Genomic DNA, 144,179 nt, shown 5'->3' on the forward strand with positions numbered 1-144,179 from the left:
CCTAGTGGAAACTGTTTAAATTTTTATCTTTGTTGTGTACCTGATTTAACTTGTTGTTATTTGTTGTACGCTCAAAATTCTATGTCACCATTGTTAAGTTTTGAAAATATAACCTTGTTGAAATTTTAATTCATCTTTCGAACTTGTAGTTAGACCCATTCCAGCTCGCACCTTCTTTCACCTCTGACTTCCACGGATAACTCCGTAACAGAAATAAAAGCTAATACTGTTCGGCGAAATACGTGTGTAGAAGGAATACGTCTGTTTGAAGCTTCGGCTGCATTCCGACCAGGTTGTCCAGGTTAACATAATGTCTGTGTATTCGTCGCTGCTGAACACACTAGCCTTTGCCGATATGCAGACAGCAAATATAGTGCGGCTGTACTATACACCAGCCTAGAACTGTGCGGTGGAAAACGAGGTTTCCTTATGCAAGGTGTGCATCAGACTAGTAGCGCTGAGTAACATGCTGCGAGCGACAGTGCGGTCCTTATATCTTCATATTCTGACGTAACCTGCCCGCTGGCAGTAGTGCCCCTGTGAAAATCAGTTGGTAGATATCCCATTCATCATTTGTGCATTCGGGACATCTATAAGTAGAAAGTACGGCGTTCGGGAGCCATCTGATATATATATATATCCATATATATGGATATAATGCTATGTAACATGGTCCATTACAATGGTAATATGCATTTATTATTGAATATTAATCTTAAAGCTAATTACAATTTGTACGTCCAGGGAAGCGCATGGGTATAACTAGTTGGATATAAATGAATATTGTTTAGTGTTAAAACATCTCATGCAGTCTTAGTCTTCGCAGGCCTTAGTAATCTTCGCACGCAGCTCACAAGAGAGCAAAGTGCGACTACTGCCGCTACAACAGTGATTATGAGCGAAACCAAAATGTCCAAACAGAAGTACTGGTACCATCGCAAGTCAGTAGCAGCACTGCGAAAGAACGGCGCCCCTTTGTAGCGTATAACTCGCTCGATGCTGTACAATGCTCGATTCAGGGGTGTCTCAGGCTGGTCTCGGAACAGCGTCGACATATATTTCACATTTCTTCTGTATCTTAAAAAGAACAATAAACAAACATGTCATTAAGGTGCAGAATCACACTGTAAACAGATAGTCATAAAATAATACAATTTATATTAACAGTAGTCGAAGAAATTTGACTGTTTTCAAACTCCACTTGTATCTATTTTTCTAGAAACGTATCTCTGTATCGCAAACTGTTCTTAAGGCTAAAACTTATTATACCAATATTAAACTGAACCCTGGTAGTCAAGATGCATACGACTGTATTTGTTCGAACATATTGTTGTAGTGTCCTCCGCTTTGCAGCTATGCAACCCGCTCTTGATTCAAAGTTCCGAGAATGTGCGTTGTGTATCCAGCTAGTGCGCTGACTCATGGCGTGTGACGTCAGCCAGCCCGGATAAATAGGGGGCGAACTCAGCAGCAGTCACTATATTCGACATTGACATTCGATTCACATTCATTCGACATTCGCAAGCGCTCACATCGAGCACACCAAGAGAGACCCAAGCTATAGCCGAGCCAGCACCCTGCACGAGCCTGCTCGCTATCCGCCAAGCCACCACCAAGCTCCCGCACCTGACTGCCAGCCAATCACAGGGCAGAACAGAAGCGCCGAGCACGCAGCGAGCCAGCACCCCTCCGGAAGCCAGCTAGCTGCCGCCAGGAGACTCTCCAAGCTCCCCCTAACAGCCGCCATCTTGGAATTTCCAGCACGGTCCGACTTGTTTGATACAGTCAGTCGAGACGTGCTGCGGTCGCCACCAGTCACCCGGAGACCTTCCACCAGGAGCGGACGTCCAGCCTACCTTGTGCGGGCAAACGAGCTATTTGTCTAGTGCTCAGTGCGGTCATTAGTTCGTACCTTGTCTTGGCGCGATCCAATCAAAAACTACACCTGGTGCGACTAGTGCCCACTGAGTACGCCAAGTAAAGACGCCGGTCCTCAAACTTGAGTTTGACCGTTTCCAGTGCTTCACCGCACCCCTGACCTATCAAGCCACAGTACCTAACCCTGCGCCGGGATAATTCTGGTGGATTGAGTAGCCAGAACCCCGGCCCTCCCCATTCCAACCATGAGTACCAGTACCTTTGCTTCCTTCGACTTCAGCAACTGGTCCTGGCACCTCCCCACCCCCACCATCGAAGAAGCAGAAGACTATGAAACCCCCTTCCATTATGTCCGTTTCGACTCACCTTTCCCTACCTCTGAGAAATGTGACGTCCTAATCCTACCACTCCAGACATCCGGCCCGGTCCCGCTCACAAGAAAAACAACAATCCTTGCAATCAAACCTATCCTCGAAGACCTAATAGCCATAGCAGAAGAAACCCATAATAACTTACTCCTAATCACTCCCATCAAGAACAAATTCACTCCGATCATCACTGAAGCAATCCAGCAAGCAGGACTCCCCCCACCCATCATAATCAACCCCCTCCACCGCACCGCAGACCCCACGCACTTGCCCGCACCGTACCCAGAAACCCAGGACACCGGCACTCTCACTGATCCCACACCACCAACCCGCTCACGAACCTCACAAACAAACCCACTGAAAACCAAACACAAAACCAAAATAACCCAAACCTACCCACGAACCACAGCACAAACCGTCCAAACCGATCCGGAACCGTTACCACCAGTCCCACCACCCACCCAATCCACAGATACCCAAGAAGAACCGTCACCACCAGTCCCACCACCCAACCAATCCACAGACACTCAAGAACCATCACCACCAGTCCCACCACCCACCCAATCCACAGACGCACAAGAACCATCACCACCAGTCCCACCATCCACCCAAATCACAGATACTCAAACCAACTCGCAATCAGCACATACTGACACACAGACGCAAACAAAGAGCAGGCGTAAAAAACCTGCTCGCATCACACCGCCTCAGAACCGAACCCAGACTCCTTCTCACTCATCCCTCATCACACAGTGCTTTAATTGCCTGGAGCTAAACCACGTAGCCAGCTCCTGCTCTAAAGCCACTCGATGCAATCGGTGTGGTGGTCCTCACCGCCACACAGATTGTAAGGTGCCAAAGACCCAGCCCAGGTGTGCCAACTGCCAAGGCAGTCATGCCGCCTCATTTCCTGGCTGTCCGTACATCAAGAGCGCAATTAAGGCACATTACAGACAGTCCAGACACCTTCACACACACACACAACCACCCTCTATCTACAGCCTACCAACCCTACCACCCATACAACCGAACCCAGGACCTTCGACTCCCTACCACACCCCACCTATTCCAGACGTAACCACTCTCATCCAGCTCCTAATCCTTAACCTAATGTCAACCCAAAACAGGCCACTACCCACAACCACCCTGCAACACCAAGACACCACCAAGTAACCGTCCCCACCAAGCTAACCGCCCCCACCAAGTCCAGAGCAAGAACAACGAAAAGTCCTCACTTCCTCACAAAACAGCCACAGCACATCCTCAACCAATCACCTGCCAACATCCCAACACAGTCTATAACAGCAGAATGAAGTACAAACCAAACGAAGCACTGGAAACACCGGTAACCGAGGCGGAGATGCACTAAAAGCCGCAATATCAAATGCTGTCTTTTTCTAAACTCAAAGTATTAATAACACCTTATACTCAGGAATATAAATATATTCCAGTCAAATATTCAATGACAGGGCCCGATGTAACAAAGCAACATCGGGCGTGGTCAGAGTCTGGATGGGTGACCGCCCAGGCTCGGCCCCTGCCACTGACCCTCAAAATTTTTTAGAAATTTCCTATAACAGCCATGGTCAACACAGTCGATAATGGTTAGGTCAAGCCATTCATCACTTAACAGTATGCACTTAACAGTAAAAATTTTCACTATTCTATTATTATTATTATTATTATTATTATCACCATCTATACTTTATTCTTCTTAAACTTATTTTCCTAAACAGACCAGGTGAGGAGCGCAATAGCGCACCGGTACTGGTACCACACTAGGCGCCCCTTGGGGGTGTCCAAACAGTAATATATGGCAGCAGTCACTATCCTTCGTCGTGCAGCCACGATAGAGAGCATATCGGAGAGACTAACCCAGACTTCCAGCTTACCGACCGCTAAGAGGATAGCATCGCCGCTAGCTGCGCCCAGCCAAGAAGACTGCTGCAGCCACTAGCCAACCTGGTAGCCATACAGCAATTTGTCTTAACAGCTTGGTGTTCTGTGATCGTGCCTTGCCCGTGGCATAATCCATGTACATAAACTAGCCTGACACGACACAAGTTGAAATCACCCAGCCCGGTCCGCAAGTGAGTTTGACCGTTCCAGTATTTCACTCCCTTTCTTTCCAACACTACCAAACTAAATCTCGCCAAGATCATGCCCAATCAGCTCAGGAAGAAGAACAAGCTCTCCATTCCTAGACACCCCATCCTTACCCCTCGATGAAATTTCCACGAGAGTCACCCAGTATCTAAGCTCGCTAAGCCCATCTCCGTCTCACTCCATTCAATCCCGTCGCCCGCACTCTCGCATAAATCAATCTCCACTACTTACGCCAACCAAGACCTGGAAGACACAAACTACGAAAAACCCTTCTGATACTTTAAAAACAACTCCATATTCCCAGTCCCAACCAAACGGAGTGTAGCCCTGATCCCTCTTGGTATCCGAGGACCTGTGTCCCTCAATCGGTGCATAATAATTGGTGCCATCTCAGACCTCATATCAACCCATATTGCAGTAATAGACGAAACCCACAATAACATCCTAATGGTTACCCCTATTGAAGAGTATCTTCTGATAGATATTCTACAGAGACTCATCTCTCTCCCAGATATCCCCCACCCCTTAGTTATAAGCCCCTCCGACTCCCTCCATGTCCCTAAACCAGAAGAACACGAAGAAAATGAAGAAGACGAGGACATTGAAGCAGCAGAAGAAGAGCACAAAGAATATTCAGGGAATGTGGCGTCTAAACCGACCCACCTCTCTCCCTCGTGGACACTAGCTCTCAAACTGACCCTGAAATCACTCACCCTACAACCATAATACTTACCCAAACTGATCCTCCTAATCCTGAACATGCTACAGAAACACCCATATCGCAGCCTGAAATATCCGCTCCCACTAACAGTAAATATGCCGTCCCCAAACAAACCCGCACCACCACTAATAATATAAGTATTTGAGAAATAATTGTATGCCTTCCCCTAAACTACCATTTCACTCAGCGTGAACAAAATGATTTATAGCGTAGATTGTAGCGGCTCACCCCCCGACTTTACATACCGATTTTTATTAAATTCTCTTCAGCCGTTTTCTCGTGGTTCGTGTACATACATACATACATACATACATACATACATACATACATCCATACATATAGACAGACAGACAGATAGACAGACAGACAGAAATTACGGAAAAGTAAAAACACCATTTTCTTGTTACTGTGGACATGATCGATACAGAAATACCATTATTTTCAAATTCTGAGAAATGTAGAGACAAAACTCTTATTTTATATTATATATATAGATTATGGTGGAACAAAAATACTTTATATGAGTATATAAATGATACCGGGAGCGGTGGCTACATGGTTTGAGTCAAATAATTGTGAGCTTGCATTCGGGAGACAGTGGGGTTCGAACGGTACTGCCAGAAACACAGGAGATGGGTATCCGTCATTTCCCGTTTTCGCACCAGGCACCACGCTGTACCTTAAGTCCGCGAATGCTTCCTTCCCAGTCCCAAACCTGTGTTATCTTATTGTTGTCATAAGACCAGTCTGAATTGATGAAACGTGCAGTAAATTCCATGGCGAAATATTATACAGGATGCCTACACGTATGTGTTTTGGGTATACATTATGAAAATGCGGGATTTATAGTTATGTTACTCTCACCCCCTTTAGCATCCTTACAGCTAACGTATAATGAAACACCTCAATGAAGGTCTAGTTCCATGGACTGGATTTTGGAGAAGAGTAACTGCATATTTCTTCATCATTATTTATTCCTTCCGTTACTTCACTCAGCACAGTGTGAAACATCATGAACCATTCGTTTATTGACATTATATTGCCCAGGAGTGGCTGAAACGTAAATACTGCACTCTATTCTTAGAACATACATGCACGATATCAGAGGTGTTGTAGAGATGATTATTGTTTGGGAGGAATTACAACCATGCCCTCTTAACATTATTTGGAGAGAAAAGGACCTGGTCTGACACTTCAAAAGGATCGGTAAAAGAATGGGAGTGTCACTAAGTGTAAAACTGCATGACACCTTAGGCTACACAAACACAATATCGTCAGGCTGGGAACAGAGCAGGAGTTGATTAAGGAAGGTCAGAAAGGAGGGAATGAGGAGACTAGAACAAGTAAATGGAATCAACATCAGACTCAGTTGTGGCCTGGTGGTCACCTTTGCTTCCTAGTAGAGAGACGTTGGGGTCCTCTTTTAGTTGCCATTTGTGACAAACCCAGAATAACGTGGATCATTTCTACCACCTCCACCCAAAGAGGAAGGATGTATTAGAAATAGTTCCCATATACGAGATCGCATGATCAGAACATATCTGATACTCGAAAAACACGAGATCGTGATGGTCAGAACATATCTGATATTCGAGCAGCACGAGATCGTGATGGTCAGAACATATCTAATACTCGAACAACACGAGATCGTGATGGTCAGAACATATCTGATATTCGAGCAACACGAGATCGTGATGGTCAGAACATATCTGATATTCGAGCAACACGAGATCGTGATGGTCAGAACATATGTGATACTCGAACAACACGAGATCGTGATGGTCAGAACATATCTAATACTCGAACAACACGAGATCGTGATGGTCAGAACATATCTGATATTCGAACAACACGAGATCGTGATGGTCAGGACATATCTAATACTCGAACAACACGAGATCGTGATGGTCAGAACATATCCAATATTCGAACAACACGAGATCGTGATGGTCAGAATATATCCAATATTCGAACAACACGACATCGTGATGGTCAGAACATATGTAATATTCGAACAACACGAGATCGGGGTGGTCAGGACATATCTAATACTCGAACAACACGAGATCGTGATGGTCAGAACATATCCAATATTCGAACAACACGAGATCGTGATGGCCAGAATATATCCAATATTCGAACAACACGACATCGTGATGGTCGGAACATATCTAATACTCGAACAACACGAGATCGTGATGGCCAGAACATATCCAATATTCGAACAACACGAGATCGTGATGGCCAGAACATATCCAATATTCGAACAGCACGAGATCGTGATGGTCAGAACATATCTGATATTCCAACAACACGAGATCGTGATGGTCAGAACATATCTGATATTCCAACAACACGAGATCGTGATGGTCAGAACATATCTGATATTCCAACAACACGAGATCGTGATGGTCAGAACATATCTGATATTCCAACAACACGAGATCGTGATGGTCAGAACATATCCAATATTCGAACAACACGAGATCGTGATGGGCAGAATATATCCAATATTCGAACAACACGAGATCGTGATGGTCAGAACATATCTGATATTCGAACAACACGAGATCGGGGTGGTAGAACATATCTGATATTCGAGCAGCACGAGATCGTGATGGTCAGAACATATCTGATATTCCAACAACACGAGATCGTGATGGTCAGAACATATCTGATATTCCAACAACACGAGATCGTGATGGTCAGAACATATCTGATATTCCAACAACACGAGATCGTGATGGTCAGAACATATCTGATATTCCAACAACACGAGATCGTGATGGTCAGAACATATCCAATATTCGAACAACACGAGATCGTGATGGGCAGAATATATCCAATATTCGAACAACACGAGATCGGGGTGGTAGAACATATCCAATATTCGAACAACACGAGATCGGGATGGTAGAACATATCCAATATTCGAACAACACGAGATCGGGATGGTAGAACATATCTGATATTCGAGCAGCACGAGATCGTGATGGTCAGAACATATCTGATATTCGAGCAACACGAGATCGTGATGGTCAGAACATATCTGATATTCGAGCAGCACGAGATCGTGATGGTCAGAACATATCTGATATTCCAACAACACGAGATCGTGATGGTCAGAACATATCTGATATTCGAGCAGCACGAGATCGTGATGGTCAGAACATATCTGATATTCCAACAACACGAGATCGTGATGGTCAGAACATATCTGATATTCGAGCAGCACGAGATCGTGATGGTCAGAACATATCTGATATTCCAACAACACGAGATCGTGATGGTCAGAACATATCTGATATTCGAGCAGCACGAGATCGTGATGGTCAGAACATATCTGATATTCGAGCAACACGAGATCGTGATGGTCAGAACATATCTGATATTCGAGCAACACGAGATCGTGATGGTCAGAACATATCTGATATTCGAGCAACACGAGATCGTGATGGTCAGAACATATCTGATATTCGAGCAACACGAGATCGTGATGGTCAGAACATATGTGATACTCCAACAACACGAGATCGTGATGGACAGAACATATCCAATATTCGAACAACACGAGATCGTGATGGTCAGAACATATCTGATATTCCAACAACACGAGATCGTGATGGTCAGAACATATCTGATATTCCAACAACACGAGATCGTGATGGCCAGAATATATCCAATATTCGAACAACACGAGATCGGGGTGGTAGAACATATCCAATATTCGAACAACACGAGATCGGGATGGTAGAACATATCCAATATTCGAACAACACGAGATCGTGATGTGCCAGAATATATCCAATATTCGAACAACACGAGATCGGGGTGGTAGAACATATCCAATATTCGAACAACACGAGATCGTGATGTGCCAGAATATATCCAATATTCGAACAACACGAGATCGGGGTGGTAGAACATATCCAATATTCTAACAACACGAGATCGGGATGGTAGAACATATCCAATATTCGAACAACACGAGATCGTGATGTGCCAGAATATATCCAATATTCGAACAACACGAGATCGGGGTGGTAGAACATATCCAATATTCGAACAACACGAGATCGTGATGGTCAGAACATATCTGATATTCGTACAACACGAGATCGTGATGGTCAGAACATATCTGATATTCGAACAACACGAGATCGTGATGGTCAGAACGTATCTAATATTCGAACAACACGAGATCGTGATGGTCAGAACATATCCAATATTCGAACAACACGAGATCGTGATGGTCAGAACATATGTAATATTCGAACAACACGAGATCGGGGTGGTAGAACATATCCAATATTCGAACAACACGAGATCGGGGTGGTAGAACATATCGAATATTCGAACAACACGAGATCGGGATGGTAGAACATATGCGATATTCGAGCAACACGAGATCGTGATGGTCAGAACATATCCAATATTCGAACAACACGAGATCGTGATGGTCAGAACATATCCAATATTCGAACAACACGAGATCGTGATGGTCTGTACGTATCTGATATTCGAACAACACGAGATCGTGATAGTCAGAACATATGTGATACTCGAACAACACGAGATCATGATGGTCAGAACATATCCAATATTCGAACAACACGAGATCGGGGTGGTAGAACATATCCAATATTCGAACAACACGAGATCGTGATGGTCAGAACATATCTAATATTCGAACAACACGAGATCGGGGTGGTAGAACATATCCAATATTCGAACAACACGAGATCGGGGTGGTAGAACATATCCAATATTCGAACAACACGAGATCGGGATGGTAGAACATATCCAATATTCGAACAACACGAGATCGTGATGGTCGGAACATATCTAATACTCGAACAACACGAGATCGGGGTGGTAGAACATATCTAATACTCGAACAACACTAGATCGCAATGATCAGAACATATCTGATACTCGAACAACACGAGATCGTGAACATATCTCCAATTTTGTCTGCAATTAGTTTTAAGAGAGAATACTTCCCTTGAGATAGAGTTTGAGTCAGGAAGGGCACCCAGCCGTAAAACAGGGTTAAACCCACTTGTGTGACACAGTTAGCACCAGTGATCCCCTCTACCTCGCTCCCCGCAAGGTTCAGGACATCACGTGGAAGTATTAGGCGACAATGGTCGCTCAGGTGTACTTCCTCTTAAAATAATAATCACCACCACCACATGCTACACGGTTTCAGGACCTACGGAGACTTCCATTTTCACGCCCTTTGACCGATTCCTTCTTCACAGAAGGGTCCGACTTGTTCCACGTTTTCCTCTTTTTAGAATTCAGGAAGTTTCTAACTTGTACTTCCCCTTAAAACAAAAGTCACTGCCATCATCTAATATTCTGTTAAACCTGTCTCTCTTTCTCACTCTTTGAATACTGGTATATAAAAAATTTGTTGAAATGGAAGTTTATACACCCATAATGAGTCATCCATTAATATGAAAGCTGCATTACCAATTATGAAATGTAAACGATTAAATAGTAAACTGTACCACGTAAACTCATAGTTCTTCTTCTTGGAAAATCTGGAAGTTATCGATGTTTCTGAAGACTTAGGCACTTAGGCATGCGCTTGTGCTATTCTTCAAGATATAATTGGCTTTGTTCAAGTGCTTGACGCCATTTGTGTTTCTGTTGTTTCTCCTTCTTGCTTGTCCGTTCCTCTTTCCCAAACTTCCTGGTGGGATAACAGATGTCAAGCTGCATTGTAAGAGAGGTGTGAAGCGTGGGAGGCTGGTCCACACATGAATATACTGTAGGCTATAATTGACTAGTTTTTATGAGAGTTCTCTTCGAATGTGTAGTCTCTGGGGTATGAGTGGACGGACGTGCATTGAATTGGCGCGTGTGGCAGTACATCTCGAGATAAATAGGGCAAGTGTTACTGTCAGGCATGGGAGAGGAAATACAAGTGACGTACAGACCATCCTATTTGATTTGGTTACATTAAATGTTCGGTGACAGATATCATATACAGTATAAATGAACAGCTTGTTTTGGTCAGGGTAATGCCATCCATCACGCTGTGTCTTAAATTTTAATAAAATGTAATGCTTGAGTGCTCATATTATTTTATTGTTTAGCCGTATAGAAATTCTTTTTTGTCGGGCCTATGTGTTCTGGGGCTGGAAGGTCCAAACAGATTAGTTATGTTTCCTTTGTCCAGCATAGATGGTAATTTGTTTATATACTTGTGACATTATATATAGACATGGACGTACGTACTCGTACAGCCACTAGAAAACAACCAAAGTATTTATTTGTAGAACTCTCAGTACAGACAAACACTAATACTTCGGATATGCATAAAAATGACTAATCACTTGCACGTATGGATACAGTAATGGTACAATTTTAACTTTGTGTACAAAAAGAAAGATCACCTCACAATGCGAATTTTAAGCCGGGCACATGCATTCGCACGCACACGTAACATTAATCTTCTCGAACGAAATCAACGGTGCTTCAGTTCTTGGTGTGCCTATTCCATCTGTGAATCATTTCCTTCAGTCACTTGCTCTTACTTTGTACCAGATTTCCAGTTGCCTCTGTTCGATTATTACGACATTCATCAGAAGCATTTCTTTTAGCCATACACCTCCATACCATAACACCACCTCTACTATACTTCACAGTACCTTCAAGATTCTGGATTTCAAGGACTTGACGAAAACACGGCCACCGTTCCTTTCGTCCGGGAAAAACAACGTGCTATTATTTCCTATTCACTCGAGAGGTGCCCAGTAGGATTGACATCGGGCTTTTTAGGGTGTGGAGCGTATACTAAAGAACCACTGCCTTCGTGATGTCCAGGCCGTACTGTAACGAGCGCGGGAAAGCGATCAGCTGATCGTTAGGGGGGAAGTTTAGCATATGAGTTAGTAGAGTTAAACATAGATTTTCACAGTTTTATTGAAATTTTTAACGATGGCCACATGTTCACTCAGATATATGTGAGAATGAGTCGTCATCGACTGCATTATTAAGTGAAAAGTCGTTAATTATTTGTGTAAAGTTATATTTACAGTGTAAAATTAATTGAGTTAGTGCATTCTGTGTTTTATTATTAACCACGAATTGTATATACTTGAATTAAGATGATCAGTGAGGGAAATCACCATGCCTAAGAGTTGCTGTGTGCCTGGTGCAAAGCCAATTATAAACAAGGAGAGTACATTCCGGTATTTGTGTTTCCTTCTGATGAAGAGTTAAGTTACGTAAGAAGGCTATTCCCAGGGAGAATTTAATAATCACAACACAGTTGTGTGTATCAAGCACTTTCCTGAAAATCACATCCTGAGAGAAATAAGTGTGTCTCGTCCAGATGGTGAGTTAATTTTTTTTATTATGTCATAAACATGGGAACATTAGGTAGGCCCTATATTTGTATGTAATCAGACCTACGGCTTATCTGAATTCGGTGTATTTGAAAATGCAAGTCTTATTTATGAGTATCACCGAGCTTGATAGCTGCAGTCGCTAAAGTGCGGCCATATCCAGTATTGGGAGACAGTGGGTTCGAACCCCACTGTTGGCAGCCCTGAAGATGGTTTTCCGTGGTTTCTCATTTTCACGTCAGGAAAGTGCTGGGGCTGTACCTTAATTAAGGCCACGGCTGCTTCCTTCCCATTCCTAGACCTTTCCTGTCCCATCGTCGCCGTAAGACCTATCTGTGCCGGTGCGACGAAAAGCAAATAGCAAAATAATAAAAAATAAAAAATGTATGAGTATCAAACAGCAATGTGATTTATGTAAATCTTATCTTCTGACAGATTCAGATATTATTTATGAATTACCTCCAGAAGTAAGATATCTGAATTTCCTAAATCGAGGGGCTTAAAGTATCCATCAGACATGTCAATAGAACTTGGAATTGAGTTGTACAAGGTATTTTGTGTGTTAGTGTAAGATACATATAAGATGGCACTTCTAAATTCAGACAATCCTAAGTGTGTCACAAAATCCTTGGCTTTGGAGTCAATGCAGTTGGCAGATTCCCTAGTCATTTGTAACTGCGGGAAGAAATTGGAAGACCTGGCCGGACAGTCCATATATATTTGGGTGAATACATTTTTAAATAACTTTTCCAAAATTCACTCCGACTTGTGTATTCAACAAAGTGCTTCGAAGAGAGCAGACCTACTCCATACTGGTGTAGCTTCCTGTAAGCGGTCTAGGAAAGCTGCGGTGTTCATGGAGTGGAAACAGTGAGGTACAGAAATAATTTATACTTGTAATAAATAGTAATGGTAATTGGCTGCATGTTTTCTGTCAGTGCGTATGATGTGAATGTTCCAGTTGACCGGAAAATGGATAAAATCGCAAGAATATGTCTCAAAGTTTTAGGCTGTACTCACGCAAACGAACGTATATACGCGAGAAATAGAACGTTACGGAGAAGGATATGCATTGTATGTCTGAATTAACAAATATTTGAGGATAGGTTTTGGTTTTATAAGGTGTTAACAGTTCTTTAAGTAATTTAAACGAGTGTATTATTCAAGCGGAACGTATGCGTATCGCCTTCAAGTCCCCCCAAAGCGTGACGTCATCAGAGGTACAGTACGGCCTGGACATTACGAAGGCAGTGAAAGAACTCATAGTCGAACAACCTCGGCTATGTGCTTGGGATTGCAGTCATGCTGGAATTAGTAATCGTTTCCCAAACACAGTTTCTTTACGCTCTTCTTCAAATGTTCTTTCAAAATACGTAAATATGCAAATCTGTCGACAGTTATCTCAGTTAAAACTAGCTCCCCGATACAGACGCGGCCATACACCTCCATATCATAACACCACCTCTATCATACTTCACAGTAGCTTGAAGATTCTGGATGTCAAGGACTTGACGAAAACACGGCCATCGTTCCTTTCGTCCAAGAAAAAGCACGCTGTTCCAGAAATCGAGGTCGTTTACTGCATAATCTTTTGCGAACTCTAATCGGTTCGTTCATTTTTTCTTGATTACGAAGGGCCTTTCTGGTTACCCTAGCTCTGTATCCTACACGACTGATGAGACGCGTTATTCCTTATTCCGGAATGTTCTACAACATACGCGGATATCACACTATGTATTTGTGAACAAAAATAGTGGAAGTTTAGGTATTTCTACACGAGTATAAGCTATATTTTCGACCGCGTTTATTAATTCAACTGCGTTAGATATTTCTGTACCGGGCGGTACACCTCCACGCCGCTAATTCAAACATTGCGCCAGTTGGAACTCCTCTACTGGAGGAAGCCTGAACTTTAACAACCATGTTAACTCTAAAGTTTCTCTGAAGATGTCGCTATTGTAAATTTTGAAGAGTTCTGAACTGTGTCTTTTTCGATTTATATTTGTTTTCTCTGTAGTGAGAAGTGTGAACATTCTCTTCTAGATGGCACTACTGAAGAACTACAATTGTGCACTCTGGTGCGAAGTGAAGGAACTGTTTTTTGAGAAATTTTGTGTTCATAAGTTTGTTCTTTGTTAAATTTCTTTCAGTCATTTTTTGGGTTGGCAGTATAACCCTTCTCTTTCCGCTTGTTTTGAATTTAGCCAATCCCGAATTTCTTTAATTAATTTTTAACCAATAATGTGTGTCTTCTCCGATATGGATATGTTGCTTGACCCTATCCAATAAAGTTGAGGGGGATGTTGGTTCTCATTCTTGAAACGTCTCGAATTTTCCGCGAGGATATATAAACTGCTGATTTTCTTGTCTCCTGGCCACTTCAGTAACATCTTTCCTAGTGTGATGATGTAGCAGGGGGCGGAAAGCGCCTCTTTCTTCGGGCAGCAGTTCATCCATCAGGTAATGGCCTTTTAATAACTTCTTTGCTTGCTAGCTCAGCAGTTTAACCCTCGGGGCAGGTTAGAAACTTTTATCATGTAACTTCTAAAATGTAAAAGACTCTTGGTATAAAATTCTGTCTCTTTGACTACAAATCGGGATAGAGAGTGCCTAACCCTCTCGAGCTCCCTCTCATATTGTTTTTGAGGTGACTACGTTTTCTCAACCGTTTTTCTTTGTGTCATAATGTAATAAAGTTTTCCTATCGTGTCACCTCCGTAGTATGGGATTAGCCCTTGCATAAGCGGCCTAGAGCCAAATAGGTTTTTAAAATGGTGTATTAGGAGTGCAAGTTACGCCTCCACTCAAGTTGGTATTTTGGGGCCATGTAATTGTCCTGTTTCTTTATGGAATAGGCCTCAGTAGGTTGGGTATCATTACTCCTGTTCTTGAGTGCCCGTAGGGCAGCTTGAAAGTGGAGTTTGGAGTGGCCTTTGAATTGGCTTGAACTTTGAGAGCGGGTTGCTCTTTCTTAAATTTGGTTTCTGTGTGCCTCGAGCAGGCTTTACTGGGTAATTGGGAGCTAGAGCTCCTTGGTATGATTGGGGTTTTCTGCCCCTTTGTTGAACCTTGTGTATAAGTAAAATTGGGCTCATTGCTCAGGGATTGTGATTCTGGGGCTCGAATCCCAAAAGCCATTAATAAACTGTTATTGTACATTCTTAACTTGTTGATATATATAACTGAATTCCTGTTGTACTTGTCATTTCTTGATCTCGAAAAGAAAATATAACCTTTGTTAAATTTTAAATTAACTTTAATTTCGTAAGTTGAGACCTGTTCATCCCAGCACCTTCTTTCACCTCTAACTACCACGGATAACTCCGTAACAATTTCTAAACCTTAAAAGTTGCTTGCTGATGACGCTGGCAGCGTCATTTTTTGGACCAAAAATCGTTCTTTGACACAGCCATGGATGATCGGTGAAATCCTTGTGCCCACGTATGTTAAACATTTCAGAACTCTGGGTGCCGTAGATTTGCCTGGGCATCGCACATAAACATACAGCCAAATAATTCCGGATATCACGGACAACAAAATAGCTTCCTATGCCATAGACATCTTGACTGATGTATGTATTACTAATCCTTTCGTTTTACAAAATTGGCTTTACATAGCACCGACGCAGATAGGTCTTATGAGGACGATGCTATAGGAAAGGGCTAGAAGTTCGAAGGAAGCGGCCGTGGTCTTAATGAAGGTACAATCCCAAGCATTTGAGTGGTGTGAAAATGGTAAACCACGCAAAACCATCTTAGGGCTGCCGACAGTGGAGTTCGAACCAACTATCTTCCGAGTGCAAGCTCAAAAATGCGCGCTCCTAACAGCACGGCCAGCTCGCTCGGTTAACTATTGCTTGTTTACCAAACTCATGTATTATATGTTCCCTTGAAAGAAAATACGGCTCACGTGTTATTGCTGCTATAGTGAAATCATCGTATTCCCCAACATTTTAGTGAATGAGAGTAAGTAAGAAGTAAGTACATACGTTTTGGAAACGATTAAAAGTAATATAATATTCTTCTCCTTCTTCTCCTTCCGCTTTTCCCACGCCATTGTGAACGGTTTTTGCACAATTGGATTTGACCGTGTTTTACGGCAGGATGCCCTTCCTGACGCCAGTTCTATATGAAGGGGTTTAATCACTATTGCGTGTTTCTGTTGTGGCTGGTAGTGAGGTGTGTTGTCTGATATGAAGAGGAGAGTGTTGAGCCAGACACAAATATCCAGTGTCCGAGCCAGAAGGATTAATCAGAAACGATTAAAATCCCTGACCCAGCCGGAAATCGAGCCCGGGACCCTATGAACAGAAGGACAGTACGCTGACCATTCAGCTAACGAGTAGGGCATTTAAAAGTAACATAATTGATGAAAACAGGTATTTACTTGTAGAAATATTCCGCGAACAATACGCCCATATTAAAACTGTTAGATATCTGCGTAATGTTGGCCGGGCATAGCAGGCATAGCACATATGCACAGACAAACACTTCCGTATATTACGGACCGAATGTGGCTTTTCTTGTCTGGGACCCAAAATGGCTTGCTACATCATGGACTTAAAATGTCTCCTTGACTTGTGTTCTCTGTCTTATGTTGCCTAGCGACAGTGAATCTATATATTTCATCTTGGTGACAGTACGTTTGATCCTCTTATCCCAACACACGTTTTCCGACGGATTTTCATTCATAACTCACCAATGAAAGGGAAAATGAAACATCCGGCCTCGAACTGCATTCGGAGTCCCTTCCATCAACATATGTTCAAAATTTGAGATCTCTGCGTGCCGTAGATTTGGCTGAGTATCGCGCACACATACACAGACAGACAGACAGACAGACAGACAGACCCTTCCTTTTATTATTATACAGATATGTATTTGAAAACCTACAACCTGTTTTCCAGTCAGTGACCGGGTCAGGGATGGAATGAATGAAGCCCCTATCTTGCGGCGAGGATAGCAATTGTGCCAGCTGCCGAAGCCTGTCGCACTGCTCCGGGGGAATGATTAATGACTGAAAGATGAAATGAAAGTGTAAAGGAGAATGTTGTTGGAATGAATGATAACAGGAAAAACCGGAGTACCCTGTCCCGCCTCCGCTTGGTCTAGCACGGAACCACGGAACCCAGCGGTGAGAGGCTGTCGCCTTGAGCTGTGGCAGAGGATGGTTCGCGCGACTCTGCCTCATTGCGTGTGACGTGTGGTGTTCTATTATTCTCTAGTGTAATAACGTAAAGTGAATATGGCAACAAACGACATCAGGAAAAATACAATTAAATGTGCTTTCCCCGATAAGGCCAATAAACCTGGACCTGCGGAAATACACGAGTGGATCCAGCAAAGTTTAAAATTAAATGACGACCAACTGGAGGCCATACAACTTGACAATTTGGAAACGGCAGTCTACATCAAGTTAACCAGTAAACTGTTAATGGAGAAGATCTTACTCACGACCAATGCACACTCACAGGTACGAAAATTTAATGGCCCTCTATCTGATGTGGTGATAACATGTGCAGACGTGGATAGCAAATTAGTGAGAATCATGAACCTCCCCAAAGAAACGCCAAATGAAAGAATACTGTCTTTCTTTAGCAAGTATGGAAAGGTAAGGGAAATCTGGAATGAGAGGTGGTCCTCAACCTATATTTATAATATATACAGTGGAATTAGGGCCATGCGTATAGATCTAAAAATTGCCATACCTCCCATTGTCTCTGTAGAGGGCTACAGGGCGCAGGTAGTATACGACGGGCAACCGAAATCCTGTTTTTTTCTGCAATGTTACAGATCATTTTAGACAAGACTGTCCTGTAAGGCGAGGTGAGAATGGCAATAAATCCGGGCCTAGACTCCTCAGTGAGATAGTTGCCAATATAGACTGTAACAGTGACTCACCGGATGCACTCGAGTCAGGGAGGATGTCTACAAGCATAGTATACGTAGAAAACCCTGTCCCAGTCCAACCACAAGCGGCAGAACAACAACACACGGATGATTCACTTAGCCACTCCACTGTCGTTTCGCCGACACCAGTCAGCCTGGTTGCCACACCAACTGCAATATGTACACAACAACAAACCTCGAACAATATGATAATTGAAGGCATACAGTTCCAAACGTCACCGGCTGCTCAATCATACTACGGACTTTTATTACAGATTTTTACATCAGCTCTATACTGAAGATCCTGCCAACCCGAAAACGTACCAGCGAATCAAGCAGATACGAGCTCAGCTTTTAACACTGCACAAAAGATACCAAGAAGGTTTGAAAATTCGCGCTCGAGATAAACATTATAACAGTGACGCGGCTCCTTCCATATGTCACTTACTTCGAGAATGTCGCAGGGGTCGACAAAAATATATCCATCAGCTTACTACCCAGGACGGACAAATTGTTCAAGACCACCCACGGATCAAGAAATACTTGAAAACTTCTTTCCAGACTTGTATGGAGGAGGCGAATAACACATATTGATCACCGACACACGTTTTTCGATGGAATACTTGGAAGGATTCAGCACCGTGACCAAGGCAGTCTGACGGCTGAGTTAACGGAAGACGAAATATATCGAGCAATCAAGCAGAGCGCGTCACATAAATCACCAGGAATACATGGACTGGGGAAGGAATTCTATGTACAGCTCTGGCCAATCATAAAAGACGAAATTGTGCTGATACTCAACACCGCCCTGCAACCTGGATGGAACATCGAAATGAAGGAAGGTCAAATAGTTCTAATCCCAAAGAAAGGAAACCAACGACAACAGCCGACTTTAGAACTATCACACTCCTCAACTTTGATTACAAATTACTCACTCGATGCTTGAAACAACGGCTCAATAATTTCTTAGAAGATGTAACATCCAGCCAACAATCAGGAGCTGTTCAGGGTAGAAGCATTTTGAACACTGTCTGTGCCATTCGCGATATGATTAGTAGGTCATTCGTAGAGAATAAACGGAGACAGCTGATCTCCTTGGACTTTGATCACGCATTTGATAGAGTCAACAATGGTTATCTGATCGAAGTGTTCAAAGCATTAGGATTCACTATGCCTTTTACAACTCTGATAGGTAAGATACTGACTGACAGCTCTTCTAAAATTACTGTGAACGGTTATCTTTCAAACCCTATCACAATTAAACGAGGGGTACGGCAAGGTTGTCCCTTATCAATGATGCTTTTTGTGCTCTCCTTGGAACCCTTTATTACCAATGCATCACGCACCTTACCCCCGGTATGATCGACATCTTTGCGTACGCTGACGATGTCACATTACTTATGGATCGCAATGCTGACTACCAGCGTCTTTTCACCGAGCTAGACACTTATGGACAATATTCCGGCGCACATCTCAACTTCCAGAAAACTAAAACTATGCGGATAGGGCATCGAAGCAGGGCCCCCGGAAATGTTCCCTCGTGGATCAAGATCACTGATGAGATTAAGATACTTGGTATCCTGTTCTCTAATAGCATCCATCAGATGATACAGAAAAATTGGTCCCTTGCACTTGCATCTGTGAAAAGTATCCTGCAACAGGTTAAATATAAATTCATGGTGTTACAACAACGGGTGCAATATGGCAATATGTATGGTCTAAGTAAAATCTGGTATTTAAGCCAAATTTTACCAATGCCAAGAGTAGTTGGTATCCGTATAGCTTCAGCAGTAGGCTGGTATCTCTGGCAAGGATCACATTTCCTCATCGTAAGATCTACACTCATGTTAGCTACATCGGAAGGAGGTCTTGGTCTTATTGATGTACAGCTTAAAAGTAAAGTGCTCTTCTTGTTACGGAATCTCAGAATGATGCAAGCAGCAGGAAATCGTCGCTCCAACGACTTATTTCTGGAAATGTGTAACCCTGAAGAGATTAAGAACCCGCCAGCATTTTATGATATCCACCACCACGCACCACATGCACGGTATATGCGCTGTGAGATGAGCTACGTTCCACATGATCTCCTCTTATTTCCAGAAATAACAACGAAGAAACTTTATAAGTATATACTTACACAGCAGTATCAAGCCCCGAAAATAGTTTCGGACAGCGATGTGAATAAACTGGTCTCGAGTCTGGAGGAACATCTAAAAATCGCATTCTCCCTCCAACAATATGTGATACTTGGTATAAGGTAATTCATGATATCATTCTTACAAATAGCAACCTCCAACGGATCCATATGCAGGAAAACGACGCCTGTGGGTTTTGCCGAGCTCCTAGGGATACAATTCAGCATAGACTGACGCAATGTGACGTTACATAACAGGTGTGGATTGACTTCAAAGTGAAACTTAAATGTGTCATAAATCAGCCCCAGATCTACATTGCCTCTGAGTGGATTATTAGACCTACCTTTAGTTTGAGATCAGCTCAGCTAAATAATACCATAGTGCTCCTATTAGGCAGTTATGTACATTGTGTGTTATAAGCCAAGAGACCATACACCCAACAAGAGTTATTTGCAGACATCAGTATCGTGTACACAACGCCCTCGCATCCCCCCAGAAGAAGCGATATATTGGGGAGTATATTAATAAACTTGTAGTAGTCATCTAAAAACGCACTTGTGTTAATAGTTCCTACTATAAAATTTCTCATCTCTGTCACAAGAAGTGTCATTTAATAAGCGACCTTAAACAGTTGTAAACAAGTCCCTATGTTATTTAGATTGTGTTAGTCATTAATTCTTTTAGCTCCTATTGCTGTGACGCCTGGTTGTTTGGTATCTTGGGATTAGTATACAAGGCTGTGTGTATTTGATGGATATTTTTGCTTATTTATCCCTGTACCGGGCGGTACACCTCTACGCGACGCAAGTTCAAATCTTGCGCCAATTGAAACGTCTCTACTGGAGAAACCCGGAACTTTAACCACTGAACTAACTCTACTAGTTATCAGAAGAGGTCACTGAGTGTTTTTGATTTGCTTTTGTTCTTCATTGATCAAGAAGTGTGAACATTCTCTAACAGATGTCTCTACCAAAAAAACTATGGTAATACACTCTGACGCAATGGAATGAACTCTCTTGAAGACATTTTGTATTCTTAAGTTTTGTCTTTACTAAATTTTGTTCTTTTATTTTTGGGGTTGGCAATATTAATCTTTCTGTCCGCCAGTTTTGAACTCAGCAACTCCCAAATTTCTTTAATTAATTTCTGACCAATAGTGTCTTTCTTCTTCGATGTTGATGTATAACTTTTAGCGACCCAATAAAATTGAGGAGGTGTGTCTACTCATTCCTGAAAGGTCTCGAATTTTCCACGAGGATATAAAAACTGCTGATTTTCTTGTCTCGGTGCCACTCGTATAACATCTTACTCTGTGTGTGGATATGTAGCAGGGGGCGGGAAGCGCCTCTTTCTTCAAGCAGCAGCTCTTCTACAAGGTAATGGCCTTTTAACATCTTTATTTCTTGCTGGTTCAGCAGTGTAACTCTCGGGGATGGTTCGAAACCTTTAATATGTAAACAACTAAACATGTAAACCCTTTTTCTTGCTAAACTTCTGTTTTCTTGAACTTTAAGTCGGGGATAGAGAGTGCTTTACTCTCTCGAGTTCCCTTTCATTTTGAAATGCAGGTGACTACGTTTTCATAACCGTTCTTCTCTTCTTTAATGTATCAAAGTTTTCTCATACGGGTCACCTCCCTAGCTTGGGATTAGCCCCTGTGTATCGGCCTAGAGCCACTTAGGTTTTAAAGGTGTATTTTGGAGTGCAAGTTCACGCTTCCAGTTCCTTCTGTATTTTGGGCCAGTAACTCATCCTGATGTTTTGTTTCTTCATGCAAAGGCCCTGTAGGTTGGGTATTAGATACCCCTGTTTCACTGTATGTATGCCTTGAGGGCAGTTAGGAGTAAGGGTTGTTGTGGCCTTTGATAAGGCTTGTAAAAAATCGAGAGCAGGTCAGCTCTTTCTGGTATTTTGGAAGGTGCCTCTAGGAGGCCTGACATTATTAAGCGGGAGCAAGAGCTCCATGTAATGAAGGGGTTTTTCTGCCCTTTGTTAAATTGTGGGTGTGAGCTGGGAGCTCAGACTTTGGGGCTTGTAGCCCAGAATTCGTATAGTTACTGTGTACCTGATTTAACTGTTGTTATTTGTTGTACGCTCAGAATTCTATGCTACCATTGTTAAGTTTTGAAAATATAACCTTGTTGAAATTTTAATTCATCTTTCGAACTTGTAGTTAGACCCATTCCAGCCCTCACCTTCTTTCACCTCTGCTGATCCACCAAAAATCGTAACAATCCCAATTATTGTACAGTATATTGTGTCAGATATCATTTTACCCCACCTAGTCTTTGAATCACAGACTGCATGTGTTTGTTGTTTCCGAATCTCAGTTTTGAAGTATAATGGTATTTGCATTATATGTATTGTAATATAGTATGTTGTCAATAAAAAAGAGGCTACATAGATATGTACTTCCTTATAGTTATTTTCCTAAATTTTCATGCTACTATTCTTTTAAGGCATATATTTAATTTTCTTGAATTTTGTATTTTTATTCTCACTCTTTTTGTGTAATGCTGACTCCTAGTTCCTTTCAGCTCTACTGTTTACCAGTGAACCCTCACCCGGTTTCTCCAAATTAAAGGACTCGCCTTCCTGGCAGAAACCACTAGTTCCAGTTACTAGAACTGGCTCCTGGTTTGAGCCCGAACGCCACTCTATGTGGCTTGTCTTTAAGTTTTCCGCTGAAGCTTCGTCTCCTTGGACTGGACATGAATTCGTCATAAGAATTATGCTTAAGTTAATTGCGTAGGCCTGCCACGAAGTGCACGATTTTACTTTTCAACATTCAGAAGTATCTTTTGTGGAGCAAGTTTTACAGAATATTCTTCGGGAACTTCAGAAAATTTAAAAGGTCACGTATTTGAAAATTGTACTGCCTGCGAATATTAAGTATTCAATATTTTTGGAACTGTGCATTTAACAGAGTTTTAATGAAATTTTTTTTCCTAGGGGCTTTACGTCGCACCGACACAGATAGGTCTTATGGCGACGATGGGATAGGAAATGCCTAGGAGTTGGAAGGAAGCGGCCGTGGCCTTAATTAAGGTACAGCCCCAGCATTTGCCTGGTGTGAAAATGGGAAACCACGGAAAACCATTTTCAGGGCTGCTGATAGTGGGATTCGAACCTACTATCTCCCGGATGCAAGCTCACAGCCGCACGCCTCTACGCGCACGGCCAACTCGCCCGGTTTTAATGAAATTATCATAAACCTTCCTATGACGCCTTTATCTACAGAAGCTTTATCCTTCAGTACTCCCACTCTACATTCTTGCTCACAAGTTTGACACCTAGCCATTTTACAGTATCGTAGGACAAAATCTCTTTTTATCTCTTGCTTGTATTGAAATCTATCAACGACTATATAACTAATGTATCAAGGCTGTGCCTTCTTGTCATGTTTTCCATTAACTAAACCTATGGGTTGGTTTCACGTAGCATAGCCTATCTTGATACAGCTTTAACCTGCTTTATAGATGTCCTAGACTTTGGTCTAGCTCTTTCTGCGCCAATCGATGGCCCTTTAAGTTCTATGTCTAGCACTTTTGTCACTCTCTTTGTATTTTTGTAAGTTTAACCATTTTAAATATTGATGTTAATTCTTCTAATTTATCAAAAATAAATTATGCATTAATTATTACCACTATTTTGAGATTATGTCTCTCTTTTCAAACTTGTTAAATTCACTTTTTGGCATTTTCTGATTAATTATTGAATAACAATGTAATTGTTTTGTGAGATTTGTGGTTTCCCGTCTCTAATTTACTTTATTCCTTTAATCTTCCGTTCTTAGCCCCAAATATTGATTACCCTACCCCAATATTTTCCACACAAGATGTAGATGTTCTGTCCTTATAGACTACTTGCATCAAGTGCCTTGTTTCCCTTGTTGACATTTTTTGTGGGCGACCAACTCTTTCTTTGTGTATTAACAACTCCCTTTCGTTGAATCGCTTATTTACACTCTGCACAGTCGAAAGACTCCTCCCAACGATGTTTGCAAATTTTGGAGTACGACTTCCCTTCACGAGTTAATGAGACAATCCGCCGCCTCATTTCCTTTCCTTTGGGACCCATCTGAACCACTTGTATCCCGCCAGTCACTCAATACAGCTCGTTAATTTACAGTCAACGCCTGAAGGAGACTGAGTGTGACGGACAGTTGTTTCCTTGAATACTTCTGTCCGGGAAGAACTGGACATTACAACGTAAACATTGCTCGTTTCCACACACAAATACGGTCTTGGCTGATCTGTAGTATTGCGAGAAATCTCATGCCCAAGGAGAAGAGAGTGCGCACAGGAGATATTAATCGACTTATAAGTCGCTTACTGTAAAATATTTTACTGTATGAGTACTTATGCACATATCTGTAGTATATAGATGAGCGACATTTGAACACCATTCACACCAGAGACTGGCTTCGTAATGAATGAAATTACCAGCATCGCTCATACCTCAATAACTTTCATATCGTCAAAGTCAAGGATATGACTGCGACAGATCAACGAAAGTAAGACATTTACTCTAGCGAGTGGTCGCTAGCCGAAATGTAACGTGAGTGGTCGCGCGTGAGACTTTCTCTCACATTAAAGTAGTATGACATTTTTCACAGTTTTGTGGAGCGTAAGGCTGTAATTTACTGTTGAAATGAAACTCAAGTACTACCTTATTGAAATAAAAAAAATGAAATGGCATATGGCTTTTAGTGCCGGGAGTGTCCGAGGACAAGTTCGGCTCGCCCGATGCAGGTCTTTTGATTTGACTCCCGTAGGCGACCTGCGCACCGTGATGAGGATGGAATGATGATGAAGACGACACATACACCATGCCCCCGTGCCAGTGAAATTAACCATTTGTAGTTAACATTCCTAACCCTTCCGGGAATCGAACCCGGGACCCCTGTGACCAAAGGCCAGCACGCTAACCATTTAGTCATGGATCCGGACATAAAAATGAAATGATTAGCTGTTTATTAAAGACACAAATTACTACTTAAAATAACATATGCAATGTACATAAAAATAACTTCCGTTCTGAAGTAAACAAAACTTCACACATGCATTATATCTAGTAGTATTTACGTACAAAGCAAGGTTTCTGAACACAATAACATTTTCAAAAACAAGAAGTCCTCATAATACAAATAGTAACGCGTACAACAGGAGTAGTTTCCCGCTCCACTTCAACGTAACACCAATGCCGTTAGTCGCGCGATGAGAGAAACTCTCACGGAGCGCGCACGGACACATAGTAACCTTTGTTCTGACTACGGGAGGGGGTGCTTACCCTTCAAATGTGAATCGCTCTACTCAAGACAGTTATAAACTCAGCTAGAAGAGGGAAGAGTCACCTCCCTTTCATCACTGTGAAGTAATATCACAATAAAAAATAATGTGAGAGAAAATCTCATATAGCGACCACTCGCGGTTTAAATACAGGTCTGGCCAGCAAAAACATGACACTATTGCACTTACCTGATGTTGTCTTAATAGGCCTACAATTGTAAAGTAAAACAAAGTATTCATAAATTAATCATAAATATAAGATCAGTGCAGTCTAGCTTAAGCCAGTGAGGAGGACGGACGTGTCGTGTGGCGTGCGCCTGCTGAGTGGAGTGGATTAAGAGTGAGGAAGCGGTAAGGTCAAGCGGTCGGCAAGGAGATAGATACGATGAATTGGGTAGACGTAGAGGTTATGAGGAAAGTAGTAAGAGAAGTAATACAGGAGGTATGTCCGTTTGAACAATTAAAGAAAATGCTTCAAGAACAAGGCCAGGAGCAAGAAAAGACGAGACAGTGGATCCAGGATTATATGAAGAATACGAAGGCGATGATAGAAGGCAGCGAGAAAGAACTGGTGTCACTAAGAGAGAAAATAAAAAATATGGATGAAGAGATGGTAAACCTGAAGAAAGAAATCGAATTCTGCAGACAGGAGCGCAAGAAGAAATCCATATTTATTTATGGGGTGGAGGAAGACAAGGCAGAATCTAAAGTGGACATTATTTACAAAGTGGTAGATGTTATACAAAAAAAAAATGAAAATAAATTTCAGTGAGGTAGATATAGACAATGTGGAGAGAGTTGGCAAGGTGGAAGGGCACAGGCCCATAAAAGTGTCGCTGCTATCTTCATTGATGGCAGACATAGTGATAAGGAACGCTGGTAATCTACAGTGTGAGAACATTAGAATTAAGAGAGATTTCGGAAGAGAAGAGAGTAGAAATTTTAAAATTCTTAAGAAACATCTTGTGAAAGCAAAAATTCAGGGATTGAAAGCGTATATTAGTGGTCAGATACTTGTGGTGAGCGACAGGTATTGGACCCGTAAGTGGACAATATCGAAACTGAAATTAATGGATGAGAGTTTGAGGCAAGAAGAAACTAGCAGGGCTGACAGTTCGAGGCAAGAAGAAACTACCAGGGCTGATGTACATACTGTAAATGAAGGAACACTGAGTAGATGGGGTTCCTGGGAAGAGATCATGAAAAGAGCTGAAGAAAAAGTAAATGCAAGAAGGATGGAAGTAGTCAGGAATTTAATGGACGAATTAGTGTCGGAAGTCTGCGCGAGGGAAGAAAAAGAACCACAGGGGAAGACAAGCGGACAGAATCGGAGCGAGAATAATGGTTTGAGGGAGGAAGCAGAAGTAAGAAGTGCCGTGATCAAAGGGAGAAGCTTGAGTTTGAAGGACCTATGGGACAAAAAAGGAAAAATGGAAGGAATAATTACGAGAAGTAAAAAGTCAAGTAACAGTAGTAAGTAACATAGTTTGCCTATGATGGAGGACAGAAGCGTAGTTATGGTGGTGTTTGTATGTGTGTATTTACTCAAGTAATGGGGCCTGTATCTGTAGTATAATTGTAATTGAAGTGATGGTGTCTTTAGGTAGAAGATGGATAGACCAAGTGTATGGTATTTATTCAAGTGATGGCATGACGGAGATCGTATTGGTGAGTGATTTATTAGTTAATGATAAGAGGTATATATGTAAGGATGTGTGGTATGGAATTGAAGAGAATGATTGTGGAGTGCGATGGATGGATGATAAGAGAGGTAGTGAAGCTTAGAGGGTATTTATTCAAGTGAAGAATGATAAGAGGTAGATATGTATTGATGTTTAGAAGTTGGATCAGAGTTTAGATGGATGGATGATAAGAGAGGTAGCGAAGTTTAGATGGTACTTACTCAAGTAATGATGTCTATATGTGTAGTGTAATTGTTACGAGTTTGGAGATATAAAGGAGGTTGGATGGTATCTACTGGAATTGAAGTGTTAAATATGAAAGGTGATGATAATAGATATATGATGGATGAATGATAAGAGAGGTAGCGAGGTGATAAGGTGTTTTTAAGTGTACTGTAATTGTATGGCACTTATTCATATAATGGTGTCTTGAGATATAAGATGGATGGATTGTTGAGTTCGAAGGGCATTGTAATGGTTAAAGTACGTATTAGCAGAATGTGAGTGTAACGGAAGTATGGAATCAGCAAGCACGAGGGAGTCAAGTAGAGGAAATGTAGTAGGAATGGAATGTGCTAAGGTTAGCGTGTATGGGGTCTGTGACATTCATAATACCGCTGAAGCACGGAATCAGCAACCCTGAGAGAGACAAGTAGAGGAAATGTAGGAGGAATGGAATGTGCAAAGGTTTGTGTGTATGTTCAGCAGGGGCATGGTGGCGAATGGATGATAAGAAAGATAGCGAAGTTTAGTGGGTATTTATTCTAGTAAAGGTGTCTTTATGATAAGAGGTAGATATGTAATGATATGTGGCATGGAAATGAAGTGAATGATTGTTGAGTTCGATGGATGGATATTAAAAGAGATAGCGAAGTTTAGAGGGTATTTTTTCAAGTGAAGGTGTATTTATGGATATTAGGAAAGATAGCGAAGTTTAGAGGGTATTTATGCAAGTGAAGGTGTATTTATGTGTATTGAGACAGTATTGGTTTTGATTTATTAGTTAATGATAAGAGGTACTAGGATAGAATTAGTATAGATTTAATGTTGTAATTAGTTATAGGCTTAATTCAGATGTAGGGGGTGCCCTAGCATGTGAGCTGGTCATCCGTCCATGTTAGAGGCAGCTTAAGATAGATTAGTATAGATTTAATGTTGTAATTAGTTATAGGCTTAATTTAGAGATAGGGGGTGCCCTAGCATGTGAGCCGGTCATCCGTCCATGTTAGAGGCAGCTTAACAGATTTAGCTAGGGGTGGAACCTTGCATGGTTGCCCGGTATTCCGCCTGTGTAGGGTCCACCAAGTTAGTAGTATGTACTTTGGCTTAGGCTGGACATTGTTATTTTTCTTTATAACGGATCAAATGGGTATTATTACTGTAGATCTAAAGAAAAATAATAAATAAATCTAAAATCTAAATCTATAAGATCAGTGGATTTTATAAGACAATGTGAACAATGGTAGTATTCCAACCCGTCGCAACATGCAAGTTAGAAATATAAGTGCAATATGTTGTACTGGCCAGCACATCTTTTCAGTGTATGTATGTGTGGCAACGCGGAATGCAACATCGCAGTTATAAAATAACTAGGTTCAGTAGAAATGGGGAAGAAATGGTAAGCCTAGTTGTGCTTCCCCTTAATCACCACCACCCACCACCAATTTCAGGTTACGCGGACTCTATTTTTTCTTTGGTAAGACTCATTTCAGGTAAACTAATATTTTACATAAGGGAAAGCACGAGACTGATTTGCAAACTTACTTAGGATCGTTGATGAGTTCCGTCACCGCAGAATGAATTTCTTCCTCAGACGATTCTTCCAGGTCAACCTTGAGAGCAATGCCAGCATCCACGGCCCTAAGAGTATTGGGTTCCTGATCTGCTACGAGTGGTACACCGAGAATGGGAACACCATGGAATATAGCTTCTTGCATGCTCAGAGCCCCTCCTTGGGTTATGAACAGTCTGATACTACTGTGTCCTGGAAGAAGAAGAAGAAATGAGGCTACATTGATATACCAGTAAATACTCTTCAAATATGGGACTGCTTCAGTGCGCTATCTTGACGACAGCACGTGTACAGGGAACGACTTGTCTTCTGCTTTTTTTCTTCTTGATAGACCCCGTTCGATGCCTGAGTATCTCATATGTAAATATATTGTGTGTAGATAATTTGTGACCAAGAATGTGCAACATTGTTAGTGAATGTTGATAATCCATTATAAGTTTTTGCGGTATTTATTTCTTCATGCAACCCGATAGTGATCACTTGTATGTAGGTAACATATGGGATCTGAGATCGACACCAGATGGTATTAAGTGATATTGTAAATTGTAACAAGTCCTCACATGATAAATTCATTGGTGAAAATTTAATGAGTGTCGAATTTCCACGGTAGGGATGTCGAGGTATGTCCGACGTAGCGTAAGTCCTCCGTGGCGTGTTCAGATCATTAAAAAGTATTAATTATATTCGATTGTGGGAGTATTCAGAGAAATTGTCTAAATTCGTGATCTGCAAGCACAAATTTGGATCGTTTCCATATGTGTTTATGTTGTGCTAAATCGACCTTTTCCTTGAGATCATATTGCAGACATAATGCCATTTCGAAAGGAGTAATTTCGGGTAGGTGATATCGTAAACATACAAACAGATACTCTGTATCATATACAGCGTGTGGATCGTCGCGCCATTGTGTTAAAAATATTTGAGTCATGAAATAAAGGCCAGTGATTTTACAAATTATATGTGTTAACGACAAGCTTTGGTAGTTACGTATGAATTATCAGGTCACTAGTGTCCCAGTCTATTAAAGTGCCCCATCGTCGCGTTAGGACCTAGACTTGAATAGGCTACGGATTTTTAGAGGAGTGTGAGGTCTCCCTTCATAGAGTTTCTCCGTCGGGGTATTACCCCACGTGTCAGTTATTGTGTATTGCTACCAATGAGTGACCTATATCGTAAACTATAAACATGTGTTATTTATTATCATACACGTCCATAGTTATTATCTGTGTACACTCGAATGTCATTATAAAAAAAATCCTACTGCTGTGGAGTGAACTTGTTCTGAAATATACCGATATGTGACATCATGATATTTGCATATAGCCGCGTGTGATATTTCCACAGGAGAGGTTAAATAGTGTAATTTTGGATTTTGATACTTTAATTGTGACCACAACGTTGATAGAATTTGCGAATCTTAGCTATTTCAGTTTTAGAATAATTGATTTCTAAAATGACATCACAGTGTTTATTCTCAGCATGAAATGTGCATATTTTATCACATGTTCCAGCAACCAGTCTTCGTCAAGTATGCAAGTTTATTTTTACATGTGTTTCTAATTTAGGTGTAAAATAAGTGGTTCGAATCCAACAGGGTTATATTGGAGATATAATAATTTATACATAAAATTGCTGTGTGTTATAAGTTAATTATCATCCCATTCAATTAGAAAGGAATCTAGTTGAGCGTGAACAAGCACCGTGACGTTACACGGAAAGGGGATGGAATATGCATTCATCCGACGTAACTTAGAAAAGCGACTCGCCAGTTATCTGAATAATGTAGCACTTGCATTCGTTCTCTTATCGTTTAGTGTATCTGTTGTAACAGTACATGTCTGTGCATTAAACCTCTTTGCCCGAGTTTATTCGTAGCTATTATTTTTCACCTGACCGCATTTCCGTTTCATTAGTCATATGTTCTCCATTTTTTCTGTCTATATTTATGGTATGAACTGAGCATATCTGAGTTCTGAGTTAGGCCGGAGCATTAGCATTGGACATACGGAACAGTATCCAGTATTGAGTGTTTGTGTGGTGATTTGTAGTGTAGCGAGTAGTGAGTATATGAAGAACTATGTAGGCCTACTGAAAAAAAAAACACCCATTCCCTGTACAAGCGTTAGAGGATTGTTTCCCAGTTGCACCTCATTTTAAAACAATAAGCACCACCACCCCATCACCACCACCACGGGAACAAGAGGCATTAAACAGAGGTGGCAAAAATCCCTGACGTGGCTGGGAATCGAATTTGGGGCCATTTGAACTGAAGGTCTAAACGCTACCCATCCCACCAAGGAAGCGGACACTGTTAAAGGAATGCTTTTCCTCAATTGCACATGAAATGACATATGACTCACCCAGAATATCTTGCTGTGGCAGCCATTTGGATATCTTAATGTTAGGTGGAAGGTCAGCGATGTCCGAGTCCCATTTCCAGAGCACACGCTGAGGTAGCATTCCGAATACGTGCACCAGCTTCTTCCTCTTATCCTCTGAGATAGCATTGGTGGACACAGTACTCCCGAACGACACGTAAATGAAGCCATCCTCCGTGGAGACGAACTGGTCCAGATCCTGCACTGAAGAAGTTTCACTAAAGATAACTCAATGAATAAAAATAATTGCAAGTTAGTTATTAGATGCTAGCGTCACATCAGTCTTAAAATAGACTATACAGAGGGAAGGGGTTAAATGTAAGGCAACTTATTCCACATAGTAGTATCGCGGCCTAGACGTCATTCCCTGGGCACATGGACGAGTTGTCATTCCATTCAAACCTATTGCTACATAATAATCGGGACTGTACTTATAACTGAATCATAACGATCACGTGAATTAAGGTCTGTAGTAAGAGTATATAATATTATCTTAAACTCAGTCAACCTGTGTTTGCCATAACAAATTGACTTACGGAATTCATATGACGATTCAGTATTGCAGGATGCCTTGTCATTAGAATGGACCTCTAAGCGAAGTAGGAAAACTACAATTCAACATCCTTCAGATTTTAAAACTTTCATTTCACAAAACATTTTTTTTAAGTTTCCTGATTAAATTGATAAAATATCAAAAAGCTCATTCTAGGAACAAGGTTTTGACAATTAGAAACTTATACTTCGTTAATATTATTAATCCGTGTTATTTACTGGCCTCCGGATTTCTTAAAACAACTGATATAGGGGGCAGCGATTTCAACGAGCATGTTGGGAAAGCTATGAGTCTATTGTTTCCGTAGTAGCATTGTCATAACAAGTTTGTCTGTCTAGAGGGTGGCATTTATTTACATAATGGTGGGCTTAGTTGGGTGATTATTCAAACCATTTGAGCACCGTGGCGAGAGAACGCGGCGACCGCATATAGACGGGCTATCAAATATAAGTGAAGTTAAAGCGAATACAAATAATTAACTTAGTGAATAAGTGACTGTGAACGCTGGCTATTAAATCAAACGATTTTCCCTGAAGGTACAGTATTTGTAAAGATGAAACTATCCGAATAGATTTGAGAAGAACCCGACTACCATTTTTTGTTCAACAAGTGTTCTGTAAAATACCAGAAGCCAATTCCAAGGACAGTGCTTTATTCCATTGACAAACATAATTTAAAGATTTCAATTAATGACTTTATCAACTGTATCGTATAAACTGAGTATTGTTGTAAGTTGGGGCAATACGTATATTCATTCTTCAATAAGAATTCGTAATTTAAACTTCGTCACTTCCAACAGTTGCCATCTCTATAATTACCAACTCCATCTACCGTGTACTTCTATCCAGAAGTACAAATTAAATTATTATGCTCAGTTAAACTTAATGGTTCTCCCTTTCATAACCTTTTAAGTATAAATAGCTTCATGGTGAAAATTATTTGTACTGCTTAATATTCAACGAAATGTATAAGATTTTCATGTTAGATATGACCACGATACCAAATGATTTAAAATGGAAATATTATTATTAAAGTTCATATAGGTATAATGTCCCTTCTAAAAACACATAGCTCGAAGTAAATACATCATTAGTAAAAAAAAATGTTGATGATTTTCAGTACATGTTAAAGAATTTCTTACATTCCAGTTGAGCCTCCATGCACTAGATCTTGATCTCTAGACCTTTTTCGTCTGCCGGCTTTAACATCTCGTAAGTTCACCTATCAGTGTCTTCTTCCCTCTTCTAGCAGACCCCTGCCCCCGTCTGTGCGTTGAGCTCTGGTCCCATTTCAAACCCCAGATAGATTTTGAGCACACACCTAAATTCATTCCTGTCACTCCTTTTCTTTTATTGATTTTATTAAAGTAAGTAAAATTAGTTTGGGATTTCACTGATCAAGTACACAGTTCATGGTAAATTCACATATCCGTACCAGAATCTCACCTTTGGTAGTGGCTTAGAAGCTTTACAGTGGATGCCCGCAGTGTCAACGAAGGCTGGTACGTTGGGTCGAACTCCGTTGAGAGTAAAGTGAGTATTGGCAATCAACAGGCTGGCATTCCTTTCCAAATCAAGAAACTGCGGTAGCTTGTCTCCTTGTGGATAGTACTGTCTGGCGAGGGACTCCAGCCGAGGAATCATCACCATATCACGATACATGTGTAAACCAGTAGAGATGACCTAGAAAGATGAGGGTGCTAAAACTGATCTTCGATAAGAGCTATGACTATCATAATAATCAAAAATGACAACGCTGAAGCAAGAATGCTATTTAAATATTTTCAGGCAATAGAAAATGAAAGGAATGCAAAGAGAGATACATTACCTGTATTAAATACACTGACTGACAGAGCAAATGCAACACCAAGAAGGAGTGGTTCGAAAGGGATGAAAGTTGGGGAAAAAACAGAGACGGCACGGACGAATAATTGATGTTTATTTCAAACCGATATGCAGGTTACACAATGCGCACGGCATCGACTCAGTAGGATGTAGTACCACCGCGAGCGGCGATGCACGCAGAAACACGTCGAGGTACAGAGTCAATAAGAGTGCGGATGGTGTCGTGAGGGATGGTTCTCCATTCTCTGTCAACCATTTGCCACAATTGGTCGTCCGTACGAGGCTGGGGCAGAGTTTGCAAACGGTGTCCAATGAGATCCCACACGTGTTCGATTGGTGAGAGATCCGGAGAGTACGCTGGCCATGGAAGCATCTGTACACCTCGTAAAGCCTGTTGGGTGATGCGAGCAGTGTGTGGGCGGGCATTATCCGGCTGAAACAGAGCATTGGGCAGCCCCTGAAGGTACGGGAGTGCCACCGGCCGCAGCACATGCTGCACGTAGCGGTGGGCATTTAACATGCCTTGAATACGCACTAGAGGTGACGTGGAATCATACGCAATAGCGCCCCAAACCATGATGCCGCGTTGTCTAGCGGTAGGGCGCTCCACAGTTACTGCCGGATTTGACCTTTCTCCACGCCGACGCCACACTCGTCTGCGGTGACTATCACTGACAGAACAGAAGCGTGACTCATCGGAGAACACGACGTTCCGCCATTCCCTCATCCAAGTCGCTCTAGCCCGGCACCATGCCAGGCGTGCACGTCTATGCTGTGGAGTCAATGGTAGTCTTCTGAGCGGACGCCGGGAGTGCAGGCCTCCTTCAACCAATCGACGGGAAATTGTTCTGGTCGATATTGGAACAGCCAGGGTGTCTTGCACATGCTGAAGAATGGCGGTTGACGTGGCGTGCGGGGCTGCCACCGCTTGGCGGCGGATGCGCCGATCCTCGCGTGCTGACGTCACTTGGGCTGCGCCTGGACCCCTCGCACGTGCCACATGTCCCTGCGCCAACCATCTTCGCCACAGGCGCTGCACCGTGGACACATCCCTATGGGTATCGGCTGCGATTTGACGAAGCGACCAACCTGCCCTTCTCAGCCCGATCACCATACCCCTCGTAAAGTCGTCTGTCTGCTGGAAATGCCTCCGTTGACGGCGGCCTGGCATTCTTAGCTATACACGTGTCCTGTGGCACACGACAACACGTTCTACAATGACTGTCGGCTGAGAAATCACGGTACGAAGTGGGCCATTCGCCAACGCCGTGTCCCATTTATCGTTCGCTACGTGCGCAGCACAGCGGCGCATTTGACATCATGAGCATACCTCAGTAACGTCAGTCTACCCTGCAATTGGCATAAAGTTCTGACCACTCCTTCTTGGTGTTGCATTTGCTCTGTCAGTCAGTGTATTGGGGATGTACAAATGGAGGTATCCTAGATGGTTGAAATCTAGGAACTACAGTACTTCAAAAGGGCTGTGTATAATTAGTTATTAAAAGGCACTTCCAGGAAGGATCCATGGAATATACAGTACAATGTCGACTAACACATTTAAGCACCTGGAAGGAGAAGTGGAAATTAACTGAAACTGAACCTGTTGAAGGCTCGTGTGACTGTAATAAAATTAAACGGAAGAAGAGTTGCTGGTACCATGTCAATACAATGTAGAGTTCCCTCGGGTCTGGATAAATGTGTTCGGAAGATTCATGGTATCCTCTCCAAGGAAATATATATTGTAACTGGCCGTCGATATCCTGCAGATCGACATGGGATCAGTCTTGACATCCGAGCTGATCCTGTATATGTTTTATCAGGGACAGACAGCTGTCACAGGAGTACCTCAACCGTACCGAAAACGTCCACAGACATACGTGACATGTGTGGATGAGCATTGTCTTGTTGAGAGGTCGTACCAAGGTGCTGTCCTCATGTGCCGTTCAGCTGAGAGGGCCCCCCGAATGCCGTCTAAGTTAGTTTGAAATCATCCTCTGTGGTTATTCACACCTTGATGCGACGTCACCGCTTACTTATCCATTACTCCTTACTACAGCACCACTCTGAACGCAGCCATCTCTGCTCTGGTGTTAATGGCAGGTTACTCAGTGGACGATGATCCAACAGTCCACCTGATGGTAGTCATCAGGGCAAAGCGCGAATGACACGAGATATTGTAAAGAATCAGATGGCAGGTACTTCCAAGTAGTTACGTAGTGCGTGGCACACAATATGATGACCCTCCCGTGGTTTGGTTTATCTCAGTCGACCGAAAAATTCGCCACATACAGTATACGGATGCCCTCACGTACTAACTTCTCTGGGATTCACCAGCGAATGTAAAATAGCACGGGAGTGAGCTTGAGACAGCACAGCGAGTATCGATTACAATCGCCTACTCGACAGTTAGACTTCGGGTACAAGCAATCAATCAAACAATCAATCACTACTGATCTGCGTTTAGGGCAGTCGCCCAGGTGGCAGATTTCCTATCTGTACTTTTCCTAGCCTTTTCTTAAATTATTGCAAAGAAATTGGAAATTGATTGAACATCTCCTTTGGTAAGTTATTCCAATCCCTAACTCCCCTTCCTATAAACGAATATTTGCCCCAATTTGTCCTCTTGAATTGCAACTTTATATTCATACTTTGATCTTTCCTATTTTCAAAACCTCAAACGTATTCGTCTACAAATGCCATTCCACGCTCGTAACATACCACTTAGTCGAGCAGCTCGTCTCCTTTCTCCCAAGTCTTCACATCCCAAACTTTGCAACATTTATGTAACGCTACCCTTTTGTCGGAAATAACCTAATTAAGTTGTGCATTCAAGAACTCGATGTATTCTGGAGACTTGAATGAATCAGCAGTTGCAAAACACCGTGTTGTTACTTCTAGTTTTCTAGTGCTTTGTTTTTTACCCGGCAGTCATATGCAATAACGTATCAAACTGGGCTCCGTCTAATTTCAAAGTATTCCAGTAGAATATACGATTTTCATCGTTCAACTTTTCAGTAAAGTGTTTCTCATCTTCTTAGCCAGTCTTTTACACACACTGTTGTAAATTGTCTCCTTTTCCTTTTATTCATCTCGATCTGAGTGCAGGGGCATCAGGAACTATTCTCGCACTTAATAGGTAGCGGTTTCAGAAGCTAGGTGTATTTCACAGGGCGAGTTTACTAGCCAGGTAGTGAAATCGTCAGGGCGTAGCACTAACAGAGCAGAGCTAGTGGCGAGTATAATGGACAGCGTTATTACATAGAGTGAATTTAGAAACAGCGACTAGCTAGCAACCTCGCCTAGTGCAATTGAGGCGTAAGTTACAATATCGAGTAACTGCGACATGCATGGTACGTAAGAATTCAAGGGCAATATGGTCCCTGTCAAACTTTGCTCAGTAGTGATAATGCTATCTAGTGCGTCTGCCTGCCTTCACAGTATGATGTATGATAAGGTTAACGCTAATGAGCAACTAACACACTCTGTCAGTGTTGCCAGTTTAGTCGTTTTATAGCTAGTTCTAGCTATCTTTAAATGTAATATGCAGAAAAATTTGGAGTTCAGTTCTTAGCTATAACTTACTCTAACGTAAACAGTTTTAGTTTTCTCTAATTTTAAAGTTATTCTCTACGATTTATAGTCTTTTTAAATATTGTAAGTGTCATATAAAATCAAACTTGTTTGATTTAAGATCGCATGCTCAACGCGATAAGCATAAAAGCGCGACCGATCCCTTCCTCTGTCTGCTTGAACGAACAATAAGTGGACTTTCACACTGCAGGCTCATTAGGCCTACGTGAGGCAGAAGATACAATATCAATGTTCGTGTAAGAATATTGAGCTCTACTCGCAAGTAACCACTAGTCAGAGTTCTACAAATGTGCTTTTTTCGGACAATACATTTTCTGACATTCGTCTACACCGCACTAAGTGAGCAGAAATGATTAAGAATGTGTTATTACCTAATTCTAGTCAGGAACTGATTGCAGATATAGGAAATCAGAAATATGGTTTGATAATAGATTAGTCAACAGGCATAATTGTTACAGAACTTTTGGCCGTCTAGGCGTATTATTTCAGTCGCAGTCTCAGTAAAATGGTATCCATATTCCTTGGCATCGTGGAACTGGAACGCGTGGTGTTGATAGTATAGCGAAAAGAATACTACACCTGCTCTCTGAAAGAAAATTGAACTCTAATAGATTAATTTGGTCTAGGGATGGACACTCTTGATTTTATACGGGAGTAAATAACGGAGTGTTAGCTCAACTCAAAGAAAAGTTACAAAATCCTTTCATAGTTTTGTTTCGATATGTGTGCCATTTCCTCCAGTTTGCAGCAAGCCACACTTGTGAGGCGAAATTACCAAGTAATTCAGACTATTTAATCATAGAAACATAACTGGTTTTTATATTCTACTAGAAGGCAGATTGCTATAGAGAATATATATAAAATAATTAATTGTCGGCATAAACTTTTGAAAATTCCCCAAATGAGCAATACTCGCTAAATTTTTACAGAGGCCGCTGTAAGACGCATTTTAAATGAGTACAACAAAATTAAATTACATTTTGACTTGTCGAAACAAAGAGGAAAGTGCTAAACTGATCAAATACTTTCTGACGCGTACAGTGACCCACAAAATGCCTTGTGCCTTTCTTACTTGAAACCAATTTTGGTGGAAGACCAGAAAACCAGTAAAGCCTTTGAGGAAAAGAATATTGACCGAAATAAGTTAATAAATGACCTAAGTCAATAACTAGAGTCATTGTGTAGGTGTGTCTTGATCCCTACAACAAGAATTTACCTATTAGGCACGTCAGTTGAAGGTTAATTGGATCCAATACGATACCTTGTTTCTGAGTTTGAGTCAACTCTAAATGAACATAGGCAGTGAATCATAACTGATATTGAGTTTAACATTCGCCAATGATGAACAAACTTTACTACGGTCATATCCTGCGTACGATGAAAATGACTATGAAAATGACAAGCATGTTTCCATGGTGGGGAAATCCTGAAAGTACTGAAACCTTCAATTGTTGATATCGCAGGTGACCTTGGTGTTGTTTCTGATAACACAGACTTATTGGTAACCCAGTGGAAAAATATTACTTATACAAAATAGGAAAAAAGTCTTTAATACAATACAGTTGTGGGGTTGTGGTAGATGGTAGTGAAGAAAATTTCTATTAATAACTTGAATCCTAGCTATTTTCTATATTAAGACTTCCATACTCGCATGCTGATGTAGAAGGGTCTTTGGTAAAGTTAATATTTTAAATTCAAAATCAAGAAATAGAATGATGTCACAAACATTAGATGCCTTTCTGCTTGTAAGTTTTGGCCCCAGAAAAACCAAACGCTGCTGCCATGCTACAAACTTCCTCAGCAGCATACTCTGTCGTGTGTGATAACGTATCTCTAGTACAGCGAGATGAGGAAACCATACTTTCCAATAATTAGATCAGTCGTCTAGCTGTTTCAGTCTGTAATCCTAGCCATTTTAGCTATATTTTTATTACAGTTCACCTTTTTTGTGTTCGTGAGTTGGCAAAACTACATCTGCTGACCGTCTTAGACATTACAGGTCATTGCGACCCTCATAATTTCCACACCCATCAATGGAATGCACGTGCGCGGTATTTCGTCTAGATTAGACCAATTCTTCTGGCTACTTCCCGGTGGCAATACAGGAGTTCTTTTGTGTTTTAATGACAGTTGTGAAAGTATTTCTGGACGATGTTAAGAGGAAAGGTGACAGCGACATGTTAACTGTCATATTTTTAGGAGTAAATACTTTGAAACTCAAATCTCTAGAAGAGTTAATGCACCAGATGTCATAGTATTTATTACAAAATGACCTTCGATTGACTGGTTCTATTTTAAGGGTATATACACGTGAAAAGTAATCAAACATTCACATCTTGGTTTTTTTCACTTTTCTGAACAGAGTAAGCTTTCCTGGGGACTTACATAAATGAAAAACATATACATGATTCACTTTTTGAGACTGTACTGAGTCCCAAGGGACTATCTCAAATGAGAGCCAGTTTTCAAATAAATAAATAAATAAATAAATAAATAAATAAATAAATAAATAAATAAATAAATAAATAAATAAATAAATAAATAAGAAATTAAATATTATCTCTTTCTACAATAAAAGTGTACTTTAATGGCTAAATACATAAGCCACTCCCCTCAGATGTATGCTAACATTAAATTTCCGAAAGCGACATTTGTTTAATCTTTAAGAACACTTTCCTCTGAACAGCTTGGAGGCCCGAGTTCGATTGCCGGTACTACCAGAGATATAATAATGTCAGGAAGGCTGGTATGTGTTTAAAATGGTACCATGTCTTGGACACGAACCCATGTTTAAGGTAAAAACCAAACTAAACCCCGTGGCATTACAGCCCTTGAAGGGCATTGGCCTACCAAGCGACCACTGCTCACCCCGAAGGCCTGCAGATTACGAGGTGTCGTGTGGTCAGCACGACGAATCCTCTCGGCCGTTAGTTTTGGCTTTCTAGACTGGGGCTGCTATCTCACCGTCAGATAGCTCCTCAGTTCTAATCACGTAGGTTGAGTGGACCTCGAACTAGCCCTCAGGTCCAGGTAAAAGTCCCTGACCTGGCCGGGAATCGAACTCGGGTCCTCCGGGTAGGAGGCAGGCACGCTCCCGCTACACCACGTGGCGGACATTTAAGGTAGCATTACATAGTATGAAGTAATTATTCTGAAACTTAAACCATAGGCCTGTGTTAAAGTACAAACCCTTGGCTCGGCGAAGGAATGTTACGCAAGCTGTTGAGATAAAAAGTAAACAGAGCTTTATGGATCGCAAGGATCCCGCGGAGATAACGGAGAAGGGTAATCTAAATGCTCATATGTTGATTCCAATATTGGAAATAAATAATATAGTGATAGTGTAAAGGGCTCCCATAAAAAAAGAATAAATGGGCAGACAACTAAAATATGTTTTGAGGAAGGAGAGAAGGTATGTTTCACCTGCCACGTGTGGGAGACAGTAAACAATAGCAAGCAATCTACACCTCGTTGCTAGGAGGTGGGGTATTACTCGTATCATCTACTAGTTCCCCTTTGCAGACCTTGTATTCAGTTCACGTCAACTGGAAGACCTATGGGTCTCCAGAAGCGGCTTCGCGACTTACGAGTAAGTCATAGCAGATCGAGTTGGAAGGTGTTGCTAGTATTCGGTACCCATCATTCATACTTCGACTCTTGACTTCAGCCCTCGTTCTTCTAGGTCTTGTCGTAGTTGGCATCTTAAAGCTTAGGAGTTTTTTTTTTTTTTTTTTTTTTTTTTTGCTAGTTGCTTTACGTCGCACCGACACAGATAGGTCTTATGGCGACGATGGGAGAGGGAAGGGTTAGGAGTGGGAAGGAAGCGGCCGTGGCCTTAATTAAGGTACAGCCCCAGCATTTGCCTGGTGTGAAAATGGGAAACCACGGAAAACCATTTTCAGGGCTGCCGACAGTGGGGTTCGAACCTACTATCTCCCGAATACTGGACACTGGCCGCACTTAAGCGACTGCAGCTATCGAGCTCGGTCTTAGGAGTTGTGTGGAGACTCCACGATACTCTCAGCCGTCATTGGTCTCTATTCTTAGAGTCCAATCTGCACTTGTTGGAGTAGCCATTCTGAGAAAAGCTCCCGCACGTACCACTAAGTGACCGACTTCATCCTTACTTGTACACTGACTGACAGAGCAAATGCAACACCAAGAAGGAGTGGTCAGAACTTTATGCCAATTACAGGGTAGACTGACGTCACTGAGGTATGCTCATGATGTGAAATGCGCCGCTGTGCTGCGCACGTAGCGAACGATAAATGGGACACGGCGTTGGCGAATGGCCCACTTCGTACCGTGATTTCTCAGCCGACAGTCATTGTAGAACGTGTTGTCGTGTGCCACAGGACACGTGTATAGCTAAGAATGCCAGGCCGCCGTCAACGGAGGCATTTCCAGCAGACAGACGACTTTACGAGGGGTATGGTGATCGGGCTGAGAAGGGCAGGTTGGTCACTTCGTCAAATCGCAGCCGATACCCATAGGGATGTGTCCACGGTGCAGCGCCTGTGGCGAAGATGGTTGGCGCAGGGACATGTGGCACGTGCGAGGGGTCGAGGCGCAGCCCGAGTGACGTCAGCACGCGAGGATCGGCGCATCCACCGCCAAGCGGTGGCAGCCCCGCACGTCACGTCAACCGCCATTCTTCAGCATGTGCAAGACACCCTGGCTGTTCCAATATCGACCAGAACAATTTCCCGTCGATTGGTTGAAGGAGGCCTTCACTCCCGGCGTCCGCTCAGAAGACTACCATTGACTCCACAGCATAGACGTGCACGCCTGGCATGGTGCCGGGCTAGAGCGACTTGGATGAGGGAATGGCGGAACGTCGTGTTCTCCGATGAGTCACGCTTCTGTTCTGTCAGTGATAGTCACCGCAGACGAGTGTGGCGTCGGCGTGGAGAAAGGTCAAATCCGGCAGTAACTGTGGAGCGCCCTACCGCTAGACAACGCGGCATCATGGTTTGGGGCGCTATTGCGTATGATTCCACGTCACCTCTAGTACGTATTCAAGGCACGTTAAATGCCCATCGCTACGTGCAGCATGTGCTGCGGCCGGTGGCACTCCCGTACCTTCAGGGGCTGCCCAATGCTCTGTTTCAGCAGGATAATGCCCGCCCACACACTGCTTGCATCTCCCAACAGGCTCTACGAGGTGTACAGATGCTTCCGTGGCCAGCGTACTCTCCGGAACTCTCACCAATCGAACACGTGTGGGATTTCATTGGACGCCGTTTGCAAACTCTGCCCCAGCCTCGTACGGACGACCAACTGTGGCAAATGGTTGACAGAGAATGGAGAACCATCCCTCAGGACACCATCCGCACTCTTATTGACTCTGTACCTCGACGTGTTTCTGCGTGCATCGCCGCTCGCGGTGGTCCTACATCCTACTGAGTCGATGCCGTGCGCATTGTGTAACCTCCATATCGGTTTGAAATAAACATCAATTATTCATCCGTGCCGTCTCTGTTTTTTCCCCAACTTTCATCCCTTTCGAACCACTCCTCCTTGGTGTTGCATTGTCACTGTCAGTCAGTGTATATTGTTTGCACATCATCAGGTTAACATACACATATATAGGAGATCATAGGAGTTTCAGCTCTTAACAACCACCTTACATACGTCCATAATCTACATCTTCAAAACCCTCTCGTTTTTAGTTCTGTAGTTAGCATCACCGCTCGAGGATACGACAATCCTACACGCAGCTCCAATCCAATAGAGGTGTGCCTAAAAAGAACTGCACTACCTCGAGACGGGAACAATATTTTGCCTTTTTCTTAGTCCCATGGATTAGGTGTAGCATGTTTGCCTCTTACTTGGGGCCCCAGGTTCGACTCCCGGCCATTTCAACGAATTTAAATTTGGATTGATGTTTGAAACGGATAAAGTCGGCATCGCGAGACCAAGGTAGTGGACTCGGTAAAGAAAGCCAAGCAGTACGGTTGAGAATGTTATCTTACACTAACATTTGCCATGTTACATGCACTAAATTCATGAGAAACAGGCCACAAACCTTGTGTATATACTTCATCGGTGGTGGCTACTTTCCGTATATATTTCTTTTTGCATAAGTGTATACATATTTATTCGGAATGACGTTTTTTTTTGCTAGGGGCTTTACGTCGCACCGACACAGATAGGTCTTATGGCGACGATGGGATAGGAAAGGCCTAGGAGTTGGAAGGAAGCGGCCGTGGCCTTAATTAAGGTACAGCCCCAGCATTTGCCTGGTGTGAAAATGGGAAACCACGGAAAACCATTTTCAGGGCTGCCGATAGTGGGATTCGAACCTACTATCTCCCGGATGCAAGCTCACAGCCGCGCGCCTCTACGCGCACGGGCAACTCGCCCGGTCGGAATGACGATGATCAAACAGCATTTATAAGTAACTGAATTGCGTAGAGTACCCAGTACTGGAATAATTTATACAACATTATTTCAGTATTTAAGCGATTGTTGTAACAAGGTGTGAAACTAAGGTAATTTTTCGTTTCGTCTCTCAGTCATGTGTATTTTGTATAAACAGATGAGTGAGCAGCCTGAGGGTTGTTAACAAGTGCTCGAGAAGTGGTGCGTTTTCACTGCAGGCTTTCTGGAGACGCTGTGACTGGTTGTTGGAAGTGATTTGAGGATTGTTCGGCCGTGCAAATTTCATAAAGGATTTGTGTATTGCGCACTAGCTGTAGTACCCGTCGTTGATTGGTTAAATTTTATACTATTGTGGAAATATAAATTCATCAGAAATGCTGCCAGCTGAAATAAGTAGCAAAAGAGCATAGTTTACGATAGTTAGTCAATCACGAGTTCACACGAATAATGAGGAACATGGAGTCACGTCATTACGTAGTTGGCATATGAGCATTTGCAGAGAGATCGCAGTGTTGCCAAAAGAAAGCGTCGACTTGGGAAGGAACTAGTCACACACGCAGAATACAGAGAACATTAATTTACTCCACTACTTTTTTGTACAAAGAAAAAGTATACTGGACAAAAATTGTTCGAAATATGCAACAAAAAGTCTACAGATTTCACAGAAAATGTATGTCCACCTTCGTAGCATAACGGTTAGTGCTGCTAGCTGCCGTCCATGCGGACCCAGGTTCGATTCCCGGTACTACCAGATATTTGGTATGCAGTCAAAATGGTACACGCAGCTCACCTCCATTGGGGGTGTGCCTGAAAAACGTTGCACCACTTCAGGAGGATTTTACTTACAGAAAACTAATAGCACGTGGCAAAATAACGGGCGCCAGGAAATGCTCTCCGCAGTGCCTACCTGCTGCTGCGGGAGGGAGCATGAGCAGTGTAGTTGGCAGCACGGTGCCATATGTGTCACCCGCACTCGCCGAGAGACCAAGGTCAACAGGATAGCAGTACAGGGAGGCCACACGTGTGAGCTGTGGGCTGTAGACATGGTCAGTGTATTGCATTAAGCGAGAATTCAGGTAGATTATTGAATTGTGAAACAGGATACAGGCGGTAATGTTTACTACTGAAGAGACAACTTTTTTAGTGGAATGCGCTTTTCGCGAAGGCTATCGGTTTACAGAAAATGTGAAACTAAAATTTCAGGTCCGGTTTCCTAATTCAAAGTGTCCAAATCGCGGTACCGTTCAGGATTTGATAAGTTAATTTCGTGTGACCGGCTCAGTTGATGATGTACCGGGAATAGGCAGGCCTACGGTTTTAACAGACGAAAAAGGATTGATGAACTTTAAAGTGAATATAATTAATTATGTGCAGTCCATTACGCTAGACACTTCAGTGAAAGTCTTCGACAATATATCTAGACGTGTTGAAGTCTGTCTTCGAACACAAGGACAACACTTCCAGCATCTGTTATGAATTGATGTGGTGAGTACAAAGTTTACTGTTTGTTGTTTGTTTTATTTGATACAAGCGGCAGCAGCTGTGCTGACAACTTAACTGCTGATGCCACCTCACGCAGCAGCACGTAGGCGCTGCGGAGAACATTTCCTGGCACACTGTATTTAATAGCTGTTTTGGTCTCCTCGTAAACCTCCAGCTCGTTGGGTAACTTTTAAATCACTTGTATCTTAAACCTCTTTCTGTACGGGGAGCTCCAAATATGAACCTATTCCGTCGCGATGGTGTAACACAGAAGACAACGAATAAACGAACGGACCGATGTTAGTATTCGCAACATACTTGTGCTTTGCAATGGTTTGAAACTGAAAGTTCATGTAAAATTGTAAGTTCGTACGTGAAACGGTTTCGGAAGAATGAACACTGTGATTTTCAGAATCAACCCTCACCCAACCACCCCGGGGAGAAATATTACATAACATATAATATAAAATGACAACTTCTCGTAAAATTACAACTTCTAATGTCAAACGGTTCCGGTGGGTTGAATATTTTCGTTACCGAAGCTAACTCCATTTAACCCCTTAGGGGAGGAATGTTTTAAAATATTTCCTTTTTCACACCTAGGATATAAAATAAATACCCCCCTTTGGAATTTAGTCTACGTACGTAAAGTGGTTTTGAAGGAATGAATATTCTTGTTATTTGATGTTAACCCCCATGTAACTCCCAGAGTGGTTACATATTTCTGTTATTTAACAAATAGGATATCATGCGAAATTTCAACCTAGTATGTCCCAACGATTTCAGAGAAATAAATATTTCTGTCGTCAGGCGTCATCCCCAGTCAAACCCACTTAGCGGTGTATTGTTTTAAGACCGCTTTTTATTTAAATTCGTAGACATAGAGGAGCAATCATCGTGTAAAATTTTAACTTCGTAAGTCAAACAGTTTCAGAGAAATGAATATTTTTTTCATCAGGCCACCCCCCTCACCCCCTCCCCAAGTTAAAACCACTTAGGAATGTATTGTTTTAACATCACTGCTTATTTAAAATTTAAGACACAGAAACATATGAAATTTAAGCTCGTATGTCAAACTGTTTGAGAGAAATGAGCATTTATGTCGTCAGGACTCATCCCATTAAGTCCCCTTACAGGCATAATTTTCAAGACCACTTCTTATTTAAGGTGAGGAACCAACATGTGAAATTTCAAATATGGATTTTCTTCTTTCGAGTATTAAGTCCCATTTAAGTCCGTCCCTGTGGTGTAGTGGTTAGTGTGATTAGCTGCCATCCTCGGAGGCCCGGGTTCGATTCCTGGCTCTGACACGAAATTTGAAAAGTGGTACGAGGGCTGGAACGGGGTCCACTCAGCCTCGGGAGGTCAACTGAGTACAGGTCGGTTCGATTCCCACCTCAGCCATCCTGGAAGTGGTTTTCCGTGGTTTCCCACTTCTCATCCAGGCAAATGCCGGGATGGTACCTAACTTAAGGCCACGGCCGCTTCCTTCCCTCTTCTTTGTCTATCCTTTTCAATCTTCCCGCCCCCACGCAAGGCCCCTGTTCAGCATAGCAGGTGAGACCGCCCGGGAGAGGTACTGGTCCTCCTCCCAAGTTTTATCCCCGACCCAAAGTCTGAAGCTCCCGGACACTGCCTTTGAGGCGGTAGAGATGGGATTCCTCCCTGAGTCCAAGGGAGAACCAACTCTGGAGGGTAAGCAGATTAAGAAAGAAGAAAGAAAGGAAGTCCCATTTAAGCCGGGATGACATGTATATACGTAAAATAGAGTTTTGTCTGTACATTGCTCAGAATTTGCAAAGGATGATATTTCTGTATCGGTCATGTACACAGTAACAAGAAAATGCACGTTTTTCTTTTCCGTAATTTCTGTCAGTCTGTATGTATGTATGCATGTATGTATGTTTGTATGTACACGCATCACGAGAAAACGGCTAAAGAGAATTTAATGAAAATCGGTATGTAAAGTCAGGGAAAGAGTTACTACAATATAGGCTATAAATAATTTTATTCACGCCGATTGAAATGGTAGTTTAGGGGAAGGCCTAAAAATTAATTCTCAAATATTTACATTATTAGTGGTCGTATCGATAAATACTACATGACTAAAGTTATATAGAATTAAATTTCCGATCATTTATGTCATACATTTTTACCGTACCGGCTACGATAACATAGACATTCATGAATTTGTATTTTTGTAGCTGAGTCCATATCAACGCCCAGCCACGAGAAAATGGGTGAATAGAATTTAATGAAAATCGGTATATAGAGATGGATAATAAGAATCTACAGTTTAAGCTATAAAGAATGTTATTCATCCCGGATAAAATGGTAGCTTAGGGGAAGGAGCGTAACATTTAATTTTTAATTACCTATATTATTGGTCCTATCGAAAAGTACTACATAACAAAACTTATAAAGAATACAATTTCCGAACATTTATGTTACATTCAATTGTACCGTACCAATTATGATAAGAATGGCATTTCAGAGTCGGAAGAAAATTAAATGTGAAGGCCTACAATATCGAAAGCGCAGAACATTGATCAACAAGTTGACTATTTTTTTGAAGTTGACTATTGTTTGTTGTGATGTTCTTTGTCTCTTATGCTGACACTCAACTCCGATACATGGGATTACTGCAGCTGGGGAGTTATATAACTGTCTTCTTTAGCATGTCATTCCTGTGGTTCATACATTTTCTGATCCTGCTGGTATGTAACACACTGGTTCATCGTAGTATTCCAGCTATTCGATCCCTACTCTGACGCGCTCTTTTGAATGAGCAGTGTGCACATAAGGCAGAGGCTCTCTTACTAACAGTATGAACTTGTCTAGAATTACAATTTAAGCCTGTTCCAAATTATAGCACCACTATTCACTAAATAACTCAAAATTCAACCCTGAAAAGAGCCGTTTCTTAAGAACAGCGACTTCCTCTTCACCTTTATTAAACCTGCAATCATTTCATTCCAAATTAGCAGCGAAGATGGGGTTTATCCTCTGGCTTGGAAGAAAAAATTGCCTCCAAGTGAGATAGTTGTTCCTCCGTCAGTGTAGTGAATTGAGATTTTCCGACTCATCGGGTACTCCTAGGAAACAGAGAAGTAAACAGGCATACCTTTTACTCTGGCACTCTCCACTATTCAAAACCCCCCGCCAATAAGAAACGAAGAGTGTTCACTGATCACGGCTGTCTGCGACCTGACCATTCCAGCTCTGGAACTTTGGACTGTTCATTAAAAGTAAGAAAATGTGTGATTTTTAATTTGATCGAATATTTCATATGAAATCATTACTTTTAATTGCGCCACTCCTACTGACGTCATTCTAATGTTGGGTAAATTACTAATACAGTCTTTCTGAGGATGTAAAAAGACAGGTAGAGAATGAGTGTCTGCCATTATAGTGAAAACTCCCCAACCTGATTGTGACTGTTGGTAGGCAAGCCGGCGTAACATTACAATGAAAATTTCCTAACCCAATCTTCATATGAGAAAATACGTTTCGGACTTCCCCGTCGGGTTTCTAGGATAACGTTAAGAGCTACGCAATTTAATACAGTCTTGCTCACAACGTGTACTCTACCAAACCTACAATTATGTATGCAATGTATAATTCAGTAGCGAAGCACGGGTACATCAGCTAGTTGTTCTCTAAACTTGTCTTCATTTAACATCGACAGGAGAAATCATTGAGTGAAATTTCAACTTTGTCCGTTATAACATAATTTCTAGCCGAGTGCAGCCCTTGTAAGGCAGACCCTCCGATGAGGGTGGACGGCATCTGCCATGTATAGGTAACTGCGTGGTATTGTGGTGGAGGATAGTGTTATGTGTGGTGTGTGAGTTGCAGGGATGTTGGGGACAGCACAAACACCCAGCCCCCTGGCCATTGGAATTAACCAATGAAGGTTAAAATCCCCGACCCGGCCGGAAATAGAACCCGGGACCCTCAGAACCGAAGGCCAGTACGCTGACCATTCAGCCAACAACTCGGACACATTGTCCGTTGAACGGTATCGTAGGAATGAGTATTTTGGTTTTCAGGTTTTTACCCCTGTTTCACTGCCTTATTGGTGACATTTTTCGAAACCCTTTCTCAGTATGCACAGTAATAAAACTGTATCCTAGCAAGATGATGAGTAATTTTATATAATTAATTTAATTACAAAGCTGCACCAAGATCGGATCGACCTTGATGGACAGAGTGTCGCTAGAAGACAGCAGCGACTCACTGTGTATCATGATAGAACGGCAAGGAATGCTAAATACAGGAGGATGGCAACATGTGTTATGAAGTACGTTTCCTTACTCATTCGAGATGGGGGTTTTCTTTCCAAGTATAGTCAATATTCCGAGCTTACGAGCTTTCTAGTTGTACATTTTTGAGCTTCCAAGATCTTTAAGTGAAGCGGTCCTTTGTTAATCTGTTGTCGTTGTTATTGACAAATCCAAACACAAGGAAAGAAAGGAAAGAACATTTTTCATATATTTTCATAGATTTTGAAAATTAGTATGCCTGTTTTAATATTGTAAATTAACTATTAAATCTGCAATAATTAGAGAGAACAAAGCTATAATATATTCGCCCTCATCACCCTCTCTCTTCAATTTTTTCATTCTGTTAATAAATCCAGTGCCTTAGCCGGGGAAAAATACTTATTTCAGAACGTCTAATTTTAACGAATTAAGCAGTGCATACACTTTAAAGGTTTTCTACATCATTCCTTTTGAGTTTCTCCCCCCCCCCCCACCTAAAAAAATTCTGCCTTAACAAACTTTCTCTCAAAGTGTACAATGAATGTCGTATGCTAGAAATGCTTTTCTATCATGTAGAAGTCCTAACTGTTAGGAAGATAATTAGTTTGCTCATTTTAATATTGTAAATTAACTATTAAATCTCGTATGTGTGCTCTTTTTTCGATACGACCACCAGTTTTCCCATTATTTTCCTTTAAGGATATGGTCTGAAATACAGACAAGCATTCTTTCCTAAAAAGTTGACGGGCTCTATTTTTAATAGGAGAGTCATTTCACGCAGGTTATTCACTTTTAAGGGTTCCGCAAGCGTATTCTCTGTGACCTGCTCCACTTTTTTTAAACTACATGTTCTCCATATACCTCTAAGATAGATTAATTTATACCACCCATAATAATCTCTTTCCATGGTGAAAGAATTACTGTAATCGGTTGAGTGATTTTCAAGGGTACCCTCTATAGACAAAAACTCTTAAATCTCTTTATAATATTAGAATAGGTATTGAAAAAGAATAATAATAATAATAATAATAATAATAATAATAATAATAATAATAATAATAATAAAAATTATTTTTATCGCTGTTAACAACTAAAATCAATGTCAGTATTCTATACAATGAGTGCTGGAGATAAAGTTATGTATTTACCGTTGCCATGGCACGGTCGAAGAACCCAAGGGGTCTTCCCACTGTTGGTGACTGTGACAAGAAAAATTGCCAATCCACATTGTAGTTGTTGGGATTTCCAATGGCAGCGTTGTTCCACGGCAGCGGAATGGATGGAGCGAACTGAAACAAGATAGTTGTCTATTAATACTCTCGAGTAGCGACTTACTTTGTTGAGGATGTACAGGCAGGAGATTAGTTGAAGAATAAAAAGGAGGCTTCAGGGAAAATGCTTCGTCAACAATTTTCATCACTTTTAGATTATTTTTAAAAGGAGATTTTGTATGTACATCCATCTAAAACCAGCTAACTAAAGGGTCGGAAACCACGTGAACCTTGAATTTGAGCGTTAGATGGTTGGTCATACTGATAAATAATTTCAAAGATCTATATCTCGCATGCGCTTTGCGATGAGTTGTTACTGAATCTGCGCCTGGCTTAAGACCATCATTGGAAGGAAAATATCGCCAGGGAAGGTAGTGAACGGTACGATGTGTTTGTGTTTGGGACTGATTTATTGGCATCGGTAGCTGTTGCATGTAGCGTGCCTACAGTGGACTTGGACTCGCATTACAATGAAAACCTCCTACAATCGGTGCTCAGAAGCCAGTCTTATTTTTTTTGCTAGTTGCTTTACGTCGCACCGACACAGATACGTCTTATTGTGACGATGGGACAGTAAAGGGTTAGGAGGTGGGGGGAAGCGTGGCCTTAATTAAGGTGCAGCCCCAGCATTTGCCTGGTGTGAAAATGGGAAACCACGGAAAACAATTTTCAGGGCTGCCGACAGTGGGGTTCGAACCTACTATCTCCCGAATACTATATACTGGCCGCACTTAAGCGACTGCAGCTATCGAGCTCGGTAAAAGCCAGTCTTAAATCACGTGAAGATTTAGCATCATCACCTCGCAAAGTCCATTTACATTCACACTTGAAACTATATTATAGGCTAACTTCAGCAATCGATGATATGAAAACGTGCAAGAAATCGAATTTTAAAAAAATTGTTTATCAGTATGACCAACTTTCTAGTGGACCTAGGTTGTTGCCGAACACTCTATATGATACTTAACAAAAGAAGAAAACTATAGATCATAATTTTAAATGGTGAACAGGGAACTTCGAATTGTTAAATTCAAATAATATTTGGGTGTAACGGTTGGTAATAGCACGAATGGGAAAATTCTATGTTGCTTGCAAGGAAATCAACAAATTTCCCCAGAGTAAAAGTCTGTCTGTAGGTCATCAGCCCAGAGGCTGGTTCGATCCTCAAATTGCACCACCAAAGTTTATGCAGTTATAAGGAAACCCCAAAAACCAATGGCAGCACCAAAATGAGGCATACTAGGCAAGATGAAGAGTGAGTTAGTTTGCCATTGCTTTCCTCACTGGGTCAGAAAGTACTATTGCAGCAGACTGATCCTATGAGCAGCACCTTTCATAACACTCAGATGCACTAGTCGTGCTCTGAATGTCATCACTCAGCACTACCCATACCCCAGCAACTTCCATATTGTCACAGCCATGGATGAGACTGGGACTTCGGTGGAAGCTACACTTTATTCTGGCCTGTGCCAAGAGATGGATGCAAAAGTACTGTATCCATCAAGAAATGACAGCACGCAGAGAGTAAAAGTATGTCAATGTAATTGCAACGCAGTCAGGCTTTTGTGTACTTACGAACGTTTGGAAATAATAGCGCTTTAAGTCTCAGGGTGTATCTGAATGGGGGGAGTAATAAAACTTGTGTTGAGACTGTCGCTGAATAGGGTGGATACTCTAGGACCTCCTACATCCACTCTGCTCACAGTTCCCTTACAAGATCAGTACTGTGACAAAGGCATTGCAGGCGGTAGAGTGCTTCGCGGACATCAACGAGCGGTATTGCTACTGGTCTCCTGCGCCTCCCACACATCTGGAAACGGTTGAAACATATTCCAGCGGATTACACGAAGACGAATCAAAACATAACCGGAATGGCTTTAATGCTGTTTAATGCTCCCACACTTACGTTTGGTGCTGGCAGTACCTGAACCTACGTAACACAACGCCATGCGCATCACGTGCCTGAGAGGCTTAGTTGTAGAGAAACAGCCAAAGTGAAAGAACGTGTTAACAGGTTGCAGTAATTATGAATATCTCCTATGGAACAAGTGAAGATATGATACGCAATGCTCTTGGCTATTGCAAAATTGCAGTGAAGTGGGTGCCTCGTGTTAGAACGACGAACAAAATTCTCATCGTGTGATAGTATATCAGCGATGAAAGGGGAAGCTTCAGCGAAAACCAGATTTTTAGTTCTAAGTCATCACATATGATGAAACATGCGTGCCCCTCCCCGCGCACACACACCTACTAACACAAGTACTTACCTCGTAGACTGGTCGGAGCAGGCTAAAAACAGCCCGGAGCTGGACTCGTACCTCATCAATCAACGATAGGAAGTAGAAAAGTGATAACCCGTACCCCCCATATAACACAATGAGATCAAAAACATAAATTTATTAACACAAGTAGGAATTCAAATAAAAACATAAAGCGAGCCAAAATTAAGAAGGAATACAGAAGAGAGATTACTTACGTATCACAGACGTAAGGGCTTTAAACGCGCAGCTGTGTTTCCCATAATAAGTGCCGCCTGGTAGATGTTAACAGAATTGTAAGGATACGTTGTGAATTACAATTACAACAGAATTAGAACATCCATCTTTTTGGCGAAGTAATTAATTATATGGAACGAAGCATTTCTTTCAGAAAAGCGAGAAGTTGGATATGTACAATGAAGCAAACATTCGGTAATAGCAGACACGAGTTCACAACAATCACCTTCCCCAGACACCGGGAAGATGGCCTGGCAAGAAACAAAAAGACAATATATGAAAGATGAGAGGCTGTCATAGTTACGAGATCGTTAAATGTACCCAACAATGAAAAACGTTAAATGGAGAACAAATCTTTAAAATAAAGAAACAAACCGGCGTATAAACAAGCAAATAAAAAGAAAAATAAGGGTGGTATTAAATAGTCACCTGTGAGATACGGAAAAATAACATATATTCAAACAAATAAATTCATGCCAACTCACTCACGCACGGTGCAGATACCAAATGTGTGCAGGACAAAATGAATATTACTATCCAGACACGTTACAAGGAAACTCGTACTGCATGATAAATACGTTCACTGGCCCACGAGCTTGATTAAAACTTAACAGACCGAGCTCGATAGCTGCAGTCGCTTAAGTGCAGCCAGTATCCAGTAATCGGGAGATAGTGGGTTCGAGCCCCACTGTCGGCAGCCCTGAAGATGGTTTTCCGTGGTTTCCCATTTTCACACCAGGCAAATGCCGGGGCTGTACCTTAATTAAGGTCACGGCTGCTTCCTTCCACTTCCTAGGCCTTTCATATCCCATCGTCGCCATAAGACCTATCTGTGTCGGTGCGACGTAAAGCAAATAGCAAAACAAAAGAACTTAACAGTGTAACGGTTCAAATCCCGTTACAAGATGATATCTGTATTTTATTATTTTATCTGTATTATTATTATTATTATTATTATTATTATTATTATTATTATGTCAGTATTATTATTTTATCTGTGAGATTACTATTATTTTGTTATAATTATTATTCAATTCCATTACGCAAAGCTTGTCGCTTGCGTATTTGTAATTGAGTGTATGCATATATACGTATATGTAGATGAACATTAAATACCTGTACAGTGAGAGTTTCGATGTATCAGATGTTGAGTGCGACATCCTTACATTGTGCAATATTACTGGCGATTCTGCCAAGTCATCGCCACGTCATGGCTACGTCATCGTGAGCTTTTAGCATTTCGCTCAGTGAGTCGGCCGCCCCAGGGGATTTCACCATTACATGCAACAGTTTGAGGCGTTGTGGGAGTATGTCATTGTTATTTCTGGAGATTACGTAGCTGTGTCAAACAACGTTTATAAAAGGTGGGTGCATATTGTAGCGTCAGTCATTAGTTAAACGGAAGCAGAACAGTGAAGAAGTCTACGAGATGAAGAGACCTCAGTCGGTCAGTCAACGAGTGTGAACGAGAGATGGAGAAGACTCAGTGAGCCATTATCATTGGTCATTGAGAGAGTGAGGCCAAAGGTTGGTCGGTCACTTAGTTGAAGACACGGACGAAAGGGCTTACCATGGAGTTAGAGAGGGCAACCCTGGACCTGCCAAGAGGTAATACCATATTGACTTACAAAGAAATCAGATGATATGGAGAAGAAGCAGTCACAAGGATGTATCACCAAGTTAGGCGTGACACATCTACAGTAAACACCAGATCAAAGGAATACGTCGTAATTACACTCAAAGTGTTGAAGGTACAGTCAAGTGAATCAGTGAGGGAAATATTTCGTATAAATTGTTAAATGTCCGATCAAGAAGAATCCAAATTCATGCCTAGTTTCTTTCAGTTGCAATGTCATAATTTCATATTCTCATCTGTTTTATCGCAACAAGACTCACTATTTTTTGATATATTATTTAAAGAATATATATTGTTCTATCAAACGAATTCATAGTTTTATTTCATTGACAGTAAAATATCTTAACCTCAAAATTAATGGGGAAACCGAACGCCAATCTCCTTTTCCCAGAACTTATATGGTATGTTGTCAAAAGTAAGCTTATTACCCCACACCCTAGAGATAGTCAAGAGTCTCTTTCTATTATTGCTGCACTGAGTGGCAGCTGGCGCCCTTCAAATAACGTATGTGTAAGTAAGCAGGTAACAAGTAAGTGTGAGTACAAGGTCCGACGAGTGTGTATTTTATTTAATGAATATTAATTTTCAGATTTTCCATTTTAAATGCAGATATTTCATATTTTTCAAGTTAAATCCAGTTTTATATAATGTTTGTAAAATTAGTCAGCGACTTAGGAAAGTCTCAACAGGTCGCAACCCAATGATCGCCGCATAATAGGCTCGTCCAGTTACGATCATGACCTTTATCCAGTATCCACGCTAGATGACATATTCATATCGCCTCTCCTAGGGCGAACATGAATTACACAACATTAGCGTTAACACAACATCAACAAGAACACAAGCCCAGCCAGTAATAACCACGAAGAAAACATAGCGTAGGGTCTCAATTCAGAACAACGGGCAAACACACATCATTCACACAGAGCTATTTTCCGTTCCCACATATTGAATCATTTGTACGTAAAACAAGCGCACACAAGAGAAGCAAATCAAACCTACGGCAAATGAAAATTAAAAAACCTGTAGAACAGGGTCTCAGTACACGAGATCAGCATAACTACGGCAATCCAAAAATCAAAATAAATACCTTACATCCCGAAGAATAGAATCAGCAGATTCTATATAATCCAAATTATTGACTCTGAGCAGCGAGTCGCGTAGGGTGGACGATAAATCCATTTGATAAGCCACCCAATATCTAGTGCAATAATTTTTTAGCTCATCGTTTCCACCTTCCTCGCATCATGATCCATCAGTGGAAGGCAAAGAGTGTCACAAGAGAGAAATCCTGTAATATGCCTCACATCAAATTGGAAGGCAGAAATCCTGATGGCCCAACGGCTGTACGACCAGTACGACGGGGCCTAGCTAATACCCAACTTAACGCTTGGTTATCCGTTTCTAGGTCGAATGTGACATGTTCCAGGTAGAGTCGGAACTTCTCTAGTGCAAACAGAACTGCCAATCCCTCAATTTCATAGGTAGAATGTTTGGCCTCTTGAGCCTATAAGGTCCTAGAAACATAGGCGATGGGTCGCCTTCCGAGTCCGAGCACCTGTTCGGCTCGCCAGGTGCAGGTCTTTTGATTTGATGCTCGTAGGTGACCTGCGCATCGTGATGAAGATGAAATGATGATGAAGACGACACACACACACCCAACCCTCGTGCCAGCGAAATTAACCAATGATGGTTAAAATTCCCAATCCTACCGGGAATCGAACCTGGGACCCCTCTGGCCAAAGGTCAGCACGCTAACCATTTAGCCATGGAGCCGGACCTTGACATGTGTTCTCTACCTATCTTATGTACGTTGCCTAGCGACAGTGAATCTAGGCCTATGCATTTAATCCTGGTGACAACACATTGAACTGTCATATTCCAACACACGTTTCCCGACGATTTCTCGTTCATAACTCACCAACGAAAGCGAAAATTAAAAATCCGGCTTCCAGGTGCATTCAGACCCTCTTCCATCTACCTATGCTCAAAATGTCAGATCTCTGCGTGCTGTACATTTTACTGCGCATCGCGCAAACGCAAAACAAACACAGACAAACACTTCATTTCTTTATTATAGATGAATTACTGACGCACGTAATTCAATTAATGATCTAGGAGTACGCATCACAAACAATTTGTCGTTTAACCCACATATTTATGACACAATTACTGATGCAAAAAAAAACCTGAGCTTCTCAATCCGACACACCAGAGACCTGAATCATATCCAAGCCCTCGAACAATACACGTGTGAGGTCCAAACTTGAGTACGCGTCGGTAATTTGGTCTCCCCTTGATAAATCTTATCAAAATCATGTGGAGAAATTTCAAAAACGTTTCTTACGTTATTTTTACTTTAAAAAATATAACAGGTTTGTCCCTAGTGGCATAATTCACTATAAAGATCTCCTGAAAGGATTTAACTTCACTTCATTATTAAATCGACGTATAATAAATAATCAAAAATACCTCCATAGAGTTATCAATAATGTGGTAGATAACAGTTACTTTCTACAACAATTATCGTTCAATACCCGGAAAGGCAGTTTAAGACACAGACATCACTTGTGTCTTCCGATTTCTAAAACAGTATTTTATAGAAGCTCACCACTGTTTAGAATGTGCGTTACTTATAACGTAACAGTTCATATATTTCCTTATCTTGATTTAGACTTTGCTGTTAGATACAATGATTATGTCAAATTATTGAAGAAGGAACACAGTTAAAGTAATGGTCGCAATATGCTGGGTACTTTGAGTTCAGTTAAAGCACTATTTCTGAAGACATACCCTATATGTACTCTATTAATACTTATTTCGTAGTTAGTTTGTGTTTCATTTTAGTCCTTTATTTTATTTAAATATAGATGAACAAAATTTAGGGAAAACTGCAAACAAATTATCATTAGGACCTACTAGCGTCTTTTTACACTTAAGATTTAATGTGTTGATCATACTGATTGCCACAACTCATCTCTCACCAAACATATATATTTCATGCCTTACTTTCCATGATTTTCTTCTTATACGTCAGTTGCTTTAAATGGTTTCAGTTTAAGACTAGAGTTATTTCTTTTGTAGATACTAATTCTTAATTTATTTTATGTTTTACCGGGCGAGTTGGCCGTGCGTGTAGAGGCGCGCGGCTGTGAGCTTGCATCCGGGAGATAGTAGGTTCGAATCCCACTATCGGCAGCCCTGAAAATGGTTTTCCGTGGTTTCCCATTTTCACACCAGGCAAATGCTGGGGCTGTACCTTAATTAAGGCCACGGACGCTTCCTTCCAACTCCTAGGCTTTTCCTATCCCATCGTCGCCATAAGACCTATCCGTGTCGGTGCGACGTAAAGCCCCTAGCAAAAAAAAATATTATGTTTCTTTATTTCTACTTTTATCTTATTATTTTTTAGACATTAAATATTTTAGGTTAGGCTATAAGTCCACTTCGAACTTGCAAATGTATTAATGTGCTGTAAATTTCGTTTGCTGCCTCATTCTTAATAATGTTGTATATTTTTATTTTGAGACATGAAGTTCTTTCTGACATATGTTATTTTCAATAAATGTGCAGTGACTAAGCCACCTGCAATTGGAGAAACATCTCTGTTGGTAGTATGAAATAAAAAATAAATTAGTAAACCTGAAAAATTTGTTTCTCGACAGAGTTTCTTAAGTAAGGATATATTAATTTTATCAGAAAATACTGATGTTCATCTCTTTTATATTTAATTTTTCACAGTCACTTTTTATTGTTTCTGTTGTAGTTGCTGTAAAATTATGTACACATTTTTTACCTTATGTGATTAATTGTAAGAGTGGGCCAGGTGTCCTGACTACAGCATGAGCAATAAAGTCATCTAAGAATAATAATTTAAGAAATTGTCTCTGAGATTAAAATCTAAAAAAGATTGAATTAAAAATTTTCGATCTATAGTGTTCCAACTTCGCTTAAGATTTGGTGGTCATGAGAAAGTACTGTGATCATTACTTTACCAAAGCGAGCGGCGCAGAGTAGACGTGCGCCAATGGTAGCATACATTCACACATGTAAGCATCCACCACCACCAGATCGAAGGTCGACTCTGATGATATCAACTTCTTGAAGGCCTCATTATCCAAAGATAACTTGCACATCATATCCGACATCGTCATAAATACACCCAGCAGCAACATGTAGGGAGCTACTTTTTGAGCGCCGTGTCTGTAATCAGATAACATTAATGTTTCATTTTACGGTGGAACTGTTATAAATGATGTTATTGACTTTTGTCTCTTTCAGATGGTGGACAGACATTGACTAATCTATATATATAAAGTAGCTTGTCCTGACTGACTGACTGACTGACTGACTGACTGACTGATTCATCATCGCCGAGCCAAAACTACTGGACATAAAGAAATGAAATTTTGGAGATATATTCATATTAAGATGTAGGTGCTCGCTAAGAGAGGATTTTTGGATATTCCGTCGCTAAGGGGGTGAAAAGGGGGGTGAAATTTTAAAATGAGTGTGTCTATATCTCAAAACTTTAAAAGTTGACAGATGTGAAAATTGGTATTTAGAATCTTCTTTAAAAATAAGGAAACACGTATTTTTTTGTTTTGAGACAATCCCAATAGGAGGAGCACAAAAGGGTGAAAAAGGGGTTGAATGCCTTTAATCGGGATACCGGTACTTATATCTCAGAAACTGAAGATATTACAGACATGAAAATTGGTACTTTTGATCTCTTTTAAAAATAAAGAAACACGTATTTTTTTGTTTGGGGGAAATCCAATTAATGGGAGGGTGAAAAGGGGTGAATTTTTAAAATGGGTGCATCTATATCTCAAAACTCTTAAAGTTTACAGATGTAAAAATTGGTACTTAGAATCTTCATTAAAAACAAAGAAACACGTATTTTTTTGTTTTCGGAAAATCCCAATAGGAGGGGTGAAAAGGGGTGAAAACGTGGTTGAATGACTTTCATGAGGATACTTATATCTCAGAAACTGAAGATATTACAGACCTGAAAATTGGTGTTTAGGATCTCCTTTAAAAATAAAGAAACACATATTTTTTGTTTTTGGAAAATCCAATTAATGGGGGTGTGAAAAGGGGGTGAATTTTTAAAATGAGTCTATCTATATCTCAAAACTTTTAAAGTTTAAAGATGTAAAAATTGGCATTTAGAATCTCCTTTAAAAATAAAGAAACACGTATTTTTTTGTTTTCGGAAAATCCCAATTGGAAGGGTGGAAAAGGGTGAAAAAGCGGTTGAATGCCTTTAATGAGGCTACTTATATTTCAGAACCTGAAGATATTACAGACCTGAAAATTGGTATTTGGGATTTACTTTAAAAATAAAGAAACAGGGATTTTTTTGATTTTGGAAAATCCAAATAATGGAGGGTGAAAAGGGGGGTGAATTTTTAAAATGAGTGTGTCTACATCTTAAAACTATAAACGTTTACAGATGTAAAAAAATGGTATTTAGAATCTTCTTTAAAAATACAAGAACACGTATTTTTTGCTTTCTTTAAATCCCAATAGGAGGGGTGTAAATGGGTGAATAATGGGATGAATGCCTTTAATGAGGATACATATATCTCAGAAACTGAAAATATTACGGAACTGAAAATTTGTATATGGGAGCTCCTTTAAAAATAAGGAAACACGTATTTTTTTGTTTTTGGAAAATCCAATTAATGGGGGTTAAACAGGAGTGACAAACTGGGGTGAATTTTTTGAAAGACTATATCTACAGAATATCTGAGAAACGTAAAATGTTATAGAGGTAAAAAGTGGGTATTTGGAATCTCCTGTAAATGTAAAGAAAGATAGGTGATTTGTTTTCGGAAACTCCACGTAAGGGGAAATAAAAAGGGGTGAAATTTTAAAAAGCGAATTTCTACAGTATATCTCAAAAACTTAACATGTTACAGAAGTGAAAAATGGTATTTTTATCTCTATTAAAATAAAGAAACGTGTATTTTCAGCTTTCGGAAATACCACTTGGGTGGAAGGGGGGGGGGTAAAAGTGATTGAAAATGGTGTTGAATTCTTTTAATTAGGCTACTGATATCTCAAAAATGAAGATATTACAGACGTGAAATCTGCTTTGGAATCTGCTTTAAAAGTAAAGAAACACGTATTCTCGGAAAATCCAATGAAGGGGGGGGGGTGAAAGAATTGAAAAATTAATTGAATTAATTGTATGAGAATACATACATCTAATAGAAACTAAAGTTGTTACGGACGTGAAAATTGGTATTTGAATCTCCTTAAACAAAGAAAAACGCGTTTGGGGGGCGGGAGTGAAAAGGAGTTGAATTCCTTTCATGAAGACACATAAATCAAAAACTGAAGAAGTTACAGTCGTGATAATTACTATTTAGAAGATCCTTTACTATTAAGGAAACAAGTATATTTTGCCGGAAAATTCACTTACGGGGTGGGGGGGGGAGGGGAGTGTGAAAGGAAGTGAAAATAAAGTGAATTATTTTTATGGGGATACTTATATCTCAAAACTGAATGTAACAGATGTGAACATTGGTGTTTGGAATATCTTTTAAACATAAAGAAACACGTCTTCTACTTTTTGGGGGGGGGGGGGGTGTAAATAAACTTAACGGCGGTGGGGTGTAAAAGGAGGTGAGATCAATTGATTTTACTGTTCATAATGTACTTAAGGACCCTCCGTTGCTCAGGCGGCAGCGCGCCGGCCTCTCGCAGCTGGGTTCCGTGGTTCAAATCCCGGTCACTCTATGTGACATTCGTGCTGGACAAAACGGAGGCGGGACAGGTTTTTCTCCGGTTACTTCGATTTTCTCTCTCATCATTCATTCCAGCAACACTGTCCAATATTTCATTTCATTTGTCATTCAACGATCATTGCCCCAGAGGTGTGCTTCGGCAGCCGGCACAATTCCTATTGTCGCTGCTAGATGGGGCTTTATTCATTCCATTCCTGACCCTGTCGAATGACTGGAAACAGGCTATATAGTTTCGATGTACTTATTCTGATCATAAACCGATCATTTTAAATCTTTCCTGGGCTGGTTTTCAACAGCCATCTTTTCCTTCGGAGAACGTTCTTAGATTACAGTAGATCCTCCTGGCATGTAAATAAAAATTTAAACACATTTGAAATAAACGATAGGAATGAGATGGACCGTCAAATTGTTCACCTCTATAATAAGGTCAACAATGCACGGAAGTATGTCATTGGTATCGCCAGAAATCCCGCACACTTGCCTACGCGCGACGATGGTGCTGGTCACATTGTAACAATGACACTGGCAGCAGATGTAATTTACCTCCAAGTAGCGATCTTGCAGCTTGCTGTGGGGTTCAGAACATCTTTTAATAATAATAATAATAATAATAATAATAATAATAATAATAATAATAATAATAATGTTCTGGACCGTTGTCAAATGTGCGGACCCCCCTGGAAAATGGTCCTGGACGGGTAATGACTAAGAATGCAGTCCGGCCGCGGGTTCAGTACCGCCAAGGCACCTAAGACGACACCACGCCGGATCTCCTGAAGGATTTGATCCATATTAAAAACGCTTATAGGAAAAGATGGCAAAGATTTAGGGACCCAACTGACGGGGTGGAATATCTGGACCTAGCCCGGGAAGTACGAAATCGATTGCTGGAAAGAAAGATTGAAAAATGTGAGGAAACGTACCGTAATCTATTAGAAAACGAGTCAGATCGCGAATTTTGGCGGATTCTCGCAGAAAACGAGTCAGATCGCGAATTTCGGCGGATTATATATCTAAAACAATTAGCATTCAATTATAAATTTCAGTATAATACCGTAGCGAAGCACGGGTATCTTGCTAGTCTATATATATAAAATAACTTGTCCTGACTGACTGACTGATTCATCATCGCCGAGCCAAAACTACTGGACATAAAGAAATGAAATTTTGGGGATATATTCATATTAAGATGTAGGTGCTCGCTAAGAGAGGATTTTTTGATATTCCGTCGCTAAGGGGGTGAAAAGGGGGGTGAAATTTTAAAAAGAGTGTATCTATATCTCAAAACTTTAAAAGTTTACAGATGTAAAAATTGGTATTTAGAATCTTCTTTTAAAATAAGGATACACGTATTTTTTTGTTTTCTGAAAACCCCAATAGGGGGGGTGAAAAAGGGTGAAAATTAGGAAAAATGGGTTGAATGCCTTCAATCAGGATACCGGTACTTATATCTCAGAAACTGAAGATATTACAGACCTCAAAATTGGTACTTTTGATCTCTTTTAAAAATAAAGAAACACGTATTTTTTTGTTTTTGGAAAATCCAATTAATGGGAGGGTGAAAAGGGGGTGAATTTTTAAAATGAGTGAATCTCTATCTCCAAACTTTTAAAGTTTGCAGATGTAAAAACTGGTATTTAGAATCTTCATTAAAAATAAAGAAACACGTATTTTTTTGTTTTCGGAAAATCGCAATAGGAGGAATGAAAAGGGGTGGAAAAAGGGTTGAATGCCTTTAATGAGACTACTTATATCTCAGAAACTGAAGATACTACAGACCTGAAAATCGGTATTTGGGATCACCTTTAAAAATAAAGAAACACGTATTTTTTTGTTTCTGGAAAATCCAATTAAGGGAGGGGGTGAAAGGGGGTAATATTTTAAAATGAGTGTATCTATATCTCAAAACTCTTAAAGGTTATAGATGTGAAAATTGGTATTTAGAATCTCCTTTAAAAATAAAGAAACACGTATATTTTGTTTTCGGAAAATCGAATTAATGGCGGTTAAACAGGAGTGGGGTGAATTTTTGAAAGACTATATCTACAGAATATCTTGGAAACGTAAAATGTTACAGACCTAAAAAGTGGGTGTTTGGAATCTCCTGTAAATGTAAAGAAACATTTGTTTGTTTTTGGAAACTCCACTTAAGGGGAACTCAAAAAGGGTGAAATTTTGAAATGAGAATTTTTACAGTATATCTAAAAAACTTAACATGTTACAGAAGTGAAAAATGGTATTTTTTTATCTCTATTAAACATAAAGAAACGTGTATTTTTAGTTTTCGGAAATATCACCTGGGTGGAGGGGGGGTAAAAGTGACTGAAAATGGTGTTGAATTCTTTTAATTAGGCTACTGATATATCAAAAATGAAGATTTTACAGACGTGAAATTTGATATTTTCAATCTGCTTTAAAAGTAAAAATACACGTATTCTCTTAAAATCCAATGAAGCGGGGGGAGGGGGGTTAGAATTGAAAAATTAATTGGCTTAATTGTATGAGAATACATGCATCTAATAAAAACTAAAGTTATTACAGATGTGAAAATTCGTATTTGGATCTCCTTTCAAAACAAAAAAAAAAAACAAAAAAAAAAACCGTTTTGGCCGGGAAACCATCTTGGAGGGCGGGAGTGTAAAGGAGTTGAATTCCTTTCATGAGGACACATAAATAAAAAACTGAAGAAGTTAGAGTCGTGATAATTGGTATTTAGAAGATCCTTTACTATTAAAGAAACAAGTATTTTTTTCGGTAAAGTTCACTTAGGGGGGGGGGGGCAGTAGTGTGAAATGAAGTGAAAAAAGTAAATTACTTTTATGGGGATACTTATATCTCAAAACTGAAGGTAATAGACGTGAACATTGGTGTTTGGAATCTCCCTTAAACATAAAGAAACAAGCCTTCTTTTAATTTTTTTGCGGGGGGGGGGTGGTAGCGGTAAATAAACTTAACGGCGGTGGGGTGTAGAAGGAGGTGAGACCAATTGATTTTACTGTTATTAATGTACTTATAAGGATCCTCCGATGCTCAGGCGGCACCGCGCCGGCCTCTCAAAGCTGGGTTCCGTGGTTCAAATCCCGGTCACTCCATGTGACATTCGTGCTGGACGAAACGGAGGCGGGACAGGTTTTTCTCCAGATACTCCGGTTTTCCCTGTCATCAGCCATTCCAGCAACACATAATAATAATAATAATGTTCCAGACCGTCGTCAAATGTGCGGACCGCGCTGGCAACGGCTCCTGGACGGGTAATGACTTTGAATGCAGTCCGGCCGCGGGTTCAGTGCCGCCAAATCACCCAATATGACACCACGCGGATCTCCTGAAGGATTTTATCCATATTAAAAATGATTAAAGGAAAAGATGGCAAAGATTTACGGACCCAACTGACCAGGAGGAATACCTGAGCCTAGCCCGGGAAGTACAAAATCGATTGCTGGAAAGGAATATTGAAAAATGGGAGGAAACGTGCTTTAAAATAATAGAAAACGAGTCAGATCGGGAATTTTGGAGGATTCTCGCAGAAAACGAGTCAGATCGCGAATTTCGGCGGATTATATATCTAAAACAATAAGCATTCAATTATAAATTTCAGTATAATACCGTAGCGAAGCACGGGTATCTTGCTAGTAATGCTATATACCTCCTCAAGTCACTTGTGTACAAACTGTGAAAATTCTTGGAGAAGTCAAAGGTAATGGATTTCGCCACTGTAATGAGGCGATGTTTTGTGTCACGTGGTCGGGTTGTTCATGTTGACAAATAATTCGCGCGCCGTTGTCATTTTATCAGCTGCTGAAGTTAGCCAATAAATTCGAAAGGGCTTAGCACAGCAGTGTTGCTAAATTTGCATGTAGCTTAAGGCGGGCTTGATAGCACCAGTCGAAGAATCAAACTTCGGTATGGACGGGGTTTGAATACAGACCTCCGAGTTGGCAGGATGGCGCCAAGGCAACAACGCCCCGGTGACACCGGCTGAAACCAATGCTGTGTTTGTATTTGAATCTGATTTCTCGGCAAGGCTCAGCCGTTCTTAACTCACATGCACATTCTTTTTCTTATTCAATATTATTTTAGAGTTTTTACTGATATTTCCTTTTCTTTCTTGTTTTTCGTTGTATTTTCTATCTAAAGACGACACACATACCCAGTCCCCCAGCCAGTGGAAATAACCAATTAAGGTTAAAATCTCCAACCCTGCCGGAAATCGAACTCGGTACCCTTTGAATCAATTGCCAGCTCGCTAGCTGTTTAGCCATGAGGCCGGACACTGCTGCCCAAAGCCCATTTGAATTCGCCCACGAAGCGATCTCATTGGCTAACTTCAAAAGCTGATAAAATGATGGTACGAGGTATCGAATTACTCATCAGCATGACGAACCCTTTACCTCTGATATATCCAGTTCGCATTGTTTACGACCATCCTTTATATTGTCCAGTTATGCATCAATTCATAGTAATCATTAATAGGTATAATTTGTATGTAGCAGTTATCTATATAGTCCCCGCCATAAAGGGGCAGCGAGCTTGCCTCTTATCTGGAGGTCCTTCCTTCAATTTCCGACCAGGTCCGATATTTTTAACTAGATCTCATGGCTAGTGTGCTGTCCAATGAGAAATAGCAGCCCCCGTCTAGAAAGACAAGAATAACGGTCGAGAGGATTCGTCGCGATAACGCGCAGTACCTCGTAATCTGCAGGCCTTCAGGCTGAGCAGCAATCGGTTGGTAGATCGATGTCCGTCAGGGCTGTAGTGTCATGGCTTTTTTCACTCATCGATATACATTTTTAAGAAAGGGCTTTTCTCTGTACTTTAGTAAGAAATTCAGACGAAATTCGTATTTTTGTTTCAGTTATGTCCAGAATAATAAGGAAATGCAATATTTCTCAAATCCACTATGTTTGGTTGCATGTATGTACGCGTATATGAGGAAAGAAGGCACTACAATTTATGCTGGGTAGTTTAAGGAAGGTCTAAAAGTGAATTTTCTAATACTGATTCCATCGATAAGAGCTAAATAACAGAACTTGTAGTAAGCACCATTTCCTGTGTTATGCACAGTACGCAATGATCCTACGACGAATAATAACGGAAATATTTACGATGTTTAACATTTTATTAATTTCCCGCATCCTGCCGTTGTTAATGTTAAACTTATCCTTTCTAACAAAGTGAAGAGGCAGAGTAAACTCAAATCCCCCGTGTCCTATACATTTCATCTTAGTAGACAAATTACTGATCCCCAAACTTGAGTGTGTTGTGTTTCCCAAAGCGGTTCGTGCGTGACGTGCGATCTAGAGGAGTTCCCTGCCGAATGCAACAGTCTAAATGGTGTCCTACCGGGCGAGTTGGCCGTGCGCGTAGAGGCGCGCGGCTGTGAAGCTTGCATCCGGGAGATAGTAGGTTCGAATCCCACTATCGGCAGCCCTGAAAATGGTTTTCCGTGGTTTCCCATTTTCACACCAGGCAAATGCTGGGGCTGTACCTTAATTAAGGCCACGGCCGCTTCCTTCCCATTCCTAGGCCTTTCCTATCCCATCGTCGCCATAAGACCTATCTGTGTCGGTGCGACGTAAAGCAACTAGCAAAAAAATGGTGTCCTGTAAATCACCACGTGCAGGGGCCTTTGCCAGTAAAGAGTATTACCGAGGGTCTTTCTCGCCATTTCTCTACAATACTTAGAGCTTGGGCTTCCCCACTACCTGTGATTAACATTTAAAGCCTAACCTTCACAGGTAGCGTGCTCTGTCCTGAAGAGTCAAGTGAATTTTCATGATTCCCAGCACACTTTTCACAGGCTTTGTACTGGCTACATTCAATATTGATGCAAAGGCGTGCTTAAAATCAGCTATCGGCTTCGTCAATTACTTACTTATACTCATAAGCCAACATTTAAGCTCCTGCACTTTATAATAACTCTTCATACCTTTTGGAGATGAGAAATAAGTTCGAAGAAGTTAGACTGTTTTCTTCATTTTTAACCATTGTTATGGTTTGTCATCCAGAGTCGTGTAAAGAGTCTTCCTTCTTTTACTTTCCATGTTCTTAACTCACGTGCTGTGCTCTCGTTTCTTTCTTTAAACAGATGATGGAGTACTTGACTTGAGGATTCGTTATTCCAAATTCGGTGTTAATTTTATCGTATTATCCCTCGACAGAGTTGGTGCTTCCATGACGCCTGTTGTAATTCCGAAACTCGATTGGGACTTTGTGGTTTTCCATCCATCTCTCCACGAAATAATCCAAAAATCCATAACGTTTTTCATTGTGAGGTACTCTGGAATCTAAGGTAGGGGGCCATATTTCGTCCCCTTAGCAGATTTGGACTGTTAATTTTTTCTAGGGAATTTCCTATTGTCTAATTTGGTAAACCTTAATAATGTTTATAAATATTTTTTTATGTGCTGAAGTTGCCAGCATTACTACGGCTTCCTTCTTCCTTATGTTATGGATCAATCAGAAAAGTTTGGATATATTTTTGTAGCCAATTAAAACTGGGGGTGTGTACAGGCATTCTGCCTAGCTCTGAAGAGTTTTGGAACTTTCCCCTCTGAGTTACTATGAAAGGTGGGCGCTTTGGGGCCAAACTGTCATCTTCGAGTCTAAGTGGGTGTACGGTGTAGTTGGGGGCAGGGACAGCCTTGCCGTCGTCAGAAGGTCCAACAGCTTAAGGTAATGGCAGACATATTTTAATATGTGATAGCTCCAGGCAGTTAACTTGAGGGAAAGGTTTCAAACTTCTTTTTAATGTAAAACTGCAAAGTTTAATATCACCTTTTTAAATGTAAATTTTCAGGCAAGTCTGAATATTTTGTTCAAATCCCTGCTGGGAAATATGTAACTTAGGGAATAAAGAGTGTTCACCCTCTATTAATACCCATCAACTTGGTATGGGGGTAACTTTGATTCCCTAAATCTCTAAATTGTTAACACTATTTTGGAACTTAAAACTTCGCATCTACAGTAGTCACCCCTCTGTAACTTCGGGCCGTAAGCTCATGTAGAATTATTTAGTGTATATCAAAAGTGGTGCAAATGTTTCGACTCCTCGCATTTTGTTTATGGTCGATCGTTGATGGCCATTGCCCCTGTTAAATTTTCATTATTTATAGACGTGTGTGTAATTGACCGTTGAGTTGAAATGACAGTAAACACAGTTTCTGAAGTTAACCGAGTGTAAATATGCATAAGAAATTGGTGCGTCGAAGAGGCTGGACTGTATTAATGTTTGAAGCTCATTGTACTATACGATGTAAGTGAGTGGAGCTAATATGCTCTTTGAAATAATGTACCTTTAGAGGTACCATGCTCATTCATTTGTTAACTATTGCATCGAAAATATTTTCAATTGTACCCGATTGTTGACTTTAAGTCGTCGTTATCTGAGCTGACAATCTCATAGTTATTCCATTTAACTGTTATTTGTTGTTATTTATTCAGATAACCTATCAAATATTAAAATCAGAAAAAAAGGTAGAAATAAAATTTCGAAATTTAGTACTTTAACTTATGCTCTGATCTTTTTTTCTGCCGACCCATTCACCCCGGCACCTTCTTACACCTCTGTAAACCACGAAAACCCCGTAACAGTAAATATTACACGGAAGTATTTTTCTTAATACATACATATAGTTGCCTGTTTGATATGACCTTTTTTCTCTTTTCTTCCCTGGGAGTTGTGATCGAAAACTTATCATAAAAAATTCCCCCTTTTTCTAGTCCCTTATACCATCCACTAAATCCTCTACGTGGCCCTAAGCACATTATTGTAATTACTACCATTGCCTTTCAAATATCAGATATAGATTGTGAGATGCTTATTGATATTGTAACGCCAACTTAGGTCTTTAATTCTCAAAATGAATATGCAGTTAACCCAGAAAGTCACATGGTACCAACACGATCTACGGACAACTAAAAAAAAAAAAAAAGTCACCCGTTTGTGTTGTATTTCAGAAGAATACTATTTACAAGTATCATGGTAGGCATTTCCATAATTTCTAGACCTTCTTCAGGTGTTTCCCGTTCTCGTTGATTACCTCGCCATTTGTCCATATGACGATATAAACACCTGTCGGTTTAAAAAAACATAGCCAATGTTGTGGAGATCACGCATTTTCGGTGTTTCTTTTAGAAATTGGCGAGTCCTCGTCACGTGTTCGCTACTTCTCCTGATCTAGAGCCTTAAACATTTCTGAGCGAGCTTCTTCTAGAGGCCCGCATTGATTCTCGCCTGAACACGGCACTTCACCACGTTGGTTCTTGGTTAATCCTCGGCAAAGTGTCGATTATTATTATTATTATTATTATTATTATTATTATTATTATTATTATTATTATTATTATTATTATTATTATTATTACGGAGTTATCCGTGGTAGTTAGAGGTGAAAGAAGGTGCGGGCGGGAATAGGTCTCAACTACAAAATTAAAGTTAATTTAAAACTTTAACAAACGTTATATTTTCTTTTCAAAATCAACAAATAACAACAACAGAGAAACAGGTACCAAGTAGCAGGAAAACAAGTTAATAAATTACATTTGCGGGGGTTCAGGTCCCGGGTGAATAATGAATGAGCTCCAAGCTCCACTTTACCAATATTCAACCAGACCACCTGGGGCAGAATTCCCCTGAAATCAAAAAGCACTTGCTCTCACCAAATACATAGCGGCTTTCAAGAGGCACTCAAAATCTAATTTGAAACGAGCGAACCGGCTCCCAGTTACTCACGCCTATTTAAGGCATCCTCGACTTTTACAATCGCTTGCCTGCAGGCACAACTTACAAATTTACACAGGAGTGTCATGTACCCAACCTACTGGGCCTACTCAGGAAAGAAACAGGTTAATTACATGGCCCAAAATACCAAATTGACTGGAGGCGTAGTTTGCACTCCTAATACACTTTTTAAAACCTAAGTGCCTCTAGGCCGATATACAGGGGCTAATCCCAAGCTAGGAAGATGACACGTATGAGAAAACTTCACTACATTAAAGAAGAGAAGAACTGTTATGAAAACGTAGTCACCTCCTTTTTCAAAAATGAAGGGGAGTTCCGACAGGGTGAAGCACTCTCTATCCCCGATTTACAGATTTGTAATTTATAGATAGACAGAAAAGAATTTACATTTTAAGAAGGTAGGTTACTTACTAAAGGTTTCGAACCCTCTCCGAGAGTTAAACTGCTGAGCTAGCAAGAAATAAAGATGTTAACAGGCAATTACCTTGTAGATGAACTGCCGCTTGAAGAAAGAGGCGTTTCCCGCCCCCTGCTACTTATTCACACACTAAGAGAGATGTTACTGAAGTGGCCCGGAGACAAGATAAACAGCAGTTTTTATACCCTCGTGGAAAATTCGAGACCTTTCAAGAATGAATAGACACACCCCTTCAACTTTATTGGTGGACTAGGAATTACACATGGAAACCTGAGGAAGAAAGCTATGATTGGAGGAAAATTAATTACAAAAATTACTGATTAGTTAAATCCAAAACTGGTGGAAAGAAAGGGTTATACTGCCAACCCAAAAAATGAATGAAAGAAATTTAACAAAGAACAAACTTAATACTACCAAATTTCTTCAAAAAAAACCCAGTTTCTTCACTTCGCACTAGGGTGCATAATTATAGTTTTTAGGCAGTGGCATCTAGAAGAGAAAGTCCACACTTCTTGCTAGATAGTAAACAAAAACACGTCGGAAGAGACACAGTTCAAAAAATCTCAAAATTACACCATTTCCCGTAGTGATCTTTTAAGAAATAGTAGAATTAGTTCAGTTTTCAAGGTTCCAAACTTCTCCTGTAGAGGAGTTTAAATTGGCGCAATATTTGAACTAGCGGCGTGGAGGTGTACCGCCCTGTACAATTATTATTATTATTATTATTATTATTATTATTATTATTATTATTATTATTATTATTATTATTATTATTATTACCGTGTTTTAGCGGTAGGTAGAGGTGAAAGAAGGTGCGGGCTTGAACGGGTCTCAAACTACGGAATCAAAGTTAATGTAAAATTTAACAAGGTTATATTTTCTTTTCAAAATTAAGAAAAAAACAAACAATTACGGCAGGTACAGAGTAGCAAGGCAACAAAAGGAGCAATTACAGTATTTACAGTATTTGGGCTTCGAGCCCTGAATTCACACTTCTAGGGCAATTAGCCCAATTTTACTCCAAAAATAAGTTTTACCAGAGGGGCAGAAAACCCCATTCATGTTCGGGAGCACTTGCTCCAAATTACACAGAAAAGCCTCCTCGAGGCATACAACACTCAATTTTCAAGAAAGAGCCACACGCTCTCAACCTTTAGGCCTCTCAAAGGCCACACCAAACTCCACCTTCAAGTTGTCCTCTCAGGACATAGACACAGGGGTAACCTACCCAACCTACTGAGGTCTATTAAATGAAAAAGGTTAATTACATGACCTCTAAAATAACCATTTGAGAGGAGGCGATCTGCACTCCTAATTTATTTGTTTCAAGCCCTAATTTGGCTCTAGGCCACTAATGCAAGGGCTAATCCCATACTACTGAGGTGACTTTAGAAAAGAACAATTTGCTTTACGTCAACGAAGAATAGGTTGAGAAAAATAAGTTCACCTCCAAACAATATGATTGGGAGCTCGAGAGGGTTAAGCACTCTCTATCCCGATATGCAGTTTAAAGATAGAATAGATACAGTTTAAGGAAGGTTACATTATGGAAAAACTTCGGACCCGCGCCGAGAGTTAAACTGCTGAGCTAGCAAAGAAAGAAGTTATTAATTGGCCATTACCTTGTTGTTGACCGCTGCCGAAGAAAAGAGGCGCTTCCCGCCCCCTGCTATGTACCTTACACACTGAAAGATGGAACAGAAGTGGCACCGAGACCCTAAAATCAGCAGTTTATATACTCTCGCGGAAAGTTCGAGGCGTTTCAGGGAAGAAAACACCCGCCCACAATCACTTTATTGGTTAGGGATAAGCAGCATATTCAAGTTGTGGGAAGATACATCGGATTGGTCAGAAATTAATTAAAGAAATTCGGGATTGGCTAAATACAAAACAAGGGGAAAGAGAGGGGTATACAGCCAACTTAAACAATAACAGAAAGAAATTTTGCAAAGAACAAACTTTTGAAATTAAATTTTCTCCAAAAAAACAGTTCTTTCACTCCGCACTAGGGTGCACTATTGTTGATCTTCAGTAGTGTCCTCTAGAAGAGAAAGTTCACACTTCTTACTACAAGCAAAACAAAAATACGTCGAAAATGACACAGTTCAAAAACTCCGAAATTTCCAGGTAGTGACATCTTCTGAGAAAGTAGAAAATTAATTCCGTCGATAAGGTTCAGACTTCCTCCAGCTGAGGAGTTTCAACTGGCGCAAATTTTAAATTAGCGGCGTGGAGGTGTACCGCCCGGTACAGACCTCCCGCCCCCAAAAGTTCCTCCAGGGGTGACACATGCAATTGTTTGGAAACAAGGTCCAAGTTTTGATGTTGATATGGAGATTAATTGCAGAAGTATTTATAAGATTTTCTTAATGTGGTTTGATTTAGTTTCAAAATTTTTGTTGTGACTGGTGAAGTAAAGTCTTTATGATTGTAGGAGTTGAATTCAGAAGATAAACTTTTAATACTTAAAAGAGAAGAAAAATTTTGCAAGGTCCACCAAATATTGCTGTTGAATTCCCAAGTGTAGTAATTGCTGATAGTAACTGTCCATGTAGTTGATGTCGATTAAGTTGGATGGCCAGACCGGCCGTTGCAGCTTGCATCCAAAGGCGGCCGCTCGGACCCCACAAGTACCCTGAGATACCGCTCGCCCGCACTATGAGGGGAGCAGAGGTGTTGAAGCACGCCGCGCCCGCGGTGAACATATACAGGCTGCGGGCAAGTAGCAGGTCGTGCGCCGCACATCAGCCTTGGCCGGGAGGAGAGCTCCGGCTCGCCGTGCACATGTCGTCCTCGCTGGGGTCGAGGGGGCCCTTCCTCTAGCCCAGTCGCGGCACGGCGCCGCGCGGCTGCGGGGGCACTGAAACATTAAAACTAGGCGGCAGAATTTGTTGGACCATCATCTTTTTTTGAGGGCACAGGCTTGTGGAGAGGTTGAGGGGCCAGCGGCGTGCAGATATCCCTGGCATTAATTAAGCCACTGTGTAGAGTGGAGCAGGAGACGGGAGCGTGGTAATGGCCGTGGCAAGGACAGGATGGCAGTTTAATGGTTCGGGGCAGGTTTCACAAAAATGCTTACATATAAAACAAAATCTTATAGAAGGGGCAGAATGCCTTAAAAGTGAAAACTCAAAAAAAAAACACCTTCATATTCCTTTCAAAATAATATGAAGCAAGTTAACACAGAAATTACACCGGTTTCACCTGGGACAGGTGAACCCTAAATATCCTCTCGGTGGCTGGATTGCTTAATAACAACGTAACCGGCGTAAGGAAATCGAGAATGACACACGGCCCATGGAATCTGGGGGCAAGCTTGCCCGCGGGAACAAAATTCTTGACCATTACTTGGTCACCTACCTTCAAAGGGGTGGGTCTCCGTCCACGATCATACCTTTCCCTAACCTTTTCATGAGACACTTTAAGATTGGCTTTAGCCTTCTTCCAAAGATCTTTAATGTTGTCCGGATCTATTGTCTCAGGTAGAATGTCACTCAGAGACCAGAGGTTAGAGAGCGGCGTGTTGGGAACAAACTTGAACATCAAAGCAGCTGGAGTAAACATATGTGATTCATGAACCGCCGAATTCAAAGCGAAAGCTAACCAATGCAGGGACGTGTCCCACCTGGAATGATCTTCATGATGATAGGCATTAAGCGCGGACCTGAGATTACGGTTAACCCGTGCAGCCAGAGATGGTTGAGGGTAATAAGCAGAAGTAGTTACATGAGAGATGGATAAGTCAAAACAGAATTTACGAAAAAGATTTGATGTGAACGCCTTACCATTATCAGACACAATATATTGGCACGGACCAAAAGAAGCAAAAATAGAATTTAAGCAAGTAATGATGGACTGAGCGGTAGCCAGCTTAGTCGGAAATAACCAGGAAAATCTTGTGAAACCATCTACGCATACAAAGATGAACTTGTTGGCATTTCCCTTCGACTGGGGGAAGGGTCCTACATAATCAATATACAGGCGTTCCATGGGGCGCGACGCTTGATGCGAAGACAGAAGGCCTACCTTGGTGGACATTGTTGGTTTACTGAGCAAACAAGATTTACAAGCTTTTACAAGTTCACGGATTTCACCGTCCATACCCTTCCAGATGAACCTTTCACGAATCTTTTCACGAGTTTTAAAGATTCCAAGATGCCCCCCTAATGGGGTCTCATGATAGTATTTGAAGATCATAGGCACAAGAACAGCTGGAACGACAACCTTCGTCATCTTATCATGCCTCGAAGGGCAACATAGAACACCATTCCTCAGAACATAAGGGACAACATGTTCCCCAGAAGAAAGGGTTTCCATTATCGGAGCCAGCGTCGGATCTTCACGTTGGTATTTCTCGATATCCCTAAAGAGCATGGGAGCATCTGTTAAGATGGCATTAACATCAGATGGCATGGACTCGGGAGGAAATGAACTATCGACCGGTTCATGGTTCTCAACGTCGTTGGAAAACATACGGCTGAGTCCATCAGCAACAACATTTTCGGTACCTCTGATATGCCGGACATCGAATTGGAAGGCAGAAATACGGATTGCCCAACGGGCTATACGACCAGTACGACGCGGCCTACCTAAGACCCAGCTTAAGGCTTGATTATCTGTCTCCAGGTCGAATTTGACATGTTCCAGATAGAGACGGAACTTATCTAAGGCAAATAAGACTGCCAACCCTTCGAGTTCTTAGATAGAATACTTGGCTTCTTGAGCCGACAGAGTCCTAGATGCATAGGCGATTGGTCGCCTCCCTAGTTCAGTCTCTTGAAGAAGGACTGCAGCTACTGCTGACGACGACGCGTCAGTTTGCACGATGAATTTCTTTGAGAAATCAGGCATAGCAAGGACAGGGGCATTACAGAGAGCTAATTTCAGATCTTCAAAAGCGGCTTGTTGAGAAGGTCCCCACTCGAATTTGATGCCTTTCCTACGAAGAAGGTTTAAGGGCGCCGCTCTATTAGCGAAGTTAGGAATAAACTTCCTGAAGAAATTCACCATACCAATGAACCTAGCGATACCTTTAACGTCCTTGGGAGGTTTAAAATCACGGATGGCCTGTGTTCTGGAATGATCGACGGCTACACCATCAGGTGACACAATATGCCCTAGCAATGACATAGAGGGCTTAGCAAAGGCCACCTTGGACAACTTGACGGTTAACCCAGCTTTACGAAGGCGATTGAGAACTTCTCGCAGATGATCTAGATGTTCTTCAAAGGTCTCCGAAAATACGACGACATAATCCAAGTAGTGATACAAGTACTCAAATTTGATGTCGGAGAAGACCCTATCTAGCAGCCTAGTGAGTACTGCTGCTCCCGTGGGGAGCCCGAAAGGCACGCGGTTGTATTCGTATAAGTTCCAGTCCATGGCAAACGCTGTAAGATGTTTAGACTCTTCGGCAAGGGGAATTTGATTATAGGCCTGATTCAAGTCCAAGATAGTAAAGAACTTGGCTTTACGAAACCATGAAAAACAAGAATGAAGGTCAGGAAGGGGCACAGATTGCAACACCACCTTCCGATTGAGAGCCCTATAATCAATGACAGGCCTGAAGCCTCCTTGGGGTTTCGGGACTAGAAAAATAGGCGAAGAATACGCCGACTTAGAGGGCCTAATAATACCATCCTTCAACATCTGATCGATGATTCCTTTCAATGCCTTCATTTTAGGTGGAGATAGCCTATAAGGTGGAAAACGGACAGGAATCGAATCCGTGACCTCAATTTTGTATTCAATAAGGTCAGTAACACCAAGAGTATCCGAGAACACCTCTGGAAATGACTGACATAATTTACGAATACTATCAGCCTGCTCCTCAGGTAGATGTCTAAGGTCTAACAACATCTCATCCTGGGTAGGCGAAATAGATGAACATGATACAGAATTACACTTTAACAAGGGAATTTTACAATTGGACGCAAATTTGAATGTGCACGACCTACTCTGGAGATCGAGCACAAGACCAGTGTAAGAAATGAAGTCCGCTCCCAATATAATGGGGCAAGACAAGTGCTTAGCCACAAACAATTTGATTTTCCATGTAAATTTAAAAATACGAATTTTGACATTTACAGAACCTAGGATTTCCAATGGAGATGAATTAGCCGAAACATATTGAACAGGAGATGAGACATAGTCAGGTAGTTTACAAACAGACTTCAATTTTGAATACCATTGGTCCGAAATAATTGAACAAACACTGCCTGAATCTAATAGAGCTGTTATAGGCTCGTTATTTAACTCAATCTTAAGAAAAGGAACAGGTGCGGGGGTATCCGCCGCAATCCTAAGACATTCTTTGGGGCATTCGAAAGATGAATTTGAAGATAGAACATTCCCTGAATATTCGACCTGTTTACCAGGGGCTGAGCCTCGGGAAGAGGGATTAGTCGACTCAGCCGAAGCCACTAGTCATTTTTTATTATTGGCATTGGTGGAGTTTGCACCAGAAGTTGAGCAGGAGAGGGTGCTATTTGAATTTGGGCAATTTTTGGCGATATGTGAGAAAGCCCCACATTTAAAACAGCCTTGTGATGAACCAGCTCCATTCCTTGTCCCACTCGACTTGATCAGTGGACACTTATTGCGCAGATGGTCGGGCGACCCGCAAGCATAACATTTACGGAGTGTGACTGGTCGGCGAGGTGGAGGCCGAAGATTACTAAAAGAGGGAGGGGGTTCTTTCGCGACACGCAAAGAGTCGGCGTATCTAACTCCTTCCGCTGAGACGGCCAATGCTTCAAGTTGCGAGAAGGTTTGCGGGCACGCCGCGAAACACAAATATGACCTATAGGATGGTGAAATTCCTTCCACAATAGCTTGTACAATCTGATCCTCAGGGAAGTGAAGAGCAAACACCCTAGTATAGAACTTAATATCTTGGATGAAATCTGCCAAGTTTTCATCCAAGCGCTGTACACGATAATAGTACTTCTGAATAAGGGAGGACCTTGCCCTGGCCGGGATGAAGTTAGCTAGCAAGTGGGCGTGGAAGTCTTCAATTGATGATTGCTCGGCAATGGCTCTAACTATTTTGTCTGAGAGAATACCTATTGCATAGGGATAGATGATTTGCAAAATCTGACATGGGGAAAGAGAAAAAACAAGGGCATGATCCTGAAATTCAACTAAAAATCTTAAAAATGAAATTACGTCACAGGTGGTATTAACGGAAAACTGAGAGATACCTCTGAGCAACATTGCCAATGGATGAGGAAAGCTGCTAAACTCTGGTGACATAGTAGGTAAAGGTTTCAATGGCAAGGAAGTTAATTCAGAACGTACATTATTCAATGAGTTACGGCGTTCAGACTCCTTGTCCAATGGGGCAGAGATAGTTTGAGCAGCAACGGTTATCCTATTGACTTCTCCCTTAGGAGGCTCTTCCTCGCTACCTACATTCATCATGGTGGGTTGATCAAGTTTGGGAGGAACTTCCCCAGTTAACAATTGAGTGACCTTACTAGATAATTCAGAAATACTTCCAAGCAACGTACTAGCTTCCTTCCTCTGAACGTCATTCAATTTCAGAGACAACAGATCGTTAACTCTATTTGAAAAATGATATAGCCTGGCTTGCACACGCTTAATTTGATTAGGAGAAGGATCATTTTCATCAAAAAAACTAACTACCGATGCTAGCCCAGTAGTATTCTCGGTGATCGTGGAAAGAGAGTCGTCAATTTCTTTCTCTCCCAAATTGGGGATGGAAATAGGCAAATCAAGGGACTCTCTAAGCTTGTTGGTGTCTACCGCAACCGTGCCTCCAGATTGCACATTTCTGATAGTTAACTCATAGATCAACTCCTCCTTGTGCAAATAGTTAAGATGGAGAACATCGCGAGGACCGGGCATGATGACAGAACAATTTTGAAAAAAATCAGAAAATTCCAGCAACTGAGAAAATTGTTAGAGTTTGAATCAAAGCATTTTTAGCCATCAAAAGGGGCTAAATTGAGACCCATTCAACCACGCTCTGCTACCACTTGTTACCGTGTTTTAGCGGTAGGTAGAGGTGAAAGAAGGTGCGGGCTTGAACGGGTCTCAAACTACGGAATCAAAGTTAATGTAAAATTTAACAAGGTTATATTTTCTCTTCAAAATTAAGAAAAAAAAACAAGTACGGCAGGTACAGAGTAGCAAGGCAACAAAAGGGGCAATTACAGTATTTACAGTATTTGGGCTTCGAGCCCAGAATTCACACTTCTAGGGCAATTAGTCCAATTTTACTCCAAAAATAAGTTTTACCAGAGGGGCAGAAAACCCCATTCATGTTCGGGAGCACTTGCTCCAATTTACACAGAAAAGCCTCCTCGAGGCATACAACACTCAATTTTCAAGAAAGAGCCACACGCTCGCAACCTTTAGGCCTCTCAAAGGCCACACCAAACTCCACCTTCAAATTGTCCTCTCAGGACATAGACACAGGGGTAACCTACCCAACCTACTGAGGTCTATTAAATGAAAAAGGTTAATTACATGACCTCTAAAATAACCATTTGAGAGAAGGCGATCTGCACTCCTAATTTATTTGTTTCAAACCCTAATTTGGCTCTAGGCCACTAATGCAAGGGCTAATCCCATACTACTGAGGTGACTTTAGAAAAGAACAATTTGCTTTACGTCAACGAAGAATAGGTTGAGAAAAATAAGTTCACCTCCAAACAATATGATTGGGAGCTCGAGAGGGTTAAGCACTCTCTATCCCGATATGCAGTTTGAAGATAGAATAGATACAGTTTAAGGAAGGTTACATTATGGAAAAACTTCGGACCCGCCCCGAGAGTTAAACTGCTGAGCTAGCAAAGAAAGAAGTTATTAATTGGCCATTACCTTGTTGTTGACCGCTGCCGAAGAAAAGAGGCGCTTCCCGCCCCCTGCTATGTACCTTACACACTGAAAGATGGAACAGAAGTGGCACCGAGACCCTAAAATTAGCAGTTTATATACTCTCGCGGAAAGTTCGAGGCGTTTCAGGGAAGAAAACACCCGCCCACAATCACTTTATTGGTTAGGGATAAGCAGCATATTCAAGTTGGGGGAAGATACATCGGATTGGTCAGAAATTAATTAAAGAAATTCGGGATTGGCTAAATACAAAACAAGGGGAAAGAGAGGGGTATACAGCCAACTTAAACAATAACAGAAAGAAATTTAGCAAAGAACAAACTTTTGAAATTAAATTTTCTCCAAAAAAAAACAGTTCTTTCACTCCGCACTAGGGTGCACTATTGTTGATCTTCAGTAGTGTCCTCTAGAAGAGAAAGTTCACACTTCTTACTACAAGCAAAACAAAAATACGTCGAAAATGACACAGTTCAAAAACTCCGAAATTTCCAGGTAGTGACATCTTCTGAGAAAGTAGAAAATTAATTCCGTCGATAAGGTTCAGACTTCCTCCAGCAGAGGAGTTTCAACTGGCGCAGATTTTAAAGCGGCGTGGAGGTGTACTGCCCGGTACAATTATTATTATTATTATTATTATTATTATTATTATTATTATTATTATTATTATTATTATTACTATTAATGTAGTAGTTGTTGTTGTTGTTATTATTATTCCGAGAGGTACACCTCAAACTCGTGCATTTAAATGAAGTGCCTTGAAGATCGCTATCTAACATACAAAACTTGAAACACCTAGTGCACGAAGATGGGACACTGATCAACAGATGTCACTACTAAATTGATAGAGTAATGTGTTATTTTAAGGTTTCCTAAACTGACTGGATTTCTTTTGTTTTGTTCGTTGTACTACTATTTGCAAGAACTATTTAAAGAAGTTTGGACTTTTCTTCATAGATGTCTCTATTTAAGAAATGATGTCATGCACTCTGGTGCAAAGTGGAATAGCTAGAAATTTAAAGAAGTTTTGTGTTCATAGGTTTTCTGAACTGAATTAACTTTCCTTATTTTTGATACTTCAAAGGTTGCAACACTTCCTTCTCATCCCGCCAGCTTTGGAGTCTGACCCATCATAAATGTTGTGTATTTATTCTTCAGCCAATCAGAGGCTTCTTGAAACTTTTCGACTGTCCAATAAAAAAGAGAGGGTGTGTCCGGTTTTAGTCCAGAGCCTTCTAGAACCTTCCCCTTGGGTATAAAAGCTGACGCCTTTTCGAGCTAACTTGTATTATTGATCATCGTATTACTGAACGTGTGTGTGTGTGTTAAGAGAAGAGGCGGGGGCTCTCATTCTTCGGCAGGCAGAACACCAGCTCTGGTAATGGCCGCCATACTTCTATCTCCGTAGTCATCTCCGCAAGGTGATTCGAGGGGAAGGTTCCTATCTTTAACTATTTAACAGTCAATTTCCTAAAATGTAAACTTTCTTTCTTCTCATGTAAAAGCTCAAGTAAGTCAAAAGTACCTAACTGAAAACCGAGGATAGAGAGTGCGTTGTCCTCTCGATTTCCCGTTCAATTAATCTTCAGGTGACTACGGTGTTTGTAATTGTTTTTCACTTGTAAATTGTAAATTAACTTGTCCTTCTGGTCGCCTCAGATGTGTGGGATAAACCTCTGCATCGTCGGGCCGCAAGCCCAAGTAGGGATTTATCTTTGATTTCAAGGAGCGCAAGTGTACGCCTCCATACTTTTTTGAGTTTGGGCCAGTAATTTAACCTGTTCTCTTTCACGAAGGCCCGGTAGTATGGGTACTCGATACCCCTGTATTATTTCTTAAAATACAACTGCTACAGTCTTGTTAAATGCAGGTTGTGCCTAGAGAGGCCAGAAATTGTAAAGTTTATTGAGCACATGTAAAAGTTAAAGGTTGCCTCGAGTAGGCCGCAATAGTTTGGGAGCGCAGTCTCCTCGGTAACATTTGTAGAGCATATAAGGCTCTTTCTTGTAATGTAAACTGGGTGCCTTTGGAAGGCCGTAACTTGTAATATTTTGGAGCAAAAGTGCTCTTGATCATTAATATCCTGTAAAAGAAAATTAGGAGGTCTTTCTCCCAGGATGTGTTAGATGTGAGGCTCAGTGCTCTTGTTAAAATATCAACTTAAAGAGCAACAAGCTCACGTTCCTAATGTATATGTTTTTTTTATGTTACATACTTTGTACCTGATCGAATTAATTACTTTTGTAACCCTGTTTTCGCAAGCGGATCGATTGTTATAATTTTTACTTCTGAAAAATTCAAAAGAAATAAAACCTTTGTTTTTAAAGTTTTAAATGAGTCTTCTGACTGTCAAAGATAGACCCATTCTAGCCCGTACTCTCTTTCATATGTGCGTTCCACAGAATACACGGGAGCAATTATTATTATTATTATTATTATTACTTTATTATTATTATTATTATTATTATTATTATTATTATTATTATTATTATTATTATTATTATTATTATTATTATTATTATTATTCTACCGGGTGGTACACCTCCACGCCGCTAATTCAAACTTTGCGCCAGTTAAAACTCCTATACTGTAGGAAGCCTGAACTTTAACTTCCATATTAATTCAACGATTTCTCAGAAGATGTCACTACTTGTAAATTTTGAAGTGTTCTAAACTGTGTCGTTTTCGATGTATTTTTGTTTTGCCTGTAGTAAGAAGTGTAAACATTCTCTTCCAGATGGCACTACTGAAGGACCACAATTATGCACCCTAGTGCGAAGTGAAAGAACTGTGTTTTTGGAGAAATTTTGTGTTCCTAAGTTTGTACTTTGTTAAATTTCTTCCAGTCATTGTTTAGGTTGGCTGTATAACCCTTCACCTTCCGCCAGTTTTGAATTCGACCAATGAGTAATTTTTGTAATTAATTTCCCACCAATCCTGGATTTCTTCCTCAGTTTTGACATGTAATCTTTTGGCCGTCCAATAAAATGATTGTGGGCGGGTGTTCTCATTCCTGAAAGGTCTCGAATGTTCCGCGAGGGTATATAAACTGCTGATTTTCGGGTCTCCGGGCCACTTCAGTAAAATCTATCAAATTATGTAGCAGGGGGCGGGAAACGCCTCTTTCTTCGGGCAGCAGTTCAACCACCAGGTAATGGCCTTTTAAGAACTTCTTTTCATGCTAGCTCAGCAGTTTAACTCTCGGGGCAGGTCCGAAGCCTTTTACCACGTAACTTTCCTCTAAAATGTAAAGACACTTGGTATCAATTCTATCTTTTTAAACTACAAATTGGGATAGAAAGTGCTTCACCCTCTCGAGCTCCCACTCATATTGCTTTGAGGTGAACTTATTTTCAAAACCGTTTCTTCCCTTCTAGTGTAATGTACATCGTTTTCTTATATCAGTCACCTCTTTAGTATGGGATTAGCCCTTGCATTAGCGGCCTAGTGCCAGGTAGGTTTTAGTAAAGTATATTAGGAGTGCAGTTTTGCCTCCTCTCAAGTTGGTATTGTGGAGGCCATGTAATATTTCTGTTTCTTCACTGAATAGGCCTCAGTAGGTTGGGTATTTTTTACGCCTGCGTGTATGTCCTTGGAGGACAGCTTGAACGTGGAGTTTGGTGTGGCCTTTGATAGGCTTGAACTTTAAGAGCGGGTTGCTCTTTCTTAAAATGTGTTTCTGCGTGCCACGAGGAGGCTTTACTGTGTAATTGGGAGCTAGAGCTCCTGGAAGTGATTGGGGACTTCTGCACTTTTGTTGAATCTTGTATATCGTTAGGTTGGGCTTATAGCTCAAGAATTGTGTGTCTGGCTCTCGGAGCCCAAATCCTGTAACACTGTAATTGTACACTCTCGATTTGTTGTTAGATACTGAGTACCTGTTATATTTGTTATTTCTTGATCTTGAAGAGAAAATATAACCTTGTTAAATTAACTTTCGTATTTTGAGACCTCTTCACCCCAGCACCTTCTTTCACCTCTGCACATCCGCTATACTCCGTAACAATTATTATTATTGTACCGGGTGGTACACCTCCACGCCGCTAATTCAAACCTTGCGCCAGTTGAAATTCCTCTAGTGGAGGAAACCTGAACTTTAACTACTGTGCTAATTCTCAAGTTTCTCAGAAGATGTCACTACTTGTAAATTTTGTAATGTTCTGAACTATGTCAATTTCGATTCAATGTTGTTTTCTCTGTAGCAAGAAGTGTGAACATTCTCTTCTAGAGGACACTACTGAAGGACTACAATTATGCACCCTAGTGCGAAGTGAAAGAACTGTGTTTTTGGAGAAATTTTGGGTTCATAAGTTTGTTCTTTGTTAAATTTCTTTCAGTTATTGTTTAAGTTGGCAATATTAACCCTTTCTTTCCGCCAGTTTTGAATTCGACCAATAAGGAATTCCTGTAATTAATTTTCCATCAATAATGTGTTTCTTCTTCATCTAGTGTAGGGGTTTTCGTTGTTAGCCAATAAAATGATTGTGGGCGGGTGTTCTCATTACTGAAACGCCTCGAACTTTCCACGAGGGTATATAAACTGCTGACTTTCGGGTCTCCGCGCCACTTCAGTAACATCTATTCTTGTGTAAATTATGTAGCAGGGGGCGGGAAGCGCCTCTTTCTTCGGGCAGCAGTTCAACCACCAGGTAATGGCCTTTTAATAACTTCTTTTCTTGCTAGCTCAGCAGTTTAACTCTCGGGGCAGGTCCGAAGCCTTTTACCATGTAACTTACCTCTAAAATGTAAAGACACTTGATATCAATTCTATCCTTTTAAACTACAAATTGGGATAGAGAGTGCTTAACCCTCTCGAACTCCCACTCATATTGCTTTGAGGTGAACTTATTTTCACAACCGTTTCTTCCCTTCTAGTGCAATGTAAATAGTTTTCTTATATAAGTCACCTCTTTAGTATGGGATTAGCCCTTGCATTAGTGGCCTAGTGCCAGGTAGGTTTTAGTAAAGTATATTAGGAGTGCAGTTTTGCCTCCTCTCAAGTTGGTATTGTGGAGGCCATGTAATATTTCTGTTTCTTCACTGAATAGGCCTCAGTAGGTTGGGTACTTTTACCCCTGTGTATATGTCCTTGGAGGACAGCTTGAACGTGGAGTTTGGTGTGGCCTTTGATAGGCTTGAACTTAAGAGTGGGTGGCTCTTTCTTAAAATTTGGTTCTGCGTGCCTCGAGGAGGCTTTACTGTGTAGTTGGGAACAAGTGCTTCTGGGCATGTTTGGGGTTTTCTGCCCCTTTGTCGAATCTTGTATTTGGGTAAAGTTGGGCTAATTGCTCAAGAATTGTGAGTCCGGGGCTCAAAGCCCAAATTCTGTAAAAACTGTAATTTTACATTCTTAAATTGTTGATATTCGAACGTGGTTCTGTTATTCTTGTTATTTATTGATCTTGATAAGAAAATATAACCTTGTTAAATTTTATCTTAACTTTAATTTCTTATTTTGAGACCTGTTCACCCCCGCACCTTCTTTCACCTCTGCACGTCCACAAAACTCGGTAACAAGTGGTAGCAGAGCGTGGTTGAATGGGTCTCAATTTAGCCCCCTTTTGACGGCTAAACATTGCTTTGATTTGAACTCTAACAATTTTCTCAGTTGCTGGAATTTTTGTTTATTTGCCTTTCTCAAAAATGTTCTCTCATCATGTCCTGCCCTCCGAGGTTCTCCATCCTTTCTATTTGCGTAAAGAGGAATTAATTTATGAATTATCTCTCAGAAACGTTCAGTCTGGAGGCACGGTTACAGTCGATTCCAATAAACTAAAAGATTCCCTTGATTTACCTATTACCATCCCGACTTTGGGAGAAAGAGAGATTGACGATGCTCTCTCCACGATCAATGACAATACTACTGAGCTAGCATCTGTAGTTAGTTTTTTTGATGTAAGTGATCCATCTCCTCATCAACTCAAAAGAGTACAGGCTAGGTTGTACCACTTTTATAATAGGGTATGTGATCTATTGTCTCTGAAGTTAAATGACGTTCAGGATAAGGAAGCTAGCGCCCTTGCCGAAAACTTGTCCCAAATGTCTACTAAAGTTGGTCAGTTGTTATCTGGACCTGCCATCCCTAAAGTCGACCAACCTATGGTAGTAAATATTGTTAGTGGGAAGGATTTCTCGAAAGAGGAAGGAAGTAGTACTGAGGCGACAACCCAACGTACATCTGCCCCATCAGAAAATATGTCAGATCGTCGCAAGTCCATTCCACCCTTTGTGTTAAATAATGCTCCTTCCGAATCTGCTTCTCCGCCACTTAGGCCCCTTCCTACTACGTCTCCGGTTTTCAGCAGTTTGCCGCATCCGTTAGCAATGTTGCTTAGAGGTATCTCTAAGTTTTCGGTTAATACTACCAGTGACGTAATTGCATTTTTACGGTTCTTAGTTGAGTTTCAGGACCATGCTCTTGTTTTTTCTCTTTCTCCGTGTCAAATTTTACAGATAATTTATCCCCATGCAATTGGTGTTCTCTCGGACAAAATTGTTAGAGCAATAGCGGAACAGTCATCCATTGAAGACTTTCATGCACACCTTCTTGCAAATTTCATTCCTGCTCGTGCGAGGTCATCCCTGATTCAGAAGTACTATTATCGTGTACAGCGGTTGGATGAAAACTTGGCAGATTTCATCCAAGATATTAAGTTCTATACCAGGGTGTTCGCTCTTCATTTTCCTGAAGATCAGATTGTACAGGCTATTGTAGAAGGTATTTCACCACCTTACCGATCATACTTGTGTTTTGCGTCGCGTCCGCAAACTTTCGCTGAGCTAGAAGCTATGGCTGTATCGGCTGAAGGAGTTAGATACGCCGATTCCTTGCGTGTCGCGAAAGAAGCCACTCCTTCTTTTAGTAATCCTCGGTCTCCACCTCGCCGACCAGTCACAACCCGTAAATGTTACGCTTGCGGGTCGCCTGACCATCTTCGCAATAAATGTCCATTGATCAAATCGAGTAGGACAAATAGTGGAGCAGGTTCATCACAAGGCTGTTTTAAATGCGGCGCGTTCTCCCATATTGCCAAGAACTGCCCTAATACCAACAGCACCCCCTCTTGCTCAACTTCGGGTGCAACTTCCAACAACAATCAAAAGTGACTAGTGGCTTTGGCTGAGTCGACTAATCCATCATTCCCGAGGCTCAGCCCCTGGTAAACAGGTCGAAAATTCAGAGAAAATTCAGTCTTGAAATTTATCTTTTGAATGCCCTAAAGAATGTCTTAGGATTGCGGCGGATACCCCCGCACCTGTGCCTTTTCTCAAAATTGAGTTAAATAATGAGCCTATTACTGATCTTTTAGATTCAGGCAGTGTTTGTTCTATTGTTTCGGCTGAATGGTATTCGAAATTGAAATCTATTTGTAAACTTCCTGACCATTGTTCATCTTCTGTTCAATATGTTTCGGCTAATTCTTCTCCATTAGAAATTTTAGGCTCCTTATATGTCAAAATTCGTATTTTTAAATTTACTTGGAAAGTTAAATTGTTTGTGGCCATGCACTTGTCTTGCCCCATAATATTGGGAGCTGACTTCATTTCTCACACCGGTCTAGTGCTCGACCTTCAGAGTAAGTCGTGCACATTCAAATTTGCTTCCAATTGTAAAATCCCCTTGTTAAAGTGTAATTCTGTATCATGTTCATCTATTTCGCCTACCCAGGATGAGATGTTAGACCTTAGACATCTACCTGAGGAGCAGGCTGATAGTATTTGTAAGCTGTGTCAGTCGTTTCCAGAGGTGTTCTCTGATACTCTTGGTGTTACTGACCTGATCGAATACAAAATTGAGGTCACGGATTCGATTCCTGTCCGTTTTCCACCCTATAGGCTATCTCCACCTAAAATGAAGGCTCTGACCGAAATCATTGATCAAATGTTAAAGGATGGTATTATTCGGCCCTCTAAGTCAGCGTATTCTTCACCTATGTTTCTAGTCCCGAATCCCCAAGGTGGCTTCAATCCGGTCATTGACTATAGGGCTCTCAATCGGAAGGTGGTGTTACAATCTGTGCCCCTTCCTGACCTTCATTCTTGTTTTTCATGGTTTCGTAAGGCCAAGTTATTCACCATCTTGGATTTGAATCAGGCCTATAACCAAATTCCCCTAGCTGAAGAGTCTAAACATCTTACAGCGTTTGCCACGGATTCGAATCTGTATGAATACAACCGCGTGCCTTTCGGGCTCCCCACGGGAGCAGCTGTACTCACTAGACTGCTAGATAGGGTCTTCTCCGACATCAAATTCGAGTACTTGTATCACTATCTTGATTATGTCGTATTTTCGGAGACTTTTGAAGAACATCTAGAACATCTGCGAGAAGTTCTCAATCGCCTTCGTAAGGCTGGGTTAACTGTGAAGTTGTCCAAGGTCGCCTTCGCTACGCCTTCAATGTCATTCCTAGGGCATATTGTCTCGCCCGATGGTGTTGCTGTCGATCATTCTAGAACACAGGCCATCCGTGATTTTAAACCTCCCAAGGACATCAAAGGGATCCCCAGGTTCATTGGTATGGTGAATTTCTTCAGGAAGTTTATCCCTAACTTCGCTAATAGAGCGGCGCCCTTGAAAGGCATCAAACCTGAGTGGGGAACTTCTCAACAAGCCGCTTTTGAAGATCTTAAATTAGCTCTGTGTAATGCCCCTCTTCTGGCTATGCCCGATTTCTCCAAAACATTCATCGTCCAAACCGACGCGTCGTTGTCGGCGGTAGCTGCAGTCCTTCTTCAAGAGACTGAACTAGAGAGGCGACCCATCGCCTATGCATCTAGGACTCTATCGGCTCAAGAAGCCAAGTATTCCATCTATGAGCTCGAAGGTTTGGCAGTCTTATTTGCCTTAGAAAAGTTCCGTCTCTATCTGGAACATGTCAAATTCGACCTGGATACGGATAATCAAGCCTTAAGCTGGGTCTTAGGTAGGCCGCGTCGTACTGGTCGTATAGCCCGTTGGGCCATCCGAATTTCTGCCTTCCAATTTGACGTTAGGCATATCAGAGGTACTGAAAATATTGTTGCAGACGGACTCAGCCGTATGTTTTCCAACGACGTCGAGACCCATGAACCGGTCGATAGTTCATCACCTCCCGAGTCCATACTATCTGAGGTTAATGCCATCTTAACAGATGCTCCGATGCTCTTTAGGGACATTGAGAAATACCAACGTGAAGATCCGACGCTGGCTCCGATAATGGAAACTCTTTCTTCTGGGGAACACGTCGGCCCTTATGTACTGAGGAATGGAGTTTTATGTTGCCCTTTGAGGCATGATAAGATGATGAAAGTTGTCGTTCCAGCTGTTCTTGTACCTATGATGAGTCCCCATTAGGGGGGCATCTAGGCATCTTTAAAACTCGTGAAAAGATTCGTGAAAGGTTCATCTGGAAGGGTATGGACGGTGAAATTCGTAAACTAGTAAAGGCTTGTAAATCCTGCTTGCTTAGTAAACCCACCATGTCTACCAAGGTAGGCCTTTTGTCTTCTCATCAAGCGTCGATCCCAATGGAATGCCTGTATATTGATTATGTAGGACCCTTCCCCCAGTCAAAGGGAAATGCCAACAAGTTCATCTTTGTATGTGTAGATGGTTTTACAAGATTTTCCTGGTTATTTCCGACTAAGCTGGCTACCGCTCAGTCCACCATTACTTCTTTAAATTCAATCTTTGCTTCTTTTGGTCCGTGTCAATATATTGCGTCTGACAATGCCAAGGCTTTCACATCTAATCTATTTCGTAAATTCTGTTTTGATCTGTCCATATCTCATGTGACTACTTCTGCTTATTATCCCCAACCATCTCTTGCTGAAAGAGTCAATCGTAATCTCAGGTCGGCCCTTATTGCCTATCATCATGAAGATCATTCTAGGTGGGACACGTCCCTGCATTGGTTAGCTCTTGCTTTGAACTCGGCTGTTCATGAATCACATAAATTTACTCCAGCTCCGCTGATGTTCAAGTTTGTTCCCAACACGCCGCTCTCTAACCTCTGGTCTCTGAGTGACATTCTACCCGAGACAATAGATCCAGATAATATGAAAGATCTTTGGAAGAAGGCTAAAGCCAATCTTAAAGTGTCTCATGAAAAGGTTAGGGAAAGATATGATCGTGGACGGAGACCCACCAATTTGAAGGTAGGCGACCAGGTGATGGTCAAGAGTTTTGTTCCCGCGGGCAAGCTTGCCCCCAGATTTCATGGGCTGTGTACTATTCTCGATTTCCTTACACCCGTTACCTTATTGCTAAGCAATCCAGCCACCGAGAGGATATTTAGGGTTCACCTGTCACAGGTGAAACCGGTGTAATTTCTGTGCTAACTTGCTTCATATAATTTTGAAAGAAGTATTAAAGTTATATTTTTGTTTGAGGGGTTTCACTTTTAAGGCCTTCTGCCCTTGGAATCTGTTTCCCTGTATGTAAGCATTTTTGTAAACCTTCCCCGACCAGTTAAACTGCCATCCTGTTCTTGCCATGGCCATTACCACGCTCCCGTCTCCTGCTCAACAACACACAGTGACTTTTAAATGAAATAAATATTTCTACGCCGCTGGCCCCTCAGTTCCACCACAATGAATGTACCCTAAAATCATTCTGGTCCAACAAAATTCTGCCGCCGAGCTTTAATGTTTCAGTGCTCCCGCAGAAGCGGCGCCGTACCGCCGCGGAGGTGGGGTAAGGGCCCGCCCCTCTCCAGTGAGGCCAACCAGTGTACGGCGAGCCGGAATCCTCCTCCCGGCCAAGGCTAATGTGCGGCGCACAACCTGCAACTCGCCCGCGACCTGTTTGTTCGCCGCGGGCGCGGCGTGCTTCAACTCCACTACTCCTCTCATAGTGCGGGCGAGCGGTATCTCAGGGTAATTAACGGGTCCGAGCGGCCTCCTCTGGACACAAGCAGCAGCGGCCGGTCTGGCCGTCTAACTTAATCAACCTTGAATATATATTTAATCAGCTACATGGACATTTAATATCAACATTACTACTATTTTTGAATTCAACGACAATATCTGGTGGACTTAGAAAATTTTCCTCGACTTTCAAGAATTAAAGGTTTTTCCTTCTGAATTCAACTTCTACAAGCACAAAGACATTACATCAATAGTAAAAAAAGAATTTTGAAACTGAATCCAATCATTTTAAGAAAACTCGTTGGTAAATACTTCCGCAATTAACTTCTATATCAACATCATAACTTGGACCTTATTTTGAAACAAAAGTTTATGTTCCTCTGTGTTACCCCTTGGAGCGACTTTTTGCGGGGGGGGGGGGGGTCTGTACCGGGTGGTACACCTCCACGCCGCTAATTCAAACTTTGCGCCAGTTGAAACTCCTCTAGTGGAGGAAACCTGAACTTTAACTACTGTGTTAATTCTCAAGTTTCTCAGAAGATGTCACTACTTGTAAATTTTGTAATGTTCTGAACTATGTCAATTTCGATTCAATGTTGTTTTCTCTGTAGCAAGAAGTGTGAACATTCTCTTCTAGAGGACACTACTGAAGGACTACAATTATGCACCCTAGTGCGAAGTGAGAGAACTATGTTTTGGATAAATTTTGGGTTCGTAAGTTAATCTTTGTTAAATTTCTTTCAGTTAATGTTTAAGTTATCAATATTAACCCTTTCCTTCCGCCAGTTTTGAATTCGACCAATAAGGAATTTCTGTAATTAATTTTCCACCAATAATGTGTTTCTTCTTCATCTAGTGTAGGGGTTTTCGTTGTTAGCCAATAAAATGATTGTGGGCGGGTGTTCTCATTCCTGAAACGCCTCGAACTTTCCACGAGGGTATATAAACTGCTGACTTTCGGGTCTCCGCGCCACTTCAGTAACATCTATCCTTGTGTAAATTATGTAGCAGGGGCGGGAAGCGCCTCTTTCTTCGGGCAGCAGTTCAACCACCAGGTAATGGCCTTTTAATAACTTCTTTTCTTGCTAGCTCAGCAGTTTAACTCTCGGGGCAGGTCCGAAGCCTTTTACCATGTAACTTTCCTCTAAAATGTAAAGACACTTGATATCAATTCTATCCTTTTAAACCACAAATTGGGATAGAGAGTGCTTCACCCTCTCGAGCTCCCACTCATATTGCTTTGAGGTGAACTTATTTTCACAACCGTTTCTTCCCTTCTAGTGCAATGTAAATAGTTTTCTTATATAAGTCACCTCTTTAGTATGGGATTAGCCCTTGCATTAGTGGCCTAGTGCCAGGTAGGTTTTAGTAAAGTATATTAGGAGTGCAGTTTTGCCTCCTCTCAAGTTGGTATTGTGGAGGCCATGTAATATTTCTGTTTCTTCACTGAATAGGCCTCAGTAGGTTGCGTATTTTTACCCCTGTGTATATGTCCTTGGAGGACAGCTTGAACGTGGAGTTTGGTGTGGCCTTTGATAGGCTTGAACTTAAGAGCGGGTGACTCTTTCTTAAAATTTGGTTCTGCGTGCCTCGAGGAGGCTTTACTGTGTAGTTGGGAGCAAGTGCTTCTGGGCATGTTTGGGGTTTTCTGCCCCTTTGTCGAATCTTGTATTTGGGTAAAGTTGGGTTAATTGCTCAAGAATTGTGAGTCCGGGGCTCGAAGCCCAAATTCTGTAAAAAATATAATTGTAATTCTTAAATTGTTGATATTCAAATATGGTTCTGTTATTCTTGTTATTTCTTGATCTTGATAAGAAAATATAACCCTGTTAAATTTTATCTTAACTTTAATTTCGTATTTTGAGACCTGTTCAACCCCGCACCTTATTTCACCTCTGCACATCCACAAAACTCGGTAACAATTATTGTTACGATGTTTTGTGGATTTGCAGAGGTGAAGGAAGGTGTTGGGTGGATTAGGTCTCAACTTACGAAATTAAAGTTCATTTAAAACTTTAACAAAGGTTATATTTCATTTTCAAAATCAACAGATAACAACAACAGAGTAACAGGTACCAAGTAGCAGGAAAATAATTTAAGAAATTACAGTAGTTACAAGATTTGGGCTTCGAGCCCCAAGATTAATTTCTTAGCTCTCAGCTCACCACGACAATAGCTAAAGGGCAGAAAACCCCTAAGTACAAGGAGCACTTGCTCCTAATTACAACGTGAAGAGGGAAAGAGCAGACCCGCTCTCAATTTTACAGGTCTATCCAAGGCTACAACAAACTTCATTTCTGTCTGCCCTTAAGGCACATCAAGAAACAGGGGTATTTGATACCCAACGTACAGGGCCTTTACATGAGGAAAATAAAACATCAGGTTAAGTTACTGGCCCATAATACAAAATGGATTGGAGGCGAAGCTTGCACTCCTAATACACTTTTGAAACCTACTTGGCACTAGGCCGCTTACGCAAGGGCTAATCCCATACTAAGGAGGTGACACGATAAGAAAACTTTATTACATTATGAAGAGAAGAAAAACGGTTATGAAAACGTAGTCACCTCAAAATAATATGAGTGGGAGCTCGAGAGGGTAGGCACTCTCTATCCCAATTTGTAGTTAAAGAGACGGAATTGTTACCAAATGTCAATTACATTTTAAAGATAGGTTACATGATAAAAGTTTCGAACCTGCCCCGAGGGTTAAACTGCTTAGCTAGCAAGAAATAAAGTTATTAAACGGCCATTACCTTGAGGATGAACCGCTGCCCGAAGAAAGAGGCGCTTCCCGCCCCCTGCTACCTAATCACACACTAAGCAAGATGTCGATGAAGTGGCACCGAGACAAGAAAATCAGCAGTTTATATATCCTCGGTGAACATTCGAGACCTTTCAAGAATGAGTACACACCCCCCCCCCTCAACTTTATTGGATAGCTTAAAGCAACATCTCCATATCGGAGAAGACATACGTTATTGGTCAAAAATTAATTAGAGAAATTCGGGATTGGCTAAATTCAAATCAAGCGGGAAGAAATGATTAATGTTGCCAACCCACAAACCACAGAACAAAATTTAGTAAAGTCAAACACTTATGAACACAAAACTTCTTCAAGAAGGTTCATTCCTTTGCAACAGAGTGCGTAATCCAAGTTTTTTCTCTGTAGAGACATCTAGAAGAGAATGTCCACACTTCTTGATACGGAATAAACAAACACAAATCAAAATAGACACAGTTCAGAAAACTACAAAATTACCAAATTTACAGTAGTGACCTCTTTTAAGAAATAGTAGAATTAGTTCAGTTTTCAAGGTTCCAAACTTCTCCTGTAGAGGAGTTTAAACTGGCGCAAAATTTGAATTCGCGGCGTGGAGGTGTACCGCCCGTTACAATTATTATTATTATTATTATTATTATTATTATTGTAGTCGTTGTTGTTATTATTATACCGGGAGGTACACCTCAAACTCGTGCATTTAAATGAAGCGCCTTGAAGATCGCTGTCTAACATACAGAAATTGAAACACTTAGTGCACGAAGTTGGGACACTGATCAACAGATGTCACTACTAAAGTGATAGAGGAATGTGTTATTTTAAGGTTTCCTAAACTGACTGGGTTTCTTTTGTTTTGTTCGATGTACTACTATTTGCAAGAACTATTTAAACAAGTTTGGACTTTTCTTCATAGATGTCTCTATTTAAGAACTGATGTCATGCACTCTGGTGCAAAGTGGAATAGCTAGAAATTTAAAGAAGTTTTGTGTTCATAGGTTTTCTGAACTGAATTAACTTTCCTTATTTTTGATACTTCAAAGGTTGCAAAATTTCCTTCTCATCCCGCCAGCTTTGGAGTTTGACCATTCATAAATGTTTAGTATTTATTTTTCAGCCAATCAGAGGCTTCTTGAAACTTTTCGACTGTCCAATAAAAATGAGAGGGTGTGTCTGGTTTTAGTCCAGAGCCTTCTCGAACCTTCCCTTCGGGTATAAAAGCTGACGCCTTTTCGAGCTAACTTGTATTATTGATCATCGTATTACTGAATGTGTGTGTGTGTGTGTGTGTGTGTGTGTGTGTGTGTGTGTGTGTGTGTGTGTGTGTGTGTGTGTGTGTGTGTGTGTGTGTGTGTTAAGAGAAGAGGCGGGGGCTCTCATTCTTCGGCAGGCAGAACACCAGCCCTGGTAATGGCCGCCATACTTCTATCTCCGTAGTCATCTCCGCAAGGTGATTCGAGGGGAAGGTTCCTATCTTTAACTATTTAACAGTCAATTTCCTAAAATGTAAACGTTCTTTCTTCTCATGTAAAAGCTCAAGTAAGTCAAAAGTACCTAACTGAAAACCGAGGATAGAGAGTGCGTTGTCCTCTCGATTTCCCGTTCAATTAATCTTCAGGTGACTACGATGTTTGTAATTGTTTTTCACTTGTAAATTGTAAATTAACTTGTCCTTCTGGTCGCCTCAGTTGTGTGGGATAAACCTCTGCATCGTCGGGCCGCAAGCCCAAGTAGGGATTTATCTTTGATTTCAAGGAGCGCAAGTGTACGCCTCCATACTTTTTTGAGTTTGAGCCAGTAATTTAACCTGTTCTCTTTCACGAAGGCCCGGTAGTATGGGTACTCGATACCCCTGTATTATTTCTTAAAATACAACTGCTACAGTCTTGTTAAATGCAGGTTGTGCCTAGAGAGGCCAGAAATTGTAAAGTTTATTGAGCACATGTAAAAGTTAAAGGTTGCCTCGAGTAGGCCGCAATAGTTTGGGAGCGCAGTCTCCTCGGTAACATTTGTAGAGCATATAAGGCTCTTTCTTGTAATGTAAACTGGGTGCCTTTGGAAGGCCGTAACTTGTAATATTTTGGAGCAAAAGTGCTCTTGATCATTAATATCCTGTAAAAGAAAATTAGGAGGTCTTTCTCCCAGGATGTGTTAGATGTGAGGCTCAGTGCTCTTGTTAAAATATCAACTTAAAGAGCAACAAGCTCACGTTCCTAATGTATATGTTTTTTTATGTTACATACTTTGTACCTGATCTAATTAATTAGTTTTGTTACCCTGTTTTCGCAAGCGGATCGATTGTTATAATTTTTACTTCTGAAAAATAAAAAGAAATAAAACCTTTGTTTTCAAAGTTTTAAATGAGTCTTCTGACTGTTAAAGATAGACCCATTCCAGCCCGCACTTTCTTTCACCTCTGCCTTCCACGGCTAACTCCGTAACAATTAACACTGTTAATATTCTATGCCTGACCATCCTCCCCCGTGTTGGAATCGTGGTGTATGCTTCGTAAACTCCAGACGAGAGTTGCTCTTCAGAAGTGTCAGCTCCGTTTCTGAAATTTTTTAAATCCTGACCTGTGAATTGAACCCACGTCGTCTTAAGTTAACTGAGGACGCCTTTATCACCTTATCTAGGCAGAGTCATTTCTCGGATAAGTTATACATAAACCGTCTTACTAATAAACGGTGTATAACTTTTATACAAGGTTTATACACCGTTTACGCGAAATTCGTTACTAATAAACCGTGTATAAGCCTCCTGTGTATACATCTGTTATAGTTATTCACTGAATTGCTTATACAGTCCAGGACCCTAGTATAAGCGTTGTATAGCAGCGTGTAGCGGAAAAAAAGAAACGAGCGAGCAGTTTATTTTCGTGGTATTTATTGTCGACAGTAATATAATCGTTGTAAAATATTCGACTTATCCATTTAACATTGAACACACGTTGAAAGAATGACGATAACGTTGATGATCTTCACGATATTTTAAACATAGAAGACATACGGTACCGTACACCATTCAGAGGTTATGGAAGCTAGACATCTTTGTAAAGTAAAACACTTTAAAGAGACGGAATGACAATGAATGACTATAAACGAAATGATGGTTGGGCGTATTTTTGTGCAAAAATATGTTACAGCTTAATGGACCTTTGATATTGCGAGTTTATTATACACTATCTGCCCCTGCAAAGATCTTTCTTAATTGAGTACCTACCGTATACAAGGGGACATATTCCTCGAGATAAAAAGTGGCATAACTTGAAAACCATACGTAATATGATTTCCATACTTTGTAGTGGAATACGTAGAAATGTGATGTATAAATGCCTAATAGAAACTTTTTTGATCTAACCTTTCGTTTAGCTACAAAACAGGTTTGCCTTTCTCCTGAAAAGTAAGGATTTTGGAATGTGTACCCTTTTCAACCTGCCGATTGAATTACAATTGCTTACGTTTTCCGTACTATCCCAGTTAAGAGCTATTGATCTTTTCTTAAGCCATTCCATTTCTTTTTTTGGCGATCATTACACAAGCAAGTTGAAGAAATGTTGATATCAATATAAGCGAATTTCCAGCTGTCTCACTTAGTGTTGCCACTGCCTTTTCGATATGCCGTGCTACTGTGCGACTTTCCGGAAAGTTTTGCTCGTAGAAAACCAGCAGAAGCGATCATAAAGGCGGTGAACGTGCGAAATACGTCAGTGAACTACAGGAAGAGATTCCTACTCCTTGGAACAAGTGTATACGTGCTGTATAGTAATACAATGCGTATACCTCGTTTATTAGTAAGAAAAATGTAAAACGCTTATACAGGGTTTATTCACTGTATAACTAAACAAGAGTTAAACAACGGTATAAGGACTTTTTATTAGTAAGACCCAAAGTGTTATATCTAAGTTTCCCTTATTCATAGAATATGAACGTTAATGTGCTTACTGGTCTCTCTCTCGCCCTTGCCGCCGCACGTTCGGGGAAGATATGACAAACTGAGTCACGTTGTTTGGAGTTGTCTCTGGAAGGGCCTTGCCCGTGAGCACAGTCACGTGGTGACCCCTGGTGGCAAGCTCGTTGATGACAGGGATGATGGTATTCAGATGACTCTGGACTGGAAAGGGTGCCGCAAACAACACTCTCGCAGCCTCCACATTATGTACTACCACAAGGAGAGAGACCAGCAACAGCTCCTGTAAACAGATATATATATTTATTTATTCTTTATTGATATAATGGTGTGAAAGTCACAGTGCATGTAGTTCTGAATCACAGGAATGTAGCCATGAAAGAAGCACCTACCTCAAGAAATATATATTTTTATTATTTATATCATAGTAGCACACCCTTCACCGCTTCGCCCGTGGTAATAATGCGCGGAACTCATAATGATATACCGGGTGGTTCACCAGCCCCTAGTTTCTTCATAAGTAGGTAACCCAGTTAACGCGTATATTATAGGCAGTCGAAAAACATTGGTACCTGCTCCTTTATTTCCTTACTACAACTATACCGTTCATATTATGCTCGCGAATATGGTATAAATCATTAGCGGCAGTGTTATTTCCATTGCTTAAACTATATTAAATATGTAAATCGATCACAGCTACGAATAATACTATCTCATGTTTGGACAACGTGCTAGTTACGCACCACAGCTCGTGGTACCTAAGGTGGCTAAATCACGCATCACTGCTATTGCATCAGACAAGATGTCTCGTAGGTTCGATTCACTGGCTGGTACAACTATATTTTTTCGATTAATGCCGTTTACAGTGACTTTTCCAAAGAGTGAATTTTTATTTGGTCCTGAAAAGGACCGTTTTATCCGATGTTACGTAGCCAGGCTGGACTACGACATGGTGGTCTTTAGGTAGGAAGTACGGTACCCTGCATGTTCAGTGTAACAAATGTTCGAAATGTTAACCACCTTGGTTTATGCAGATTTCAGTACGACGTTTTAAAGATATTCTTGCACGTTGTAACATCTCAGGAGTAACGGCTTGGCATGCCTCAGTGATCAGTTTCAGAAGGTGACCAGGATCTTCAGGCTCCTGTGCATACACTACCTGCTTTAAGTGACCCCACAAGAAGAAGACAAGTGGCGTTAGATCGGGTGATCTTAGATTCTCAATTTTTGGGTAAACCTTTAAACTAAAATCATTCATAGTTGAGATAGGCTTTCCTAACTCGTCTCATTTAAGTCACCTACTTGTAATAGAAGACGAGAAATTCGTATCGCCAACTCCTAAGTGGGATCTCATGTTTGTTGTTAAGGTGATTGATTGTACAGAGCTCCATAAAGGAGACGACTTCAAGCTTTAAGTGTATCTGCATGCGTTCCTCTAGGCACCACAGGAAGAGTTTTACGAAAGTCACCGACAAACACAAAAGTGACGCCTCCCATAATTTTGTCTGAACTTCTTATATCCTTTAGTGTTCTTTCTACGGCTTCTATATATGAGTGGTGGCTTATCGTGCGTTCGTCTCACATTATGAGACGGCCCGTTTATTCGTATGGGATATACTAATTCTTTCTGGAGCGAGACATTCAAAGACAGCAGACATGTGTAATGGGCAGTTTTTCCACCACTAAGTAAAGTCGCCGCAATTCTAGAAGAAGCCACCACAAGAGCCTCATTGTTTTCAACACTATTCACTATTGTTTCATAGGCAAATCGCTGATCGGGTACAAAATTTGGTACGTGAATACAAACGTACGGTACTCATTCAGCTGGTTGTAATCATGTACCAATGTTGTCCTTACAGAATCGATTTCGTTGATTCTCTGCGGTGACGGAAGACCAAAGTCTCCTAATGAATTTTCACTTAATAGATGAATTTCATCTTCTATTTGAATTAGACATGGATTTGTGATATCGTTTGATAATGGCATACCGTCATCGTTATTCTGCTGACACACTCTGTGCAACATGTCTTCACAGAGATCTTTTTTAAATGTTTGCCATAAACCAATGGTATCTGAAGGTTGACAAAATAACAAAAAAATGTCAGAAAACCTTCTCCCAGTTTAGAAGCCGAATCCGGAAGTACAGCATCAGCTGGGGCATGCTTCCAAAGTTCGTCGTCCTCAATAAGGACGAGGTCTTTACAGGCTTCTTGATATGTTGGCATGACACAGTCTAGCCTAAGCAAGCGACAGGTGCAGACGTGTGGAGTGGCGAGTGCGGAGAGTCATGGTGGGAGAGGAGAAGAACCGGGTGGCTATCGGGTGCTGGCTGAGGAGGTGGAAGAAGACTACGAAACGGACGGCAGGAAAGGATATGAAGGGGAAGATGGGCGATGTGCTACTTGTGATCGGGGGGTGGGTGAAATTGAACCCCGGCCCGTACGCCAGCGGTAATATGAGTTGAGAAGACATTGAGAAATTTCCGGAGGTGGTGAAAGAAATGCGAAAATAACTCTGCCCCTTTTGATAAGTTAATGACGATGATGGAAGGTCTGAGAAAGGAGCAAGGTGATCTGAGAGATTGGATTAAAAAGAATAAGGTGGAGGTGGAGACAAACTAACGATGCACCGAGAAAGAGATTCAGGTGCTAAGAGAGAAGGTTCAAAATCGGGAAGAGAAGGCGTTTAAATTGATGAGAGAGACAGTAGTTAAAACCAAGAAAGGATGAGGAAATGTTTATACAACATGTGAGAATAAAGTTCGGTGAATGAATTCAAAATGGTCTATCCAGCAACACTGGCGACACACAACGCTACACCAGGATTTGGCCACCTGCTCCCAACGTTGTTCAGTAGAGCATCGTGTGTGTGCCGTGTAAGACCTGTTCGACACAGTGCGTGTTTAGTACGTTGGTTCTGAACTGCGAACAGGAATATGAACGACCAAAAGATCAATGTATTGTGTTAAGCTTAGTAAGGCACCAAAAGAAACGCATGCGATGCTGGCACGTGTTTATGAATATCAAGCACTGTCCTTGAAGTGTGTGTACGAGTGGTTTCCCCGTTTTCGAGGAGGCCGGGAAAGTGGTTCTAACAACTACCGTAGCGGAAGACTGGTGAACGCCGTCAGTGACGAAAACATTGAGAAGGTGAAGACAATCACGAACGATCGGCAATTAACTGTGCGCATGATAGCGAATGAACTGCAGATTAATCGTGAATCCGTACGACAAATCGTTACCCAGAACTTAGGAAGAGGAAAACGTGTTTTTGTCTTGTGCCACATCACTTGACTGACGATCAGAAGCCACGTTTAGAGGCTTCACCTTATTTTGTCGAAACGGCGGATGCGACACCAAATTTCTTGAACTATATTGTCACTGACGATGAAACCTGATGGCTCAGGTACGACCCTGAAATGAAACGGCAAAGCATGGAATGGCGTTCTCCGGGATCCTCTCGTCGGAAAAAGGTCAGAGCCGAAAAGTCACGCATCAAAACGATGCTCATCACCTTTTTCGATAGTCAAGGCATTATCCACAAGGAATTTCTATCTGAGGGAACGACGTTGAATGCTGTACTGTACATTGAAATTTTGACCCGTTTTATGAAACGTTTACGCAGGGTACGACCCCAGTACACACAAGAAGGTTCGTGGTTTTTGTCCATGACAACGCTTGCCCACACACAGCAAATATCGTTAAACAATTCATGGCAGAAAAGGGAGTGGTGCAACTTGAACATCCCCCATACTCGTCAGATCTCAATCCGCCAGACTTCTTATTCCCATTACTCAAACACGCTTTGAAAGGAAAGATATTCGACGATATTCCTGACATCCAACGAAACGTGACGAGGCTTTTGAACACCATCCCAAAGGAAGCCTTCTTGCAAAGTTTCCAGGACATATATCGCCAATCTCAGCAGTGCACAGTTATGGTAGGGGACTATTTTGAAGGACAGTAAGATCACTGTCGTGCATTGTTCATCTATGTTAATAGTACAGGACTAATCATTGAACTTCATTTTCACATGTTGTTCATATATAGGGTGCAGGAGAAGGGATAGAGAAGAAAGTAGATATTATATATAAAGTGGTGGATGTTATACCAAATAAATTGAAAATTAATTTTAGCGAGCTGGACATTAATGATGTGGAAAGAGTAGGTAAGGTGGAGGGGCACAGACCGATAAAAGTCAAATTGATATCTACCCTAATGACCGATATAGTAATAAAAATGCGAGCAACTTACAAGGAAAAAATATGGGTAAAGAGAGACACGGGAAGAGAAGGCAGCGAGAATTTGGGAATATTGAGGAGTCATCAAGGGAGAGCTGGATCTCAGGGGTTGAAGGCGTATTTAAGTGTGCAACAGCTGACAGTAACCAACGGAATATGGAAGCGATTCTGGATAGTAGCAGATTTGAAAGTTATGGAAGAGAAGCTCAAGAAAGAAGAGGACCTGGTGTCAAGGCAAGATGGAAGGCAGGTGGCAGTTCAAGACGAGCAAGGTGTCGAGGTAAGGACTGAATCCAACGAAGAGTCAAGTGTTCAGTGCAGTGTGGAGCTAATCACAAGGATGCAGAAAGTAGAGGTTGAGTGTGATGCCCAAGAAAAGTCTAATGAAGAGTTCATGGGACAGGGGTATAATAATGGAGGTAGTGGGTCGAGGGATGAAGAGAATGGGAAAGACACTATGATTAAGGGGAGAAGTAGGAGTCTAAAAGATCTGTGGGGTAAAAAATAAACGTAGGAAAAATAGGAAAGAACGCCGTAAATTATCAAAATATGAAGAAATGGAGATATAGGGAGAAAGAAAGAGAGATTGTGATGAGAAGTAAAAGTAGAGAAGGAAATGGAGAAGGAAAAGAGGCCAAGTTATAACTAGATTGGAAGATACGCTTTGTAAATATCGAATGATTAAGTAAGATAATATTGAAGTGATAAATGTGTAGGAAAGTTTTGATATTATTGCATTATTGGAGACTAGGATAGATATAGGAAAAGAGGTGACTTGGGGGTTACAATTAAGTACAAGTCAATAAAGAAATAGTAAAACAGGGGGAATGCCCGGAGAAATAGTGGTGTTAATCAAAGAAGAGATCAGAGAATTAGAAGAAATTGGAAACGAGTTGGATGAAGTGATTTGGTTAAGATTTAATTTAGGGAAGGAGAAGGGAAGAGAAAAAAGTTATGATAGAATAGGGGAACAATGCCGAAGGTTTATCAAAGAAGATGATACGGATATAAGGGTAGAAGGAAGAAGTAAAGATAAAGAAAGAAACAGCTATTTTGGAATGCTCCTGGAATTTTGTTAGGCAGGAAAATACTATATTCTAAACGGTGTTTGGGAGGGGATCTAGAAGACAAGCTGACATATATTACAACAGAGGGGAAGTGTTATTGACTTAGTTATGTGTTTGGAAGATATGCTAGGGCACATCAAAATGATAGAGATTGAAGATTGGGTAGAATCGCACCATGCGCCGGTAGGGGTGTGGATAGAAAGAAGGGTAGGGAAGAAAAGGGGAGTCAAAAAGAGGATTGTAGAGGGGGTAAGAGATATACTAAATATAAATGGTCCGAGAACACAAAACGAGAACTATATGACCTTATGAAAAATGAGATACAATTAATCAGATGTGGATGGGAAGTAGCTTTGAAAGAAGGTAATATAGAAAGGGCCTTGGACCTAATTGAATACTCTATAAGGAGGGTTGCACGGATAGACCGAGGGAAGAGAGGAAGAATGAGAGGGGTAGGAGGATGGTACAATAAGGAAGGCAAGATATTAAGGAGCTCAGTAATGAAGTCTTTAAAATGTATAGACTAAGTGGAGGTAATGAATAAAGTGAAACTTTCTGTAGATTAAGGAAGAAGAACAAAAGGAAAATTGTCGAGAGGAAGAAGCTATGGTCTACGGAATAAACTGCATTAATTAATATAGAATGCAGATTAAACGAAGCAGGGAGAGTCTGAGAAGGAATAAACAAAATTAATAAAGGAAGAATAAGGTATGATAAAGTAGGATAAATTATGAGCAGTGGGTGATATACTTCAGCGGTTTATTAGGTGACAGTGATAAATGAGAGTTTGGGGATGGGATAAGGGATACCGGGAGAAATATGGAAGTTAGTATATAGGAACTGGACAAAAATATCTCAATACAGGAAATACAGGATGTGATAGGTAAACATAAGAGTAGACCGGCGGGGGAAGGAATTGCATAAATAATTTATTTGGGTAGAAATATGTAAATAGAGACTGATGGGTGAAGGAGCAGTAAATTTATTTAACATGATCTTCAATAGTGGTAAAATACCTAAAGAGTGGGAATGCGGAATTATTTGTCCAGTTTACAAAAGGAAAGGGAACAAAAACTTGCCGTATAACTGCTGAGGAATAACGCTACTAGACTCTTTGAGTAAGATTTACACTGGGGTTTTGGCAAATAGGTTAACGAGCTGGGCCGAAGAGTATTCGATAATACCAATGTTTCAGGGAGGATTTCGTAAAGCAAGGAGGACAACAGATAACATTATGACAGTAAAGATGATAATAGAAAAATACTTAAGTAGGGAAAGAGGATGTGTGTACCTAGTGGCCATAGACTTGGAAAAAGCGTTCGACACGGTGAGTAGAAAAGCGTTGATAGAAAAATTAGGTAGGTTGGGAGTCTCAAGGAAGATGATACGGACGATTGCGGCGATGTACCAAAATGTATATGTTGTATCAAGCTAGAAGAGAATTTAAATAGTAGGCCGATAGATTGCAAGATAGGGTAAAGGCAAGGATGTAAAATTTCGCCGGTGTTATTTTTTCTATTCATTTATCGTATTTTGGAAGGGCACGGAAGGGAAAATGGGCAGTGCCGGTAGTACAAACTGGAGATCCCAGAATTGATATTCTCAGATGATGTCATTCTAAAGGCGTTAACAGGAGGGGGATTACAAAGAAGTTTGAAGAAGTTCTCGGAGTTCGCAAGGAAGTGATCACTAAAATTTAACAGTAATAAATTGAAGGTGCTAATTGTATGTAAGAATAGGAGGAGGAAGACGGAAAGGAAACGGACGTTACAAGTAGAGAACATAGAAGAAGTAGATAAGTTAGAATACCTAGGAGTGCTGTTAAATAGAAGAGGAGGATATGAAGATCATATTAAGAGAGCAAAGTGGAGGGGAATAGCAGCACTATCCGTTGTTAAAATCTTAGTGACGAATTTCCCGGGGATAAATTATAAGATATTGAGATTAGTATTAAAGACGTTAGTGTTAAGCAGAATATTATATGGGGCAGAATTACAGAATACAAAACGAGAAGTAGATAGGTTGGCATGAACTGTCCATTAACTGTCAAAAGGCTTGGGAAAGATGTTGGACCGGGAACATATAAAAAGAATCCTTAAATGAAAGCATTCAGATTGCGATGGATGAATACTGTACCTTCTACCAAGAGTGGAGTCTTTCGGAATCCCGGGATGCCCTTCGACTTCTTGTCTTCGTTTTCTTCGCCCACGTGCAGTACTGAGGAACTTCGTAGTATAATAATGTTTTTGCGAAGTCATCTGTGCTACAAAACCAATGAACGCCGTAATTGTTGTTGCGGTAGGACTTTCATTTCTTTGTTGGAGATTGTTTTCTGTGAAATACACTCTTTGGCCGTTCTCTAGATGCAACGCCAAATGGATGATGCCTCTCATCAATGTGAAACTGGAGAATTCTCCAAACAGCTTCCGATGTGCTAATATAACGGCCATTTAAATATGCTTCCATCTAATTTTGTTTATTTTCAACAGAGAAAGTGTCCAGGTCGGATCGTTTTTAATATATTTGCATATATATTGAATAGCTTTAACTAACTGATAATACTCAACAAATGATGTGCGCATTAAAGCATCTGCATAGTGCAGGCGAATATGGAATTACCCATTTATTATTAGGTGACTTCCTCTCCTCTAACTGTCAATGTCGCAGCATTGCCGTCGTCTTGAGGGTTTCTTTGACAATGAACTGGATATCCCTGTTCCCGTATCAGCTATACGTTTCCGTGGGTATTTCTTATGCCATATCCATTGGCCATGCAGGGAGAATTCATGTTGTGTTCCCCAGGTGGGCCTTGGATCATGTTTCTAACCACAATGTCAAACAATAAGGGATCCCGTTGGCGATCTGGAAGCTCGGCCGATATTATGTTAACAACCACGTCGGGTTTTATTTTGGTTTGAAGACATAACAGAATATGCACATGAGGTAACCCATTTTCTGCCTTTCAATGCTAAATATGTAAGCTTTTATGGTAGCGAAAATGGCGTTTTTCGTTAAAAGCTTTATCATTTTCATAACTTTTAAATGAAGCACACGTGCCAGAATGCCATACCGGTCGTAGGATCTTTGCCCGGAGATTAATTTCCTTTCAATTTCAGGCCATTCGGGATTACACGTGAACGTTACAAACAAATAGGTCTGCCAATGATTCGGACGTATGTCATTGCTTGTTGCGTCTTTTCGACCATGTATCTGGGAGTGCCTGTGAATGTTGAGAGTAATATCATGCATTGTGCATTGACGATCTGACCTTGATTTACAGCATCTCTTAGATCGATCAACTCTAAGTTTAGTTTGATTTCTGCGGATAAAATGAAGTCTTTCAGTAATTATCATAGCCATCACATCGACACATTATTGGTTAAATAGATTTCGGAAATGATGTAACATATTCAAGCTCTAATCATAAGCATATAAGCATAAAAATGCATGTGGGGGACAGTCATATTACGTTCTGAATTTGCTTGTGGTATGTTCAGACAACAACCATCTTCACCTCTTGGGAAAAAAGGGAGTATTGTAAATGGACGTAGGATCTATGCAATTCTGAAACCCTTCGTAATTGTCCATCCAGACCCTGTAAAATTATGTCCCTTGGTCCTTTGTTTTCGTTCACAAAAAGAACAGCAACTTCCTTAGTGGTAGGAGCATTATACCTCCCTGTATGTGTATTAGATGGACGGCGATCTGCGTGGATTTTTAGTTGTAATTCTTTTGAATCTTTATTATTGTTCCAGTTGTACGTAAAGGATTGAATGTAACTGTTATGGTCGTGTAAAATTTGCTGATTTTGATTTTGTTCAGACAGGAAATATATTTGTAAGTATTGCGCATTGTTGCCTTCGGGAGGAAGTAGACTGCAAATTAAGTGATAAATTTGCCCATGAACTTTAAAGGTAGGCATGAAACTGCCTTCCCTAACCTCATTCGCCCCAAATGAAGTCATTGGAAAAATAGTACTGTAACGTCGAATGTTATTTAAGAATTGTGTCGAAAGTGCATGATTTCCCAATAAAAGATCTTTGATTGCGGTGGATCGGGAATATCTATTAAATGTACTTTCCCACAGCGCAACAAAGTCTGAACATTTTGCTCTTGTGTCATTGATCTTACTTCACGCATGTGAGTTCTTTGCGTAATCATTCTTTGGTTACGTTCACTACTGCTTTCCCTGGCACGCTGTTGACTTGTACATACGTTTTGACTTATGAGTCTCTGTGACCGCTCATAAATAGGCTTTCGAATTCAGAGTGCTCTCATGCGTTCACTATCATCGGCAAGTCTCTCTGAACGTTGTGAAGTTCATTCGTTAGATATTCTTAAAGAAGATGCTGTTGACATTCGAGACAAACGAATGTGTCTCTCCTCTTGATTTCTGTCTATATGTCTCCTTTCTTCAGACCTAGCCTTTGAGGTATTCCTAGAAAGGTTAGATTTTCTTCTTGGTGTGCTTGATTTCGTCCATTCCGGCGTGCGTGCGTAAGGTAGGTACTTAGTTATTAAAAAAGTAGGTAAGTATTAACTACTAAATATTTTTAAATAGGATTTCATGACTAACCTTAGCAAGTCTTCAAATCAGGAGTGGTTCAAGTGCCAATCACCTGCGTGTTTACTCAGAAAGCAACGGCACTACAGCGCTGCGTATCGTTGAATTGCATATCTACCTCCCAACGTTCCGATATCTTTGCTGCTGACCGCGTCAGCTGTTTCTCGCTATTTCATGAACATCCCTACCAATGAAGATGATGTTGACATTTGGGATAATGTAGATACATTAAATAATAATTTTTTAACCGGATCATTAGTACCGTCCACGTATAAACAAACTCACAAAATTCGCACTCTCTCTGTATAATATTTTATATATCTATATATATTGAACCATTCCGTTCATTGTCTTATAGTCATGATTTTAGCCTGCGATATTTGGAATATTCGAGATCACCCTGAAGATCCTTGTATACTGATTTATTACATGAGAGAAGTGGAGTGTGAGCAGTTCTCGTGGGAAGAGAGCAGCTATGTAAGTTTCTAGAATCTCATAAGATAAATTTATAACCCCAGCGAAGCAGAGACAGAGGACGCCAAACACTTCACCTATGTAGCGTGCCAACAAAGGATTTGGAGCGAAGAAAGAAATTAATTTATATCTTTGAGGACAGAATAGATGCATTTGATTTGATGAGCAAATTGCAACCTACGTAATCGGCACAAGATTTTGATATGCGGCATGAGCATAGTGAGAAGTGCATAAGGGAGATAAGTACTTGGCGCGCATTATGCACGCAAGCCGCGAGCGGGAGAATGTCGCGAGTAACTCGTTAGCGTGGGTAAGCGAGCCGTACTATATATATGGAGCCGCGGAGCGCTTGAGATTCATTCTTTGACTGTCTTGCTGTCGGGACTGCGTGATAAGATTCCGAGCTAACATCGAGACTAGCATCTGAGCTGCGAGCCGCAAACACCAGGCACGATCTATTCGGGAAAGAAAGTAAGTAAGCAACCTGCATGACTAAGTTGAAATTTTCATACTACATGTGCTGGCTTGCCTGTCATGAGAAGATGTACTGCCTATGACTTAACTGCCTAGCTAGTAGCCTCATATGACTGAGGACCAATTGTTAGAAAGGAAGTACGGAGAATAATAATAGCTCAGATTATTTCTGGTAGTTGAGAGTAACATTTCTGAGAGGACAACAAGATCTTGTCACCATATGTGAATAAGTGAATTCTTGAATCATAAGACTAAACTCTAGTAGAGAACCGAACTTAGAAGCGTGTGAGAGGGGGCGTTTGTGGAAACAGGCATTGAATTGGAACCCTCTGTAACACATGTCTCTTTACAGTTTTCCCTTCACCGACCCAGCGGGAGCAATGACACGCTGAGAACAAGAAAGAAGTACGGCGAGTTGGAGAAGGCAGGAGCTGTCAAGACCCCGAGCATCGACACGGGGACACCAGGAAGGCGTGCTCATCATGACGCCGAAGGAGACACCTCACAACCTTCGAGGAAGCTGCAGGAGAAGCCTTCATCAGCCAGCATGTATCCAGTAATCCGCATACCTGTGCTGCCGGCGATGACCACTGCCAACATGGCGTAAAATCCAGGGGTCCATAGAGGGGCTGCCTCGCAATGCCATCGATACGTCCAGGTTAGATCGCTCCAATTGGTTCTAAGCATGTAAATTATTACAGTTAGGTTCAGGGTGGCCGTCAGCCACAACAATAGCTGTCTGATGTAAATAACAATTTGTTTAGAGTAGTCAAGTAAACTCAGGATAGTAGGATAGGCAGTAGGATATATATTCCCACTTGCATAATTTTGATATTTTTATCTCTTTATTTTGTGGTATCTGTTCCGTCTTGGTCATGTTTGCTAGGTCTATTAACCAGATACGGTAGTTAGAGCCGCGTAGCCTATATTTATTTGAGATAGTACGTAATTCAGAGGAGATCTAGACTTACTCCTTGACTCACATAGGCTAACGGGGCTGGGTGTGTGTGCCATGTTGCTTTACATAAACTTCTAGCTGATTGCACGTATTGTTATAGTGATGCCGAGAGCAAGTAATTGATGAACATTGTGATGTGAATATTATGCATTATTCTGGCCGTGGTAGCGCCAGGGAATTGAGTCCTTGAATACTTATGGATAAGCCCAGTGGAGGCAGATATAAGAGAACGTGATTTATGGATAAGCCCAGTGGAGGCAGAGATAAAATAATGATTGGATAATTTCGGCGCTAAGAATGTTATATCATGTGATTATAGAAGCGAATTGAGGTACACGGCAGGAATTCCTTTATCCGATCAGTTGAGCGCTCCCAAGGGGAGCTGGACCGACACACATCCCGTTCTTTGTTGGGGTTAAGGAAGTCAAGTTGTACGTCACCGGCTAGGGAAAGTGATTAAGCTGTCTGCGCTAGCTCAGGTGTTCACAGGGAGAGTCTCCCCCGGCCTTGACATTGTGTAGCCAGCTGGGATCGCATTTTGTCTGCCTGGCCTTGTTTTTCTTAGTCTTGCCACGTGTTTATTTAGCTACCTGATGATGGAGCTGTAATTTCCATGATTTTATTGATGAGTTTAGGTGCCTTATGTATGACGGACTTTGAACCTTCATTCAGTCCAGGCCAAGTATATTGTAGTCCGTTGTTTGAAGATCTTGGGTTCGAGGTACTGTGACACGATATTTTTCATGTAGAGGAGACGGCTCTTCTGACGTGTTTTTGTACAGAAAATTATCCTTTCTCGTTACTTTTGACTTATTCCGTGATTCATGCTTGTTCCAGCCTGGCAGTACGATAAGATTGTGACCTGGAAGTCATCTGCGACAAACTTTTGACAAAAATTATTTGAGATTTTAACTTCTTGTTAATATTTGGATACTTTTTTATTGTAATAAATCCATTTATGTTCACTGTGAATGCAGCGTTGTTTCCCGTATTTTCATTTTAAATTTTGGGTTGTTCTTACCTTGCTTTCATGCATATCCACGTGTTTGATTGTATTTCGCCCTTTGTTATACCCTATATCCCTGAGACATGTGCGACTGAGTTGCTGAGCATGGATATGTAACGCAGGTAAGATATGTGCACGAGCCCACGCTGGCGGGAGTTTTGTTCACTATGGTGTTCTTGGTTCGAGCTCGGCATTCGCCTGATTGAAATCAAGAGCATTGTAGGGCACAATATATATTGTAATTAAATGTATCCAATGACTTTCTACCAATGATAAAACTTACTTTTGCAATGTACAAATTAATCAATTAATCCCTTTCATATGATACCCCACTCGGCCGCATTTCGTAGGTTCCTATTTCTTCCCCTCCCCGGTCTCCCCTCTCTCGCTAACCCCCTGACCGATTCTGCTCAAGTTCTGAATTAATTTTGTAGTGTACAAATTAAGCTCCTTCATTCATTTGATACCCCACTCGGCCATTTTTCGTAGGTTTCGATTTTTAACCCTGCCCCTTAACCCTTGGAGGTCAATTTCCAAAAATGTGTTCCTAGGAAATCTGTAATTGGAGAAAGTAAAATGCTTTCCAAATTTCAAGTATTTAGGTTTAATGGTTGCGGAGTTTTCCTGATTAATGTATCAGTGAATTTATTTTTCTGCCACATCCCTTAAACGCCTTTGGTAGCCGGTTAAAATATATATTAAAATATAAAATACAGCCTATAGCAATCAGGGCTAATGCATCCTTATATTCGTAAAATAATTTTTAGAATCGCTCCAGTAGTTTCTGAGATTTCCCTCCAGATACACAGAAACTCAGATGTTTAGCCTCCTCTTTTGGAATTGAAGATTGCCTTAAGAGTTTCACGGTGGCGTTGGACACACGAGTGGTGCGGTCACGTGAGCTCAGTCTGTAAACAGGCTCTGACAATATAGCTGAGATCTTATTCTTGTACTCGTCAGTGTCCATAACCACTGTCGCATTACCCTTATCAGTTGAGAGAATGGTCAGTTCAGAATCATCTCTAAGTTCCATCAGAGCTCTCCTTTCGCCTCTTGTTAAATTGGGCGCGGGTACAACAGCAGACCTTATGAGTCTCACACATTTCTGTCTTAACTCCTCAGCCTCATCCGTAGGTGGTTAGTCGATGGCTGCCTTAACGGAAGTAATTAACTCCTCAGTGGGAATTTTAGAGGGAGCGACAGCGAAATTAAGACCCCTAGCTAGAACTACAGTTTGGTTCTCATCCAAGGATTTCTTGGAATGACTGACGACAGATTTACTAGAGCAATTGTTTCTGAGCTAGCCGGAGGAGGAACTTTGATTTCTGTCTGAATGACACCTGGTTGAATTTTCGTTCACCGTCATACCACCCGGCACCGGGAATTATGGCATGGGATGTCATCGGATTCCATTCTCATTCACGCCTATTCCGTATCGCTGGTGCACTGGCCTTGTTGTTGTCCCCTATCTTCAGCGCCAACCAGGGGCCCTGTCCCTACAGGACAATGCGCGATTGTATGTTGCACACATAGTTATACGTTTCCTGGATGTCTATCGTATCACGTTCCATCACTGGCCAGTGCGTTTCCAAAACATTCGCCATCGAAATCGTATGATCTATGGTCGGAAGATGCCTGCTATAGTTTACTCACGGCCCCAGCGGATGAACTTCGAAACAGCTTGAACGGAAGTACCCCGGACGGACATTGCAAGTCTCTTCCTCTCAATGTCGTGTCAGGTTAGAGCGGGACACACTATTGACGTCCTGAGCTGCACGAGTAATCATGTAACCTGTCCAACAAATGAGTGTGATGCCTCACGTCCTTCCTGGTGTTGCACTTTCAACGGCCAGCCAAGGTTAAGTGTGCGACCTGAAAAATAGACGAGCGATGCATGCAGATACAATAGAGCTGTGAGGTGAAGTGTGATTGAAGAATTTAGCCGTCCGTATTTTCTTTGAGTTCATAAATGTTATGGAGGAATGTTAGCAAAGTGTATTACAGAAATACCTGTGGATGTCTATTGCAACATCCAGCTACATTATTAATTTTGTGTCCCCGTTATCTGAGTAGGAGTGGACTTGCTTAGTCCATCAACCTAATCTATTTTGGCTTTGGCTTACCAACATGACTGCTGCCCAGCCATATAGTGAGCGTGATGACATCCTCAGTCAAATAACCTGCCTTCCTCCACTTCCTCTTATATCATGCAGCTCATCCGTGGTCTCACGAGACTGAGCGAACCCCGTTCCAACCCTCAGTTCAGAATTGAAGTCGAACCTAGAGTCTCTGGGTAACAGATATCATGCTATCACTACACTACGGAGCAGGCCTCTTGAGAAACAGACGGGACAAATCTGCCCGATAGGAGACGCGAAGTTCGCACAGGTCGAAGATGGGGTCATTAGTTTAACATTTTAAAATAAAGGGGTTGGAACATGCGGCCTTCAAAGTTCACAACTTTAAAGACTATGCAGTATCTAACTAGTACATCTCGGAAAACTAATGCTCTTGATTTTAGCACAAAAAAGGAAAATCTTATTAAGACTCCATGACCTTCATTGACAGAAAATGATTATGACACAACACTTTATGTATATTAAAATTAATATTTTGGAACAATTTATCGTAAGCGCAAGCCCATTATAACATAATATATTATATTAGATTTGGTGTATATAAGTTATAGATTAGATTAAGTGACATTATGTTAGGTAATATTACGCTATGATCATTAGTAACTAGGTATCAGCCCCCCCCCCCCTCTGCTTGGCACAAGAGGAATTTTGCAACTAATGGTGATAGGTATTATAAGAATTCTGTTTTGGACGACATTAGTTATTTTATTTTCCTCTTGATGTATGTACGTAGCTGATAGCGGTGTTTGTTCGAGGTCCTTCTGGCCTGCTACCTGTTCGCTAGCTCCTTCCTCGCCTTACGGTAACATGAAAAATTACACACCGTACACGGTATTTTTATCTTGGAAGGATTAATGTAAACAAATCATTCATATTGATAGGGATTGCGTGATTACTCTTACAATGTGGTTTCTAATTTTAAAGCTCAACCTTTTCGGACACGTTTTCTGGATGGTTATATACTGTCCCAGACATTTTGTAGACCGCTTTATGCTCAAAAATTCCTCCACACGTACTTGGGGGTCTCAAGCCAAGAAAGCGCTCAGATAGCCTGCACTAAAATCGCAATTATTTGGCTTCCTTTTATTATATATGAATGCTCCATCAACCTGAATCTTATTCAATAATTAATGTTTTGTAAAATGATGTGAAAAAAGCAAAGTTTTCTCCGCACATACCATGAAGGCTCTGGGAGGGGTGGAATGTAACCTCGGCACTTGGTGAGGTAGCTGAACGCCCGGCCGCCTTTGCCCCCAGGAGTTAACCCGGTATTCATTTAGTGCCGGCACACAATGAAATAAACCACATCAGAATGTATTCAGTGATTCTCGAGACTATCCTTCACTAACACAGGCAGACTCCTAACGGGGACTAAACTCGATATGTACAGAGATTTTACGATGTATCAAACAGAATTCACCTGTAATTGGCTTGAGAAAAATCCTGTGGCACGCAATAAATTAAATTCAGTTAAACATTTTCTCATTGCAGATAACCGCTATGTTCGAAGATATCTGCACAGATACCTTTCACGGCTTCATTGCGTTACATTGATTTCAATGATTCTGTTTAGAGGGTGCGCAGCTTCATCAGGCGAATTGAACTTACTTCCCAACCCAATACTACATCAGTTCGCCCCTTCCCACCAGCACGCTTCCCCATAGCAATACTAACGATATAAAGTGACTTCTACATTTTGATGTGGCAAAATCGTGCGTTATGGTTGGTATTCACTCAGTGCTGCGTCATTCCACCTACGAAGCATTTCCCAGGTTTAAAAAAACGTGTCTATTTACGAATGTGTGGTATTTTGTAGCGTTGGAAATAGACATTTCGAAGAAATAGCTCGAACTGCTTAATATAAGCTTCTACACTCAAATCTTTTATACACGAGCATTATCAACAATGTGTTTGTGACTGTAGGATGCACCAAATCACTAATGTTAATTCCAAGATAGTTAGTAACTCAACCGAGTGAACACGTCGTGTAGCAGTGAACTTGCATTAGGAATAAGATGGTGTCGCATTTTCACACCAGGCAAATGCTGTGACTGTATCTTCATAAGGATATGGCCGCTATCTTCACAATCCAACCCCTTCGCCAACCCTGACGTTGAATAACTAGTTATAGTAACTCCTTGCCGAATTAAAATGATGTCAGTTTTTATCTGTATTTGACAATCATAATGGTCAGAAGTAGACTACATTAAGATATTTAACTTTATTATAAGTTCTATCCTCGTCCGGATATTTGGCTGAATGGTCACCAAAGTGTCCTTTCGTTCCTAGGGTCACTGGTTCGATTTCCAACCGGCTCGAGAATTCAGCTGAAGTCAGATGTATTGCTATGACTTGGGTACGTTTTGTTTGTTCGTCTTAACACACATATCCATTTAAACATATTACACTGCTAACTACCGCAGAAAAGGATGACGGAGCGGGTTTGCTACGCAGTTCGAGGCTTATAGCTCTTAGTTTGCATTCGGGAGATAGTGGATTCGAATCGCACTATCGTCAGCCCTGGAGATAGTATTCCGCTGCTTTCCACTTTCACACCAAGCAAATGATAGCCTTGTACCTTAATGGAGGCCATAGTCGCTTCCTTCCCAGTCTTAGCCCTGCCTTAGCTCATCGCTGTAAGAGTCTGTGTCGGTGCGATGTAACCAATCATTATCATTATAGACTGTTATGCCTTTCAGCGTTCAGTCTGCACTAGTTGCAAATCGAGGATTGTGGCGACGTTTAGTAAAGACACAGAGGCTTGCAGACTGAACGATGTAACCAATAGCAAAAGAAAATGTAATAGTGAATACTCCCCTCCACATAGCGCAGGGGGCGGAAAGAGTATCGACCGTTAATTGAGTCAAACCCACATGTTGAGCTTTCCTCAAAGACCAGGCAGAAGAACATTTTAAGTTATTTTCCTAAAACAGCTTGATGAGATGGCGTATGGCTTTTAGTGCCGGGAGTGTCCGAGGACAAGTTAGGCTCACCAGATCCAGGTCTTTTTGATTTGACCCCGTAGGTGACCTGCGCGTCGTTTTGAGGATGAAATGATGATGAAGACATCACATATACCCAGCCCCCGTGCCAGCGAAATTAACCAACTATGGTTAAAATTCCCGACCCTGGCGGGAATCGAACCCGGGACCCCTGTGACCAAAGGCCAGCACACTAACCATTTAGCCAAGGAGCCGGACATAACAGCTTGATGCTTGTTGTTTGAAGGGGCCTAGCATCTAAGGTCATCGGCCCATAACATCTTCATAACATACTTTGCGTCAAGTTGCATAGGTTATAAAATATTTGAATCGGTCGACTGAAAAAAAGTAATTAGTTTCTCTATTATTCTTGCCTGACTGGCCCCCGGCGGTCACTGATTTCACCTTTACCTCAGAATGGTCCTGGTTACAGGTTTCACTCATACTGAGAACACAGGATTGTCCAACTCAACTTCCATTGAATTTACATACAAAAAGCAACAAAAAGTAGGGAAAATAAAAGGTAATGTATCACGTGTAACTTACCACAAGACGTGCCATGGTTATTTACTTCGACCCTCATCAACGTTATAACCTGCTACACATGTCTACAATATTTCCACTTGTACGCTATCTTGTTATCGGTGGTGTCAGAAGTGAATCTTATCTGCCTGTCCTTATCTAGCTAAGGTTACGTCGACCACAGTATTTTCCTAACATTGACGTCCCCAAGTCTTGCGAAGCAGATAAGTGGTACTAAAACAATTTCAATTTTCCGTCGGCAAATACAAACATTGAGTCACCCTTCTCTCACTGCCACGATTTCAATACTTCGAGAAAGTGGGGTTTAGTTGTCCTTGCTTCATTGTCGTCAACAGTCCCGTATCGTACTTAAAAGTGACTTCTAAAGGGTGATGGTGGGTCAGTCGGCTTTGGGACTCCAAGATCGCGCGTTCGAACTCCGCAGAGATAGTAGAGCCTCTTCAGGGTAGGAGAAACTCCATGCGACAGTCCATATCCTGCTACGTCGCCATGTGAAAGATCTCTGGTGACACATTTGCTGTTTATCAGACAATATTCATAAAATCTCAGCCATAGATCACCCAACTTATATGATCAAGGAGATTAAACCTGAACGTCGAAATTTACGCGTCGACAATTTTCTCAGTTGTGTCTCAAGATACTGGTAACAATTATACAGATATTCCATATTATCGATGATGACTCGCGGGAAGATAGCTATCCAATTCTTCTGTTTACGAGACGGAATTAGATTTTTTCATGGCTTAAAAATAAGTCAGTAATTGAACTAGGTGACGAGAAGTGGGTTCAGGATCATACATTTTGTTGCGGACCTAACCAGTCATTTAAATATTCACAACGCAACCCTTCAAGGTAGAAGCAAATTGATTGTTGGATTCGGTGTTCGGTTTTTTAAAACGCTAGAGGTCTGGAAACATTAACAATTGCGTAATAATCTGGCTTCTATTCAAAACCTTGAGTCCCTACGCACGAAAAGTGTGTCGTTTGATGGATATATCAACATGCTCAAGGATCTAAAGTCTTACTTTCAGCAGCGTTTCAAGTGATTTCCCGAATGCGAGTTCGCAGCTACGTTGATCATGCAGCGAAGCCAACTCACTCGGTCTTATCCGTCACTCCCCTCTTTAAAACAATCATCACAGTCACATGAAATCAATATACGAATAAAGTTTACAAGAAGCCCCTTAATATACTGCGGTTGACCATAGAGACGCTGTTCTCTATCGATCCCTGCTGAAGCCAACAGTATTTTAAGACGTTTACATGCGAAAACTCGTCGCTGGCTTCCGAAACGTGAAAGAAGTCCTGCGGGAACTTTGAAATAAACGTTAAAAATCTGCTTTCACTACCACGTTTCCCCCCACCCTCTGGAGGGTCGCGATCACTGTCACACATGTGGACTTAGCCCAATTTTGTGGCCAATCGCTCTTCATGGCATCAAAGCTAAACGGAGGATTTAGTCACTATTGCTTGTCCCTACGATGACTGGTAGAGTAGTGTCTGTCTGTGTTCTGTGTAAATAAAAAGAACTGTAGAGTCCCGGAGCCAGAGGGTTTAACCTGAGATGCCTAAAATCATTGACCAAGACGGAAAACCAACCTGGGTCCTTCTGAAGTGAAAGTCCCCACACTGCCAGAGAGGCAGACAACGCCAACATATTCAATTTTATTTAGCTAGTTTTCAGTTATTTACTTAAAACTATAATGAAGATTTATGTTTATATTATTTAAAATTAGCTGTCATACACCTCGTTGATGGGTTGACTTTTTGTACAGATTCGGAAAACAAATCTTCATAACCCCTTTTGCAAAATTGCCATCTAATGCAGATAAGTGGCAGCAGAAGGGATACAGCACACTCTATTGACAATAGGCAACAGGCCATAACGAATGTGATATGGGCCCGCCTGCCAAAATAAATATTTACCCCTCAAATAAAATGTAAAACCTAGGAATAAGTTGTATACATTTAATTAAAACTGGTAGATAATATACTGTTATATTATATAAACAAAGAGGACTATTCACACTTTTAAGAACATTAAAAAATAATTCTACTGTGTCTTATTTGGCTGCCTCCGCGATTTAACGGCTAAGCTTCTGAACTATACACTACTTACTTGCTCGTACTTATACTTGGTTTCATTTTACAGTGACTACGGAAGTATACTCTGTAACCGATACCAAAGTTATAATAATTTATTCGATTAAAACACAGAAAAATGTAGGCCTACGAATAAAATTAAATAAAAATTGTTCAAATAAAGTTTGAGAAATATCAAACAGCACAATTGAAAAGCCTTCACGCAAAAAGAGCTCGTTCGAAACTGAATTGACTCAGTGTTATATCTGCTTCTCATTAGCAGTATATATTGTTATCGAATAAATGTGTGATAAATGTTAAAATGTCACCAAAATGTGTGCGTAATACGATCTCACTACACACCAAGAAAGTATCATTTCTAACTGAATTATGATTCTTCGGGATAAATTTTCATTGTTGTAATTATTTTAAAGCAATGGCAATTCCCCTACGTACAAATATTAAAACAAACTATTCAGACTGATTCTGCAAAACCGCCTGGTCATTTTAGTGCAGACAGACATCAGGCTAGATGAGTTATATATTATTATTTTGTGAGGAGTCTGCGGGGCCCCTTAAAGGCCCGAGCCCGCCTGGATCACAGGCCCCGCAGGCCCTGACGTTACGCCCCTAATAGTCAACCATCTTATTTGGATACGAATGTAACCTCCAACGTATTCCGCATAATGGCGGTTTTTTGTTTTCCTCGCTCTCTACCAAACGAACGACCACGAGTTTACACGAATGGTGAATATGGCTTCGTGTGATTCCCTTGGAGGTAATGTCAGCAGTTGTTGGCAGACAGCAACTTAACCAAACTGCGAGGATGCCAGTCACTCACGGCAGAACATTTGCCATACTCCATTATATTAAGAGATAACTGAAAACATTTGATACTAACGGATGACTTAAAAAGAGCCTATAGATTTTACGTAAATCATTACTACACAAGAATAACACTGAATAACTGTTTTGTTCTTCATTTAAACCCTCAGTGTTCACCCAGATTCAGCGTCACCCACGAAAGAGGAAATCAGACAGATTATCCAATTCTTGTAGAACAATAAAGCGCCGGGTGAAGATTCGATAACAGCTGAATTTTGGAAGTTTGCTAGTAACAGTTCAGTGAAGAAATTAACGGACATCATACATGAAATCTGAAATACCGAAAGACTTCCAAGTTACTGGACATCTCCCCTAATCCATCCACTTCATCAGAAAGGCGGCAAGTGGGATGTTAATTATACGAGGCGGTACACCTCCACGCCGCTAATTCAAATATTGCGCCAGTTGAAACTCCTCTACAGGAGATCGCCTGAACTTTAACAAACTGTACTAATTCAAAGGTTTCTTGGAAAATGTCACTACCGTAAATTTTGAAGTGTTCTGATTTGTTTGCTCCATATCAACAAATTTGAACATTCTCTAACAGATGTCTCTACCAAAACTAATATCGCACTCTGGTGTAAAGGAATGTACCTTCCTGAAGAAATTTTGTATTCATAAGTTTTATCTTAACTAGATTTTGTTCTGTCAGTTGTAGGTTGGCAATATAATCCTTTCTTTCCGCCTGTTTTGAATGTAGCCAATCAGAAATTTCTGTAATTAATTTTCCACCAATAAGGTGTTTCTTCTTCGTCTGGTGTATTACTTTTTGATGTTATCCAATAAAATTTTGTGGGCGGGTTGTAATCATTCATGAAACGTCTCGAATTTTCCACGAGGGTATATAAACTGCTGATTTTCTGGTCTCCTCGCCACTTCAGTAACATCTCTCCTAGTGTGATTATGTAGCAGGGGGCGGGAAGCGCCTCCTTCTTCGGGCAGCAGTTCATCCATAAGGTAATGACCATGTAATAACTTCATTTCTCGCTAGCTCAGCAGTTTAACCCTCGGGGCAGGTACGAAACTTTTCTCATGTAACCTATCTTTAAAATGTAATAGACACTTGGTAAAACTTCGTCTCTTTAACTATAAATTGGGATAGAGAGTGCTAAACCCTCTCGAGCTCCCACTCCTATTGTTTTGAGGTGACTTTGTTTTCACAACCGTTTCTTCCTTTCTTAATGTAATAAAGTCTTCTTATACAAGTCACCTCTTTAGTATGGGATTAGCCCTTGTGTATGCGGCCTAGTGCCAAGTAGGTTTTAAGAGTGTATTAGGAGTGCAAGTTACGCCTCCAGTCAAGTTGGTATTTTGGGCCACGTAATTAACCTGCTTCTTTACTGAATAGGCCCAGTAGGTTGGGTATCTATTACCCCTGTTCTTGGTATGCCTTCAGGGCAGTTTGAAGTATAGTTTATTGTGGCCTTTGATGGGCTTCAACCTTGAGAGCGGATTTGCTCTTTCTTAAATTTAGTTTCTGTGTGCCTCGAGGAGGCTTAATATGGTAATCAGGAGCCAGTGCTCCTTGGCATGATTGGGGCTTTCTGCCCCTTTGTTTAAACTTGGTATATAGGTAAAGTTGGGCTTATAGCTCAAGGTTCGTGAGTGTCGGGCTCGAAGCCCAAATTTTGTAACGAACTAAAATTGTACTTTCTTAATTTGTTGATCTGCTACTTGGTACCTGTTATATTCTGTTATTTATTTACCTTGAAAAGAAAATATAACCTTTGTTAAAGTTTTAAATTAACTTTAATTTCGTAAGTTGAGACCTATTCCACCCAGCACCTTCTTTCACATCTGCTGTTCCACAGATACCTCGAAACATTAATAACTATCGCGACATTACCCTCCTACATATAACCTACAAAATTCTCTCGAAATCTCTTCAAATCAGGGCAGAAGAACAGCTAGATCCAGAGCTGGGTAATTACCAAGCAGGTTTCAGGAAAGGAAGGTCACGTGTGGAGCAGATTATGAATCTGAAATCTGTCCTTTAATATCTTAAACTAAGGAGCAAGCCTTTCGTAATAACGTTCATCAACTTTAAGAAGCCCTATGATTCAATTAACAGAAGTACCTTGATTCAGATCTTAAAGGAATTTGGCTTGGACGGTAAAACAAGAGCGATCATCCAACAGACTCTCACCAACACCATCTCAAAAGTGAAGTTCAGAGGAGAAACTTCAGATGCCTTTGAAATACAGACAGGAGTTAGGCAGGGAAATGGTCTCTCACCTCTGTTGTTCAACTGCAATCTTTAGAAAGTGATCCGTGAATGGCGCAGAGAAATTAGTTATGAGGGAGTCGAAAGTGGAGTCAGACTAGGCCACAAGAACAAGAACCTTTCAATTGACTGTCTAACATTTGCAGACGATCTTGCGTTTTTCGCTGATTCCTTGGATGTGGCCACGAAGCAGATCAAACAGCTTCGTACACAAGCTACAAGGGTGGGCCTCCAAATCTCCTTTGAGAAAACGAAATTCATTACAAACATCAAACTGGTGCCAAGTAAGCTCGAAGGGACTCACAGAAAAGTCAAACGGGTTGAAAAATTTAAGTATCTTGGTGAATGGTTAGAACCTAACATGTCCGAAAAAGAACCCTTTGCTTCACGTATGAATAAAATTGAAATTGCTTACCATCTGACTAAAAATGTCTGTAATAAAAGATCTATATCTCTGAATGCAAAAATCAAACATTATTGCACTGTCATCAGGCTAGAGGATCTATATGCAGCGGAATGTCTCTCCATGAACAGGAAAGGCATAATGGAGAAATCGGAGGCCAAGGAAAGAAAGATTTTGAGGAAACTCTTAGATCCAGTCAAAGATAACGGCGAGTTTAGAGGGCACAACCAGGAGTTGTACTCGCATGTGGAGAAAATAACCGACGTGATGCGATAAAGGAGGATTACTTTTTATGGACACTGGCCCGAATGAAGTTAACAAGATTAACCAACCGCATTTTCACCTTCCTCTAAGAGAAAAAAGGAAAAGGGGGCATGGTTCAGTGAGGTACAGAAGGATCTGCAGGAGATTGGGATCTCATTTGAAGATAGCCAGGAGCGTGACCCACTTAAGGAAAAACTCCAAGAACATCAGAGTTTTCAACCAAAGCCGAAGCTGAAAACTGGAAAGGCATGGACGAAAGAGCGAAAGGAGCAACATCGTCTACGAATGAAGGAATATTGGACCAACATTAAAGCTCAAAGGAAACAATTGAAATGACGTGGTCCTTAGTTGGCCGAAACGAAACAAGTAGAAGGAGAAAAAGAAGAAGTTACAATCATTAATACTGTATTACTTGAAAACGAATACCCGTCTCTCCCAATTTCGGATGAACAATATTTAATGATATCTTCAGCCGTTACCTACGGCCACCAGAATGTACGAACGGAATGTGTAATAATATCACTATTGTGTATTAATTCCTTGTTAAAATTTATTGATTTAAAATACAGACTGTATCAGCACACTTTATAAAAATAATTTAGTCAAGAACCAGGTTTCGGAAACATTTCATCTTCAGTGGATCTAGTAAGAATTCAAATTCACGTAAGTGTGTAATCAAGTTCTTCAATGCTGACAGTTACTTTTGCTGTAAAACAAGAAACAGGAACCAAATGAGAAAAGTTAAAAGATAATTTTTACATCCGAATAAACTTACGTTCTTGTGACAGGAATGACCAAACATGCTGCATCAGTTGTTACTCCAAGTGCTTAAAAACATCCACAGAATGTGTTGCTGGTGAGTGAGCTGTAGGTGAAGCGTCATCGCAAGGTTGCGAATAATACATCGTCTGCGAGGCTGGCGTAATTCCCTGAGCCAGTTCTACATCAAACGTGCATCCAGCGTGGTCCATAATTCAGAGTATGTCTTTTCGTACAATATCCCACGTAAATTTGGATATTTATGTCACTGATCTCAATAAATCCTTCACCTTTCCTACTCGTACATTCGTGGACTATTAAAAGAAATATTACGAAATATGTTCATTCTCATCGCTGGAATCTACCGAAGTTAAGCACGTGATCTTTGAACTCCCAATGAATTAGATTTATATTGCTAATCATTCTTACCCTTCACGCAGCTATAATACGGTAACGCCTAGTACAAAATCTTAGGAGTCTATAGAAAACTGACAGCATATAGAAAAGGGAATTTCTGTATGAGGGTTATTCTCGTTATGAAAAGAAGAGGAGTCAGGAAGTTCTAATCGAGAGTAGGGAGCGAGAGTTCTAGAAGTGATACTGCTAGTCGATGTTGGTGATGTCAAGAACAAGGAAGGAAACAACAATTTGTGGTTAACATAGATCCTACGACAACGTCCCCAATTGACTATGCTGTGATCATGAACCAAGGGAGGACGCTACTCGGCAATTACAGTAACTACTGGGTTGAAGTGTTAACTCTTTAACAATGAAAAGAAGAATGTTATTGGTTTACGTCCTATTAACCCCAATGCATCCGTAAGCGGACTGGTACGCGCTCGAGCGCCTGGGCCAGGACTCCACAAGCGGACTGGTACGCCGGGATGCAAGGTCGCATATTGGAGACATTTGTGACATCTGTTGGCATTTTCCGGAAACATTTCTAATTGAAATCTGTTCTCGGTGTCTGAAAGTGTCACCAGAGTGCTCTGGTATGCAACTTTGGCAAAGAGAATTGATTAAAATATCGATCGAGAAATCTGTATTCTGTTGTTGACAAGATGACTGACTGAGAAGGAAGTTGCTTGCTCGTGCGAAATGCTCAGTAGTAGCGAAATTCAAAGCATATTTGATGTTTTACACTCTGATTGCAGCAGTATTAGTGTGGAAGAAGTTATTAGTGATCCTGTGCATGAATGAAAACGAAATATATCACCAGAGATCTTTCGCGTAATAATATCGTACGACATGGAATGCCGAATGAACTTTCTCCCGCCCCTCAAGATCCGATTGAGACTGCCGGATTTGAGCCTACGATCTTGGTACCTGGATGTGAACACTTTACCACTGATCCTCAGACTTAATAATAATAATAATAATAATAATAATAATAATACACCGAGAGAGACATACGGCTGTAAGTTCGTATTTGGGATATAGGTTCGAATCTCTTCATTCATTTACTCGTGATTTGTTTCCCATTAATTCCTTATTTCAAAATCAGGAAAATGTTAGGCTCATGTCGTATTGGTTTCCTATTATTTCCTTATTTCAAATCGGCAAATGTTAGGTTCGTGCCGTATAATTAAGGTCATAACACACACTAAAGAACTTCCGAGGTGAGATAAGGTAATGAAAATTTTAAGATTTCAAAGGGATTTTTTATGTGTTATATTTCTGTAAAGTTCTGTTTTTGGTGTCATGAGCAATAGTGTGGAATTTCTCAATAATATACAACAGGTCCCGTGATAATACGCGCAGTCGATCACCCACTATACTGTTTTAACCGAAAGCTTGCAACACCCAGGTTGCATACTAGAAAGTTGGCGGATTCCGAGCAATGTCAGAGCAAAGGGCGGGTGGATGCATATGGGTTAACTAGTTTACGGTGTTCGGAGACGCCGAAAGGCTGACATTTTGTTTCCCGCAGGAGTTCTTTCACAAACACGAGGCTGGCGTATTTGAGCATCTTCATATACCAAAAGATTGAGCCATTGTGTCACATGTATTTCTCAACTATTAAATATACAATCTCTTTGTAGCTTTATTTCAATGACTGTTCTCTATTGCATGACGATAGGTAAACCTTGGAGTCAGAAGGCCTGCGCCATACCGTCTCAGCTACTCATTCCAGCTGCGAACCCATTGTGGTAGAATATTTTTCTGGTGTTCTCCTCTACTTTTCCTATAAATTAATTTTTATTTACAGTGAGCATGATTTGTATCTGAAAAGTTTGATCTACTTTGAAATGATATGTTTTCAGGGTGAATGTATGCTGTGCAGTCAATAGTCATGTTATTTAATTTTTTAATCTCTCATTTTCTATTAGTATTTATTTTATGAGTAGTATTTCTCAAAACAGATCTCAATACGTAGTCAATATTTCCTGGAGAAGTTGTTGCAAAAATACGCTGCTTCTGTTCCATCTCTTTTTATAACTGATGCCACATGCAGCACTATCCTTTAGTCTCCTTTAGGGTTGGAGTATATGAAGTGAGGCTTTCTAGTTAGCCGCTTCCCCCGTTGCTTATTGACGGTCAACCTCTATTGCCGACATTTCTGACCGATTCTCCAACCAGTTGTTATACGTTCAGTTAGTCGTCTTGGAGACAGCTGGGGGTATATCCCAACACGCGACCAGCACAGAAAAGTACGTCTCCATATGCCCGGTAGTCGTCCACAAAGCATGTATTATAACAAATGGCATAACTAATTTTGTAATATATGATCTACATGCAGAGTATTGTCCCCTTCTCCCATTATTTCAAAGAAGTCAGTGTCTATAAGGAGGGGTAAACCAATATTTGGAGACTTCATGCCATTAGTAAAATCAATATAAGACTTGATTGACTGATGAACCCAACTCTGCTGAAGTTTGTTCTCCGTCATGAACACTAATATCTTGACATAGACGTGCCGCATGAGTTTCTCAACTACTAAACATACAAACTCCCTCTCTTAGCTTGATTTCATTGATTGTTCTATTACATGACGATATGTAAAATATACTGTAGGCACATATATATATGCTACGTACTGTACACTTGAAGGATCACCTTCTCTCGGGATCTCAGCATCGTCACGCACTCTTGGTTATCCCAGGGTGAACTGTCTGTCCCTTAGTCACTTCGCCGAATAATCGATAGGGTACGAAGGAATATATTAACTACTTGAAATAAAAGAAGATTGATTTTACTAACTCATATTTATTAAAACTCTAGATATAAATTAAAGATAAATCATCACATTTAATGCAGTTAAGTTACGCGAATACACAGTAAAACAAACAATCAGGGTAACAATCCTCTAAAAATGATCATCAAATAATATATTGTCTCCTTACGAATTAACCCAGTTGTATTCTGTTGTATTAACACCACTGTTAACTGAAATAAATAAACCTGAAAACTAAACTTTGATTTCAAGTTAGACTGTAGGTTAGGTTATCTGCAAGTGAAAGTTTAGTTTCTCAGAATCGATTTCTAATTTTTTTTCAATGTAAGGTTGTCCACTGCAGGGTACCAGACAGACGCCGAATGGGCCCTTAATTGAGAAGACACAACCTTCAATTTGACTTGGACCAATCGTTAACTATCAGCCAACATTCGGTAGTCAAGTGTGCTCATCAATGAAGCATAACGTCTGAAATTCATTTTAGAAAAACTGGAGAAAAATAGTAATTTCTTGCATCACCTGGGTAAAATTGTCATCATGGCCATGTCAAAGTAAAAGTATTTAAAATAAGCCCAAGAGAAGCCATGCTCCAAATGAACATGCAAATGCCATGACTACTCTTGATTTACGTTTAAATGAAGAAATATAGTAAGTAACTTTCAAGTTGCTGACGGAATAATTAACTGAAAATATGATTCAATAAACACTCATTTTAACGCGCAATTTATTTGTTAATTAAACACACTTGTTAACTCCTTCTTCTTGAAAGAAAAGGGTGCATACTTATTGATTCATCGTTCTAGCGTTCCGTCAAACAAAAGACAATACAACTTGAAATAAATCATCACATGCGGACTTCAGCTTCACTCCCGATGAGACCGACCACACTCAAATAACACACGACATGAAAAACAGCGGATATTTACAATCCTAACCAACAATAAGCATTAAGCACAAAATCGTCAGGACAAACCATAACCTGTAAATACCAAACACAAGAAATACAACAATTACTGAAATAAACTCACACTAGTAGTTATATCCATTCACTGTCGGCTGGGTTTTCATATGGTAGATGCATCTACATCTGCTCAGGTTAAGTAACACTAAATCAGAATTACTATCCCAGCTGAATTGATTAATCACACGGACCATGATGTATCACTGACCCCATTAACGTCCTTCCATGACATCACCCAAACCACTAACAACGTAAAACACAATTACTACACAAACAATCCATTTCGTAAGCAACTCTCAGTAATAATTCACAATATATATAAACCAAGAAAATAATATGTGCAGTCCTATCGTGTCTCTGCCCTACTATTTTAAATGAAATCTAAATATAGTTACCACTTGGCATTACGACACAATCACTTGTGAAGATGTAACCGACCTGCATTACAATGAATTACCCGTGAAAATCCAAACGACTTACGAGACCGATGATTACTTATGAGAATGCAAACTAATTGTGATAAAGTTAATCACTTAGTGAAGATCCAAATGACCTACAACACTGGTAGTTACTAATGAGGACAAAAACGTCCCAAACTTCCATGAAAATCTTCCCCTTCATCTCACACATACACTTGACTACACACTATGTGCTCAAAGCGAAACAATGTAGCTGTTAACACGAAACAAAATCTTAACATACCTTAATACAAACCTTCTTCTTCTTCTTCTTCTTCTTCTTCTTCTTGGTCTACCATTTCTCTTACACCGGTGTGGGTCGCGGATGCGAACTGTGCCGCACATGTAGATTTGACTATACTTTATGGCCGGATGTCTTTCCTGACTCCAATCCTATGTAGAGGGGTGTGTTGACTCTGTGGTGGTTAGTAGTGTGATGTGTTGTGTGAGTCTGGAGACGAATGTGTTGAGACAAACACTAGCACCCAGTCCCTAAGCCGTAGGAATTAAACATGAAAACTAAAATCAACAGTCAGCGTCCAGTCATTCGACCAGGTCAGGAATGGAATAAATGAAGCCCCCATCTAGCAGCGGAGATGGGAACTTGTGCCGGCTGCAGAATCCTCTCACATTCCTCTGAATCATTGCTTAATGAATGACAGATGAAATGTTATTGGAGAGTGTTGCTGGAATAAAATGTAATAGTGAAAGTCGGAATATCCGGAGAAAACGCTGTCCCATCTTCGATTTGTCGACCACAAATCACATGGAGTGACCGGAATTCGAACCACGGAGCCCAGCTATGAGAGGCCGGTGCGCTGCCGCCTGAGCCACGGAGGCTCAGGAATTAATCATACACGGTTAAAATCTCCGGCCCAGCCGGGAATCTAACCCGGAATCATCTGAACTGAAGGCAAGTACGCTGACCATATAGCCGAGGAGTCGCATATAATATCCCAAATTCAAATCGTTGAGGCCTAAGAAATATCCGCACTCAATAAGGTTCTCTTAGAACCGTTAGACTTAACCATTACTCTACACAATTCACGCTTCCAACAAAAATCCACAGTGGCACAAACAGCTCTTCCTGGATACGTGAATTTAATCGTGCATTTATAAGTAATATCATGATTCGAATGTGATATTTTCTGTTGTGCAACGCGTGGCACACATGAAGGTTATGGCGACTGCCTCTTCTCTTCCTTGGTGTATTTTCTGCATACTTCTTGAAGTAGGAGCTCGAGTTATATTGCTAAAAATCTTACATTAATCCAAACTGCGCAAAATATGTACACGAGCATCTCATAGAAGCAATTACCCCGTCAATCAAAATAGAGTTCCAAAATACTTATAGAGTCTTATATAATCCGCAAATCAGCAGCCAAGAAAGAGTAACATCCTATTTAACTTCAAACTATGCCACCGTAAAGCAATACGTTAGCCAATCGCCAAATCAATAGCAACATATTTTGGAAAAATATTTGTTTAAAATAGAAACTAAACGCAATACGCTAGCCAATCGTCAAATCAATAGCAACATATTTTGGAAAAATGTTTGTTTAAAATAGAAATTAAACGGCCCATAAAACACAGGAGCTCAAATCAGGCTACACACTGTAACACAAACTTGTGCACAACATTCCAACATCTCAGTATTAGGGCAAAGTGAAGATCAAAAGTCGGTATTAAAGAACACGCATGGGCCTTAAGCAGACCCTACACGGTCAATAAAACTGTCAGTACCGAAAAATATTGACAGTAATACTGATCGCGTGTGGACTGGAATGATGGAATGAAGGCCAGTACTGAACCAGATCCGGATTTCCTGATCTGCGAGCGTCAGTACTGTAGAGTGGTGGGGATACTGACAGTTATACTGACCGTGTGACTGCGCTTGTCATTATTTCTGTCAGTTAGTGCTGGGAAAGGAGCGGTAGGAGCGGAGCAGTTGTTCGCGCAACATTAATCGGTACCTCCGATTACCTCCGTTGCCTCCGCTTCCTCCGCTAAAACCGTTATGCAAGGAAAGGAGCGGTAGGAGCGGAGAAGTTTGTGTTACTATAACCTATTTTAAGTAGAGTGTTAACGCGGCCAAGCCGTTGGACTGCTACGTATGGTACCGTTTTTAATCAACAGATGTAGTAGTGTTGTTTTGAATGACGAAACTACCGTATAACATATAATACCGATACATCATTTAATGTAACAATAATTCATAATTTTTTGGTATATTAAAGAGAAGTTTATTATAACAAGACAGCATCATAATAAATGCCCCCAATTACTTCGGAGACACAGTCATACAACAAACACATAAATAAATAAATAAATAAATAAATAAATAAATAAATAAATAAATAAATAAATAAATAAATAAATAAATAAACGTTTCAGTCAAGAAGAAACGAAGTTCAAGGCTATATGCGTTACTTGAAGAAATATTTTGAGTTTCCATGTAAGAAAAGCAAAGTGTTTGCTCGTTCTGGCGATAACGCATTTCTTCTTGCTGTGATTATTTGTCCGGCAGCAGAAAACATTCTCTCCGCTGGGACAGAGGTAGCTGGAATACAAAGGTAGTATCCAGCTATTTCATGAAGCGGATTCGATTGGTTCGCCATTTGAGCCCAGTACTTGACAGGGTCAGTCAACCTATGCTCTGGCTCTAATTCCACATACTGCCTTAGGAGTATTGTGGTATTCGACGTAGGCGTCGCAACACGTCGCTTCTGGGCCAGCTTTGCATCCAAAAACGCTAAGAGATTACGTCTGCCTTCGTTTCTTCTTGCAACAGGCTTTTCTTCCAACGATGCTGAACTTTCTGCTGCTGCTTGTAGCCTATCACGCCTTTGGATCGTAGTCCTTAGCTCGACTTCAACCTGAAAAATTGTCACATGCTTGGTTTTGTGAAAGGGATAGGCTATATAGACAGTGAATACATCGTGCTTTTGTTCCATTCAAAATAGTAACACTAACCTGTTTTCGTGCTTCTTCTGCATGATCTGGTATTCGAAATCCATCCTTTTTGTACCTAGGATCAAGAAAAGTTGCCGCCCTTGTCACAGAACGAGTTTCATATGCAAAAAGTCGCGTTGCTACGGCTTCCAGACTTGCTTCGAGGACCATCTGTCCGACAGTGGTAGCTGGTTTTTCTACTTCCGTAGAAAGAGAGAGAAATAATCCTTGCACCAAAGGGATCACGTGAGAACACGTGGTGTATCGTTCTCCGGATAACATGGTAGTCATCGTTTCGAATGGGTCTAGAATTGCTACACACTCCTTTAAGGTCAACCATTCGTCAGCTGGAAAAAGTTGAGGTCATACATTATAATCAAATGTTACAAAAAGACAGAATTTTCAATACATTACACTGTATTCGTAATTCTCACCTGTTAGCGCTTGCGGCGCATTCACAAGTTCCGACTGAGCCACTATGAGTTGGTCCTTTACCTCGAGCAGACGGCGCATCATGGCAAGCTGACTGTTCCATCGGGTCGAACAGTACTGAATAAGCTGGAGTGGCTGCTTACCGGACTCTAACTGTTGATGTTTTAATTTATGGCTTGCAACAGTACTTTGCCTAGAAGACAAATTAGGAAACAAAAACTAGCAGCGTTGCGAGAAGGCGTGGAGCAAATATACTTTTATAAGCCATAGTTCGGCGATACCTTGAGTTTAACATTTCAAAACTTAGAACCCTAATCTTACTTTTACTTCTGTTGTGGGCATACTTACTTGAAATGCGTGACAATATTTGAGCACGTATCCAAAAGCGTACGAAAAGGGAACGTGCTCTTTACCACATCACTTATGGTCAAATTAAGTGTGTGCGCTACACAGGGAACATGGCGGATATTTAACTTTCGTACCGCAGCTACCATATTTGCAGCGTTATCGGTAGTAATTGCTGGCACTTTACCAGACAGCTGCCAAGAATTGATGATGTCTGACAAGCGGCTAGCGATATGCTCCGCGGTATAACTTCCTTCCAGAATTTCCGTTGCCAGACATGCGGACATCAGTGCATTTGACGCCTCTGATATAAAATGGGCAGTCACAGTTATGTACGGGTCTTGTCTATTAGATGTCCAACAGTCCGTCGTTAAAGCGACATGTTTTGCTGCTGCCAGTTCAAAGTTCAGCTTAGTGCGTACTTCGTCATATATTTCGTCTAGAATTCCCTAAGAAAAAATAAATATAACGTAGTTATCGATCACAGAAATAGCTGGTAATTAATTGTAATACTGTACAATAAATGCTGCAATATGAGTTCATTTTCCACCTACCTCAGACAGAGTTCGACGACATGGTAGTTCATACCTCGGATTTAAATCGTTAACAAACTTCCTGAAGCCTTCATCCCGGACAATGTCGAGCGGTTGCATATCTATAGAAACAAACATAGCCAAACTCCGATTCAACCGCTTATGCTCTTCACTGCCTGGGGCGTACACCTCGCTACTTTGCTCAGTTGTTGGTTCCAAACACTGCTTATGACTCCTCTTCAAATGATCAAATAAATTAGATGTGCCGCCTCCCGTTGAAAAACTACGCGCACATAATTTGCACTTGGCAGAGTTCTTCCGATCGCCTTCTGCATCGAAAAAATTCCAAACAACTGATGGTTTTCGTGGCATTAGCTACACAGTCAAGTTAGTTCACCCGTCACACGCAGCAACTGACAGCAAGGAGTGTTTCGTCTGAATGAGCAGAGCACGTTCGCTCCGTTTCCTCCGCCACCCTCCGTATACCACCGCAATTCTCCGCAGTAGTACCGGAGAATACCGGTAGAGCGCTTCACTTGCTACTACCGATTCAATCACTCGGAGGACTGCCTCCTCTCCCAGCACTACTGTCAGTATCTACGGAGCAGCGGTGGACGACAAATGCGTTTCTCACCAAGGTCAAGTAGAGGTGCTTGTGGAACCGTCAAGTAGGCCTATTGCAAAAGTTTATCGAGCTATATGAAACGCTGCCAGAATAAACGTAACATAATACTTTACATGTTTCCACAACTGCTGCACTGATGGAAACTGGTGACATTATAGCGAAAAAATTTAAATCTTCAAAATTTATATCAGTTGTAAGATACCTCACTGTCACTGCTAGGCCTAATCTCTCTGCCACCGATAAACAGCACCGCATGTATGTATTTTGCCTTATTACAAAAGGCTCTACCATTCGTAGTAATTTCGCAAAAGTACCCTCACGCATTCGGAGATAGTTCTGATAATCTTCTGCTTCGGTATATTGTGTTTCCCTCAACACTTCATATGAGAATACTCTTCTCTTTTCCTAAGCCAATCTTTAACCCATCGTTTACGTTTAAAACTGCGTTTCGTGCAGTACTAATATGATAGCTACAAAGATGCCCGTCTTTTACGATCCATTTGGATAGAATACCGCAATTGCCTGTTATAAATCTCATTCCGTAGTGACGGTTATTGACTTTATTTGTAAAGTGAGAATGCCGCAATGGTAAGCTAGTGCACTGGTACTGACAAAAATATTGACAGTAATAATGATCGTGTAAGGTCGCTACAATATTGATGCGTACTGTCAGTATTATTGACTCAGTATTACTGATCAGTATTACTGACCGTGTAGGGTCTGCTTTAAAGTCATACAGCAGATACCGGTAAAGGTCAATTCACACATCTCTGGGACGTGACGGCGCTTTTCGTGACGTGACGGCATCTTCCGTGAAAATAAAATGTCATCGCCATATAAACGAAGGGATGAGTTCCAACACTTCCGTTGACGTCATTCGCCGTGACCTTCAGTGCTTCTCCGTGATTCGTGCCGGCAATACGTATTCGCTCGCCAACGATATTTCCTTATTTTCACGGACGTGATTTCTCTCTTCCCGCCTTCCTGCTTCTCTGCTTTCTTCGAGTACTGAGGTTATCTGTGTACGTTTGAACTGTTCTTTACCTTCCAAAATGAAGGCCGAACTGCTGATTGAATTAGTGAAGGCACACTCTTTTCTATATAATTTAGATGATTCGAAATATTTGGATAGTGGTTTGAAGAAGCGTGTATGAGACGAAATTGGCGAGAAACTGGAAGCTGAAAGTAGGTAGCTAACATTTTTTTTGTTTTTAAGATTAAGAAAATCAGTCTGTCTGTACATAGGCACCGACTTTGGTGCTGCAAGGCACTTTCTGCCCCCAACCTACGAAGTCAGGGGTATTAAAAATTAATCAACAATTTAATTTATTTAATTTTTCAAGTAATTATTATTTCATTTTTCAAGTAAAACACGTTGGGTGCCACGTGCCGCCATATGACGTCACGGTGGTCTTCAAATTTGAGATGGCGTGACGCCATATGGCGGCACACCGTTCTTGAAATCAGAGTTGGCGTGACGCCATATGGCGGCACAGTTGAGTTTCAGGCGATCCACCATAGATAATCACCTGTGACATCTATGCGCGTAAAATTGGTACTACGTGAAAGGGCGAACTTCAGGTTCTATTCCACCTATGTATTTTTACTCTATGCCACCATGTGGCGCCACAGTATTCTTCCGAAGCCACTGACTGGCCAGTGGTCATTGTCACAGGTGAAAGCGCGCCAGGCATTGTTTATTCCTCGTTTACGTACGTATTATCAGTCACTTTATATAGTTGTGCAAAAATATAAAAAATGGAAGATATTGGTAATAATCTTACGAGGAAACATATACATGTGTTACACTCGGATTCGGTTGAAATTTGGTAGGAATGTTCGTGGGAGGCAGTAGAATGCTAAGGTAAAAACTGCATGTACCCAGCGCAAGTTCAAACGACAAAATTGAACAAATAAATTCATAAAATTAGAAGTGCCGCGAGAGTATCGGGGTATGGCGGAGAGGTAGGGAGGAACGAAGCAGAGGACGTGAACCAACCGGGCTGCGTCAAGCTGCGCTAGCAGCCAGGTAGCGTATAGTTAGCGCGTTCCCCTTAACTTCCCGATCAGATGTGCAAAACGTAAATATGAAAATAGCACATTAAACAAGTGTACAATGGACGATGTTAGAACCATAGAGTTAGTAAATTATACACTAGAGGTAGCATTGGCGCCACCGTCTACGAGAGAATCGCTGTAGCCAGCGGAGCATGTTGAAATCGCAGCTGTTTGGCAAAAAGCTCACTCCGCTATACTCATCAATGTAAATAGGGGACTTTTAAAACTGTGTGGATACAGATATGGTTTAAAATTCGTACATGTAAACATTCTCAGATATTACAGTATACTTGCGATGCTTCTCTCCAGTAAAAAAGAAATCCCTAAAAGCATAAATACAGGAGAAATGCGTGATAAAAGAGCACGGTGTTCAGGTGCAGTTAAGAAACACTAAATCAATATAGGCCCCTACTGTTCATATTAAGTCTTCTACCAACATAGGTTTAGAAGGAGGGCGCGTATATTTCGCCATCTTTTGTGTAAATGACCAGGACGTTGGCATAGTTCTGCCCAACGACTGAAAATGTCCTCTCTTGTACGAAGCGGATGAGCGAGTTTTTAGGCCTAAAAGCGTTGGTGAGATTTTGGGGGTAAAGTAGACAAAATATTGTTATCGCTGGTTTAGACGCTGAATTTCTAAACACAAGTTGGCAGGTTCGAGCCTGGCTCAGCCCGATGATACTTGAAGATGCTCAAATATGTCAGCCTCTTGTAGATAAATTTACTGGCATATGAAAGAACTCCCGTGGGAAAAAATCTGACACCTCAGCGTCTCCGAAAACCGTGTAAGTAGGTAATGGGACGTAAAGCCATTATTATTATTATTATTATTATTATTATTATTATTATTATTATTATTATTATTATTATTATTATTACTATTATTATTATTATTATTATTATTGTTCGTTTTGGCCTACTAGGGACCACGGGGCTCGTCTTAACTCTTAATTAAGGTCTTCTGCTTTCTCTTGGCCCAGTATGATTTCATTTTCTGATTATTATTATTATTATTATTATTATTATTATTATTATTATTATTATTGTTATTATTGTCGATGTTTTCTAAACGCGATTACAAGTGGAAATACGACACTCGCTTGTGGTTTCAGACTATTATGGAGTTTTTATTTAGCTTTTCCTGAAATGCATGAATTGCTTTAAGATTTTAACTTAAAAAATGATTTCCGTTAATGGAAAGGGAGAGTGGTAAATTATATGATTGAAGAGAACTGAAAATATACTTATAATAATTTTTACAATTTGTTTTACATCGCACCGACACAGATAGGTCTTATGGCGACGATGGGATAGGAAAAGACTAGGCGTGGTAAGGAAGCGCCCGTGCGCTTAATTAAGGTACATCCCCAGCATTTACCTGGTGTGAAAATGGGAAACCACGGAAAACCATCCTCGGGGCTGCCGACAGTGGGGTTTGAACCCAATATTTCCAGAAAGCAAGCTTACAGCTGCGTGGCCCTAACCGCGCGGTAAACTCGCTTGGTCAATATTTTATTATGCTTATATCTCTATATGACATTTCAGGGAATAATATTGACGAAAGTAAAGGACTCAGATGTTCACACGGTGCAGGACATCTATAATAGTCTCTACATTTTAAAATCTGGTAAGGTATAAATGGGGACTGCTACACGTATTTTACGAAGGGAAAGCAACAAACTGTATATACAGAAAATATATTCAATAGCTTTGAATGCTATAAATACACACAGAAAGTGAAAAAATAAGCACAATTCCAAGCTATCATGTCCATCTTTTCTTATTTGTACCAATTTGCTTTATGTCGCACCGACACACGGCGACTATGGGACAGGAAAGGGCTAGGAAACGACTGTGACCTTAATTAGGGTACAGCCCCAGCATATGCCTCGTGTAAAAATTGGAAACCATCTTCAGGGCTCCCGACAGTGGGGTTCAAACCCACTATCTCCTGAATGCAAGCTGACAGCTATGTGACCTAAAGCCTACAGCCACTCGCTCGGTATCATGCACATGATTTTTCCGGATATTCGCTTTCGTTGAAAGGAAAATGTCATCCCTTATATTTCCTAAAACATTAATTTCAGTCTTCAAGGAAAGATCCAACGAATCTCATTCACGCCGACAGGGGAATCAGTCATTAAGTCAGCCCACGTAGGCCAATTCATATGACTATAAGTGTCACGTAAAGTATTATTTTATACGCACGGAAATGAATTTCAAGGAAACGTACCTGTGAAATGATACGCCACTGCCCTTTATGAACCTCTCTATGCAGCCATAAGCTGCACAGGAGACTGGCATTTTCCTTCAGAGAAGTATATACTAAAATTTTGCGGGAAGCTCCAGTACTGACAGTGCCAAACAATCCAGCTTTTGCCAAACAGCGCGCTCGTTCAACTTCGCACGCGACTGCAGCGCCAATGCTACCTCTAGTGTATTATTTACTAACTCTATGGTTAGAACAACGATGCCAATAAGGTTTGAAAAATTACAACGAGTAACAAGAACTCGGGCGTGCCGAGACGAATATTTTCATTGTTTAGAGTTATCAGAAAACTGTTCACAACAATATGTAACGTAATATAAGTACTTGTTTTGCATTTTACTAGGTTTTAATAAATATTGCGTTAATTTGAATTAGCAAATAAATATCCCGTATTTGAAATTCGTATTGCACATTCCATGACCAAAAATTCTGTGACGCCATGGCGTCACGCGATATTTTATCTTTCCTAAAAATTGATGTGACACCATATGGCGTCACACATGACCATGGTATGGTGAGATAAAATTAACTTAGTACATCATATAAATACATCCCAAGATTATATAAACAGACTACAACGCGTACAATTGCTTTGGCACCAGCGGAATGCAATTCAAAAATATGCCTGGCACCAGTGGAATAGTGTGCTACAATCGGCTCGGCACTCAACGTGTTAAAAGCAAATGTAGTGTATCCGTGAAATTTTATTTTGTCGTCCTTCAAGCACTTATATAGAGTAGAAAACTCGCCTTCCTTACCCCTGTGTTTCCATATAGAATGAACCCACTGTTTCTTCGTCTCTTTCTCGTCTTCATCCAAGATTATAGCTATCATTAACAGTTCATCATCACTAAAGAAACTCATCATGGAACACTTGATTGCCGACTTTTGCTCGGAACTGCACAGATCTGAAGTGTGAGAACAGACGTGAAATATTCATGTCGGAAAGGACGGATACGGACACGGAGAGCGCCGTCACGTCCCGGAGATGTGTGAATCGACCTTAATCCGCGTGGAAATCGGACGGTTTTGCGTAAGGACATGGAAAGTACGCATGTGCATTTAGTTTAATTCATGGTACGACCCTGTTGCAAGACTTTTGTGTCTGCTACTCGTAGTTCTCCCTATTTTCACAGCAGAAGGACGTTGTCGATACTTCTTATTGATGTAGTTGAGGAATTAATATAATAAATTGTACGAGGGTATTTTGAAAAGTATTTCCTCCTCGATATGTAAGATACGGACAAGAAACTGATAGATAAAGAAATCTCTGATTCAATGATTATCGTGCATCTACAGTACTTCATCACGGAATTTATAACGAAATGGTGACGTACATGGACGTGTAGCTACAACGTGCTGTTACTCAATCCGTGGTGAGGAGTTTTGTATTCTCGTGCATATTCTCGAAGGATGAGTAAAGTCTTCGGCAACGCATATGTGTATATTAGTACTGCAGACGGTGAGCAAAGAGCCTGAAGGGAACTAATGCAGGTTCAATAAGCCTACGCGATCAGCCCCTCATCTGATATATAACAGCATCAGATGCAAAATATCATACGCCAATCGACGTGTAAAACGGAAAGACATCGGTACAGCAATCGAGATTTATTTTGTTTGGCTACAGGCTGTAGGAACACGAACGCTGTCTCTCGAAATGAAACAGCAGCATAAAGTAGTTTGTCATGAACTTCTGACTCGATATACGCTGAAAAGTGAAGACTTTCATTGCCGGATTGTTGCTGGTGACAACTCATGGCACAACGTTATGGCTCAGAAAACGAGCGACAGTCAATGAATTACAGAGATAAGGGCTCACCTAACCCTCAACAACTCACTTCGGTGAGGTGAATGTCGGTTGCGTTTTTGACACGTCGTAGTTCACACAGGATTTTTCGAAAGTGGAACATTGTCACGTTCAATTTGTATGAGAGAACTATGTAGAAACTACCGCCCAGCTTCCACCAGTTCATCCGTGAAAAATGCAATTTTCCACACCGAGCTCGATAGCTCCAGTCGCTTAAGTGCGGCCAGTATCCAGTAATCGGGAGATCGTGGGTTCGAGCCCCACTGTCGGCAGCCCTAAAGAAGGTTTCCCGTGGTTTCCCATTTTCACACCAGGAAATGCCGGGGCTGTACCTTAATTAAGGCCACGGCCGGTTCCTTCTAATTCCTATGTCTTCCCCATCCCATCGTCGCCATAAGACCTATCTGTGTCGGTGCGACGTAAAACAAGTAGCAAGCAAAGTAAGCAATTTTCCACCATGACAACGCTCGACCACACAATATTTGAAAAACAAAGAATGCATTATGGCGTCTCAAATGTCATGATATTTACCTCGTCCGCCATATAATCCAGATCTTGCACCGTGTCAGTTCTTCTTTTCCTTCGACGTGAAAAACATCTGAAGTGTCACCGTTACACTTATGATGATGAAATGGAAGTAGCAGTGCGTCTCATTAATGCCAGAAGGCCCCCTCGATTTCTGTTCGAAAGACATACTGTAGACGTTATTAGTTAAGAGGTAAAACAAGTCAAAACACCATCATATGTTCTCCAGATTAGAACACCAAGTGTCCTCGTCTAAGATCTTCAGAGGTCAAAATATTTCATAGGACTAATGGACTTCAGTGAAAGGAAATAAATCTGAAATGTAATTCAAATAATATCGATTGCCAAGTTCATAACTTAGATAAGACGGACCTTCAGCATGGATATGACTGCCTTGAAAAAGTCGGACTACAGCCCAACGTAAACAAAGCAGAATATCTGACTACACATCTAGATGATTTGGATACTATTCAAATCAAGGATGTTGAAATACCAACGACAAGTGCATTTAAGTACGTTGGCTCGACAATTGCTTCTAAAGGAGCCCTCGGTGCTGAAATCTCTAACCACTGAGCAGCAGCAGTCCATGGCATAGATGGCGTTCTATGACTGATGTACTCCGTGACCGAGAGATTTCATACCGGCTCAAGTCTAAAAATAACCAAGTACACCGTATGATTCTGAATGCTGGCTACCGTCAAAATTAGTGGAACAACGACTTGCGATCAGAAAACAAGGAAGCCTAGGTGGTCCTCTGGTCTGATACTTTATGATCATGTGTCAAATGACAAAGTTTACAGGGGATTTGCAGTGGAACGAATAGCTGAAAAGATGAGAGAAACCCGTCTACACCGGTACGGGCAAGCACTTCAAGCAGAAACAGCAACTGGTGTTACTTTGTAAGTAGATGGGAAACGGCTGCCAGGACGACGGAGGTAACGTAGGTTTGACCCCCCTGAGTGAAGACCTTAAGGTTACAGTGGCGACAGAAAGCCGAAACACCAGAACCCCTCTTAATATAGGACACATGCTAAGGAGAAGGAAGAATACAAAGAAGAAGAAGAAGAATATATAAATAATCACATTTCCTGACACCTTCTCGAGCGAAATAATCCTAATATCAAAGGGATAAATTCAGATCACTTTTGCAATTTTCTCTACCACGAAAATTCCTATACTCAATAAACACCCTAAAGAAAGGATATAAAATGCCGTCTGAAGGTGTTCTATACGAAGTATGACTGGATCCGTTTGTCCTCCTATATCCGTCATGTCCATTAATTTTCCAGTAATAATATTATTGAATATAATATCGCGCTTCCACTTGTTACTTAAACCAGATTCAAACATTCTCTGTATCAACCTGTTAAACCGTGGTAGGAACGGCGAGTTCTTCGGAACTTCGTACGAAAAGTAATAAGATACCAAATCTTCTTTCATGAGATGCAACAGAGGACGTCCGTTCTCAGTGTTTGCTTTAGAATAGACGTAGTCATAAGCGGATTCTCTAGATTTCATTTCTGCCATCGTCTTCTTCACGGCTATTGAGTAGAATCTAAATGTTCTATTAATTTCACTTTTCGAGATATACTTGTCTGACAGTCTGGAGATCAGAGAATTTCCGTCTTGTGATTCAATGATGTATCTCGCATTGCCGAAGGCATATATTCCAAGGCCAGCTTTATCAAGGTCTTCCAATGTGTCAATATCCGGTAAGTACTGAGGAAAAGCCAGATAGCTGATTAGAGAACCTTGGAACGCGTTATTCATTATGAGAGAAAATATCATCCAGTTAAGGAAGAAAATCCTTTCTGGGAGAGCCCTTGGTTTTGGTATCACCGCACCGGATATATATGAACGAAACACATTAAACAGTGCTGCACCAATCGTTCTTAAAATATTCTTCTGACTTCCATTTATAGATCCATCACGCCAGTTCAGCAGCGTCCAGCCCACAGAAGAAAGGGGAAAGCTAGAGAGGAAAGCAATCCATGTGTACCGACTGAATGGCAAGAACAAGTTCTTGTACAAAGGAATTCTGTCCGCTTTAGGAACAACGATGCATAGGTCATTATTTTCAAGAGGATATGTGTACTTCAAATAATTTAAGTAATTAAGCTTTATGTATTTTGGATTCACAGCTATATCTGCTCTTCCGTTAGCGATTTCACCGCTCAAGCCAGTTATAGTACCGTTCGTTAGCAAGACTCCGTACGTACGATGTTTAGGGTAGAAGAATTTTACGGTAGCGTTCATGTAGTGGGCGATTGTTCGAACTATGTTGACATCAAATCCTTCGTATCCTCCTTCACTGCTGACAGTTGCTCTTCCCATCCCTTCAATTAACATAGCACGTAATTCATGTCCGTACATATTTCTCACTTCTCCGTGGAACATGAGTGAAGTGCTGGTAGCTCGCCAGTTTCTGGATATATCTTTCATCGATGTGTTCATTTTTCTCAAGTGAAAAGGATTATGGGTAAAAACATGGACATAATCCATGAAATAACCATTCGATTTCTGATGTTCTATTCTCAGCTTATTGATGGAAGAAATGTCTCTTGGACATATTAAGACGACATTTAAAACTTTATATTCCCAATATATATTGAATAAATACTGTATATCTCCTGTGCAACTGTCCATTACTATGAAGAATTTGATTTTTGGATTCCATGAACACTTCTCAGTGAGCTTCTGTAAGATGTCCCTAAACGTATCTTCCTTATACGAGTCAGTAAATACCATGATGACTTCCAGCACACAGTATGTCCCAACGGTTGGTCTCATAATCGTAGGTGCTACCTCTCTGCTGTGTAGATGTATATATTTCAGTGCTGTTTCTGCCATTGAAGAAATGTTAGATAGAAACATAATGCTCACACTGAGAACATCATAACCCAAATGAAAATTAAACACATCTTTAACACTGTTCGCGATTAGTAACTCACTCTTGGGAGGCTGCACACTCTCATAGACACTGAAGCACGAGGACTGAATGAAGAGACATGTTGCGAATGTAATTACTCTCTTGTGAAAGGACCGCATCCTCTTAGCCATTTGTCTGGAACATCACCAAAAGTAGAACTTTCTTATAATCCCTTAATGGATCTCGAGCTTGACTTATGCGGACAGCTCAGTCTACAGTAACTTACTAAGAACACATTAAGCTTTAGGCGTATGAAATTCTTTCCGTTGTCAGTCACTCAGTGAATGGAGTTCATACACAATAAGAGTTTTATTTGTTCTATTCATCAATAACCGTGAGTTGAGTGCATTAGAGTTAAAAAGAGACAAATGAGTTACAACAACTTCCTCAATGAGTCATTTCATCAATCCAAACTTTAGATTCTAAATCCAGCAGCTTTAAGAAATACAACATACTTCTATAATTTATTTCTGTTTACATTAGCAACAGCACAGAATTCCCTGATCGTCATACCTAGAACTCTAAAAATAAAATACGTTGTCATTTTCAAATTTATCTCCAAAAATAATAATAAAAGTTAATGTTTACTGACTTCAAAGTGTTTACTAAGTGTACTAGATATGAACATAGCTTTCACATTATTTTCTTGAAACGCCTGCACGTTCAAAACTATTTGACATAGCTGATTGTAGTAACCACGAATTTGTGAAAGGGAGATAACATTTCCATAACAAGTATGGCTATCTGGAATGTGTAATATTGTTTATAACTCAGCGTTTGTTTGTGGTGAATGTCGAAAAAGAATATTACTTTATGCACAGTAATGCTTTACGTCGCACCGACACAGATAGGTCTTATGGCGACGATGGGATAGGAATAGCCTAGGAGTTGGAAGGAAGCGGCCGTGGCCTTAATTAAGGTACAGCCCCAGCATTTGCCTGGTGTGAAAATGGGAAAACACGGAAAACTATCTTCAGGGCTGGTGATAGTGGGACTCGAAACCACTATCTCCCGGATGCAAGCTCACAGTCACGCGCCCCTAACCGCACGGCCACCTCGCCCGGTATGAAATTTTCAATATATAATGAACTTATACCTCAAAAGCGACAGAACGGATATTATTATCATTTTAACCAAAGGTTTAAGATACTGAAAGTAAGTTTCTAAACCCATATAGTAGCAAGATACTACTTGAATTAGTTTCATGTATATAATGTATCTTCTTCTAAGAAAAATATGTATGCAAGAGGAAATCGTAAATATTATTCAACCATGAATGTCACCTTTGTCATTAAGTGAATTAAGATAAATTATAAATATAGAATAATAATGATAACGTTATTTGTTTTACGTCCCACTAACTACTCTTTTTACGGTTTTCGGAGACGCTGAGGTGCCGGAATTTAGTCGCGCAGGAGTTCTTTTACGTGCCAGTAAATTTACCGACACGAGGCTGACGTATTTGAGCACCTTCAAATACCACCGGACTGAGCCAGGATCAAACCTGCCAAGTTGGGGTCAGAAGGCCAGCGCCCTAACCGTCTGAGCCACTCAGCCCGGCTATAAATATAGATACAGTGGTACCTCGAGATCTCGAATCACCTCGGGAGCTAATTTTTTCGAGTTATCGAAATTTCGAAATATAGGGAAGCATGTATAGCACATAATTGAATCATTTGTATCTACTGTCTTATATTGAATACATTACTTGTAACAGTATTTAAAAATACGCAAACAAATTCCATTTTACGGCATCACTTTAATTATAACCCTTATTATAGTAACTTTTACAAGACAGGATACAGTAGTGAAACAATAAGCATACCTCCGTTAACACCTTTGTGAAACATCTGTTACTCTCTTCTGTTCGTTATTGTCATCCTTTTCTCTCTTCACGTTGAAACTTATGCCTGTTGCTCACGGTAAAATTTTCTGTCAAATTTATTGTACAATAATTTAATTTTATAAAATTTCTGTTGCTCACGGTCAAATTCAAGTTTTATAAAACCTTTCATAAAACTTTTCATAAAATAGGACATGTTCTATTCCGTAAAATTAATTTTACTAAACGAACCAATCAGCGAAGCTGACATCACGACGATGCTGGCGCTACGTCGTGAGAAGATTGTGAAGCTCAATTGTAAACAAACACTTCTTTCTAAAATGACAGGATCCGGGTGAATTATGGTAGCTGCTATTGTTTTACTGGATGAATACCAGAAATATCTTTGTTTGTACGAAGTAGAAACGCCACTTTACCACAACAGAAATGAAAGAAGAGAGGCAGAAAACACAATCGACGAATTCCTATATGAATGCTGGTCTTCTAACCTCAACTAATTTTCGACCAAGGACAGCAATCCCCCACCTTCTTCTTTTCTTTTGATCCAATCCCGAATCCATAATTTCCTGCAATTTCTTTTCTTCCTTTTTACCACTGTACAACATATAATTGCAGCTAAAGCAGCAAGTTGTGCTTTGTTTTTGGAGCCGTACTCTCAAACACACTGTAAGTTGAACAGCTGATTCTTGTTTTCATCAAATTTTTATAAAATTAATTGTACAAGAAATTTTACGAAACATTTGACCGTGAGCAATAGGCATTATCGTTAAT

At 40.9% G+C, this 144,179-nt stretch overlaps 1 protein-coding gene across 2 annotated transcripts; it reads right to left on the reverse strand.

Annotated features, from left to right (window-relative positions):
* Nucleotides 1–664: 664 nt before the first annotated feature.
* Nucleotides 665–115,991, reverse strand: LOC136874735 (UDP-glycosyltransferase UGT5). Of its 2 annotated transcripts, XM_067148402.2 has the most exons (8): nucleotides 115,883–115,991; nucleotides 97,470–97,717; nucleotides 59,117–59,324; nucleotides 50,868–51,008; nucleotides 33,599–33,835; nucleotides 31,583–31,799; nucleotides 29,195–29,414; nucleotides 666–1,077 (listed from the first exon to the last, which is right to left on the reverse strand). In XM_067148402.2, the coding sequence occupies exons 1-8, from the start codon at nucleotides 115,895–115,897 to the stop codon at nucleotides 804–806; spliced, it is 1,560 nt and encodes a 519-aa protein (XP_067004503.2). In that variant the 5' UTR covers nucleotides 115,898–115,991; the 3' UTR covers nucleotides 666–803. The 2 variants fall into 2 exon arrangements, with proteins under 2 accessions (XP_067004504.2, XP_067004503.2); XM_067148403.2 differs by lacking the exon at nucleotides 33,599–33,835 and having other exon boundaries at nucleotides 665–1,077.
* Between the last annotated feature and the right edge of the window lie 28,188 nt (nucleotides 115,992–144,179).

The sequence above is a fragment of the Anabrus simplex genome, chromosome 5 (genome assembly GCF_040414725.1).
Source record: "Anabrus simplex isolate iqAnaSimp1 chromosome 5, ASM4041472v1, whole genome shotgun sequence".
NCBI classification, from domain to species: Eukaryota; Metazoa; Arthropoda; class Insecta; order Orthoptera; family Tettigoniidae; genus Anabrus; species Anabrus simplex.

Coding starts and splice junctions, on each gene's coding strand:
- LOC136874735 (XM_067148402.2), bottom strand. Junction 31,800..33,598: donor CTTCTAAGCCACTACCAAAG/GTGAGATTCTGG, acceptor TCTTCAGTGCAG/GATCTGGACCAGTTCGTCTC. Junction 1,078..29,194: donor GAACTCATCAACGATCCTAA/GTAAGTTTGCAA, acceptor GTTCTTTTTAAG/ATACAGAAGAAATGTGAAAT.